Raw genomic sequence first — 132,494 nt, 5'->3', positions numbered from 1 at the left:
TGAGAGCTGAGGCAGGAGCAGCAGTGCTGAGCTCAGCAGAGGGGTTTCCGGCTCGCCTGTGAAAGGTGACAAGAACAAAAAGCCTTCCAAAACTTGGGACTTAAAGGAGCCAAGTGTGCACAGAGCCCAGAGATGCCCCATTTCCAGCCCCAGCCAGGATGGGTGCGCCCCACCGGAGGATGCAGCCCCCCGGGGTGGGCACAGAATGGCTGGAAGGACAACGTTGTCCCCCCTGTGCAGTCTTGGCTGGGCTACAGGACAGGGCCAGGCTGTGGTCTGGGGGGGCTGTGGTGCCAGCAAGGCCCCCTCATGCCATGCTGGCCCCATGGCTGGCTGTCCCCCTTTGCACTGGATACCACCACAGGTGCCATAAAGTGTACGGTGACACTGGGGGACAGCCATCCCTTGCCTTCCCCACGGTGGGATGCTCTCCTCCCATGGTTTTCCCCAGCCTTTCTCCATCTCATTTTCTTCCAGAGAGAGAAATCTCCCTCCAGCCCCACCCCCCTGGCCTGGCTCAGTGATCTGCTCCAGAAGCGCTGAGCAATTCCAACGCCCTCCCAGCACCAGCCACCCACTCCTCTACAAACTAACCATGATTGTGCACAATCCCAGTGTTCTCCTGTGGGGCTGATGAAGAGGAAATGCTGCTGTGATACTGCATTTCCATAGGGATCCCAGATGCTCACACTGCTTCCTTCTCCCCAATGGAAACCAGGGGTGGCCCTGATTAGCAGAGCTCCAGGGGGCATCAGCTGCAACAGCACCAGCCACAAGCGAGCTCGGGGACAGACAGCTGGAAATTTACCCCAAAACAGAGTTTCTCCCCATGAAACAGCACTTTTTATCCAAGCAGGAGTGAGAAGCAAAACCATATTCTCTAGGGCTTCCGAAATACAGAGGGATTTTTGTGTTCGTCCACGCTTTGCAAGGGAAGGTGACAGGAAAGGAGTCATTGCCACTCCAGGTCTGAGTAGGATCACAGCAGGATGTGGCAGACGGATGCACAGACTGAGGATTTGCAGGAAGTGTGGCTCAGGAGCAGCAGTCAGCACTCTCAAGCCAAACCCAAACTCTCAGGTCATCTTGGCAAGGACTCCCTTCTCTGAAGCCCATCCTCTGGGGACCTTATGGGCACCACCACCAGCCCCAGTGCATGGACAGACCCCTAACTCCAGCCGGGGTGCTCAGTCCTGGCCATTTTAGGTGCAGTTGGGAGCATCTGGCCTCCTCTGGAAAAACCACCTGGCGTTCTTCACCTGGCCAGTGGGCAAGGAGGGGAGCAGCAGACTAATGAAGGTGCTGTGGGGATCCTGCCACCCCTGATTTCCTGCCTGCTTACTCCATTCCCAGCTCCTGCTGCTCTGACAGGAATTCTTAGTCCTCATTTGAGCTGTAAAACCACCTCAAAACCTGGTGTTTTCCTGCTTGCTGCCGTCCAGAGCCGGCAGCAAGAGGTAGAGCCCTTCATTCCAAGAACTTCTTTCCAAGATCAGCTCAGCTCCGTGGGGCTGGAAACCTTCCTAATGCACATAAACACTGCATGGAGTGGGTGGTGGAGCAACCAAGCCACTGCCTGGCGTGTGCCAGGAGCCAGCTGTGCCTTCCCAAGAGGCTGGGAGAAGGGAACATCTCACCCAGGAGTGCAGAGCAGGGGGGACCAGAGTTCCAGCGTGGAATGGATCTGTGGGGTGGGACCCTCTGACCTCCATAAGGACGTGCCAACGTCCTTCTGTCCATCCCACAAGCTCTGGATCGTGCCAATGGCAGCGGCTTCCCAGCAGGAAAAGTCTGGGGTGTGGCGAGGCACCACACATTAACTTTGTAAGACTGAGGGGTGAGTGACATTGAGGGGAGAAGGGACCAGGGAGGAGATGGTGTCCTGCCATTCCTCCTGCCAGAGCTGATCCTGGGCTGGAAAAGGGTTTGGCTGTTTCTTGGGCAGGCAGAAGGCAGCTCAGCCACCTTGGCTTCCTTCAGGTGCCTCCTGCAGCACTGACCAGGAAAGATAAAATAAAATAAAATCAGAAATCTGCTCTTGTCAATCTCCATGCACATTCTGGCAGGAAGCAACTGGGACTGGGTAGCCAGGTAGGGTTGCTTCTGCCACTCCCAATTCCCACCAGAATCATCCGTGCAGGATCCATCACCCCAGGGTTGGGAATGTGGCATTCCCCATCCCCCCAGGGCCCTCATCCCTGAGGAGAAGCGCTGCAGCAGCCAGTCCTTTCCCTGTGCTGCTGCTCGAAACAAAAGCTTAATTAACTACCAGCTCTCTGTTTAGAGGGATAAATCTAAATTCCAAGGATGGTAATAAAGCAGTGAATTATCTTCTTCGGCAGCTGAGAAGCAATGGCCCCAAAAATCAATATGCTGAAGTTATACAGCACACAAACACACGTAGGTTTGTTATTCCGAGTCCAGCAGCAGCAGGGAATGCAGAGAACCAACTCAGCAGCCAGCTGGCCCAATATAAACCAGTTTTGCACCAGTTAGAGCCCCTGCCCAGCCAGAGGTAGACACGGAGTATCTCTGGTGCAGGCTCCAGGCAGCTCCTCCACAGCTCTGCCTGTAACTGGGGCAGGGCCAAAGTTCCAGCTCCGACACCAGAGCATCCTCTGGGAGATGGGACTCACCCTGCACCACTGGCCCAGCAAAAGATCTTGGGAATTTCCAGCTGATCCTTGGTAACTGTGCAACCCCAAGTCCCCAGGCTGCCTAACCAGCCATGGCTGCACAGAACGTGATGGTTTGGGTCACCACAGCTACAGGAACGGGGTTATAAATGCAGGGGGGCTGTAACCCACCAGAAATAAAACTTAAAATACATTCCTGCAAAGGTCAGAGATGGACACTCATCACTGCTCAGCTGAGGGCACCTCCAGACAAGCCACAGTGACAGGGTTTATGTTGGCTTCTGGTGAGAAGTGCCCATATGCTGGGGGTCCAAATGCACCCCAGGACCCTCCAGAGACTCCCCAGTCCAGTCCTGGCCTCTCCTTCAGTGCTTTCCAAAGCCTGGGCTTTGGATCTGCCCATGTTTCTTCTTGAAGCTTCCTCTTAAGCCTCAAGCTACTGGGTCTTCATGGAAAAATAATGATCCCAGAGGGGGAGCATCACAGCAAACCACGGAGCTGTGATGAGCTGTGACAAGCCACTTCCTTAAGTTCTCCCCGCACACAGTCCTGCCCTTGAGATAAGAGAGGTAACTCGACTGCAGGAGCTGCAATGCCCAAATGCTTTGGGCATTAGGATCACTTAGCCACTCCTCTGTCCCCCCCAGGCGACATTGCTGGGGACAGGGAGCTCTTTTATTGACATGAAACAACTCGGCTCCACCTACGGCATTCACGCCTCTGCCCATCTCTGTAGCAACAAGGCAGAAAGGCTCCGAGCCTGGGCCTGTCCTGTGCCACCGAGCATCCCCAGCCAGGGGCAGCCAAAAAAGCCCTACATTTGCTCCTCTGATGGTGTTTGGAGACAACACTGGGCAAAGAGCAGGGAGGGGATGGCAGTGTCCTAAAGCCACCTTCGCATCCCCACGCACGGGATGCTCAGGAGCTCCCCGAGACTGCTGAAAGGGACCTGGAGGAACCAGCAAAGACCCTGGAACTTCTCCAGCAGCACTCGTGGCCCTGCTGCTGCCAGAGCACTGAACATGTGGGTGCTGAAGATTCACCCACCAGCTTAAAGCCCCTGTAACTGCAGCCTCCAGAAGATGCAACATTTCCTTTCAACTCTTGGAATCTGGAAACTCTGCTCGGCTAACAGGCAGCAGTGAGAGGGCACCTGACACTGCCTGGGGGGGGATTTACCCATCATGAGGGTCCCAGAATCTGTTCTCTGGTCCGTGGGGCTGCTTTCTGTTCACCAGGGCTGTTCTTTGGTCTCTGGGGCAGTTCTTCGGTTCACAGGGCTGTTCTCTGACCCCTGGAGCTTTTCTCTGGTCCTTGGGGCAGTTCTCTGGTCCCTGCGGGTGTCCTCTGGTCCCTGGAGCTGTTCTTTGGAGCTGTTCTCTGGTCCTTGGGGCAGTTCTCTGGTCCCTGCGGGTGTCCTCTGGTCCCTGGAGCTGTTCTTTGGAGCTGTTCTCTGGTCCCTGGAGCTGTCTGCTTGGCTGAGGTCTCAGTGGGGTGCAAGGTACCCCCAGGAAGACACTGATCTTTGTCCCCTCCTGCCCTGGGACAGCAGCTGCGAGCCCAGTGGTGCTGTTCAGCACTTCTGCACCGCCTAAGGGCAGAGCCAGCAGCATGGCCCGGGGCAGATGCGGCAGGGTTAGAGGCTGGCTGCAGCCCTCAGCAGTCAGGATGGGCTCTCTGAGCTCACAGGAGGAGCATTCCAGCGCTTGGATCCCCAGGGATGCTGCAGCCCGCAGTGCTGGCAGCACAGCCCTGGACACAGCCTGTGCTCGGGTACCTGCTGGAGGTGCACAGCCAGGTCAGGTGTAAAACACGGGATTCGCCAGCCCCCGTCAGCACAGAGCTGTCAGCGCTGCCTTGCGCGGGGAATTTGGGAAGCTCCTGCTCTTCCAGCCCGTCAGCACTGTGAGTCCTTCACTTCCATTAGCTGCTAATTCACTAATTCAGCAGAGGAAAATAATCGAGGGACGGATCACTCCTCAGCTCCCAATGAGCGCTGAATTTCCCTTTCTCTTCTTGCTTAAAGAAACTCATGTATTTTTCTTACTATGTTAATTGAACCCAGCAGCGACCCCGCCTTCGCCGAGAAGCAAACACGAAAGGTGAAAGGAAAACCTGAACCAGCTTTATCGGTCAGGAAAGGCTCCTGGCTCCCCGGCTGCAAAGGGAGATGCTCAGAGGAAACAAGAGCGGCAATTAAAAATTAAAGAGAGAACAAGATGTGTGCAGCAGAGAGGGGAGGTGCGTTTGGATGGCTGCAGTTCATTAAGGGGGAGCTCCTGACCCCCTCGGGGAGCACAATTCCCTCAGTGGGCAGCTCTGCCCGCTCCATCCGGGCAGGGAAGAGGCAACAAAGAAGGGACAGAGCCCAGGGTAAAGGAGAGCAGCGGGGCAGGGTGGGCGATGCTGACCCACTGCTCCTGAAGGGAAGAGAGCATCCTTCCTCCCTTTGGGTGAGGTTATTTGAGGCTAAACACCGCAGAGAGCCCCCACCGGGAGGGGGAACCAGGAAAAAAGTCAGGGAAAGAGTCAGCCCCGAGGGCTGGATCTGTCCCTTTGCCGGGGAGACTTCTCGGAGCAGCCAGTTCAGGTTCGCCTCCCCCCGTGCCTCTCTGTCACACTCAGCTGAGCACATTTCCCAGCCCGGTGGGGTCCCAGGAGGACACTCCGTTGCTCAGCCACCGGATTAGCATCGAAAGGACAAGAAAAATCCTCTGGCGGAGCCTCCCAGGCTTGTTAGCGCGTTATCCTGAGCTCCTGCAGCAAGGGAGAGCCCAGGAGCTGCCCCAGCCATCCCACAGGAGGGATTTTATCCCCTGTGGAACAAGCTCGCTGACCTGGTGGCACCACCACCTTCACCGTGTTTGAGCTCAAGGTGAAAAGTTGCTGCACCACGGGGCTGGGAGGAAGGGAGAGCTTAACCCCCCCCCGACAGGCTCCCGAATTCACAAGGACTTACCCAGGGTACCAGGGCTCACGTCAACACCCCAAAGGGAGCCCAGCAGGACACTCACACCCCCTGCAACCGGGCTGGGGAGTGCCAGGGCTGGGAGTCACCACGGAGAGCAGCGGGGTGCTGGAGCAGGAGGAAGGTTTAGCCAAATCGAGAGGGACAAGATAAACCAAGCTTCGGCTGTAATTAAAGAAAATCAAGTCAGGGGTGAGAAGAGCAAGAGTTCTCCAGTCTCTTAATACTGTGGGGGAGTCGAGGCCGCTGCACAGCACCCACAGCCCCTCTGACAGGGTTTGTGAGGAGTTCGTGCCTCTGCCCCACGGGCAGGGTGTTCCTGAGCCCGGCAGCCACAGCCCGAGCTCCCAAAGAGGAGCTGAGGGTCGCCCACCCCCTCCCTTGGGACCCGTCAGAGGGGACAGAAGCGCCGCTGTCCCAGTTCCCCCCCAAACGCTGGTGCTCGCCAGGCAAAGCTCTGCTCCTCCCAGCACTGGGAATCTCTGCGCCTCTCCATCTCACATTCCACAAACCCACGCTGCTCCTCGCGTATTCCACAGCCAACAAAGCTCCAGCTCTCCACCAGCGCTGCCCGGGCAGGCTGAGGGGGTGCAAGGCTGGGACACCCCAGGGCAGCTCCCATTCCTCTCGCCCTGGCTGTCCCCAGGAGGCAGCTGGGAGGGTTTAGAGCCAGTGCCATCATAACTGGGGAGGGGAGGTGGCCCCCCAGGCTCCTGCACTGCTCATTAACACAGGTTGATTATCCGCAAGCAGAGCATTCACAAGTGGCATCTCCACAACACCGGCCCAGCACCTCACTGCCCTTATCTCTCTGAGATAACAGGGAAGGGGCTCCGCCAGTGCTGCTGCTGCTCCCCGGGGATGGCAAGAGGAGGGGACAGGCTGACCCTGGCAGTGCTTCGCTCCAGTGACGAGCTGAGCCTCATCTCCCTGGGACACCTTCTGGGGACACCTCTGTGCCGGGGACTGGGCAGGGCAGGATCAGACCCCAGCCAAGGCCTTCCGCTGTCCTGTTCTGGACACAGCCAGGAGACGAGCAGTGGAGCCCAGCAAAGCCCAGGGCTTTGCCCCTGCTGCTGTGAGGACATCGGGAGCCTCCAGCTGAGTCAGAGCCCTTCCTCCTGCTGGGCTTCCTCCAGCCCCCCGGCACAAAGCCCCTGCCCTGCTCTGGATGATGCCCAGCCCAGCTGGTGGAGCAGATGCAGGACCTGGGCACAGGTGGCTTTTGTCGTCAAGATGCTGGGAGCCTCCAGCACCTTCCTCAGCCTCTCAGCCCCACTGTGAAGGTGATGGCAGCTCCAGGCACAGCCCCAGGAGCTGGTGGTGCTGGGATTAGTTGAGGATGGAGCTACTGGGGGCTGAGGAGGAGACACCAGCCCACAGAGCTCTCCAGCTCAAGGCAATTCCCTTGGGTGCCCCCCAGCCCCAGCTGTGTTAAAGGCTGCCATACCAGGAGGCTGAAAGTGGGAGAAGTCTCATTTCGTAGCCCCATCTCTGCCAAAAGACTTCAAAATTCATCGAGGAAATCCTACATTGTCCCGAATTATTCAAATTCTTGATGAAACAAATGGAAAGCCCCCAGCTATGGGCTGGGATCATGCAATTAGATTTTTAGAAAATAAACCTCTGAAACCCTCAGACATTCAAACCTACATGAAGAAAGATGTTCACTTTTCACATACAATGAGTGGAAATAATTTTAGATTTTTATTATTATTATTATTATTTTAGAAAGAAAATAAGCATATTTCAATCCAGTCAAGAGTGAAATTGAGTTTAACAACAAAGCAATTAGTGGAGACAGAGGGGAAAAATATGGATGAATAGGAAACTCACAAAGAAATGTGTCAGACAATGGTGGAATTAGGAATTAAAAGAGACTTTGCTTTACTGCTGATAATATAAGCACATAATGATCTACCTCATCCCTAATGTGCTCCCTTCCTGTAAAAACACTGTCAAATCACTACAGTGGAAAAGATTGGGGTTTAATTCTGCCCTCCATCTAGCAGGGGAGGGAAAGGGGTGCTGTGCTTTACAACCCCCATTAGGGCTGGTCCCCTTCTCCTAGAGAGCACCTGCTCTTCCCATCCCACTCCTGTTCACCTTGTCCACTCACTGCTGGTGTTTTTGGGGACAGGCAGCATCCAGCTCCCAAGGGTCCCCATCCCAGAGCACACAGCAGCACCACGGATTCTCTCCCAAGGTGCCGCTGCCCCTCATCGCGAGTCATCCCCATTGCCAAGGATCCAGGTCCTCGGGTTAAAAATTTAAAGTTTGAATAATCTTAAGTATCAAATCTTAAAGCAATTACACTGCCCTAAATCTTTATTGGCTTTAGAGATTAACTTCTCATCTCCAACAAGGCAGCTCCACTTGTTTCTGCTCAGCAGGATCACGATTTGAATATGGAGACAAAGGAATATTGATCACGCCCTGTATTGCTAAATGGAATTTTTTGTACCTCTTTCCTTCATTTTTCTTTCTTTTCTATAGTTCTTCTCCTACAGACAAGCCAGTGAAGGCGAACTGCTGCAGGAGCTGGGGCTGGAGCCGCCAGGTGCTCTGTCACAGAGGCAGGGAGGAACGCAAAACTCAATTTCCAGCAAGTCCTGTTCCCTTCGAAATCAATTAGGCAGCTCCCGAGGCCCCGGGTTGAAAAGAGACGGACGGAGGCAATCAAGGAGAGAAGCACTTGAGTAAAAGAGCAGTAAAAGCACGGAGAAATTCCCTAAAATGCTGCTGATCCATCAGCTAAGAAATCATCCCATCATCCTGTGAAGGAAGCAAGGATTTGAAGAGCTGGGTTGGTACCAGCCCTCCTTCCCAGAGCACGGCTGGGACACGCTGCCAAAGCCACCCCAGCGCCGTGGGACAGCTGTGACACAGCACAGGGTGGGTTTTCCCTGGGCTTGGATCCAGCCCTGGGTTAGGGATCCAGATGCATCCATTAGGGACAAGACCTCATTCCCAAAGGGCATTTTGCCCCATCCTGGGGGGGTTCAATTCCTTCAGGCTCAGCGTCCCCCTGGCACAACAGGCATCCAGAAAGTGGCATCGCAAGGAGCACACGGTGGCATTTGTGTGACCCTGAGGGGCCCTGGCAGGGGGGAAAGTCAACAGCGGACAGGCAGCGCCTCAGGGAAGGATGGTTTGGGGTTTTCCCTCTCCACTTCCTTGCTCAGGAGGGAAGAGCACACTGCTGGCAGAGCTTGTTCCCACATTTACCCACGTCAAACCTGTCTCAGAGCCTCTGTCTTCCAAATTTCCAAAAGGAAGGGGAGAAAATCAGAATCAGCAAACTGAGGAGCAGTTGGAGCTGCACTTGGCCTTAAAGAGGATTGATAAGTCTCCTCCACACCAGTAAATAACCAGACTTTGCTCCTTGCCCAGAGATGGGAGCATCCCCCCTCCAAACACCTGCAATAAGACACTTGCAATTACTGCTTTGTCTCCTGGAAACTGGTAAATAATTCAAACAACCCTGCTTTTCTTTTTTTTTTTTTTCCCTTTTGTTTTTCATTTTAATTAATCCACATAGAATTTTGTCCTCCAAACACAATCACAGCAGCCCAGGAACAGCCAGCAGAGGATCTCATTACGCAGCTTCCCAGCCAGATCCTGCAGCCATTATTAATAGAGACTTCACCGAGCGAGGAATTAATAAACCCCGACGGCAAGGGGGAAGGGAAGCACTCCTCCTGGAGCACATCACCCTCTCCACCTTGTCCCTGGCATGGCTGGTTAGAGGTGCCAGGGGGCTGCCATGCTTTAGGAACAGCCAAATCCTGCCTCCTGCAGCAGCCGGGTGCTCGGTCCTGCAGCCCGGTGCCACCATCCTCTGTCAGTGCCAGTGGCCCAGGAGGAGATGCCGGGTTCAAACCAAGCGAGGAAGTCAGGAAAGCTGGCTCAGCACACACAGGTCACTGCACAGCCTCACGGCAGAGTCCAAGGGTGTGTTTTCACAGAGCTGTGCTAATCCTTCTTCTCCCTGCTCACACCAGGAGCAGCCACGTGTCTGGAGCGCTGCCTCAGCACCAGGAATTGCTCTCCCCTGGGGGTGGCTTTATGGAGTGCAGACACACAGGCCCCTCCGAGTCCCTGCCCTGGGAGGAGAGAGCAGGACTGTGCCCCCCAGCACCCCAGTGTGGGGGTAAAACCCTGTGTTCAGCTGATTTCGGGGGTTTGGATCCTGCCCCAATGCTCAAACCCACGTGGTGCCTGTGCTCATGGGTGTCCTGTGGTGAGCACCCATCCATGCATCCATCCGTGCTGGATCTGCTCCGGTTGACCCCTCAGGCAGAAGGAAACACCTCTTCCTTGGAGCACTCCCTGTTCCAATGGGGTTTTCCTGACAAGGCAGTCCGGATGGGACAGCACTGACTATAGGCAGGGACACAAGGGACACCCTTCTCCTGAGGGATGCTCCTGCAGGAAAATGCCAGCATTACCTGGAGTAACTTGCACAGGGACCAGGCACAGCCACAAAAGGCTGGCACCACACCCTTGCTCTGCCCTGCTTTTCCCTATCTGGATTCTTCTCTCCTTGTCCCCCAGCCCCGGACAGCGCCGTGCCGGCTGTGCAGGCTGCAGGAGGGTGTGATTCACTTTGGCTCCACGGCTTCTCTGCCTTGACCAGCTGCACTTAGATAAACAGCAGTACGTCAATAAGCAGCTCTAATTAAAGGTGTTAATAGCACTGGGAGCTGGGGGAAAGCGCATCGAGGCAGGAGGGAGAGCAGTTGGCAATCTGAGGAGAGCGAGGGGAGGAGCTGGGAGACCTGGGATGCTCAGGACTTTCCCCTTCTGCCTTGGGGAGCTTGGCACGCACCCCGCGGGTGGGACAATCAAGCTCCAGGAGCCCCCATGAAATTACCAGGGAAACATCCCCGTCCTGATTATCCTGAATAATTTATGCAGATGCTGTCATGCATTCATATTTTATGGAAGTCTTGCAAAGCCGTGGATATTCACAACCGTTCGCTCCCTTCTAGAAATCTCCACCTGTGAGGGGTGCTGGGAGCCGGAGTGGGAATTACACCTGGGGGACCTCAGCTCCCTGTGGCACTGGGGACAGGGCACGGAGCTGATCAGGGCAGCCACATTCCCAAGGCTGGGTTGTGCCCCTCCATGCCAGCATCCATCCCCCGGTAGCTCCTGGGGACAGCCACACCAGGGCAGAGGGGACAGGGGACACTGGCACAGCAGCACCGCTCCCACCATGACCCCACTCCTGCACCTACCAGCCTTCCCCAGCCCTGATTCCCCAAAGCAAAGAGGCTCTATGGCCCCATGGAAGGACTTGGGAAAGGGTCAGCTCCCACAGCACCATTCCCTGTGCCCAGGAAGCTGCCACACAGCGATGCTGAGCAGGACAAATGGGCAGGAGCTGCTCCCAGGGGTCCCTTTAGCCCCTGATGGGTGGGATGCAGACTGGGGCAGAGGGGACCCCTGCGCTGCCACTGCCTGATGGTGGGTTGGGCATTCCTGCCAGCTCCAGCACTTCCAGAGCTTTCCCAGCGGCTGTCTCCCTGGAAACTGGAAGAAGGAAAGGGCATTGCTTCCCTTCAGGAAAGGTGGGTGGACAAGCTGTGCAGCAGCTCCTTCCAAAAAGGGGGATGGATGGAAGGCTGTGGCTCCTCTGCTGCCCAGCTCCAGCTGTGTCAGGCAGGATCCTTCCTTCCCAGGGATCCTCCACGGATCACTGCACAACCCAGACCTTGCCAGTGCTCCACATCTCCATCTGCTTTGGGGTCAGGACGACTCAGCACCTGAACCCAAGGCCACATGGGGGAGGTGATAGTCACTGCAGGAGAAGCAAAGGACTTTGTGGAGAGCCAACAGAGCAGGAGGAAGAAGGAGCAGGTGGTGGATAGGGAGGAGGAGAACAGATGGGAGTAAGGGGAAAATTTGAGGAAACCAAGAAGAGGTGCTCAGAGCATGCTGGAGAAGGATGTGGCCTCAGGGGAGCCTGCCAGGACCCAGCAGAGCAGAAAGTCAACGATATTAAAACAAAGACACTGGATATTTTCATTCCCTGCAGCTCCTGCTCCTCAGAGGAGAGTGAGGATGTCTGAAACGCAGGCAGAAATTAAACCAGAGGCACTTCAGTCTGCTTGTTCAGCCTGTAAAACATCTGGGGAGAGAGCAGGGACATGGCTTAGAGAGGGCAGAAAGGACTGGCACAGGTCCCCAACCAGCCCCTGTGTCACACCCCCCCACACTCTGGTTCTGCTGTTTGCTTCCCCTTCGGGGACACCCCAGGAACCCTTTGCTCAAGCCCAGCTGCCTCTGCCTGCAGCAACTCCCATCCATTTCAATTAGTGAACCTGCCCCAAAAACGGAGCAGAGGCCTCAGCTCCTTGCGAGCAGAGAGGGGGGACACAGCTCAGGGCAGCCACTCTGAGCCTCATCCATCACACACTGACCACGGGCATGTCCAGCCTCCCCACGCCGGGCAGGGCACGAGCAGCACCCCAGCACCAGCAGCTCAATCAGGGTTGGCCTCTGCCAGCAGCATCTCCCAGCCCAGGGAAGGAGCAGGCTGAGGATCCAAAGGCAGGCAGGAGCCTGGGGACTCACCCGGAGCCAAATTTCCTCCAGGAGCTCACATCAAGCTCAGTTAGAGCACTGGTGATTTATTAGGAGAGCTACTCCTGGGAGCAGCTGTGAGACTGCAGAACAGGCGTCTGCTGCACCAGGGAGCAGCACAGGGAGATTTTGGGGGCAGAAGCTGCTGGTTTAGCTCTGGGTGTTCAGCACAGGGTCACCCTCAGGGCTGGCTGGGGCAGCAGAGATGCAAAGGAGGCTCCAAGCCCTGCTGGCAGCAAGTTGAGAAACAGGAGGTGGGGAGAGCACAGCTCAGCTCCAAACCCACAAATGAGTGTTTCTTTTTAATCTTTTCCAGGGAGATGGCTTCTCCAGTTTTTGTCTGGAACAGCCAATCAAACCCAAGGAGTTGCATCCAACTGTGAGTGAGGGGAAAAAAGAAATCCAGGTCTGTTAAAAATTATGAAAGACACCTTGACAGTGTCCCTTTAATGTAATTAAAAACCTATTTAAAGGCATGCCAAATGTTTACTAATTAAACAAGCACTTCATTCTGTAGCCATAATGAAAAAAGTAATTGGGATACTTCAAGCAAATCCCAGGTTTTTAAAGAAATAATTACTTTATAGAAAATTAGTTACTAAATTAAACCATTCTTTACCTGCTGTTACTTTGGCTCTTTTTTCTCATTTTTGTGCAGTTGAATCCTGACATTACCTGGGACAGATTTTTATCCTGGATAATGAGTATTTCAAAGGACTCAGGAAAAAAGAGGACAAGTAGGAAATGCTAGCAGGTGCCCAAATATTACTATGGGGCTGGTGGACAAAGCATGGCATGGTTGGAACAGACTGAAATGCGCCCTCGTGGCTGCACACCCGGTGCTCTGCTGGCTGATCTCCATCCCAGCACCCCACTGCTGCTCCAGTGCTGCCACTGAGGCAAACCAGGGCCACCAGCTCGGGTACAAACATGGGCCAGCCCCCTGAGCCCCATTGCTATGCTGCTCATGGAGTGAACTCATCCCCTGAGGGGAGAGAGGTGGTGTTTGCCATCCTTGGAGATGCCTAAAATCCAGCTGGAATAGTCCTGGCACACCTGCTGGTGGAGGCCTTGCTTGAGCAGGAGGTGGGACCAGACAACCTTTCCAACCTCAGCCCTCTGGGATGCTGTGATGACCAGAGGAGAAGAAAGGATGGTGTTGTAGGGCCACACCACAGCCCTGCCTGCAAATCTGGGCTCCACACTCAGGTGCCATCGAGCAGCCAGGTCATATCTTTGTGCCCTCCTTGCAAAGAAGGGTCCCTGGCTTAGCTCACGGATTCCTCCGAGGCAGAGCTGTCCCCCTGGTGACCACCCACAGACCTGACACACATCCTAAGGCTTCCCAGATGCTGCCAGTGCTCCAGTGTGAACAGGTCTGAGGCCAGTGTCCAAGGACAGGTTGGATGGGACTCTGCACAACATGGTCTGGTGGAAGTGTCCCTGCCCTTGCAGGGGCTGGATGAGATGATCCTTAAGGTCCCTTCCAACCCGAACTGTTCTGTGATTGAGAGGCAGGGGGAGGGAAACCAAGCACTCCCAACCTGTGTCAGTAACAAACACCCATCACAAGAGGTTCTTTCTGTCTCCTCCTCCTCCTGCAGACTCTCTCCCACGCAATCCTGGCCAAGCCAAGGCTCTCATTTCCATACCAGAGCACGCAGCACTAAATTTAACGTGGCTCCATGAACCACCCAGCTCTTGTTTCCCAGCCAAGGTGTGCTTGCCTCAGCTTGTCAGCTTTACCTGGCTCTTCCCGAGGGCAGGCACGGGCTCTGAGCACGAGCCCACTAATCTGAGGTGACACCAGGCTGAATGCAGAGAGAGGCAGCGAAGGCACACGGTGACCAAACATCTGTGCAGGAGGCAGCAGGGGCTGGCTCCCAGTTGTGGGGCTTGCAGGGGCCTGGGATAGCAGATGGAGAGTCTGATTGCATTTGCTGATAATGGATTAGGAGGCTTTTCTTGGATCTCCACTTTCTCCTGGTTAGCCAGTTCCTTGAGGGGCTCTGCAGGGAGGTGTTACAAGAGATTTATTAACAAGATGAACTGCAATGCCAGGAAAAGCTACTCCTGAAAAATGCACTTTCCATCTCACGTGTGCACAGGCTGAAACCCACCCCATGTGAAAGCACTCAGCATCCTTCCTCCTCTGGCAGATCTGCTCCTTCCCTCCCAGCTGCTGTTTCACCAGAGCAATGGGAAAATGCTGCTGTGCCTCCTCAGCCACCCAACAGCCTCCAAAACATCCTTATGGGCCAACAACAGCAAATGTAAGTGCCTTAAAAGCAAGGCAAAGGAGCCAGCTTGTCCTCAGCATCCCCAGCATTGTCACTGCCTTTCCCCAGGGCCAAACTCCTCTTGGCTGCTCTGGCAACAAGGCACAGGCTCTTCCCAGGGCTGGGGGAGAGACAGCAGCTCCAAAGGTGTCCGTGCAAGGGCAAAGATTGGGTTTAACACCCACAGGCAGGTGTTGGGGAGCTGGGTCTGACTGGCAGGGCAGCCTTTGGCACAACTTCTGGAGAGGAGCTGGATGCTCCCCGTTTACCTGACAGCCTCCAAAAATAACTGAGCGCTTCCAGCAGCATCACCTGCTCCCAGCTGTCCTTCAGGACACAGACACACAGTCCCCCCCTGGAGACAAGGCAGATTATTTGGGCTGCCTGAAGCCAGGGGTCACATCTGGAAGCCCTACCTGGCCCCCAGTGTGTCCATCTGCAGCCTAAAGCAGGGCTGTTCCTGCAGGGATCGCTCCCAGCCCAGGGAAGAGCACACTGAAGGTACACACTGCTGGCCAGCAAGTCTGAGTAATCCATTTTTCCCTGTTTTCCCTTGAATCTGATCCACCTCACGCTGCCCCAGACATGGGCTGCTTTAGCAACAATCCCACCCTGCAGGTGAGGAAGCCAAAACCCATCCTAAAGCCAGCAAAGGAGCCAGGATTAGAAATCCAAAGCTCAGCTCACCAGACTGACTCACCTGTCCCACACACAGACACAGCCCAAGGTGAACACTGCTGAACCTTTGAGACAGAGGTGGCCACAGCTCCCTGCCAAGCAGGAGCTACACGGGAAGGAAGGGTGAGGGAAAAAGAGATGAAGTGAAGGGGGAGGCAGACAAGAAGCAGGGAAAGTGAAGAAGAGAGAGAGAGGAAAGCAGGTGAGCACAGAGGTACAGGAACAGGAGTCTCCTGGTGCATGGTTAAGATTATGCTTCACTACAAGTGAGATAAATTGGCTTTTTCTGAAAGGAAGGATACAGAGCACACCATCACCATGTGTGGGAGCCTGACAGCACCTCAGAACCAATGTTCAGGGAGAGCTGAGAGAGTCACCAAGTGCCAGGTCAAATCAGAGTGGTTGTGCTGCCTTTCAGCAGCTCCCTGAGAATTAACCCCTTATCTTGTAACCTTATCCCCCTGAGGAGTGGTGTTGGACTGTCTGGTCCCTGAATGCCATTGCAAAACCCCAGCACGGGTAATCCCCAGGGACAGAGCCCAACAAGCCCTGGATCTCCATCAGCTCATGGGATATCTGCAACAAATGAGGCTGCAGGTGGAGGAGTTACACCCGGGCTGCACAGGAACTATTCCTGCGTCTGCCATCAGACCCAAGGATGAAAAATGAATTCAGCAACTAAACCACAATTCATCTCAGCTGGCTGAGGGCTGCCTTTGCAGCCAGGATCCAGGCACAGGCACCACTTAGCCTGGCCAATTTCCCATGTTGATGCTTCACCCAAGACCCTGGCAGGACAGAGCCATTAATTACAGAGGCTGGAATTGTCTCTCCTGTAGATAAGGGGGAACCAAACGCAGGTCAGGAGCTGTATGTGCCCAACAGGGGAAGGAACTCTGCCAGCAAGTGCTGTTAAATCCAGTCTTTGCTGGGATCACACGAGTGCTGCGTGCTCAGCCAACCCAGCCACGGGTCCGGCTTGGTGGGTGGAACACAATTCCTCGGGGAGCAGAGCTGCTGCCATGCTCAGGATTTAATTGCCAGGTGTAGCCAGTGAGAAGCGGGTTCCCTGCTCTCCCCAGGCTCCTCGGAGCTGCTGATCCCCACCCACTCAGCTGCAGGTGCTTTGCAAAGGAGGTCAGGAGCTGCCAGAGGCTCTGTGCCCACGGTCAGGCAGCAGCCACGGGGCCAGGACTGTTCCACTGTGCAGCTGGGACATCCCCAAGCAGGGCAGGCAGCTGGGACCTCACCTCCTACATCCAAGGCCCAGCAGGGCCCCTGTAACTCCCTTGCTCCTGAGCTGGCTGTGCCATCACACTGGGAGGGTTGAGGGGACACAGAGGTCACACACAATAACCCCAGCCAGGCTTCTGATGATTCACTTAAATACAAAAATAGCACGAAGTGCTTCGTGTTCCACCCAGTATCCTCAGAGGAGAATGCTTAGGAGATTCACCTTCCTGAACCAGCAGGATGAAGCTGCCACACCACAAAGAGAGGAATTTTCCAGGATGAGCCTCATCCTCAAATGCCCCACCAGACCAGTATCCTGCCTACCCATCCCCTTCCAGCTGGCCATGAACTTCCCACCACTGCCACAACATCTCTCCATCCTTTCCTGTGTTGCTCTTACACTTCCCCCCTCCAAACCTCTCTCCTCCACAGCTGGGAGGATTTGCACTGAAATCCAGTCCTTGCCAGCAGAGAGGAGATCAGCCCCACACCTGTCCCAGCTCCTCCCTTGATTTCCCACTCGAGCTGACCCCGAATCCAGGACCTGGAGTCTCCACAGCCATTCAAAGAGGGACAGCAGCTCCTGCTGGCTCTTGGCTGGAGCAAGGAGTTACCTTTACACCGCTGGGTGCTGATGCAGCTGCATTTGTTGGTTTGCTCACCAAAGAGGGTCCAGCTCCTCTCCCAGCCCAGCAGCAATTCCTGGTTTGTGTCCTGGGACAGCAGAACAGGGCTGTTCACACTTAGTGCCTCAAAGCAAACTACATCACTTCGTTCCCCTCCTTTTGCTCTGTACAAAACACACTACAGAGGACTCAATTATAGACTAAACCCATCTTCCATCTGTGCTGTGCCACACCAAACAACTTATTAACGAAGAACAATTATAATTATTGACGCAGAGGTGACTCCAGAAACGCCACCAGAGAAGCTTGTATTTGGGAGCTGCTGTATCCCACAAAACATCCCATTCTGGGCACTTCAGGAGGATGCAAGGCTCCCTTTGCACACACACAGGACAACCTGCCCTCACTCAAGCCTCTTCCTGGTTTCCAGTACCGAGGAATTGGCTCAAATCCCACAGCACAAGGTCTAAGAGCCCTTCTGCTATTTCTGTGGTCATTAATTATGACAACTGGGTCTCCATCAGGGTGTTACAAGCTGGAAGGTACAACAGCTAATTAACATTGTGCTCTCGGTCCCCACAACCTCCCAGCTGAGCCACAGCTCTGCCAGAAGACTTCTGGAGAGAAGGCAAGGGGAGGGAGGGAAAAAAATATAAAGAAAGACAGAAAATCATCTTGGCTCCCAGCCCAAACCTTTCTCTTTTTAAGATGCATTTCAAGAATCTGGTGGCTGGTAACCTCGCCGAGTTACAAGGGAGGCTGCTTGTCAAGAGCTGACCTGAGCTGGATTTAATTGGGAGCCAGTTGGAGCGAGATCCAAAGGGCACCTTGGGGAGTAGCAGAGGATGGGAACAGCCACCACACGAGCAGAGAGCACCCTCTGCAGCTGCAGCCAGAGCCTGGACCTGCAGTGGGCTCTGGGCTTGGGCTGGAGAGCCCCGGGCTGTTCACAGCTCCAAGCAGCTCCCAGGACAGTGGTGCTGACTGGGGATTTGCAAACTGGATTAGCTGGGAGCAACCAGCTGCTAATCCCAGCTCCTCCTCTGAGGCTGCCTGTTGCCTTAGGCACAACCACTGCCTTTCTGCTTCAAAATTCTCCGGTTCTGCAATATTTATCTCCTGCACAAAGTTGGGGGTTGTTTTGTTGGTTTTTTCTTTTTTTTTTTTTTTTGAGGAAGGAATATATTAATAGAGGAAAACCAAATCAAATATTCTCCAGCAGTACTTCCCAGTAGAAAATATTGACCGGTTTCCACATCTAAGTATTATCAACATCCTAAGACTTTAATTCCACGAGAAACAAAACAAGTCCATTTGAGACTTTCAGTCAATGACTTGGGAACATCATCATTCTTACTAAATATATCCCCTCAGGAAAATATTGACCATCAAACTGCACTTTCAGCTGGTTAAAACTACCCAGGGCATTCCCACTCCTTCATTCCACAGCCTGAGCATCTGCCACCTTAACAACTTCATCACCAGCTGAAAAGAAGTTTAATTTTTAATGGAGCAACATGACCTTTCTCTCTCCTCCAAATGAAGTGACACATGCTCACGCAGAGGAAAACCAAACCACACCACGACACGCTGTGAGTTCAAAAGGCAGTGAAGGCACAGAGAGCTCTTTCTGTGCTCTGCACAAGGCTGGCTCACAGGTTCATCTTCACAGACAAGCAGAACCCGAGCTCTGCTGATCCCTCGGTGTTGCTACCTATCAACACATCATCATTCCAGAACTCCTGGCTGCCTGAATATGAAAAATAATCCTCTTGTTTTCCTCCTACATATTTTAGCACTCCCCTCTGCTTCCCACCTGGCTTCTTACCAACCTCTCCTGACCACATGTTGTTACAGCCTTTGGCTCCCTCACAAACTGAAATCTTTGGCTTTGATCCTGCAGAGAATCCAGACCCACAGTGGGGGTGAGCTATTGTTGGAAAGCCAAGAAAGACCATGTTATACATTTATATATTATATAAATATGTTATATATTTATTATAACATAATAATATATGTTCTATATTTTTTTTCCCCCACAGTTCAGACTGGGGTGTGTGAAACTGCCCAGTTTATGGCCTGGGAACCCTTTCACCAGCCCAGTCACCAATGCCAAGCAAAACCTCCCCTGCCTGGTGAAAGAAAAAGCTCACAGTGGATAAAAAAAGGATCTGGTTGTCTGTGGCCTTGTGTCAGCCCCAGGAATGCATCCATCAGCCTGGAGTTCTGCAGCAGACCCACTGGGTTCCCCAAGCACACCTGGTGACCAAGGCAGGTTGAGCTGCCCAGCGCTGGGAGCAGCACAAGTGACAGCTCCGCCAGGCGAGGCAGTGCCAGCCCCAGCGAGGGCACAGGCCCACAGTACCCAAACAAGCACTTTCACTATCAGCATGGCAAACACACCAGGATGTCCCTCGGCACAAAGGTGTTTTATCCAAGAAGGAAGAAGAACATGAACTTTTCAGTCTGGAAGCATCTTCAAGCCATCCTCCCCTCACGATCCCTGCCACCGGTGGTTTATTTGTTTGCTGCACAACATCATAAACATTTTTACCAGCTAGCAAACTTAAAATGCAATTGCTTCCAAGTGAAGCCCAGTGTGCATAATGCCCTCTCCTTCCCTTGGAGTCATTTTTCCTCCTGTGTCTATGGAATCAGGAGCGTGGGCAGGCGCAGTCCCACGCAGGTCCTGCTGAACGCCCGCGGGTGCTGAGCCCTGTCCCTGCCTCTCCCTGCGAAGGGCAGCGCTTCGTGTCTCACTGCCACGTCTGAGAACCAGCAGAATTAAGCTCTTGTGAAGTATAATTATGATAATTATTCATAAATGTCGTCGAGATGTGCCTGTGATCGCTGCTCTCTTTCACTTTGCAGTGGGGTAAGGGTGGCAGATGAATGCAAGCGCTGGAATATTCATTTTTCAGGCTCACTCGTGCCCTATTTTCTCCAGAATTTCCAATTACAGCACAAGTGCCTGTTGAATGCCAACCCTGCAGGGGAGGAAAAGCAGCCACTTCCATGGCTGGGTCACCTCCACACAGAGAAAACACCGAAATGGAAGCACCAGCTGGACGTGTTGGGTTTGCCCTGTGTGGAGCCGAGCACAGGAACACACCACAGCAGCCATTTCTATCCTATACAAATATTTTACAGGAATAGGTATCATGGGAAGAAAGGCAGTTTAAGAAGTTTGGCCTGCAAGTTTTAGATGTGTACTTGGAGAAATTCCAGCGAGGGGAAAGGCTGAGCACTCACTGCCATCCTCCACATGCACTTTGCTCCATCACAGTGGGAACAGGGCAGGGACACTTCAGCAGCTTCTGATTCTCTCCACTGCCTCTGTTTTCAGCCCCCAACACCCAATCCCATGGCTGGATCATCCAACAGAGGAAATACCTCCTTAGCACCATCACTCAGCTCTGGAGCTGTGAAACAAATGCTTTGTCAGTCACAATTTGGTGAGCACAAAGCAAATAATGATGTATGGTGGCGAAGCTCCTTTCAACAGCTGATTACACAGATAATAACCTATTCGGTTTTAGGTGGTTTAGGGTTTTTTAAGCAGATTAATAATCATAAACTCAGAAGGTCAGGCATTAGCACAAGATGAGTGGCTTTGACAACAAGCACTGCGTTTACAAAGGATGCTTAATTGAAGCTAATTTCACTAGGTGACCTTAAACAGCAATTTCCTTTTCATATGACAGAATGACAGATTTTTTTTTTTTAATTTTATTTAAGGCACAAACCTTCTATTTTTCCCTCCCTTCATGATTAACTTTGAAGTGCAAACTCCTGAATGTCCTTTTATCCAAGACTCAAAAGGCTGTGCACAGCAAAAGTTAACCTGCAAGGTTCTTTTCTATTTGTTCACATAAAGGATTGTGCAGTCAGGTATTGAATACAAATTCTTTCCCTCGGAAATCAGAATGCCAAGGCCATCCAAAGATCCCACTGGTGAAACCACAGTAGATTTTGACGAATCTTCAAATTACTGAATCTCAAGGAAAAACTTGCAGCAGGCAGAATTCATCTGTACTGGCCTCCTCCTTGTTACCTTCCCTGAGCACCTTCACCTCTGCAATTGTATTATTTCATGTATTATCCAGCCAAATGAGAGGCAGCAGAGCTGCTCCCTCCATTCCCGGCAGTTGCAGGATGGAGCCTGCACTGAATCCTGACTTTTACCCTGGACAAAGCCCTGCACAGCCACATTTAATTTCAGATAAGCAGGACCCGAGTACTCCGCGACTCCGATCGATTTTGTGGAGTCTTTCAGACAAGAGCACTTGTGTTAGGAGGAAAGTAACTGAAATCGTGGGAAAGGATACTGGAAAAGGAAACTAACAACAAAAACAAGCCCCAAACCAACATTCAGACATGTTCTACTCTTAACAACAGCATCTGTTTCCTTAAGATGGGCTCTCCATCAGGGCAAGGGAACAGGCTAAGGCTGAAGCAGCCACTGATTTCCCCAAGACGCTTCACTGGTGCGTGTCTACACCAGAATGAAGCATTTCCCAAGGACTCCTCAGCACTAAACCGAACACTTCTGTGTCCCTAAGCAGGCTCTAACAAAGCACTTCCAAGAGCCATCAGTTCCGACTGTGCCTCCCTCTCCCAAAGCCTCGGGCACGACTGTTTACAACAGTGACAAGAACAATTCCGACAACTTAACGAGCCTATTAACAAAAACAATGTCTGTAATTCGCTTTTATTTGCGTGGTTGTGACCATGAGAAGAGGCAGTACACTCACTTGAAATCAGCGTTTCCATTAAGGATAATCATTGTGGGAGCCTGCTCTCAATTACCACCAATTCCAACGCAAGGACACCTTTTATTAAGGTAAAAAAAGGTTTCAATCATCTAGACTCCTGCACGGCGTCAAAATGTAAACAAAACAGAAAGGAGAGCTTGGAGGAAGACTTCTAACAGCAGAGATAACCAACTTAACAGAGGCAGTATGAACTAAACAGAAATCTCGATTTCCAATGCACAAACTCAGCTGAACAAAGCACCCCCTTCATGTGCCCACTGAGACTAATTCTCTCTTCCAGATTTGCTCTTTATTGCATTTTAAGGACCTTTTCCCCACTCTTATTGGTGCTTCTCTGTGGTACTAACACAACCTCTGAAACTAAATTTATCAAGGCACCATTCTGAATTTATCCATGAAAATCACAACAGTCTCAATCTTGCTTTTGGACCAGCACGGTCATATCAGAAGGGCAAGGTCCTTGTAAAGGAGCAAATTTCCCAGTTCAGCTCCATCTCTAAATTATCCCATCTTTTATTATTTTTGCCTGCACGTTAGACAGAGATCATGGAAAACGTGGTATTAACTGCTGCTGCCATTCAATTAACATTAGTGGGGCTACAAAGAAAACAGAGGTGTGGATAAAGCCTTCAAACACACATTTCACCAGGAAAATTAATGGTTGTGGTTGTAAGGTCATGCCTTCACTGACACACATGCACACTTTGGGTCCAGGGTGGGTACTGTGGCTCCTGGCATGATGCTGAACATTGCATTTCCTATTTATACTGACAGCCAACAGTGTTTGCCCTAACATACAGCATTTAGGGTTCTGTTCACACATCCCTCTGTGCATTAATTACTGGCACTTAGGCTGGAGTCCAGGGAACCACATTCCTCATCTGAAGTAAGCTTGTGGAACTCCAAGGAAGTCCAGAGGTCAGTCTGCTTAACTGGCACATGGTCCTGAATTTATGGCCTTCTACATTTAAATTATTTTCCATAAAGTCACAGCAAACCCCACCAGGAAGTTCTCTGTCCAGTATATTTTAAAATGGTCACAAACATTCAAAGAAGTTAACAGCACAAGACTTCTTGTTTTTCATAGCTGTACCACAGGAGGGTTTCTGCTAAGATAGGGACCTTGGTTAAGGATTTTTGGGGGTTCTGGTTGTTTGGGATTTTTTTTTTTTAATATCCCTTAAGAGTTTAGCAGTACCTGCAGAAAATTATAGATTTGAATTATTTAAAAAAAAACTATAAATGGTTCTTTTCCTTATCTCAGCTCGCTAACATAGATTGTACCTAATGAAATTAACACAACAGAAGTAAAACCACATCATTAATTATGAACAAAGTCTACAGCTGTAGAAATTCTCCATGCATCCATGTATCAAAATGAAAACCAACTGGCAAGACAAAATATAGATATGTTTATATGAGATTCATTAAAGACATTTTTTAGCAGCTTATTTGGCACTCAATTGTCAAGAAAATCAGTTTTCATTTCCTGTTTAGCATCTGTTTGAAAAACTTGAGGATGTGATATGTCAAGATATTAAACCTTAGTAACACCTTAAAAGAATGAGGGGGAAAAAATGAAAGAGGACTTTTTAATAAACCAAAGCAAGCTAATGTATAATTTTGCATATAAAGATGAAATCTCTAATACAAAACAAAGCCATAGATAAAGCAAAAGCTTTTTTTTTTCCAATGCCATTTAATTTAACAGTGAGCTCCCAATTCAGATTAACATGAAACTGTTCAAAGGCCACTGAGGTGAAATGAAGGAGGTGCAGCCTCGTGGTTGGTAAATGATGATTAACAGATTAAGAGATGGAATCATAAATGGATGTCAGCGTTACTGCTCTTTATCTTGCTACACCAAAAATTTCAACCAAATTGACAACTGTGTATATTGGAGAGGATTTTTCACCTCTTGGCAAATCAAAAAAATATTTCACTAAGTGAAAAGCAATCATCTGTCAGCAGCAGCCAGAGTAACTGAGGCCTCTCTCTTCAGATCAAATGTCAAAAGCAATACTTACACAGTTAATAGTAATAAAGAATAGCTATCCATGATGCAGCTTGGAGATTGTCATGATTTCTTGTAGAACTTGTCACAGAGCAATAATACTTCCCTTTAATGACCCTATAAATAGTTCTGAGCAGCCTTCTAAGATTATCTGATACTGAGGCAGACCAGAAGAGAGAAAGAGAAAAAAAAGTAAAGCATCAGATTCACAGAGGTACTGAAAACCCACAAGTCCTTATTCATTAGTATCCCTCTAAGTTTGTTTCAAAGTGCCTTTTGAAACTACATAAACGTAGCACTTTCCATTTCTAATAGAATAGTTCATATAATTCTTATGTGGCAAATGAACATCACAGAAGTTCATCATTAAAAGGGATCAATTTAAAAAGCAACCTCGTGAGAGCCATAACCTACTTACAATTAAATGGCATTGTTTAAAATGCACTCATAAGTTACTCATCATCACAAGACCCAAGAATCATTTTTTCACCCAAATATACTGAAAGACAAAACTGCTCCTTGTGAATTTTCATGTCTTTCTGCTCTCATTAATGTGATGGGGAAAATAGGGCCCAGAAAGGGTTTAGAGGTAAAAAAAAAAATCAGTAATTCCCTATCTGAAAAAAAAAAAAAAGCTTTATCCCTCTTGGTCCTCTGGAGAAAATACAAATGTGTAGCAACAAGAGAATTTTAATCACTGGCAGCATCCTTTAATCCACACCTTTGTAATGCTCAGTATATAAAAACCGTATGCTTCAAATTGCAGGGTAACAGGAGTGGGTGAGAGAGAGACTTTGCAGTGCTGCTGGTGCCATTAATCACATATTGATTGAACACTGAATGCTTTTTCAGGCTGCCTGACAAATTGGAATGGCACTAGTGACCCCTCACTCAAATACACGTTCTGCCTCATTCTCTTTTACATCATTCATTGAATCTCCTGGGAATACCCATAGCCTCTCTCTCCTGCTTGTCCTCACAGATTTCTCTGCTTGCTGGGTGTTCAGGTGCCCTCTCACCCCTCCATCAACACCTTGCTGATCACACAGCAAGAACCTGCCGTGAATTTAAAAATCCCTTTCTCTATCCCTGTAAGAAGATCCCTCCGGGCTCTTTGGCTGTGCACAACGAGGGCTGTGCTCCACGGGAGCTGTGACACTGCTCCTGGAGAGCAAAAGTGACAGCAAATGTCACAGGAGATGCCACCCTCCCTCCCCAGGATTAACCTTGGGAGCTCCTACACAGTTACAACACGTGGGAGCTACTGACACGTAACCAGCCGAGTCTTTCTAAACTTGTCTTTAAAGATAAAACATTCATATTCTGACTGTGCATAAAAAAGGGTTGGTGAACGGTGCTTTTCTAAAAATAGCTCCATGGAGTGTCTAAAAACACCTTCTCAGTGTTCCATGCCTGTTCTCTGCCCACCAGACAAACATAACTGCAAGTACTTTAGAGTTTTGTGTAGGCAGATAAAGTCAAGGTGAGTCAGTCAGTCACTGCCTGTTACATCATCTATAACAGTTCTGGATTAAAATGTAGTTACTATGCCAGTAACCTTGCTTTCCTATTTGGTGGAGGAAGATTACAGTACATTTTCCCCAAAACAGACGAATAAAACAATTTAGGACCAGTGTTTCAGGTCATGCAGTAGAATAAACACTGCAGTATTATTCTGACAGTTCACATTCTCGGGCCATTTGTACTTTCTAAAGTTATCTCTGTGCTCCCATCACAGATTTTCATCATTTTATGATGAAAATGCCATTGAACTCAAAAGAACTATTTGGGATTCTGGGAGGGAAGCCATGGATTATGGTCCTCCATGGGTTATGGTCCTTCATGTAGCACTACCCTGAGGAAGGTTCAGCACCTTTCCCAACACAATTCCCAACAGTTCAATTCTGAGATGCTGAGCCAGAAGCTGTTTTCCATCATCAATATTTCACAGGCCTTGGCATCCCATCCTTCAGATGGCCAAGGGTCATTTCTTCAAATTCTGGTAAAATCTATCATGTAACACTATAACCTGATCTACTTCCTTACAAGAAAATTAAAAACACCAAACCCAAAAAAGCCCAAAACAGAAAAAAAACCCAACCAAACAAAAAACCCCATGGATCTGACAACTTAGGCACATGAAATAGATTAATAAACAAAAGGTTGGGAAACAAGGAGCTGAGAGATACAGAGTAAGGCAACATTTCCCACAGAAATACTTCCTCACATCTAATTGTTGAAAAATTCAATGCCAAATTGATTTCTCAGCTGCGCAGACACGATCTGCAATTCAATCTACCTTATAAAAATATCACTCATTCTATACAGGAATTCCAATGTCTGCAGAACCAGAATATAGGAAAAATAATTTAAGGGACAAACCCCCAAACTAATTCTGTAGTGCACTGTAGAGTGAAATTAGGCAATTACATTCTGAAAGGGACATCTCAGAAGAGAATTGTTCAATACATGGATTCCTGCATTTCCTTCCATTTCCAATACCAGACTTTTAACAACACATATACCACGCTCAGTTGATCCAAGCAAGGAAAAAAAGCCTTTCAAATTTGGCTTTTTTTTTCCCTCCTGTCTCACATTCAGCTGGACTGAAGTAGCAGCTTCCTCCATCTCAACCTGTGCAGCAACTCGACCTCTTTCACCTTTTCACACTTCCAAAAAATCGTGCCTGTGCTGTTCCTCCTGGCAGAGCAGGCCTGGCACAGGGATCAGATGCTGCTGTAGTCTGAGCCACGGGCAGCCAGGGCTGCTGCTGCTCCCCACTCCACTGTGAAGAAGGTGATTGTTCCAAAGAAGCCCACGATCACCATGATCAGGAGCTGCCACTGCAGCAGGAAGTAGTTGCTGTAGAAATAGGCAACTGCAGCACAGATGGACTGAGAGGAAAAACAAAGTGAGAAGATTATCAGTGGAGATTTCCAGGCTGGTGCTGCCACAGAAGGATTATCAAACTGACACAGACAGTTTAATATGAAGCTCTCAGAATGCTTTTGTAGTAGACAGACAATCCTAAGGCTTCATTATACCTCAACATATGTCTCAGCATGTCCCACAACAGATTTAGTTTTTACTTGTTATTTAAACAGTGCACAACTGTAGAAAATGAACACCAAACTCCAAAGTGTTTCTAGCGTTGCAAGCTGGTATTTCAGACTGGTAAAAACACTACCAAAATCTCTGGTATTTCAAACCACTTTGTCTAGAAACAACACAGACAAAGCTTGAAGATCACAGCCCAGAAAACTGTTCCCAGCATCACAAAACTATTTTACACCAAAATTCAGGATGAAATAATTTGCAGAAACATTTTTTTTAGCTCATTAAAAGCCTAACCCAGTATTTCAGTAATATCCCAACAATCCTAGGTCCAAAAAGCTAAGTTAGGAAATACCTGAACAAACTTAAAGATGGCAAAGGCAGGAGCACTGTCCTCTGAATACAGGAATCCCAAAATACTGAGGAGCTGGGTGTTGAAGCAGCTGTCCCCCAGCCCCAGCAGGAAGCTGCAGAGCATGGCCACCTCTTTGCTGAAGGAGAAAGCAATTCCAATTTAAAAGCCATTCATTCAAACAGCTCACACATCTATAAACTATTTTTGGCAGACTTATTTGCAAACTGAGAATGGAAGAAAGTTATCACACTTTTAATTTCCCTAGAAAAGAACTGGGAACGCCTGGCTTGGCAAAAAGAGTGGCTGTTTCATCAGCTTTAGTTTCTTGAATGCCAAGACTTCTAATACTGTTACCTGCAGTCAATTCTACACTGAATTAGAGTCTCTAAAAGAACTCATTCTGGTGCTTGGAGCCACAGAGCCCACACAGCAGTGATTAAAAGCTGAGCCACATGGCGAGTTCACAAAATCTGCAGGAATGTTAGAGAAATACCAACTCATTTGGCAGAAAAATACTCCAGCTAAGACCAGTCACCTGCACAGGCACAAATGCTTAGAATTGCAAGTTAGCAGCTGGGTCTGCAGAACTGAAAATACAGGATTTTCACACAAAATGGCAAAAATACACCCCAAAAAAAAGCTGTAATGATGAGGTAAGAAAGCTTTCTATATTCTTCCCCCAAACACTGAGTGCTCTAAGGGACAGGATGCAGTTAGACCAAGTGGAATTTGACAATAAGCACTGGAAGACTTTGGAAACCAGTGCAAAAGTGCAAGGCTGGTGCTCCCTGATGTAAAACTGAGCCCAAGACTGTTTTGAAACAAACCGAATTCTTAACACCTACTACAATAGATGCTGGTCTTGCTATTGTGCTACATGTCAGAAACATCAGTTGTCAAGTGACACAGGTGCTATTATTCATCCCCAGGCTTTTTATTCTTATGCCATTCAAGTTTCTTAATTGGGTGCACACTGGTGGAATATCTACCTTTAATAAAAACAGAATTCCTGAAAGCTTTTTCTAGGGAGTTAGTCATTACACAGAAAAAAACTTCAAGGAATTCTCTGTAGAGAAAATTCTGCTGTTCATGTACATCCTGAGTTACAGCAGCCAAAGGAAAAAAAATCTCACATACCTTGGAATCATATAAGCAACTTGATCTGTTCCTTCCATAGGAGCGATGGGGGCATCATTTGGCATGTTGAAAAAAATTAAATAAAAGGCTATGAAGTGGACAAGGATGCCCAGCATCACCACTGGGTTCCTGCCAGAGCGACTCTTCTTGCTCAGCAAGCCAAAGATTCCTCCCCCTGCAGGAGCACAAACGAGGAGAAAACTGAATCAGAAGTGAAGATTGAAATCCCAACAATTTAAATGATAAACGTCCCCACACTGGGTAACAAAGATTGACTGACATGCAAACAGCCCCAAGGAGTTTGCCAGGGAAATGGGGGCAGGAGATTGATCAGATGGTTGCTGATGAAGATATTTCACCTTTTAGCAAGTATTTAACCAGCAGCCAGCTTCCTTCAGTATTGCAACAGCACTAAGTGAAAATGGACAGCCTTGTGCTCAGCTCTTAATTGCAAACCCATGCAACTCAATGGATCTGAGCTGCTAATGAACAGTGGTTTTTTGTTAAACACCACAGTACTTGAGTCTACAGAAAAAAAAGAAATATTTACTTAATGAATATTACCTGCATCCAAATTTATTCAAATATCACATCTCATTTAACACAAGCAAACTTTTTAAAGAAAGAAATCCTTAGTGTAACCATTTATTCAAAAATTTGAAAATTTTATCACCCAAGAAGTAATAAAAATGCAAACATAATACTATTTCAAAATAGCATTTAAAATGGCAAAACGGTGTCAATTCCCTAATAACACTGCAGCCCAGTGTTTCTCACATTTTAAGTCTGTGTATTCCTCCACAGTAACCCAAAGAGAATGCAGAATATCAGAATTCATAGGCATCAGATGTTGGTCTACATCCACTTTACACAGTGTAAGGTACAACTCACAGTGCAGTAAGGAACCACAGTGCCAATTCTACTGCTACTATTTCATTTTGTGTTCACATCATTATTGCTGGAAGCTCAAAACACACTGTTGAGTTAAACACAAAAAAAACCCCACCCCACTTTGAATAACTACATCACCCTAATCCTTTTTGCTCTCAAAAGGCAGCAAATTCAGACTCACCCAAGATTTCTCCAACACCAATAAAAATACCAGAGAGACCAATCAGGCTCTTCTCTTCACTGCCAAACCTGTTCACAGCACCAATGCATGTTCCATACACTCCAGAAAAGAACGTTAACACCAAACCTTGGAAGGAAACCAAACAGAACTGATAGTTGAACTTTCATGGAAGTCATGAGAAAATCTTTATGCTAAAGGCTGATTTCCCCTCAGGTATCTTTAAATCATATATTTAAACAAGGTGTGGGTAATAGAAGCAAAGAGGGGATTTTAAACTCTGTAATTATTATGTTCTTCTATACCAGTTCACAAAAGGCACATTACAGAAGTGTCACTAATTGGTGTCACAGGCACTCAGGTTCAGTGCTGCTACTCTTGACACAACCCCTACACATAGTTTCTATTTCTACTTCTCAAGAACTCTGGAATTTTATCAAATGACAAATACCATGTGAAATAACACAAAGTAACTGATGAAATAAAGCACAATTTCAGTAGAGGATTTCCCCCCCTTCAAGTTATGGCATTCCTAAAAGTCCCTGCATCCCCAAATACCAAGAAGGAGCAAAGAATCCTAAAATGAACTTTTCTGTACATAGATAATGAATTTAAGCTGAGGAAGAACTTCTACTTGCTTAAAATCCTCTTTCTTTCTTTCTATTGCCATTAGTGTTAGGAAAGGTGACACCACTGAGTCCAGCTAACATGACCATCAGGATAAAAATACCAACTCAAGAAAAAAGTGTATGTAAAACAATGCAAACTGTTATTCCTAAACAGCTCAAAGTAAAACTTCCTCATTTATATCCTTTGCCTTTTGCTACAGCCAAACTCTGGTACAGCACACCCTGCCCTGCCTGGATAAACTGCTTCAAAAACAGGGGTGCACTTGGAGCCTCTAAACCTGACCAGTAATTTTGGAATAAAAGTCCTTGATGGCCTTATGGAATTTTCTGTTTTCCTACACAAAGTGGCAACACCGACCCAGATCCAGAAGATGGCAGCAGATATTTTTTCCCCAGTCTGGACTGATGTATTTCTATGCCACCTGTAACCCCAAATTTCAGGGTATTCAGGCAAAACCTTGACTGACTCCCTTCCCTTGTTATCTTGCTCCACATTCCCATCCCCAGAGGAATTCAGGTGAGTTAATCTGGGTTAGCACAACACTTGGAGATGCTGTGAAGTAATTTATAACTCAGATTAGTGGCTGGAGCAACCCAACGCCAGAGCTGCTCCTGCTGTTTCTCAACCAGGAGCTGACTGTAAAGTGCAGTGTTTATATTTTGTTCACATCAAAGTTTTTCTTTTCACCTAACAGTAATTTTTCATAACAGTGACTCAGAGCTTAGGTTCTGAAAGTGCACCTATTTAATAAAAAACCCTAATTTGATCACAAACAAAACTACATCTGAAAGCAAATAAGGAGCAAGAACCGCCCCCCCCCCCCCCCAAAAAAAAAACAATTCAAGGATTTTACAGTATTTTTTTGGTGGAAGAATCACTTATATGGCAAAAATATTTTTTTATTTTACAACTCATACATTGGCCCAAGGATGGCAGACCAAGTTTAACTAAAAATTGCTAAAAAGAGTAAGAACTCTTGCCACAGCAAATACTATTGAAAAAACCAGCTGAAAATGGCTAAGCTGCTTCCCAATAGAACCAAGACTAAACTGAAGAGCATGAGGACTCTCCCATGCCTTAATGAAGGTGTGATGTACAAACATTCCCTTAATTCAAATGCAATACAACTGCATTAAACAGTCTACAAACTATTGATAGTGCAGTATCAAATCCCATAAAAGCCAGCTCTGTAAATTTTGTCTAACCCTCACTTTGGGACCCAGAACTTCACTGAACCAGCACCTTCAGATTTGGATGCACCCCTCCTCCTGTACAGAAACACTCGCCAGGACCCAGAAATGTCACGAGCAACCCAAAATTAATTAAAATATCTAAGTAATGTTTGCAGAGATATGGGTTAGAATTCCAGTCTGGGGTTAAAATCCCAAGCAATGCCTTGCCACTGCTCCATGGTGAAACTCTGCTGGCTTCATACCTGTGTAGGCTGTTGTAACACTGAGAAGCAGCATCTCTTTGGTGAAGCTCAGTGTAATAGATTTCTCTGCAAAGAAATAATAAAGAAAATTAATAAAACTTCTGATCATACTACTAAGATAATCTACACTTACTTTTGCTCTTTGCTTAAAGCAAAAATTGGTTATTATACAAACTGTGCATTAAAGTTTTATTTACTGTTTATTACAGCAGAGTGCTAAATAAAACAACCCTGACCTGCCATCTAGAAGAAATGTGGCATACAAAACTCATTTCTTGTAAGAAATGTAGTAGGGGAAATATTAAAGAGGAGATACACAGTTTTCAATTATCAGACAATTTTCTGCTCACTGTATTTTTGTACTCTCAGTTCATGGCAACTGTCTCCTGAAAGGATAAATAGGTTTTCAGTGAAGATCCCCATGTTCTCACAACAAACTTAAAAGTCTCAGGCAGAACACATCAAGCTTCAAAGGAAACTGCAGCTGCTTCAGTTCTAAATTGTTAACTGGTATCAGCTGGTGACAAAATCAAACACCATATGACTTCTTTTTATCTTGATATGTTTGTTGATTTTTATTTTTCAATCTCACACTGCCTTTCCCAAGTTGTAACCTGCTCCTTTTGTGCTCATCTGTACAAGGAAGGTGTTGTAAAGCAACAGCTTTGGATCTGAAAACACATCAAAGGAGGAGCACTCCAAGTCTGTCCTGGACTACACAGGTACGTGATTGAAGTGGTTTGTACACGATCACATCATCAGCACAAACACAGAGAGCTGGGAAGGAGATGCCAGGTTTTGCTGAAGCAACTCTAATGTGAAATTGTACTTACTGAAGGCAGCCACTGCTCTCATCATTTTGTTTCGTGCAGACCTGGGTAAACAAATTACTTGGTCAAAATGGAAGAGAATAACCACACTTTATTGCTGTGCTGGAAGGCACCTTCATTTTTCAAACCTTCTGTGCGTTTTCTAGCCCTGTACTATACACTGGAATATGACAATGTATTTTAAAAGTTTCTGAGATCTGAAGTAACCACAAAATCTATTTGCTGCCCACACTAGTGAATGCTTGCTTAACAGAATCTTTCTTTTGAACATTTTCAGCTTTCAACATTTTTTCCACAGGCATGCTCACTGATGTTTTTATAACATTTTCATTGCTCTTTAAATAAAGCAAAAATATTTAAGCTGATGCCTCAGGCAAAACTGCACTGAATCTGTGTAACTGTGCATTTCTAATGTATTTATCAGGGTAGCATATATATTTAGAGAAGATAGGAAAAACATGTTCCAGTTTGTAAAACAACCTATAAAAAAAGGAGTACTTTCTGCTTATTCCAGCCTTTCAACTGGGCTGATGAGGGCAAGAGAAAACATAAAAGTGTTTCATAATAATCAGTGGAGAAGAGGTGAAGGGTATCTTTCACAAGGCACTTAACTTATCAAAGGAAAAACTTCATGTGCAGTACTGAACTTCACCCTTGAGAATGTGCCATATCAAGAACATTATTTTTCATACATTCTCATTGCTAAAATACAGACACTTTTCTATTAAATCTGTGAATCCTCCAGGTTGTTGGTAACAATCATGTTTCCAGCACAGATGTTCCTCTGCAGAGTAGGAGCACAAACGAGGAGATGAGACACCATGTTATTGCCATCAACACTTACGAGCTCTCCCCCAGGATTTCATTAGTGGAATCATCATCCCCTGGAGCTTTTGCATCCTCTTGTTTCCTAATCAGAAAGAACAGAACTGTGCCCACAAGACTGATAACAGTCAGAGCAATGAAGACAGTTCTGCGATCGCTCTCTGTGGAAAAACAAACAAGAGCCATAACCAGATGTGCAGAAGTGACTCAAACCAATCCAGCTACCTCCAAACAACTAACACACACATGCTACAGTGTTTAACACACACTAATTTTCTAGCTTACCTTCCACATGGAGCTGCTGGCAAACTCCTGTCTCAGTTTTATGGTGCTAATAAAATATCGGCAAATTAAAGAGGTCTCTCGCATTTTCTGCCATGCAAAGGCTATGACCAAGGAGCAGCCAATTAAAGGAAGTGCATAAATTATTAGCAGAAGAAATTACATATTGGAAGACTTATATAGTTCAGAGTGGACACAGACTGCCCCAAACCCCTTCAGATTTCTAAAAGAAGCTCTTGACCAGCATCAGAACTATGAGCACCATGGCATCACAAACTCATAGACTGGGAAACTACAGAGGTATTGAAACCACCAAAACCTCAGTAACTGTCACAGCAGCTGGAGGGGACAACTCTGCTAAACAAGCTGCTTACTGCAGCAGAGCACAGACACGTCTAACACAAAAGCCACTCCCATTTACCAGTATTAAGCAGGGAAAAAAGCCAGTAACAGCAAATAGTTGTGATTGAATTAATGCATGACCCTGAAGATACTACCTAAGAATGGATTTCCCTCCCCTTTAGCTCAACAGCAAATGCAAGCTTGTCCTGAAAATAATTTGTGTATGATCACAGATCCAAAAAGAGAAGGTGTGCTTCACACCTTGAAATGCTTGTAATATTTTCATACAGGTAGTAAAAAGATTTGATTTTTAAATGCTGTTAGGGTTCAATATCAAATTTTCTAATAAAGAGGAATCTCAAGACATTTAAGATGGAGGGAAATGTAACAGCAGAACTGCCTCATAGTTAATTGCTCTATTCTGTGGTTAGCAGAGCAGGGAAGTTTGGAATGCACAGAATTTGAGAACACCCAGGTTCAAAGTGTGTCCAGTAACACTTAAGCCTTTGTGTTACAGGTGAGGGAATGCAGAGGATGACCTTTAAAAAGTAGCTGGTGTTTCATTACCAAACCTGTGTCTGCGGAGAACCTGAAAAGATGGAGCTAACAGAAACCAGAAGTGGACTGTTCTTTCTGTTCTGTTATTTCTGAAGCCTGATAATTATCATTTAAAAGTCAACATCTTACTCCTTACACCCTCATCTGTTAAAGGTTAAAAGAATTGACTATTCTAGTAGATATTCTACATTAGGACTAAATAAGGAAAACCATCAGTAATTATAGAACAGGAAAATCAAACTTATCTGTTTACAGAGCACTGATTTCCCAGCAATGCTCATTTTTGTTATTAAAATCTGTTTTCACTATTGCAGTTTTTTAGTGAAACCCCCTCCATACTTTGCCTGGCTTCAACAGTTGCCAGAAATCTTTGCTTTAAAAACACTCTCAACACTGTCCAGCTCAAGAACATGAATAAAGTCCGCTGTTCTTCAATTCCTGCTCTTTGCCAGTGTCAAATGGAAAAAACTACAGTATTAATTACAATCCCATCAGGAAGTTTGTCTTCATAAACTAAGGAAGAGCAAGTTCTTTCTCTGCTCTCCCAGCAGTGCTGCCTCATCTCAGCCTCTGCCTCCTACACTGCTTAGTGCCAGCACAATGATTAGTGCAGCCATGAAGGGAAATGGGATGGGTTTTCATTATTTTCCTTTATTTCATAGCTTAATCAATCTCCAATACGATTTAGGAGGACACTGTACATACACTAGGAGCTTACTTTGGAACAGGATAATGTGTATAATATTACACATACAGCCAGAACACCTCCCCCCTAAACAGGTGTATTTTGGCACAAGTGTGTCTGCACAGTGAAAATCCCAGAGTAGCTACCATGGAAAATCTCCAAGAAGAGACTATCTACAATAAATAAATAAAGTCTGCTTTAGTACAAGCTTCCTGCCACTTTGGAGTGCACCATTTCATCTGTTTATTCATGCTACTGTATTTAAAGGTTGGCCATATAAACAAGGAGTACCCACCTGATATGTGAGTTTTTCCTTGCCAAGCAAAGTAGATATACAGATTTCCAAAAATCAAGCTGTAAATAAAAAGAACAAAGGTCAGAAACACATTCTATGAAAAAGTTAGGGTTGTAGCACCACAGGAGTACTATTCTATACAAAAATAAACAAGGCTGTGCAATTGTGAAAGAAATAAAGACACGAGTCACTCTCCATGTCAGCTCTTTCTATATAAAACTTCAAACAAATCTGAGGATTCTGCCCCATAGTGCTGGCTATTCCATTTTCATCAATCAAGACACAAGGTGGTGGCAAAAATGAGGAAACCTCCATCTAAGTTGCTTCTAATTTTGGAAAGGTATAGGTTAGAAAGCTGACATGTTTCTAGAGGTGATTTTGTAATACTTCCTCTGCAGGGTCATGTGTCTTGTCTGAAGTATTGCATCAGCTCAAGGAAATTGTGTCCCTCACTACCTCTTCCCAAATTACAGTTATTCTGAATGAATGATTTAAAAGAGTTTTAGAGCCAATTTTCCTTATATTAAGCCATGCATTTTACTCACTGTAAAACACACAATCAGCTGGGTTTGTGGAAATTGCTACCCTGATAACATACTGAGGGGTTAATTCTGGAACTGAAAACTTTAGAAACACAAGTATGCCCCTGGTTCAGGCTGATGTTCTCTCAAACCAGGATCCCATCCCCACAGCAGCATTAGCAATGCAGGCTCAGCACCGTAAGCATTTCTGCAATTCATTCCCTGGTTATCTCCCAGTACGCAGAACTGTTGCATTAAAGGTGGTAAAAAGGATCTCTCTTCAGGAACTATTTGTGCACCTGTCTCCCATGAATTTTTTTTATTCTTTTTTGACCTTGCTGACACAATCCAACTCCACACACAGTCCTGTGGCTGCAAACTCCAGAAGTTTCATCACCCACAAAGCACTTTACCTGTTTCAAACCAGCCCTCTTTACTCTCACCAAGTGACCCCAGCTCCAGCACAGCAACATTTGGTGAGCAACAGTTCCACACTCAGCTCCCCTCCTGCCCTCATGTTTGAGTAACACATTGGTATAACCCTCCTCAGCTGCTGTTCCTCCACAGGAAAGAGTCCCAGCCTTTTCAGTCTCTCTTCAAGCCATCAGCTCTATCTTGTTGCATAATTTCATTATTTTCTCAATATCCTAATGGCATTACACTCCCATGAGAGGCATTAACTATGCTGCACAAAACACTTAATGGCCACAACACAGCATTCACTGCCTTGTTCTCACTGCCCTGCTTGATGCTGAGCCTTTTGTTGATGTTTTTAGTCAAGCAGAACTCAAATAATATCAGAGAGCCATCAAAAACAAGTACAAAATTTCTTTTCTGGCTTCTGACTGACAGGTCTAACTTCAATATCTTCACCTTGGCAGCAAGAACCAGCTTCTGCCTCAATAAAGGACACAAATTGGCACAGCCCTCCACAATCAACAGGATTGCTGTTATATCCCTTGAATGCTCCCCTAACAGAAATGTATCTTTTTAGCACCTCAGAAGCAGAGATTGCAATATCCAGCTTTCATTCCCTGTTCTGTAACACACAACACCAATAAAAATGTTGCTTCCATCTCTTCTTCCCACTGACTGCAAGGTCCCAGGGGAGTACTTTTGGATGCAGTGTCCCACGTATAAAAAGATGTAAAAAGCAGAATGGGTACGCAACCAAAAAAAGAGAAAAATTAACAACTAAAGCTTACCTGAATTGTAGGAGTGCCCAAAAAATTCCACTGTTCCTTCCAATGGTGTTTTCATCAGAATTTTCAGTCAAGCAATTTCCCTGGGCTGTCCAGAGGACTGAAACAGACGGAATATATTGCTCAGGAAATAAAAATACTTTAAAGGTATATTCCAATATCATAAAAAATAGTCAGCAGAGTAAGAGCAATGCTTACCAGCAGCTGCAATGCCAATAAGCACAGAGGCAGTGTAGAAAGCCCATGTAGCTGGTTGGATAAAGACTGCAATGTATAGGCTAGAACAGAACAGATCAGTTTATTGGATACTGACTTAAAGTGGACAATGCTCTTTAACAATCAGATACCTCACTTAGGTGCTTCTAAATCAGCTAAAACTCTCCTAAGGGACGTTGAAAAACAAGTTGTATGTGAAAAATCTTTTTACCCTTCTAAGCACATAGAATTTTTTTTATCTAGTTATTAATTTGAGACCATAACCTCAATTCCACAATCAGCAAAGTCTGGGAATGCTGTGGAAAAAAATGTGCTGTTTCCAATGGGCTGAAGTACTCTGCAGTTACACATCTGCAGTATCTCTGTGAGATGCTTTTCTTAGCCAGTACAATTTCATGTATGGCACAGGAGCCTTAGATGTGAAAAAAACTAAAGAAATATTTCCAAGGAAGCAGGCAAAACCTCAAAATTAATACTTACCTGTAAAACACGCCACTAATAACCATGGAGAATTGAGGTCCTACTATTGCAACCAGTGAAGGTGATATAAGATTTGATGCAGACAATACTCCATAAATAATGGACATGCTACAAAAATAGAAAATAAAGATGATTAAATACTTAGAATAAAATACAGGCTATCACTATAACTGATTTAAGAGTGATCAGTGGATTTCAAAATATTCAGTTAAGTACATACAGAACTTAACAGCAAAACTTTGATGGTCAAACATTTCCTTACTTTCTTCTGTTCCCTTCACCCACTGCACTGCACGTGGGAATACAGGAGTGTACAGTGTTCCCTGGAGTGCTGAGTAGAGTCCCAGACTACTGCAGGCAATGACATCCTGTAATTTACAGCATGCACTTGTCAAACTGCCTGAACAGCAGTTATTGTATTTTGTACCCTGTACATCTAGAGGAGAATGTTCTAGAGCCTCATTTACCTGTCAGCGAGGTTTTCATCTTCTGCCAAATACACCGCAGAAATTTTACAGACATATTTTGTCCCAGTGGGATTTTTAGTTTAAATTAAGACAGCAAACCCTTCAAAGGAGCAATCAGGTTTTCCTACATGACAGATTAATTTGGCATGCAAAAGGTCCCTGATCATGCCTGACAAGTTTGAGTCTGCCAGTGCAACAAAGAGAATGGCTTATTGTGGCTTTGCTTGTCTTTCTGACTGCTCCTTTCACATTTATGTTGTACTTCCTGAGAGCTGATCCACACCACCTGTCCTACACAAACACAGAGTGTGCAAGGGCAAACAACCAAGGCCTGAGTTAGCAGCTGGATTTATTTTTAAACGTCCACCTTCTTCGCCTCCTAAGGCAAAATGTGGAGAATGTGATGAGAGTGGCTTTTTTCTCCCTACAAAGAAAGCATGCACACCAGATATGTAGTTCAACTGGAAGTAATTCAGAGCAGAACTGTGAGAAGCCTGTTTTAAACTGCTTTAAGTCTGCCAATAAATTGTGAAGTCGGCAGAACACTGCAATCTCGAGAGGGTCTCTCTACTGGATGAAACTGTAACTAAGTTCACCCTGCAAGGAGCAAAGTAAGAAGAAAATCTGTGTCATTACCTCGTGTAGCCACTGCCATGAAAGTCTGTGTTGTTTAAATTTGTGATAACAGTTTGCTGTGAGGAAGAGATCATACATTGTAATATGTTAGAATCTGTCTTGTATTTTGAGAACACCTTCATCAGTTTGAAATCAGTATCAAACATTAGAATTATTCATTAATAGACACTACAAAGTACTTTAAAAAATTTTAAATGTTAATTACAACTCACACCACCTCCACAACAAAGATGCAGGAGATACTTGGCAGGGAGACTTCTGTTTGAACAAGGAATTACTACTTTATGATTAAATCATGATTTTGTAAGAGACCTAAAATACTTCACAAAACTTTTGTTTCACTTAAGACCTCTCTTACATAGATAGGTATGACTACCTTAGTTTTAGAAATGGGGGAAAAAAAGGAGAAGTTTCAGAATAATCTTAACTTGACCTAACTGTGAATCTCTGATAAGAGTTTCCACTCTTTTCAGCTTCCCGTTATTTCCTCATTCCTTTTTTTTTCCCCTTGAATCAGCTTTAGTGCTCATGAGACCATGTAGTTAGTTGGACTGGCAGATCTGATCACAAGTCACTTGCTAAGACTTTTATGACAATGAATTGCATGATTGCATGATCACAAAGCCCAATTCAGTGAGGTGCTGAATTCACCACAGAATTCCTGAGATCGCTGGGCTGCACTTAAGAATTCACATCAAGTATCACACTGCACTAGGACTTACAAAAACCACCCCAAATAGTTATTTCTATAGTGCAGTGAAGGACATTTATCTGTCTGAACCCAGCAAGGACTCTTCTTGCATGAAAGAAAAGAGCTGTAAGACCTGTGGGCTCAAAAGGGATATTGAAATCTAACTGCCCTGCAGGCACAGAACTAATAATCCTGAAAGCAGCTCTGGAAGTTAAAGGGCTAAGCCTGGCAGTAGCAGGAGTCTAAAAATTTAAATAGTAACAGTAAATTTGCATTATGCTGTGCTCAATTTTTTGTCTGCAAAGAGATACTAAATAGCAGCAAATAACTTCTTCAGCTGGAAGGTGACTTGGCAGTTTAGCAATTGTAGAAGTCTATTTGTCAGGTGTTATCCTCATACTCCCCCTCAATATCTAGTTTGTTAGATTATGAAAATCTAGTTAATAATAGCATGGTTAATAATAACTTAGGCAAATATTTTGAAAGGGACTATACAGAACATGGAATATAGAATATGCAAGGTTCGGTGTAATTCAATTGTTCAACACTGCAAGTGTCAAAGCAGGTACTATTTTAAAGTTCAAACATTTTATAAGATTAATTTTCTACTTTCGAAGCAATCGGGCACAGTTATATATGTAGCTATGCTATCTTAAAGAAACAACCTGCTGAATTATTTGGTTAAACACATTAATCTAGTTAAAACACAACCAAAAGAAGATAAAATGTCAAAGTATCTTGAACATTAGAAAATCCCAAATAAAGCAACATTAGAGCACACAAAAGACAAGCCAAGATAACTTGGCTTATATATCATAAATGAGATAGAAATGTGGCATGTTTTGAAAGTCACACCTACCGCGATATTTCCACAGGATTGGAAAGCAGTAAATATAAACATAAATGAGACTCCCAGAATAATGATGTTGAAAAGCTTTTTTCCTTCAGAAGACATTTTGTGTTTTCTTCCCAAGTCCTCAGCCTCAGTCTGGAAAAACTCTTTTTTCTTTTAAAAGTTTCCTCTTAACCTCTGTTTTAAAAAAAAAGCAAAAAGAAAAAAAGAAAGCAAGCTTCGAAAATGATGATTAGTTAGGGCTACTTATTAGCTGCTAGAAAATATCAATTAATCAAGAATTCTGGTAACTCTTTTAAAAAACGTGCAACAAAATCGGTAACTTTAAAAAAAACAAAAGGTCTGGTACAAAAGGTAATTCCCTCTACCTGTTCCCATGAAGTTAACAGGGCTGACTGCAGTGTGTTACTTCATGACATCCCTTTCTCCCAAAGGAGCAGTTTTCCCAACATCGAGCAGGTTAATCGGCTCCGCTTCTCGTCATTGTTAAAATCAGGATTGTGGTCCCCGGCCTCTCAATCACCTGACGAAGGAAAGATGAGCCACTCGCACCCACGAACCATTTCCAAGCAGTGCACAGGAAATAAGGAACATTTCGGTGTCTCGATCAGCTGACCCAGCCCTGAAAGCCCTTGTGCACTATGGGAAATGCAGTTTCAGCAAAGCAACCTTCTCCTACTTGAAGCGGTGAAAATCTCCCAGTCGTTAAAATAAAATTATTTGTACTAGTTTTTGAGGATTGTAATTTCTATCCACTAAATAACACCTGGCAAGATTAAAAGAAACAAACAAGCAAACTAAAAAAAAACCACACACACACACACACAAAGAAACCCCCACAAACCAAACCAAAAAATAAAAACCCCACACAACTACAGAATCATGGAATCACAGAATGGTTTTGATCAAAAGGAACCTTAAAGCCCATCTTGTCCCACCCCCTGCCATGGGCAGGGAACTTCCACTAGACCAGGTTGCTCCAAGCCCCCTCCAACCCGGCCTTGAACACTTCCAGGGATGGAAGTGATACCATTAATCTTTTACTTCACAATATTTCTAAATACTAGATTTAAGATCAATTGATCTTCGAGTCATGAAGATCTCTGTTAAAACATCAGCAAAGCTGAGAGAGGATCAGACATTGACTAAACGGCCACTTTTTCCTGTTACCATCCTTTGTTCTGTTGGGCCTCTGGAATTGGAGAATTCAACTAAATCAGTTCTACTTTTATGCTGGCAAAAAAAGACAGAGAAGGAAATGCAGAATTGATTGAAGTAAATGACAAATCATCACATTTTACCTCTGCTGTCTACAGTAAAGGGTTTAAAGAAACAGAGGTCTCAAAGGGAGAAGAGGATTTTAGCCCAGGAGTTAGAAGGGCTTGTTGGGAGAATTTAAACTAGATTTGAAGTGGGATAAGGTTTGCTTGACCAACCTGATCACCTTCTATGATGAAACAACTGCATGGATGGGTGAGGGGAGAGCTGTGAATATTGTCCATCTTGACTCCAGCAAGGTTTTCGACATTGTGTTTCACAACACTCTCCTGAGGAAACGCAGGACGTGTGGGTGAGACGAGTGGGCACTGAGGTGATTGAGAACAGGCTGAATGGAAAATCCCAGTCATAATCAGTGGTACAGGGTCTATTTGGAGGCCTCTCACTAGTGGTGTCCCCCAGGGTTGTTTAATTTCCTCATCAATGACTTGGATGAGGGGTCGATGCCTCCTCAGCAAGTTCGCTGATGGCACAAAGCTGGGAGGGATGGCCGATAGCCCAGAGTGCTGTGAGCCCTTCAGAGGGCTGGGAAAGCCCTTCAGACAGGCTGGAAAGAAGGGCAGAGAGGAACTGTCTGAAGTTCAACAAAGGCAAGTGCAGGGTCCTGCACCTGCGCAGGAACAACCCCAGGCACCAGCACAGGCCGGGACTCACGGGCTGGAAAAGCAGCTCTGTGGGGAAGGAGCTGGGGGTCCTGGTGGCCAACGAGCTGTCCGTGACCAGCACTGTGCCCCAGGGGACAAGAAGGTCACTGGTGTCCCGGGGTGCGTCAGGAAGAGCATTTGCAGCAGTTCAGGGAGCGATGCTGCCCCTCTGCTCAGCCCTGGCGAGGCCTCCCCTGGAGCAGCGTCCAGTTCTGGGCTCCTCGGGATGAGAGAGACACGGAGCTCTTGGAGAGGGTCCCATGGAGGGCCACAAAGATGATTTGGGGACTGGAGCATCTCTGTCCTGGGGAAAGGCTGAGGGAGCTGGGGTCAGAGGGGCCCTCGGCCCTGTCTGTCCCTGTCTGCAGGGAGGGGGCAGAGCAGGGACCAGGCTCTGCTCCGTGAGGCCCAGCCATGGCACAAGAGGCCACGGACACAAAGCGATGCCCAGGAAATCCCATCTGGACACGAGGCAGAATTTCTTCCCTGTGCAGTGACCAAGCCCTGAACAGATTGTCCAGAGAGGGTGTGGAGTCTCCCTCACTGGAGATATTCCAGAGCCATCTGGACACAATCCTGTGTCCTGTGCTCTGGGATGACCCTGCTGGAGCAGCGAGGTGGGACCAGATAATCCCACTGTGGTCCCTTCCAACCTGACCACCCTGTAGTTCTGTGAAATAAAATCCGCACCCCAGCTGTGGTTATGTATATTTAATACATGTATTACATGCTGTTTTAATTCCCAAACTGTATTTTTTTAAATGCCAGTGTTTTTCAAAACAGCACTAATTTTCACTTGTGGAAGAAAGTCAGTGTGATTATTCAGAGGCTGCCATACAAAGGTGCAATTAAAATATCAAGGTGAAGGGTCTTAGCACAAGAAAAGCTCTTTTCTTCATTTTTGATATTATTAATTTATAGTAGCAGAATTTTAAGATGCTCTAAAAATAGTGTCCCACTCACATCTTTTCCCCCTTGTGCCAGTACGAGCTTCCATCCTGCAGCACAGCAAACTGGGCTGGTGTGCTGGAACAATTCCTTTAGAAACAGCAGCAGTGTGTGTTGAACCGACTGAAACTGGGAGGAACGGGTATAGGAAACCTCCTCTATCATTTTAGGGAAATCACTGTAAAGATAAACTTCAAATTTCTCCTTTCATCAGATGAAACACAACATTTTTTAATCAAAATTCTCTGGAAAAGAAAGAAAAAACAAGCATGAGACAATACGAAACGTGAAACCAGTACCAGTTTATTTGTTTTCTGAAGTCATTTGTAGCAGGAAACAAACGGTTGCTTCTGTATTTGTACCCACATCACTGCTTATTTTTATACTTCTTCAGTGCAAAAAAAAAAAAAAAAGAAATAAAACAATTTTAGTAAGACTAAGAATTTAAATTCTAATACTGAAATAATTTTTCATATCAATGCTTTCATTGGATTAAACAGATCAGTAGAAAATAATCTCATTTCTATTCCTTTTTTAACCTAGTATGGATACACCTGGATAGAAACTTTTAACGTTGTGAGATGACAACCAGGTATTACAGCTCAGAAAAGGAGTTTGGACATTTTATTAGTGCCTGAGGCGCCAGAGCAACAACTTTTGGGGTGGGGGAGCAGCTTTCACGGTATTCCCTGGACTCTGGGAAGTCGCTTGTCACCTTTACACAAGGGCTGTGCAAATCTTCCTTGTTCCTCCACAGCACGAACTTGCAAAGCGGGCCGGTGTGAGGATTATTTTAATATTTCCCTGCTCGGCTCTCACAGGCACCGAGGAGCCGGCGGGGACCGCCTGGGCTGCAGCGCGGATCCACCGTGGCACATCCAGAGCCGGCGGAGCCGAGGAGGCTTCCCCGGGGGGAATAAAGGAGAGCCCGCCGAGAGCCAGCTCCGGGCTGCCCGGCCCCTCACAGCCGCCACAAGCACACAGCGGAACCCGGGCACGAAAGGCACGGAGCACCCACAGCAGCTGCTCCGGGAGAACCGCCGCCCTCACAGAACTCGAGCCGGCCGCCAGTTCCCTCACGGAGCCCCGGCCCCATTGCCCTCACGGCTCTCCCCTCCACGTCCGCCATTTTAAACCGTCCCCGCCCGCCCGCGCCACAAGAGATTCCCTTCACCATCCTTCTTTTTTCCCGTGGTTTCTCAACCCTCTCCTCCTCCTCCCACACACACACACTGCTCTGCCTTTATATTTTTTTTAAATTGTTTTTACTATTGTCTGCGGTTTTTTACAGCTTTTAACGCACATTGTTCAAAAATTTCCCCGCCTCCACCGAGCCCTTCCGGGTCACAGCGGCGGCGTTTTAACAGCCACTTTCCAACCACACGGCGAATTATTAATTTAGAGGCGGATTCCCCGTGCTCCCTCCGGGACCACCTCGGGGAAAAAAAGGAAAAAGGGATCGGGGGTCGCTCCCGCGGCGCCGCGGGCGGGGCGGTGCCCCGTTCCCTTCCGGGGCGCCGCCGGCCATTTTGTGGCGTTAAGCCGCGCGCGCGGGCGGTTCCCCCTCATTTCCTCGTCGCGGCGGGACGGGGTGGCCGCTCCTGGCGCTTCGCTCCGGCCTCGGGCCGCCCCTCGGACCCTGAGGTGGGTGCTGCTCCCTGCGGACCCTGCGGCTTTCCCCTATGCGCTGTAGCTCTCCTCCTTTTTGGACTCGCCCTGCGGTGTGAGGCGCGTCGCCCTCAGGGCCGCGCCGGCTGCTGACCCCCCTCAACCTCTCAGGTTTATTCTCTTCGGCCGCCGCCGCCCCTCAGGGGCTCCTGCCCACCATGAGCTACGGCCGCCCGCCGCCCGACGTGGAGGGCATGACGTCCCTCAAGGTGGACAACCTGACCTACCGCACCTCCCCGGACACCCTCCGGAGAGTCTTTGAGAAGTACGGCCGCGTGGGCGACGTCTACATCCCCCGGGACCGCTACACCAAGGAGAGCCGCGGCTTCGCCTTCGTGCGCTTCCACGACAAGCGGGACGCGGAGGACGCGATGGACGCGATGGACGGGGCGGTGCTGGACGGCCGGGAGCTCCGCGTGCAGATGGCCCGCTACGGCCGCCCGCCCGACTCGCACCACAGCCGCCGCGGGCCGCCGCCCCGCCGGTACAGCAGCAGCGGCTACGGCCGCCGCAGCCGCAGGTGAGAGCCGCGGAACGGGCAGCGGAGTTTGGGCAGTAAACGAGATGAACCTTAGCTATGCGCCTGTGCAGTGGGAGCCGTTTGTTTTCATGTTGGTTGCCTAGAGAGGTGGTGAGGTCTCCGTCACTGAACCGTATGGGCACAAACTTGAGCCGTGTGCTCTAGGACGACCCTGCTTAAGCAGGGAGGTTGGAGCGGGTGACCCACTGTTGTCCCTTCCAACCGGACCGATTCTGGGGTTCTGTGTTCTTTTCCCGGCGAGTTTCGCGGCGGGGCTGGGAAGAGGAAGCGGGGGTTTACTGGAGGTTTACTAGCAAAGGCACCTGGGGTTCCCTCGGAGTGGAAGGGTTTCGCCCTTAGTAGATTTAGCCCCCGGCCATTCGCTCTGAACAATGGCGCCCTCGCAACACTCATTTTCTTGCCCACGTGCGTCCTGTTCCGCCTTCCCTGTCCCGCAGCACTCGCTCCAGTCCGTGCATGACCCGTGAAAAACTTTTAACGCGCCTTTTTTTTTTTTTTTTTTTTTTTTTCTTCTGGTATGTTTTAGCCCTCGAAGACGCCGTCGCAGCCGATCTAGAAGCAGGAGCCGCTCTAGGTCCCGCAGTCGGTCCCGCTACAGTCGATCGAAATCCCGGTCTCGCACACGCTCTCGGTCTCGCTCCACCTCCAAGTCCAGGTCTGCCAGGAGATCCAAGTCAAAGTCCTCATCTGTCTCCAGATCCCGGTCCAGGTCGAGATCCCGGTCCAGATCTAGAAGCCCTCCCCCTGCCTCAAAGAGAGAATCCAACTCTAGATCCAGGTCTAAGAGCCCTCCCAAGTCTCCGGAAGAAGAAGGAGCTGTATCCTCCTAGGAACATGGTAATGTACCTCGGGATCAGCACAGGATGCATGTTACTTTATTAGAGCACTTAGGTGGGGTGTTGGGTAGTTCTTGGAACATTAATAGCCTGAACCAAGTGAATCCTAGTGGGGCACATTGTTAGTTGTTGGTTTTGGTTTTTTTTTTCTTGAGCAGTGCTTTTTGGTTATTGATTTAGGGAAATAATTACTGAAGGGTTTTCTACGGAGAATTTTTTTTTTTAACAGAGAAAATGTTTTATTGCAAGATTAATGCCTTGGTTTTAATAAAATATTGTATGAGACGCAACCTATGATGAAAATGACTATTTCTTACTGTATTTATCCAACATCTGCATTTTCCCCTTTAAAGCTGCGGTCTCCTGTTTGCTAAAAGAATATTGGCCAGTATTGCAGATTTTAACTGATTTGGCTGATCCTCCAGGGACCAGTTTCTGTGGGCGTGTGTTGGAGCAGGTTTGTCTTACACTGTTAAAGATACACTATCCTTTTAGAACGGAAGATCGGTTCAGTGGCCGTTGTACTGACTGGAGGTAATAACTGTCCTAGAAAAGTGGCAAATTCCTTGCAAGAGAAAACCACGGAAACTAGTTTTTCCTCAAGTCTACATCTTGAAGAGGCATCTAAGGATACACCGGGTGGGGAAAGGATAGTGTGTCTTTAACCTTTCAAACTGTTTGGTCCTGTTTTTTAAAAGGAAAGGGCCTGAGCTAGCTCTGAAGTTAGGTAATTGTAGCAAAATTAGTCACATTTTCGGTTTTGAATGCTAATTAGAGTTTAGTTAAGTCTTTATGAAGAAGTATTAGTTTTGTAACTTTTATAGAACTTGGAATAATTGAGTGTTGAACAGGCTGAATTGAAGTTAATGGTGGCTTGATCTACAGCCTGGTGTTTATTCTCCTTTGTAACTAAACTATTTTGACTGAACCCTACATTTGGCCTCTGAAGTAAAGCAACTTCAAAAAGAGGGGGGAGGTGGAAGACTGTGGAAATTCCTAAAACTTAATTAAATTAGGCAAAGCCAGTTGAAACACAACTAGAAGTATCCCTGAAGTCATCCACACCCAAAATAGACAAGGTAGAAACCTGGCTGAACTTTTCTCTCTTCAAACCTAGATGCTTCAGCTAAATGAGAACCCACATAAAGGACGCCTTTGGGGGGAAAAGATCGCTTGAGTCTTCAGCCCATTGGAGAGACCCTGGCCGAGCAACCAGCTGTTGAAAAGGTTATTTTGTAACATTTTGTCTAACTTTTTACTTGTTTAAGTTGCGCCTCAAGTGGCAGATTTTACATTTTATGTGCCATTTTGTTGCTGTTATTCAAATTTCTTGTAATTTAGTGAAGTGAACGACTACCGATTTCATTATTGGCTTGGATATTTGAGGTAAAACTTCATTTTTGTTTATATAGTGCTGACTTCTATTGGAAATAAGAACTAATGGTAACTTGCTGCCTCCAGTTTCATACTGAGGAATCATGCAGCCATTATATGCTGATAGCTAACTGTCAAAAAGTATTCTCAATTTTGTCTTGATTCCTTAAATAAAATTCTGCAAAACTTCAACTTGAAACTTACTGTAAATGCTTTTTTTTTAAAGAAAGAACAACTTTGACTTAAAATAGCATCTTCAAATTCAAATTGGTAGAAATCTTTTCAGGTGACAGTTGATATTTGCAAGGATTGTTTTACCAGACTCAATTCTAATCTCTTCTCTTATGTATTTTTGTGCACTAGGCGCAGTTGTGTAGCAGTTGAGTAATGCTGGTTAGCTGTTAAGGTGGCGTGTTGCAGTGCAGAGTGCTTGGCTGTTTCCTGTTGTCTCCTGATTGCTCCTGTGTAACGATGCCTTGTCGTGCAGAAACAAATGGCTGTCCAGTTAATTAAAATGCCTGACAACTGCACTTCCAGTCACCCGGGCCTTGCGTAAAAAAAATGGAGCATACAGTGAGCACATCTAGCTGATGATATACACACCTTATTTTTTCCAGAATGGTAAAACTTACCAACCTACATTTATGAACTTATATATGAGAATTGTAATGTTAAGCAAAGAAATGGTTCATTCCTTTGTAAGTACTGATTGGTGTATCTTTTGCTTAAGACATTCTGTACTATACCCACTGTCTCTGTAGTTAATATTAAACATTTTTTCTGTGTTAACTTTTCTCAACTTAATGTCTTGGGTCAGCTTATTTTAGCTTGAAAAGATTTCTGCAATTATACTGTCAATGTTTAACTTCGATAGAGTAACCAAATGCATTCTACTGCTTATAAATTTTATCCACTGGGGTTGCTTTTAAATTACTGTGGGCAAATTTTAATTAGCATTGTGACTAACCCAATATTGTGTGGCAACTGGGTAACACACCAGGCCATGAACGCAGAACCAGCCAGGTCCTGGGATGGTGTTGTGGGAGGTCCACACTGAGCAGTACTAATAATTGCATTGCTGTGTGCTTGCCCTGGCTCGCCAGGCTGCTGCTTGATGGGGGCTGATCTTTACAGTGATGATTTCTCTTGATTTGGTACCAAATGACTTGTAACTTCAAACATCCTGTGTCAAGGGTTATTGTAATGCCTTGTTTTATCTTATGCATGTATGTTAAATGGGAATGGAAACATCTGAACACTGGCAGTGTGGCTTTGTTGAGGATTAAAAGTACTTTTCTACAAACTGAGGAGTTTGTATTTCCAGGTTAGCGCAGTAAACAGAGGGGCTGGCTTTTGTATGTGCATCTTTGGGAAGGATTCTCCTGGTAAAGGGATCTTAAAGGGATGGTTTTCATTTTGAAAAGAGTGCAGTTACCTTTTCATAGCTGAAGTTGTGGATTTAGGTTGGATCTTGTGGATTTCCAGGTTAAATTCTGTTGTGTAGTGTCTCACATGATGGAATTGAAGCTCTGAACTATTTCACGGGCTTGGGGGAGGAACAGAAATTTCTCAAAAGCCATAGCTGGGAAACCAAACAGCTTTATTTTTACAGTGCATGTTTTAAGAATTGCTGCTTCCCCAAAATATCCATGAGGTATGCTGTAAACAGGACTGTTCTCTGCAGCTCTGTGCTACAGCGAACAGCTGAGTATCACCTTGTACTGAAATCTAAAGTGGAATAAACTGAAGTGCCATCTGACTGTGCTAGTGAGATGATCATCATTTCAATTGTGTGTCTTCCTGGCAGAGAGGAGCTGGCCAAGTGCTCTTTGTCTGCACCAAAGGAATGCAAGGGAACGTGGATGCTCTTCAGTTTCCATTTGTAGAGCAGAGCCTCGATAGACCAGTCAGCACTGAGGGGAGGAAACTGTGTGAAAACCTAACCCAGGGTTTGCTACAGTAACTCGAGCAGGCTGTCACCAAACTTCAGTACAACACAGCTGGGTTTGTAACAGTTGAGTAGAACTCAACAGCAAATTGGTGGTTCATGGATTATTTTCAGATTTTGTTACCTCCAGGATTTACTGGGCAAAAGCAGCCTGACTCACAATAAGGAGCTTTTCTGAGGCAGAGTGGTGCTGCCACAGAGGAGTTAACACTCGTCCACAGCTGAGACAGGAGTTAAGATTTGAGTTTTAAATACGTAAAAATTTACCTTCGGACTTGATAAGTTGTCCAGAATTGAGCATGTGGGTTCTTCTCCAACAAGAAGTAAATCGTAGTTAAAATATCTTCAAAGTCTGTGGAGTTTGGGGGAGATAAAGCAGTTTGGGTTAGTCTCTGGATTCCAGGTGGGGATTAATCTGCTTGGTTCTATGCCATGGTAATTACAAATCAATGCAAGCACAGTGTATCTGTATGAGAGACCCAAGCACGGCATGAAGGGACTTAGTTAATTACTTCGTCTTCTCTTCCCCCACCCTCAGCCACATTTACGACAGCTCTAAACTAGAATTACCCCAGAGTAACACCTGATCTATTGACACTGCTCCCAGCACTGCTTGGACACGAAGTCTTTGCAGTCACAAACCAAAGATACCTGAGGGCATTAACGTACCTTTAGGGTCAAAAAAGACATCTGAGCCTAAAATAATGTCTATAGGAGCAAGAGAGAGCAGCTCTGGAGACATCCGGCCCCAGGTGAGGCCGAGGACAGGCACGTGGGGTAGGTGGTTCATGAGGCAGCTGCTGCGGCAGCTCTGCAGGCAGCGGGGCAGCTCCTCGCTATCGGACAGGATCACCTGGGCACCGCACCTGGCGGCCACCACGCCGGGGAGACTCACACCGGCGCCGATCTGAAACCAGAGCGCGTTCGTGGAGACCGCGGGCGGAGCCTGGCCCGCGGGGCAAGAGAGGGGGTACGGGGCGGGGAGCGTGCGGTACCTCCAGCACGCGCTTGCCGGGAAGGCTCCGCCTGTGCACCCACAGGTACTGGGCCAGGACCACGGCGCAGGGCCACACGTACATCCCGTACTGCGAGTCCAGCACCTGCAACACAGGGAGCGAGGCGCTGTGCCGGGGTCCCGGGAGCTCCCGCTCCTGCCCGTGTCCCGGCTGCCCCCGGTACCTCGAGCACGCGCACGGCCAGCGCCGCCGGACCCTCCTCGAAACGGTACCGCCGTGCGCGCCGCCGCTGCGGCTCCGCCATGGGCCAATCGTGGGCGGACACGTATTGCCGCCGGGCCGCGCTGACCAATCGGCGCCTCCTCCCGGCCTGACGTCACGCGGAGCGCCGCCGCGGGCGCTGATGGCGGTGGGCCGCTCGCCCAGCCGCGGCCTCCCCCGGGCGCCGCGGTTAAACCGGGCCGCTCCCGCCCGCGCCGCTGCCCCAGCGGGGCGGGGCAGGCACCTCCGCGGGCCGCTGCCGGGAGAAGGGAGGAAACCGGGTGACCCGCAGCCGGCCCGCCGCTGTCAGGGCAGCGGCAGGCGCGGAGCGCGGGCCCGCCGCGGGAAGGGCAGCGGCGGCGGTGGGGTCCCGGGGGGGCCGCGGGACTGCGCGACCAAGGGCGCTCGGCGCCCGTGCCGCCTCCGTGCCGCCCGCGCTGCCCTTCCTCAACATGGCGGTGCGGGGGCGCCGCTTCCCCAGCTGCGGCCAATCAGCGCCGAGGCGTGGCGGAAGCCGGGGGGCAGCCAGCCAATGGGAGAGCGGCGGGGGCGGGGCCGCGGCGACAGCGGCGGCACGGGGTGAAATTTCTGGAAGGTGCGGCCGGAGCGGGGCCGGGATCGGGATCAGGGTCGGGCCGGGGGTGACGGGCGGTGACGGCCCCCAGCGCCGCCGCCATGAATCACAAGAGCAAGAAGCGGATCCGGGAGGCGAAGCGCAGCGCCCGGCCCGAGCTGAAGGACTCGCTGGACTGGACCCGTCACAACTACTGCGAGACCTTTCCTCTCAGCCCCACCGCCTGCAAGGTGCGTCGGGCGGAGGGTAGCCGGGGGCTGAGGGGAAAGAAGGGCGTGGGGAATGGGAGGGTGGGAATGGGGAATGGAGATGGGGAAATTGGGAATGGAGGGGGGCGCGACCGAGCGAGTCCTGCGGGGAACCGGGGAGAGACGTGAGGGGAACGGCGGGAGCTGAGGGAACTGTGGTGGGGACACGACCGGGGGTTGGGGAGCCCTGAGGAGACAGGGATGGATGGGGCCACTGAGGGGATTGGGAATGCCTGAGGTGAAGGGGGAACTGCGGGATGTGTGATGGGAAGCAGGAAGAGGCCCGTTCCCGAGGCTGGGGTTGCCTTAGAGCTGGCAGGAGGGAGAGGTTCGGTGAGGGAGAGGACTTTCTTCCCTCCACGTGGCGAGGCGTGTGGGAAGGTCAGGGCCCGCCGGGATGGAACGGGCACCCGCATAATTCCCAGGAGCGCTTCCCCGTGTCCCGAGGGGGTGAAATGCAGCAGGGGATGTGTCAGCCGAAAGGGCAGGGTAGCCTCTTCGCCCGGGGAGCTGGATCGGTGGGGAGCAGTGCCAAAGGCTTCGGGCTGCTCGTGTCACTGATGTGTGCAGGGAGCGGGCCAGGAGAAATGGGCCTGCAGCCTCGAGGAGCTTAAAATAACACAGAGGCAGCGCCATACCCTCGTGGCCTGTGGAGCAAAGGGTATGTGTGAAGCTCCCCCACAGGCAAGTGCAGTCCTAGGATGTCAGTCTGTCCTAATATCTGTACTGCTTTCCTCCCTTGGTTTCACAGGATAACGTGGAGAGGGCAGATGCACTCCAGTTAACAGTGGAGGAATTTGTTGAGCGTTACGAAAAGCCTTACAAGCCCGTGGTGTTGCTGAATGCTCAGGTGGGCTGGTCTGCCCAGGAGAAGTGGACGCTGGAGCGGCTCAAACGCAAGTACAGGAACCAGAAGTTCAAATGCGGAGAGGACAATGACGGTTACTCTGTGAAGATGAAGATGAAATATTATATAGAGTACATGGAAACCACACGGGATGACAGCCCCCTCTACATCTTTGACAGCAGCTATGGAGAGCATCCCAAGCGAAGGAAACTCCTGGAGGACTACAAAGTCCCCAAATTCTTCACTGATGATCTCTTTCAGTATGCAGGGGAGAAACGACGGCCACCCTACAGGTAGAGTGACAGCAAGACAAAACTGGGTATTTTCCAGCTCATTGGTTGTTCCTAAATACCTGGGACTGCCTTACATAAAAAAGGGATATTTTTACAGAATCTCTAAAATGAGTGTACATCTGTAATCCTGCAGGAGAGAAGGGCAGGTTTGTGCATCACAATTTCTCTTTCAGCAACGAGTATTGCTACAGATTTATGGTGTGGGTTTTTGTTTTTTCTTTTCTTTTCGTTTTATTAAGCCAGTTTACATCACTTCTTATATTTTTCAAAAATTACATAGTTACTGAGACTTACAAAGATCAGTTTCTTGCTCTGTGTGTGTGCCTTCTGGCGTTCAAATTTTAAGTACCTCAGGAACAGCTCCTGGGTTTTGCACCAGTGGCTTATGTACAGCGTGGAATTTTGTTTAATTATGAGTCAGTCCTTTTAAGGTAAAGATCTTAAGCTAGATTGGGATCTAATGTGGGCACTAGTTCTTAGCTCCTCTTCAGATGGTTTTGAGAGAGAACAGTATTTCACATCTATGTAGTCTTTTCAACTCTTTCTTTTTTTTGCTTCAGATTGGAAGAGGGTGAAATGACGTTTCATTCATAAATTCGAATGCAGCAACCTTGTATTTGGGCTTCTAGATACAAAACCTTTTTTATCTATGTTACTTTGACACTTCATAGCAGTATGAACTGAACCCTCCCAAGAAATTAAAGCCTTTACAGTGACATTATAATTGTCAGACAATGCTTGTTGCCCTTTGAGTGACATGAGGCTCTGATGTGGTTTATTTAAATAAAATTGAGCAAGTAATGAGTAATGGTACTTTCCTCTGCACTCTCTCACGTGCCTGTAGTCCAGTTGTGCTTTTGCAGGAGTGAAGCAAGAACCTAATTCCATTTCAGGTCACTGAAGGAGGTGTTTTGACAGTGCTTTTTGTAATTCTCTTCTAAGAACATACAACACAAAACCACACCAGGTGTAGTCTCTAGTAGAAACTGAATACACTTAATTAACTAGAGATCATTTACCCAAGTTAGAGGTAAATGAGAGAATCTGGTTGTGACTCATTTATTTTGCTGTCTGTGTCCCCCACACCCTCTCCACCCACAGGCACATGCCGAGCTCTTTGCTTGTGATCTTGGTATCCAACTTCTTCTATTTCGTCCTAGAAAATATGGGGTTTTTTCAGGCTGTTGATGTTTTTTGAGAGCTGAGTGATGCACAAGAGCAGGTAATGCCTCCTGGAATTAGAGGGTTCATCTAGGTACAGAAAGGAGTGTGCAGTACTCTTAGAGCATAATTGAAAATCTGACAGGACGTGGGGCTAATCTTAGTATGAGGAGGATACGACCTGTACAGGTTGATCTCTGGGCTGAGAGGTGTGTGATAGTGTGTAAACCTTAAAAGAAGAATTGGTGCTGTTTAGGACATTTTTATTGGCATTGTTCCTCTTCAAAATAAAGACAGTAATTTTTGGAAGCCCTTTACTGAAGCAGCTGTTTTAATTTGGGGAAGGGGGTTGGGGTTTGCTTTCAGATTGAATTTAGGAGTTGTGAAGTTTTCAGTCGTAAATTTGATGTCTTGGGGCAAACTGTGTTTTGTTCATTGTAAGTTAAATATTTGGAGGAAGATGCTGGTAAATGGCAGTGTTGCTAAATAAGGGTTTTAAAACCTTCTGTGTGTGTAGATTGCAGTTATTGTCAGAAAAATGATATTGGACAGTGCCAGTGCCAGACAGACTTTTATGTGTATAATTTCTTCTGATTTCTTCATGAAAGCCTTGACTGTTCTACTTGTAGTTTAAGCAGCTTTCTAAGGCTAATATAAATCTAGATTGGCAATAGAAAGGACAAACACCTGCTTATTTACAGCTCCTTTGTGAAGCAGGAAGAAAGCAGCTTGATAAACAAACTTGCTGTCCTACAATTGATGCTGGCAAATGATCCTTCAAAACCAGCTTGATTTACACCTGCACTGGAAAGGAGAGATGGACAACCTGGTGTATTTTCTGAACCTTTGCATTCCTCTTGCTGGGCGTCACCTGCCTGTCACTACACCATGGAGGGATCATATCGGTGCTTTAGTTTCTGTACTCTCTGCTGCCAGTTAAACAATTATAGTCATTTTTTTTCCTCTTGATCCCTGGTATGAAGTCACTTCACACTGCTTTTTCTGGCGTGGTTGGTCTTAGTGCTCCGTTTCAGGGAAAATGAGCAGCTGAAGGTGCTGCTGCAGTTAAACACGTACAGTAGATAAAGTTCTCCACTGGGAGAAATAAACCTTGCAAATGGGCAGTGGGAATATAAACCTCAAATCCTGAATGGTCACTGGAGAATAAGCTCCATGTAGTTAAGTGTTGGAATGAAAAGCCTGTTGTGAATGAACAGAAGGCGCAGAGAGAGGCCAGGGTTGCGTAACTTGCTCTGTTCCTTGTGTTGCCTTTTGTTCCTCATTGTTCTGCAGTTCTGGATGTGCTTGAGCAGGAAATTTTAGAAAACCATAGGAGAGTCCCCCTGCCTAGGAAGAATCCTAGCACAGGCTGTTGGGACTTAATTACACTCATAAACTTTGAAATCACTATTTTGCTGAAGAACTGTTTGAAACAAAAGAGAGCTATGACATTTAGAAAGTCATCTTCACTTGCTCGTCCTGCAGTCATTCCTGTCCCAGTTCATAGTGGTTCTTAGGTTAAACTCCTGTTGTACCTTTTTGCTGCAGTGTGAACTTAACAAAATCAAGAGTGTAAATGAAGGAACTGTAATTACTTTAATTTCTAACTGAAAGTGCAATGAATTCTCTGTCTAACATGAAGAAAGGGAGCTACCTGCCTGCTCTATGACTGAAGCACTTTTCTTCCCCCTCCTGCAGATGGTTTGTGATGGGCCCACCTCGTTCTGGAACAGGAATTCACATCGATCCCTTGGGAACTAGTGCATGGAATGCCTTAGTCCAGGGACATAAGCGTTGGTGCCTGTTCCCAACCAGCACTCCCAGAGAGCTGATCAAAGTGACACGGGAAGAAGGAGGGAACCAGCAGGACGAGGCCATCACCTGGTTCAATGTCATCTATCCCCGGACGCAGCTTCCCACCTGGCCCCCCGAGTTCAAACCCCTGGAAGTCTTACAGAAGCCAGGAGAGACAGTCTTTGTGCCAGGTATGTGCAAATCTCTCCAGGAAGGAAATCTGGGAGAGAAAAAGCATGTATGTAATATTCCTGTGTAATAGAGATGAAGGGAATATTTCAGCTTTCTTACACGGCCCATCTCTTAGAAAACAAACTCTCCTGAGCTTGTTTTGAGACTATTCAGTTACTTGCTGAACGTCCCAAGGTGTGTATGGCCTGTGGCATAGGATTGTATGTGGTACAGATGGCAGAACAAGTGGAACTTGTGTTACAGCATCACAGGAATGTGATCCTGAGCTAAATTGCAGTAATAGGAAGCTGTCAGGGCATAAAATAATGACATAAAATAATAGAGGTGTTTGAGCCCCTAGTAACTCTTAGACAAAAATGCTCGAGTTTATACACACTGGAGCAAATTCATGACTGAATTTTGCATGTGAATTTTTCTTAGCTGTGGGAAACGAACTACTTAAAGGCACTGACACCTTCCACCCACTTCTCTGTGGTTATGCCTCATCTTGCATTTGAAATCAAAAGCTAAATAAAGCTTTGCTAAAGATGCCTTTCTCTCTGAGTGGCTGCACACTGTGTGCCCATTGTAAGCAGGGGGTGAGGTGAGTTCAGTGCCAGATTCTAACCTCTGAATCTTGCATCATTTATGTGCAGCACAGCCCATAGTTTCTGTCCACATTGCTTGTCTCTAACATCCAGCTGACTTGGTGTGTGAAGGGTGCCTTTTGATTGTCTTGGCACTTATTAGTGACTCCTGAGTGTACCTTCTGTTAAGAGTTTGTAGCTGTCGGGTTCCATTAAACTGTTCCCTCAGTCTTTTATGAGGCTATAAGTGGGTTGTAAGAACTCCACTATTTTTATCCTGTGTGGAGAAACGATTTTGCATCTATTTTTAAATGAAAGGTTAGTCTGTAGTCATAAGAACCTTACCAAATCAGCGTGGAAAGTGCTCTCCAGCTGAACAGAAAGGATCCTCTGTGCAGTCTGGGTTACAATGGCTGTTGCTGTTAAATAAACCGTCAGCAGCCAGCATGGTGCTGTCAAGTCACATCTTCAGTCCTGTGTGTGAGCTGGGTAATTTGGTCAGAGCTTGGAGCAGCATTGTGTAACAAGAACCTGTCAGGCATTGGGGTGGAAGCTGAAAAAAGGCTGAGGAAAGATGATGTGTTGGCAAACTCACCTGGGTTTGGGAGATAATATCCAGTTCCACCTGCATTATGGGAGAAGTGTTCTTGGATGTTCTTGAACTTGCTCTCTGCTGTGCAGCCACCAATGGTCACTGGTGTTGTGTTTTAGGTGGCTGGTGGCACGTAGTCCTCAATCTTGACACGACTATTGCCATCACACAAAACTTTGCCAGCTGTACCAACTTCCCAGTGGTGTGGCACAAGACAGTAAGAGGGAGGCCCAAACTGTCACGGAAATGGTACAGGTAAGAGATTTAGTAGCTTTCTTTGCATATTTTTCATTGAAAACAAAACTTAAAAATATTCATTAACATGCAGTGTTACAGTTCAAGGGCTAACCCTGAAATTTCAACTGCATTTAGGATTCTAAAGCAGGAACATCCTGACTTGGCAGCCTTGGCTGATTCAGTTGACCTGCAGGAATCTACTGGTATTGCTTCTGACAGTTCTAGTGATTCTTCCAGTTCCTCAAGTTCCAGCTCCTCAGACTCTGATTCAGAGGTAATGCTTTTTACTGCAATAGGTGATCCATATTCTGGAATTACATTGTTTTTCCATACCTGATCATGTGCCTTCATCCTTATATTCATGCCTTATGGAATAAATTAATGGACAGCAGATAAACCAATCTACATGGTGGAAGAGCCTGTGATCTTAGCAGGTTCTGTTTGCTGAAGCCTCTCTTTGCATTGCTAAGTGGCTTCAGTCTGTTTGATCCATGTCTGTATTATACATGAATCTGTCACTCATTTAGCTTGTGGAAAATGGCTGCAAAATGAATGTTCTAAAAATTGGGAGAGGGAACAAAATCCAAAACAGATCAGTTATGACATGGGACTCTTCTCAACACCTAAATCCTTCAGAAGCCAGAGTCTTCTCCTCGAAGATGAGGTCCTTCTAGGGGCCCAAAGGAACACGTTCATTGTCTTGCTCCAAATCAGCTTTAGTCAGTGATGAAATCCAAGAACGTTTCTGTTCCTGATTTTTAAATGCTTAATTTAAAATTTCCTTGATGTGTCTAACCTAGAACAGTACGTTCTTTGAGCTCAGGGTTGCTGAGTAGCTCTTGTGGTGAAATGCACAGCACAGGCAGTTCATGAGGTTCCTCTGAATTGTGGTTTCATCTTTCCATCCTTCAGTGTGACTCTGGCTCCGAGACAGAGGGGATGATGCACCGGAGGAAAAAGCGGAGGACATGCGGAATGATGGGGAACGGGGACACAACTTCCCAGGATGACTGCGTGAGCAAAGAACGCAGCTCCTCCAGGTGACCCCATGGCAGCTGTTGGTTTTAAACAAGCACAGGACAATGTGAGGGAAAGCTGGCACCCTTCAGATAGGGGATTCCTCAGCAGCGAGGGATGGAGAGCAAGGGATTCCTTACAGGACATAAAGCAGTTGACTAGTGCTATCTTCTATTTTAATTGTTCCAAGCAGAAAACTAAGATTATTGATGTTTTTTTTAAAATCAGGGGTTTTATTTAATAAACAGTTTTACTACTTTTCCTAGTTGTCTCTTTTAATAGATGAAAGAATTTGATTTTTTCTTTGTTTAATGGGAGAGGTGGGATGTTTTAACTGCTCTTCAGAGAGCACAAATGAATAGTGAACAGTTAAAGATGAAGAATGATCAGGCAGCACTCAGATTTCAGTGGCTTATTCAAACAGAAAACCTTTAAGCAGTTGTGTGGTTTCTCTTACTGCTGCCTGGATTATTTCAATTTGTTCCACTGCTTTATCTGTTAAAGGCAAAATTCATCCTAAATTCCAAAGGTCTGTGTTCACATTTAAAATAAATAAATAAACAAATACATAAATATTGAGCAAATTTCAGTCAGTGTGGAAGGAGGCAACATTAATATGGCAAAATTGAGGATAGATACACTTAGGGTAAAGTTGCTGAGGAAAGCAGTTCTCTGGACTGGCCAGGTTAAAAACAGTGGAGCACTGGGAATCGGGGAGTATACTGCAGGGAAGAACTTAAACATTCTTTCCTAAATAAAGCATTTTTCTCATACAGCAGAGGCTTGCCAAAATTCTTAAGCAAATTCCTCGCAGCTTGGTTAACCAATGCTGCTGGATTGGCTGCCTGCCTGCATTAGAGTGCTGGCCAGTTCCTGAGCTCTTGGATGCTCCAGGTTTGGCGTGGATGCAAGTGCTGTGGTGGCTTAGTGTGTGGCTTGCTGAAGAAGGTGTGCAGCAGTAGTTTACCTGAGGAAGTCCATATTCCAGCATGATGCCTGACTTCCCAGTCTAGGGACTGCCTGAAGACCTGTGTGCTCCTGTAGATTGCTCTCTTGTTTCCAGGAGTTGCTTGTAACTGAATACAATTGAATTACAAGTACAGAGCATCATTAAAGGTTGGGGAGAGCTGTACTGACTGCTTATTTTGCCCTAGAGGTTTTCACAATTTGCTTGTTACAGCATTGTCAAATCCCATTTTGGCAGCCAGTGTGACTTCAGGCAGGGAATGAGCAGCAGGAGAGAACAAACCTTAATGCAGACCCTGGTTTAAAAACAAAAGCTGTAAAAGTGCAGATCACGATGCAGATCTGTTCTTCTGAAAAACCCGTGCATTTTAAAATTATTTGCCATTCAAATTTTGAAATGAATACCCTAAATATTAAAAATTAGCACCTTGCCTAGAACATTTGCTTTCTGGGTTTCAGTGTTCTTCCTCCTGTATGTTGATTGTTTCACTCTGTGAGGGTGGGTGGGCGTTCTCTTCCAGCTGTCTGATGGCTTAGTTGACAGAAACACTTCCAAACATAAAATCCTAACCCTGCTTGTACAATGCTGGAGGAAGAATAAGCCTGAGATTAATCTGCATGCTGGGATCTTGTGCCCTGCTATGAGGAGAATGCTCAAAGGCAGTTGTACCTTTTTTTGACAGGATTAGGGAATCCTGTGGAGGCCGCAGCTACCCCTGAGGGATAACACCACCTGCCCAGAGGCAGCTGCCGATCGAAGCTCCGTTAGCAGCCAGCCAGCTCTGTTCTACCCCCTTCTGCTTCTATTTCTCACACTCCTTAAGTTTTTGTCACTCTTCCTCGATCCAGACATCTTCGTTACGTGCTGTCCAAGGTTGGCTCCTGAATAACCTGTAGGGGAATGCCCCAACTACGTCCTTTGTGCAATGCTTTGTCCCCTCTGCGCCCCGGGTGAGTGCACTAAAACCCAGCTGTGGGTAAGGACATGCCAAGTATTTAAAGGGTCACGGAACTGGCAAGGAAGACAACGGTCAGTTTTTAAAGAACTCTTTCTAAAACCAGCAGGTAAATGTAAAAACCTGCCTTGCTTTGACACTGTCATATGTTTACATGTTGTCCTGTACACTTGAGGAAAGGAACACCAGCCCTTTTGGCCTATCGGAACGTCCGGCGGATCTCACACCAGAATTTCAGGAGGAGCAAGGAAGAAACGAGCTTCTGCAAGAGCTGAGCTGTGGAAAATGGGTCCTTGAATCTTACCCTGCTGCAGGAGAACACTGCTGTCGGGGCTGGAGCTTCCAAGTGTGTGTCTCATAGAATCCTGGAATACGGGCACTTGGAAAGAACCCATGAGGATCCTCGAGGCCAATTCCTGGCGCTGCACAGAAACCAAGAACCCCACCCTGTGCCCAAAAGCATTGTCCAAACACTTCTTGAACTCAGACCATTGCCCTGGGGAGCCTGTTCAGTGCTCAGCCACCCTCTGGGTGAAAAACCTTTCTGTGATATCCAACCTAAACCTGCCCTGACTCAGCTCCAGCCATTTCCTTGAGTCCTGTCATTGGATCAGTACCTGCCCCTCTGCTGTCCCTCAGGAGGATGCTGAAAACTCAAATGAGGTCTGACCTCAGTCTCCTTCAGGCTGAACAGACCAAGTGCCCTCAGCCACTCCTCATACAGCTTCCCCTCCAGACCCTTCACCATCCTCATGGCATCCTTTGGATGCTTTCCAATGGCTTAATGTCTGTTATATGTTGTGGTTCCCAAAACTGCCCCCAGCACTCAAGGTGAGGCTACCCTAGTGCAGAGCAGAGCAAGGACAATCCCCTCCCTTGCCCAGCTGGCAATGCTGTGCCTGATGCCCCTCAGGACACAGTTGGCCCTCCAAGCTCCAGGGCGCTTGTGACTCAGATCCAGCTTGCCACCAACCAGGACCCCAGCTCTCTTTCCACAGCTCTGCTCTCCAGCCTCTTGTTCCCCAGTTTATCCACACAACCAGGAGTACCCTGTCCCCAGTGCAGAATCCAGTCCTTGCCCTTGTTAAGCCCCACACAGTTGGTGATTGCTCACCTAATTTGTTGAGGCCTCTCTACCCTCAAGGGAGTTGACAGCTCCTCCCAATTTAGTGTTGTCAGCAAACTTCATATTCCTTCCAGTCCCGTGTCCAAGTCGTTAATGAGGATCTTGAAGAGCACAGGGATGAGGATGGAGCCCTGCAGAACCCCACTAGTGACCAGTGCCAGCATGGTGTCACCCCCATCGCTGTCACCCTTTGTGTCCAGCCTGTAGGCCAGTTGCTCACCCACCCTGTAACACGGTTAACCAGCTGTGGGCTTGACAGTTTGTCCAGAAGGTCTCTGGGAGAGACAGTATCCAAAGCTTTGCTGAAGTCCAAAAGGTGACATCTACTGGCTTTCCTAGATCAGCAAGGTGGGTCACCCTGTCACAGAAGGAGATCAGATTCAACAAGCAGGACTTTCCCCTCATGAAGCTGTGCTGGCTGGGACTGATGTCTGCATTGTCCTCCAGGTGTTTTTCAGTACTTCCCAGAATAATCTCTTCCATGATTTGGCTGGGCACTGAAGTGAGACTGACAGGCCTGTGGTTTCCAGGGTCCTCCTTCTTGAAAATTGGGACAACATTCACCAGCTTCCAGTCAGCTGGGACCCCTCTGGATTCCCGAGACTGCTCAAAAATCATTGAGAGGTTTTGCAATGACATCAGCAGCATCTTGGGGATTCTCAGATGAATCTCATGAGGCGCCATGAATTTGTAGGAGCAGATCCTGCACAAGTTTGGGGTCGACTGGGAGCTGAACATTCTCACAGTCACAGTCCTCCAGCTCTGGGCACTGAGACCCCCTTGGTCCATCATCTGTGCTGAAGACAGAGGCAAAGGAACGTCAAACGCCTCTGCCATGTCCATGTCCCTGTTTGTGAGGTGACCATCCTCATCCTGGAATGGGCCAGTGTTATTTCTAATTTGCCTTTTGCCATTAATATATTTGAAAAAACTCTTTTTTTATTGTCCCCCATGGTTCTGGCTGGTTTAATCTGCAGTTGAGCTTTGGCCACGTGAATTTTCTCCCTACAGTGGCAGCAGCATTTCTGTGTTCTTCCCATGTCACCTGACCTTGCTTCCACTGGGTGAACACCTTCCTTTTTCATCATGTTTCCAAGAGAAGATCCCTGTTCAGCCAAGGAAGGGAAGGTGGTGTGAATGCCCCAAGCACTGAAGCAACTTCAGCAGAGGTGACCACCAACCTAAAGCATCTTTCCTGGTCTTAATCTGCGTGCTCCATGCACACACCTGAAGTGCAACACCTGAACCAGCAGCAGTCCATCTACTTCACTGTGTCTGTCACAGTGACAGGTAACAAAGCTGCACTAGCACCTTGTGATGGGAAGCTCGACGGAGCAGGGGAATCCTGGAGTTTCTTGCATGGAAAAAACTGGGGGGCGGGGGGGGGAAGTCAGCATTTGCCAGCAATTCCAGTCCTTCAGGTGCAGGTGTGATGTTTAGCACAAGGCAACTGCTGACAAAGTCTGACTCTGGCACGATCACATTTGCTGGGCTTGAAACACCAAACAGTTCCGAGGCCGTGGGCTTGCTCAGGTCGGTGCAGTTCACATCCCTAAACGGCTTTTCTTTGAGATTGTGGGTTCAGATGTTGCTGAAAGTTGCAGTGCCAATTTTAAAGGACTGAGGGGGGGACATATTGTTGTTTTATGCTTTTTAAAAATGCAATGTGTTGCTTAAGTCTGTGTAGATGCATTTGTGTTATGCCAGGTAAAGCTCTTGTCCCCAAGGGATCTGTTGGAGCTGCTGGCCTGTTTTATTAGCAGGAGCTTGTGCTAGTGGTGTCAGTGGTGTCTCTGTGTGGCTGAAGGTGCTGCCAGGAAATCTGAACTTCCCACGGGCTGCTTCCATGGGTGCTCTTCTGAGCCCTAGGAGGTGGATACAGAACTCACTTCAGCAGTTCTCTGGGAGAGGAGACTTGACAGCAAAATTGCTGTGCATGTAGTAAACACACAGCAATGCCCAGGCACTGCTGAAACAGCAAATTAAAAAGAGGTTGAAGCCTCAACTGTGACTTTCTTAAACGTGTTGGGTTTGGTGGAACCTGGAGCGTTGCTTTTCTGGATTCTCTGATCCATTTTTAACCTTGTCTCTTCCCTATTTAAACACTCCTAGGCCATATCCTTTTGTACAAAGGAATCCTAAATATGTTTGTCAGGATCTCTGTTTTTGACTTTTCTGTGCCAGTCAGTTTGTGTAGGAGCAGTGTGGTGGTGGGGAAACGGAGAGGGAAGGTTTACTGATACATTCTTTAGCTGTCCAGACTTCTGAATTTCCTGTGATAGCCAAGCATAAGCAAGCACACTTGCTCTGTAGCCACTGCAAATTCTTCCACAAGATTACTTAAAAAAAGCCTCTAACTTCTCCAGCTCCTGGCATTTCTGGCCGAGGCTGAACAGCCTGGGAGCGTGCACAGTCTGTGTGTGTGTCCTCTCAGAGCAGGCTGCAGCTGCTGCCTTTTGGAAGAATGGAGAGGCAAAGGCTCACAAGACTCAGCTCTGTCAGGGTGAGGGGAGTCGGTGGACAGCTGTCCCTGCCCTCTCTGGTGGCTGGGCAGCACCTCAGTGAGATGCAGCTGCATTTGGCACAGTCTTAAAATCTAATGTGAAAGCCTGATTGCTGTGCTGGGAAAGCCACACCTCTGCCTCTAGAAGCACAGTGGGAAGATTCAGTGTGCAGAGCATTCTTCCATGCCTGTGAACTCTTCCATGGTGTGAAATAAAGCAATTCCAGGTGAAGCCTGTGTTGGTGTGACACCCCTCACAGAAAAGCAGCTTGTTTACAATGGACTGCAGACAGCATGATAGCAGCAACCCTCTCCTGACTGCTCCACAGGGCACTTCCTGCTGTGAAACAGTGTCTGTTCAGGCTGCCTGGGAATCAGGACTCTGGGATCTCCAGTTCTTCCAGGTAGGGCTTTTGCCTCAGCCACTTTGGTGAGTCTTTGTTTGAGCAGTGAGGAAAATCCCTACCTCGCAGGGCTGTTGTGAGGCTGAACTCTAACTGCTGTGTAAGGTGCTTTGAAGCCATCCACCCACAAAAAGTGGTCCATTCATCCTGAGCAACCTGAGACTTCCGAGCCTGGTGGGAGCTTTTTGTAGCAGAAAACATTGGGGATGTTGTCCAACACTCTCGGCCACGTGGTGTTCTGTGGTGGCCCTTCCAGAACTGCTGTGTGGTACATAAATTGTAGCAGAACAAGACTTTCTGTTTTCACCAGGGTTGAACTGTTGCTGTTCCATGGCCTGCTCTAAACAGGAGGTCCTGCTAGAGCAGGATCTGTTTCTAAAAAGGTCTACATGCAATTCTCTCATCAGGGAGTCAGCTTCACTGGTCTTACAGGAATGGGGGGAGCTGGTGCTTCCCAGGCCCTCATTCCAGGCTGGGTGAGTGAGGAACAGTTAAAAACTGTGCTCCCTTTGTGCCTAGCTCCGTGCTTGTGGGAAGCTGGCTGGGGAGAGTGGGCTCTGTGCTCTCATTTCTCCAGGCTTGTGCTTCATGTCTCTTGTTCCAACCCCACTGCTTTTGTACTCTGGAGGCCCTGGGTGCAGCAGGTCCAGCACCCCGTGGGCCCCTCATTTCCTTGAGCCCCAGAGCAGCAGCACAGCTTTGCCTCAGCCCCCTGGGGCTTTGGGGGCTGCCCTGTTCCCCAGGGATGGGCAGAGAGCCTCGGGCTGGGTGTCACTGTCACAATCCTGCCTGCTCTGGGAAAGGTGATGGGATTTGGGAGCTCTGGCTGTGCTTTAGAGCCTGGTAATGGACACAGGCTGTGAGAGTTCAGGAGGAAATGACCCAGCACTCTGTCAGAACCGCAGATGTGGACAAGAGGCACCAGTCCTAGCACCTGTTCCCTGCACAAGTGGTGTGGGAGCAGGTGACACCGAGGAGCCTCTGGCAGACCTTCCCTTCCCAGCTCGTGTGCGCTGGCTCCAATTTGTCTCCTCAGTTACATCAAACCTCTCCAAATGCTTCAAGGAAAGACCACAACCTCTTTCATGGTTAACCTCTGCTCTCCTCCCTGAGTCCCCAGCCATGGTGGGCTGGGAAATGAGACTGTTGGCTGAATCCAATCTGAAATGCCTGTGTGGGCACATTGTAATGGGAGCTTTTTGGCATCCTCCTTGCAAAGGCGGGGAAGGAAAATGCTACCCGTTCATGTGACAGTCCCACTGTCAGCTCCAAGCCCTGCCACTGCCCTTAGCTGCTTTTATCACCCATCCAGCAGAGCTGGGATACTTGTCTTGTTCGGATGATTGTGGTTTTGCTTTTTATTTTAAATAAAATCAATTATTTTGCATTATCCTGTCACTTTCTTTCATACTGTGATCTGAAAAAACCTTACAGGTGTGCACTTCTGTTTCCCAAAGTGCTAAATGTGTCAGGTGACAACTCTGGGGGTGCTTGGGGGTTTGCACATCTGAAGCTGCTGGGGTTGCACTGACTTTGGGAGGTGAGTTTTGTTGGTAGGTTTGTTACCAGACTGCCCCACCTGCTCTTTGTCCCCGCCCTGGCCTCCCCAGTCTGTGTCACAAGAGGTTTCTGTGTTGTGTTTCTGGTGCCACCTCACCTCAGTGAGAGGGGGTTTCATCTTCCAGGTGTCGTGTGCTGCTTTGGGAGGGCCACCATGGTGATCAGAGGGATGGAGCACTTCTCCCATGAGGAAAGGCTGAGAGCAATGGGATTGTTCAGTCTCGAGAAGAGAAGCTTCCAGGATGATCTAATTGTAGCCTTCTGCTACCTGCAGAACCTACAAGAAAGATGGAGAAAGACAAGGGCCTGGATGACAGAACAAGGGAGAATGGCTTCAAACTGACAGGAAGTAGGTTTAGCTTGGATATTAGGATGAAATTCTTCTCTGTGAGGGTGGGGAGGCCCTGGCATGGGTTGCCCAGAGAAACTGTGGCTGCCCCATTCCTGGCAGTGTCCAAGGCCAGGTTGGACAGGGCTTGGAGCAACCTGGGACAGTGGAAGGCGTCCGTGCCCATGGCAGGGGTGGAACAAGATGAGCTTTAAGATCCCATCCAATGCAACCCATTCTGTGATTCCATGATTCTAAATAGGCCCCACAGTGCAGAGGGGCTCTGTAGAAGGGCTGCAGTCCAAGCAGAGGGGTTTGGGGCAGACCTGCCTCAAGGAGCTTGGCTGTGAGCAAGGACTGGGAAAGTGGAAAAACATATATTTTGTCAGTGAGCTTTGTTGAAACCTGTAACTGTAGGTAAATAAGCTGGAACAGAGTGTGGGACAGCAGCCCCGAGGCTTTTGAAATATTTATAGCAATATATTGTAAAATGAAACACCTCAAAGAGTAAATGGCTTTGTGGCAGCAGACAGGCAGCTCACTCATTTCCACATAAACCTCTGTCCTCCCCTTCCCAGACACTGCTGGAAACATCCTTCTTATTTAGTGTCACCTATAAAGCATTTTCTTTTTCTCCTTTCCAGTTGCCCTTCAGCAGCTCTCCCCATGCCCAGCTCACCTCCCCTGCTCCTTGCACAATTAACAAATGAGCCCCTCCTCTCCTTGTGGATGATCCGGGTGTGTCCGTGCTTGGCATTTAACAACCCCAATTCCAGAAAATGCTGTGAGCTAATGGTGGCTGAAAACTGTGTACAGCCACTGTAGAAATGCTTTCATAACTGATCTCTCTTGCTTTTCAGCCTGGACAGGCAATTTGGGGTGCTTCAAGATAACCTCACTGTTCTTCCTCATTTGTAGGTACTGCTGGTACCTCCTGCAGTCCCTCTGTGGCTTTTGCAATCAGGACTTGATTTATTTTTGTTCCTCTTGATTTATCTACACATCTTTCTCTTCATGACACTTGCAAAGGAGGACGACACACTGATATTTAATTACTGCTGGGGAGCCCACAGGTTGGATGGCCTGCGCTGCACCTTTGCCAGTGTTCCTGCTCCTTTCCTCCAGTCTGCTGCAAAAGCAAATTAACCCCTGCTTTTTCTTTTGTGGCAGTTGGAAAACAAGTCATGGAGCAGGGCTGTGTCCCTCCTGCAGTGCCAGGCATGGCACTGAGCAGCTGCATGTTTAAGACTGGTTTGGGGTTGAATGAACAGGCTTGCAGCACATTTTTTCCTTCAAGGTGCATAAAGACTCCTCTGTGGGGCTGCACCTCCTCTGGTTCTGGAGAAGTGTGGATCGAGGCAGGTAGAGCTGGTTGGGAATGTGTTCAGAGGGAAATAATCATTGCCTGTCCCTTCTGGTCACACACACCTGTGTGTGATGCTGGTGACCGTGTGTGTCCTGTCCTTCAGCAGAGGGGCCTGGAACTGGGGGCTGCCACCGGAACAAATCCATGCAGCCTGCCCGGAGCAGGAGGAGGGGCAGGGCAGCTGGAGCAGCAGCAGCCATGTGCTGCTGTGTCCCAGCTGTGCTGACAGGGAAAGGCGGACCGGGGCTGCAGGAGAATTCTGGAATTGCTTTTCTGCTGCAGCACTGCCTTGTTTACACCCAAGGCTGTGTCATTTCTCAGCTGTTCCACTGCAGCTGGGGCTGGAATGGCTGCCAGCACCCAGGAGCTTTTGGAATATCAGCTTGTATCAGTGTACTGTCAAGGGCAAGGCCAGTTGTACCAGTTTAAGACTTTGAAGACCTTCAACAATCACTGAGAGCCTGCCCTGGCTCAGGGATTAGATTGTAAAATGAACTGAGATGTTGGAAGAGCTGTATGGGCGAGAGCAGAGGTCTCACAAGCAGAGGGGGTAGTGACAGGAGCTTAGGGAGAAGGTCTAGAAACAAACACTCCCGGGAGAGCTCTTGGGCTGGACCATTCCTTTCGCTGGAAGCAAGGTACAGCCATCTCCACCCCTGGGCTGAGCTCTGCCACTCATGGATTGAACCCAAAGCTCCCCGAGCCAGCGCACAGCCAGGTGTGAGAAGGCAAATGAGAAGCCAGCCAGGTAGGGGAGTGACCTCCAAGCCTGAAGAACAGCGAGTACAGGGGCATTTCTTGGGATAGCTTCTCATTTCTGGCATCAAGATGGAGAGGGCTGTGTTCTTGGCAAGGAAAAAGTGATATCCGTGACTGGGAGCGTGACTGGGGCTTGCAGCAATAATCTGAGTTTGGACCAGTTATAAGACTGGTCTGTGCTCAAACTTTATGTGAGGGAAAATGGGTTCTGGGAGGATCTGGGAACATAAAATCCTGTCTTTTGCCCTTGGAAAGCAGCATGTATCTGCTCACCTCACTGCACAGTCTTGTGGAGCCACGCTTGGGTTATGGCTGGGATGCAGAGGCTGGTGTTGGAGCTCAGTGACCCTCCTTGCTTTGGGTGGGAGGGAAGCAGAGGACCTCGGAACAGCACCTGCCTGTAGCCAGAGACTGAACATGCGGTGTGTTAGACCAGATCTTTTTTGTGCCTCCAGAAGGCTCTCCCGACTGTCCCACACCCCGTTCCTGCATCCTGGGAGCGCTGCCACCCGCAGTGGCGCGGGCAGCAGGAGCCAGCCCGGCTCTGTCCCTCCCGCAGGAAGATTTGCAGCGCAGCATTTTCCGTGCCGGGGCTGCGTCCCGGAGCAGTTGTCACCGCGGCTCTCCTGAATCCCCCTTTGTTGGCAAAGCTCTTCAGCTGCTGCCGCCCTTGGCTCCCCCGCTGCGGCCCGGAGCTGGCGGCCGTGTGAAAGCGGCTTCTGTGCGGGGCCGGGGCTCTGGGCACCGTCCCCAGACAGCCCCTGACCGCCCGAGGCTCCTGGGGACCGTCCCCTGCCCGCCCGGGGCTCTCGGGGAGCGGTTCCCTGCCATCCTCAGCCGCCCGGATGGGGCTCTGGGGACCGTCCTCAGCCATCCCCTGCCCGCCCGGGGCTCTCGGGGACCGTCCCCAGCCATCCCGGCCCGCCCGGGGCTCTCGGGGACCGTCCCCAGCCATCTCGGCCCGCCCGGGGCTCTCGGGGACCGTCCCCAGCCATCCCGGCCCGCCCGGGGCTCTCGGGGACCGTCCCCAGCCATCCCGGCCCGCCGGGCGCTGCAGGGCGGTTCTCCTCCCGAGAGAGGGCAGCGCGCTCCAGCCGCTGCTGCTGCTGCTGTCCCGCTCCGGGCTCAGCCCGAGCCTGGGCTGGGGCTGGGGCGGGGGTACCGTGCCCAGGTGAAACCCTCCCCGAGCCCCCCCTGCCAGCAGACTCCGTGCTCGTCTCTCCCGGGGCTGGCGGGCAGGCCCAGGGCAGAGATCCCTGGCTGGGAGCCTGCCTGGCTGACCTGGTGAGTGAATCCATCCCCTCCTGTCCCGCAGCGTGCATGACAAAGCCGGAGGCATCAATCGTGCCTTGTAAATTGACAGGGGAACCCCAGAGATACCTCTGTGCTTCCCAGCGGGAGCTTTGGCCGGGGACCAGGCCGAGTTTACTCCATCAGTTCCCTCTGAGAGCCATGGAGGGGACAAGTCGGCATCACACGGGACCTGCTGGGCCCAAATTCTGCTTGGGGGATCATCCCCATCAGATCACATTCTGCAGGAGAAGCTCTCACCCGAAACCTGGGCATGGGGAGCTGAGCTCTGTTGCTGATCCTGTCACCTCGTTACCGCATGAGTTTGGCTCAGTTAGAGCGGCTCTTCTGGGAGATGTGTCCTTGCTGTTCCTGGCTGTTGCTCTCAAGACCAGGAGTGTTGTTTTTCACAGACATCCAAACCCTGCAGCTCCTGTGAGTGCCACAGGTTCCAGCAACCTGAGAGGGAATCGCTGCAGGTCCAGAGCCAGGAGCTGCTAATGAGCACCTCTGAGGCTCCTGTTGATTCCCTTGTCAGGGATTCCAACCTCAGCAGAAGCTGTCAGGACCAGCTTCTCTTATTTTAAGGCAGTGATAAATCCTGCTTGGGAGGGTGCTGGCTGAAGTGCTCAGTCTCCGTGCTGGGTTAATGCAAGCCACATGCTGCTGCATTCCTGAGCGGGCAAACACCCTCCAACACACTTCCAACCCAGAGCCGTGGAAAATTTACACTGCCAGGGAGAAAGAGCAGGAGGTGTCCTGGGTGTTGGCAGTAATCAAGGGCACTGTGACAGCTGGAAATGTGTGTGACACCAGAACACCCCATGTCGCCCTATTAGCAGCTCACAGTGGCCAGTGTCTGTCAGTCTCACCCAGAACTTCTCTTGGTGCCCAGAGCTGACAGTCCACTGAGCACAGGAGCAAGGACCCAGTCCCTGGAGCTCCCCCCCCCTGGTTCTGTCTCTGGCCGTGAGCAATTTTCCAGGGCTCAGGGGAAGCCTCCGAAAGCAAGTGATGCACTGGACTCGGGGTGATGCCTTCATGGCTACTGGGATTTGGGCAAGTAGGGGGGAGAAGGGACCAAACACTCATGGAAAAAGCTGCTGAACCAAACAGCACTGTAATGCTGCCAATCTCCGGGTGATTTGGCTGAGCTCTAGAGCAGCTCTGAGATCTGGACCCAGGAAATGCAAAGCTCTGCGGGAGAAGGGGAGATAAGTACCGTGGTTGGTTGTTGCTAAGAATACAATTATCCATACGCTAACGATTGCCTGCCTGATAGGATTACCAATAAAGACAAACGCGGTGAGGATCATGGCTTCACTTCCTTCCTCCTACCCGGAGATTTAATCCCATCTTTCTTTGAGTTTTGTCTTTGGTCAGTCAATAAAAAAACTCTGCTCCTGGTGGTATCTCCGGAGCCTTTTCCCTCGAAGAAACTGTCTGGGGTGAATTCCCATGTCTGCTCCCCTCGCATGCATCCAGCTCCGTGCTGGTCTCACCCTGGCAGCAATAGCTTAGGCCTTCTAATTTCAGCCTGCTTTGTAAAAGGTTGGCTAATCCTCCCAGCGGTCTCGAGAGGAAATCCTCAGTGGCAGAGTCTTGGAGGGACCTGACAACTCCTTGGCCACTCTCTTTGCCAGCTTGTGATGGCTTTTGGGCACATCTCCTGCTTTTCAGACCTCTCAGCAGCAAGATGCTCGGGGGGGAGGCTCTGGCAGCCCAGCTGCTCCCGGCACCAACTTTACCTGGTGGGTACAACAGCAGTTCATGGCACAAATGAGCCACTGATATCGCCTGCAGCTTCTGGGGAAGGTGGAGTGATGCTCTGGAGCTTGGCATGGATGTGCTGCCAGATGCTGCTCACCCAGGGGAGTCAGGACAGCCTTCCTGGCCCTGCCAGCCTCTCCACTACCCAGCCAAGGGCTAACAAGGTGCAGATGGTCATTAAACATTGCCCGGAGGCCAGCTGACACCCCAGTGTGCCAGAGCTCACCAAACCCTGGGTGCCTGCCCGCCCGCAGGCAGCATCCCGGGAGACAGACACCTTCCCATCATTACGAATGGGACCCGTTAACGAGTGACAGGACAAGAGGAAATGTCCTCAAGTTGCGCCAGAGGAGGTTTAGATTGGGTATTAGGAACAATTTCTTCACTGAAAGGGGTGATGATCTTAGAAGTCTTTTCCAATGTAAATAATTCTAGGATTTGACGATGAGAGCGACTGCCGAGCAGCTTGGGAATGATTTTGTGGGTATAAGGCCGTGTCTGATGAACGATCCCCTTGTCCCAAGCTGGGCTCTCGCATCAGGCAGAGCCGGGTTGCTCGCAGCCCAAGCGTTCCTCTCCCGGTCGCCCCTTCCCAAATCCCACCCCTGGGTGCGGGTGGATGCGGGCGCGCATCCCCGGCGGGCAGGGAGCGGGGCCTGGCTCTGGCTGCCGGCTGGGAGCGGGAGATGGGTGCCGGGGCCGGGGGGGCCGGGGCGGTGGGCAGGGCCGGCGGATGACGCCGGGTAAAGCCGGCCGAGAGCCGGCCCAGCCCCGCCGCCGGCCGAGCGCTGCCCGCGCACCCCCCGCGGCCGCGCAGTCGGGTCGGGCGGGCTCCGGCGGCAGGGCAGGATGGACCTGGCCGTGGACTTGTACCTGGCCGTCCCGCTGCTCTTCACCGTCCTGGCCCTCGTCCTCGCCTCCGTCTTCCTGAGGCTGCGGGGAGGCGGCGGCGAGCGGGCGGCGGAGCGGCCCCAGGAGCCCGCGGCGGAGCCGGCTCGGGAGGGCGGCCCCGGGGGCGAAGCAGCGGCAGCGACCGAAGGGCCGGAGGACGAGGGCAGCCGGGTGCCGGTGGAGGAGGTCGGGGCGGGCGACAAGGGGAAAGAGGCGGTCGCCGAGCAGCGGGAGGCGCCGGCGGAGCCGGGCCCCGCGGCCGAGCCCAGCCCCGCGGCGGCCGAGAGCATCCCCCGGCAGCCGCCCGCGGAGCCCCGGCAGCCGCCCGCGGAGCCCCAGCAGCATCCTGAGGAGCCCCGGCAGCATCCTGCGGAGCCCCAGCAGCCCGGGCACCGAGAGGATGCGGAGAGCAAGGTGAGGCCGGCTCCCCGAGGAGCCTCACCCGGGACCGCCGGGGTTCCCGCAGCCGGGGTCCCTCCAACCCTCCCCCTCCCCCGTGGCGTCCCTTCTCCAGCCCTCTGTCCCCGCGGGTGGCGGGGAGGGAGCAGCGCCCGGGGTTTTTCCCTAAAATAAGAGCGGTCCAGCAAAACCCATGTTTTGTCTTCGGTGGGGACAAGCCCGTTGTCCCCGAGGGAGGCAGCGGTTTGGGGAGGGGGGGGGGTGGGGGGTGGGCGGTTCTGGCTCCTTCCCAATCCCGTTCCCCAAGGAATGCTCCTAAAAATAATCAAGAAAGTGAAGATTTAAGGGAAGAGAAGCGTATGTCAGTGCGAGCCTCTCCTGGGTGCACATCTAACCCCTGTGAGTCTTTTCCTTTCCCCAAGGGCTTATCCAGGTGCTGGGGTATGTGGATGTGTTTGTTCTTCCCGTCCGCATCCCTTTGCTGTGGGTTACAGCAAACTGTCCCCGTGCCAGCGCAGGTTCCTTGCGCTGTCCCTGCCTGCCCCAGGGAAGGGACCGCCCCACTCCTTCCCAGCCCCAGCAGGATTCTGGCCCCAGGCTCTGACCCCTGGCTGAACTGGGGGGGCTGGGGGCGGCAGCGATGCCTATAAACGCCCGGTAAATCCTCCTCCTCCACCGGATCTTGTTTAAAGATAAAAGGGCGACCCAGTGTCCGTGGGAAGATCTTGTTCTGCTCTTGCCCAGCCTGGATGGGACTCGGTGACAACCTGAGGTGCCTGAACTCCCTGCTTTGGTGGTTTTCTCCCATGTGGCCCCTTGTCCAAAGGCAGGAAGGGAGTGCTGGGGTGGCTCGGGAATGCGGGAGCGTCACCGTGTGCCGGCAGCGTGTTTGGGCCGGGGCTCGAAGGGCTGGGGCCCAGTCGCCTCCTGGCTATTATTAGCAGCATTTGTAATCCTCAGCAACTGTATCCAGGCTGCCGGGCAGTGCGTAGACAACCCTCGCCTTGGAAAGCATCTCCACTGACTCACTGGATGGCCTTGGGCAGGTCCCGGGGGCTTGCACACCCTGCTCTGCGCTGTGATGCTCTGTAACAGCCCGGGGTGAGCCCTGACCTGATCTCGGGGCTGGGATGTGGCTCTGCCTCCCTGTGCTCTTCAGCACCTCCTCCCGTGGTTTCTGAGCCTCGGAGCTCTCCCTCTCCCCTTCCTGGTGCCCCTTGGCCATGGCTACAGCTCTTGAGCAGTCCCATCCCTTGTCCCGGCGTCCTGGAAACCACATCTGTTTCTCTGTCGTGTGATTTATTGGTGCCTTTGAGTATCAGGATCTCTGGAGAACTCCTGGGTCACCATTAACCAGCTGGGTCCTGGCTGGGCCAGCTCAGCACCAAAGTTGGCCACTGGGCTGGAGCTGCTCTCTGGAGAGGTGCAGCACCTATCGGGACAGACAGCCGGATCCAGAGCTGCCGGAGCCCACAGGTTCCTCTGCGGCTAGCTCAAGTCTTGGGAATGTTTTCCTCCCCTCTGGCTGCTCTTCAGCCCTGATTTCTTTGAACAGCCACTGCTGCAGTGCTTGTTGCCCTCAGAGAAGGGCTCAGGTCCTTTATCCCCTCTCGGCACAGGTGCAGTAACAGGGTTTTGTGTGCCTGGAATGAGTTCTTACTCAAGAAACGGGGAGTTCTGTGTCCTCCAGAGGCCCAGCTGGGCTCTGTGGGACTGGGTCCCCTCACTGCCCTCAGCCCCTCTTGCAGCAAAGGGGGCACTGGAGCTGAGCAAGGTCCTGGCCAGCTTTTCCTCCTGGGAAATCATTCCCTCACTGTGGGAGCAAGGCAAAACAAGTCACCCTGGGCCTGAGCAGCATCCCTTTGGGAAGGACAGGGACCAGGCACGTGTGATCTGGGTGGTGGTGGGGAGCAGTGGGAGGGGGAGCGATGCTTCTCGCTGCTGAGTAAGTGTTCGGGAGCTGTGGCCCGCGCATGACCCCGTGGTTGCCAGCACTGCCTGGCCAGGCTGGCCGGCCCCGGGGCTGGGTGGCACGGCCGAGGGACTACGTGCACTTCCAGCAGGCACCACACACGTGTGGCAGTGCCCAGCCTGCTGATCCAAGGGCTGGTCCTGTGGGCAGAGTGGGAGAGACCATCCACAACTCTGCAGAGTCTCCCTGGATTCCTTGGTTTTTCTCCCTACGAACATTCTCAAAGTTGCTTCATCCTTCTCCTCCTCCAGCACCACTCAGACCCAAGCCCAGGAGATATTACAGGCAGGGATGGGGCTGGCCCTGGGCAGAGCAGGGAGTGCTTTGCAGGCGGCTGCTGATGGAATCATTCCCTTTCCAGCCTGTCTTGGCTCGGCCGAGGGCTGCGGTGCCCTGATGTGACTCAGCAGACGAAGCTGCCAGCCCCTGTCCCGCTGCTGGCTCCTGCAGGCTCAGGGCTTCTCAGTACATCAGCAAGCAGAGGGCTGTGCTCGGCACCCGGAGAGCTTGCTTTCCTTATTTATTTGCTTTCCTTATTTATTTTCTTTCCCCCCTGTTTGCTTAGCACGCACTGTGCCAGGCTGGATCGGCTTCCCCGCACCCATTAACGACTCGACCAAAATGCCGATGGATGAACCCGCCCAGGGAGAGCAGCCTCGGTGTGTTAATGACGGGCTGGAGCCGTGCATCCCGCTGCCTCCTCCTTCCCTGCTCCCTGCCTGTGCAAACTGGGGTCTGCTGGAGTAGCTGTGTGTCCCAGCCTCCCTCCTGCTTCCATCTCCTGCAGGGATGGTAAAATCGCTACAACTGAAGGCTCCCTGCCCTTTTCTGCAGTGACCAGTTCATTGCAGCATCGTGCTCAGGGCTACGAAATGAACCAGCGGCAGAGCAGGAAAAGGAGCTCAGGAGTCCTTGTTTCCCTTAACTGCTGGTAGTAGTTCCCCTTGTCTCTGCTGGCTCCCATCACTGAAAAAAACTTAATTAATCTGTCGTTGTCTGTTCTCATCCCCATCCCCAGCTCGTTAACGGATGAGGCAGTGCTGTCAAAGCAATCCCCTAATGAAAAGCTGCTGAGTGGGAACGGCAGCGGCGCTGGAGCTGCGGAGTGGAGCGTGGTTCTTGTGAGAAACCCTCACAAACTTCAGCTCTCTAACGAGCCATTCTGTCCTGGAAGTGGCAGGGACCGGGCGGGGTTTTCAGTGTTGGACCAGAGCACTGCCGGGATGCCATCCTGGCCAAAATGCTCTGGAGATGGGAAGGGTGAGTGGGCAGTGCCTGGGCACGGCAGCCTGGCTGGTTGGCCAAGGGTTAATTGCAGCTGAGGGCTTCAAACAGAGCAGTGGCAAGTGGGTGACAGTGGGGAGAGGGGACACACAAACCCTGCCTGAGCAGGGCAGCTTGTGGGGCTGTCACCTGCATAGCAGAGGCACAAAGGCTTCATCTGTCCCTTCTGCCAAGCTCCTGGTGCGTTTCCCCTGTGCCCCCCACCCCAATCTGCGCCTCGCTGGGGCTCCCGGTGCCTCTGCACACACCAGGCAGCACAAACCACCCCGCTCCCACCAGGAGCCCTCTTTACATTTAAAAAGTCATCATTTCCCCCTCTAATACCTTCTGCCTGCCCTCCCTGTGCTGGAGGGGAGAGGGTGTCTAATTAAGTCTGGCTGTAATTGGCAGCTGTTCAGGCTGTGTTTGCACTGCCAGCAGGCTGGGACAGGAGCTCCACCATCCCACGGGGCACTGGGGAAGGGATGTGGTGATGTGCTACCCCTTGTCACAGCCTCGGCAGCAGCACTGCCAGGGAATGCAGGGCTCCCCACCCAGATCCCTGACTGCTCAGATGTGCCCAGCTCTCACCCAGAGCAGCCTGTGCCAAGGACAAATGCATCATCTCTTGCAGTGGCTGGAAACTGGGAAGTGAGACAGGACGTGTGTCACACCCCGGGGAGCCTGTGCACGTGTCGTGCCCCCGTGAATGCCAGCCATGGGGCTGGTGCTGGGACGTGGTGTGGGGCACGGTGGCATTGGGGTCTGTGTTGAGTCCCCCACATGGTCCAGGAGGTTGGGCTGCTGCCCAGGTCCTGCTGGGCTGGGTAAAGCCCTGGGAGCTGTGCCAGAGCTGGGGTGCTGCTGGAGCAGAGGCCATGAGGACTCTTTGCCTCCTGAAGTGCCCACCTATGTGAAGGGCTGCCAGGTGAGGGCCAGCTTTGCCTGCCACTGCTCCCAAGGATGCCATCCAGCTCATCTGGGCAGCCAGGGATGTGCTGGTGTGTGGTGTTTGCTTCCCAGAGGCTGTAGCAAAAAGGGAATGAGCCGGCTGGATGTGATCCTTGGGGAGGCATGCTGGGATGTGGTGGTGCCTGCAGGGATGGGTGCTGCTGAGCTGGGCTCTGCACCCTGCTGAGGGACACACCAGTGTTTTCCTCATCAGCCCTGGCACTGCCTGATTCTCATTAAGAGCTGGATGGTCCCGGAGCTTCAGAAATGCTCTGCCCGCTCTGTGGCTTGTCCTTGCCCGTAGTGGTGACAGGGGAAGTGGCAGGAGCAGTCGCTCCCACTCTTTGCGGGGCTCAGACCTGCAAAACGCCGTCTCCCCATGAGGCACATCCTCTCCAGGCACCCCAGAGCTGGCAGGAGCATCACCAGGGCTGCAAAACTGCTCTTGTTCTGTAGCAGCTGCTTCTCTGGCTGGTGGGAGGACAGAGAGCCCCAGTGGTGGGTGAAGGGGAGCTGCCGACAGAGCAGCTGCTTTGCTCTGCTAAACTCTGCCCCACATTATTATTTTTTAGTCTTTTGTAAAGGTTTCTTCATTCCCCTTTTCTCCTGGCTTTTCTCTTTCTGGCTGGCTCTCTCCTGTCTGCTTTCTTTCCCTCTTGCAATGTCTTGCATCAGGCTTGGAGCAGAAAGCGCAGCCATAAATGGCAACACACAGGGCCCAGGAGTTTAATCCAAGATAATTTTCTCCTCTTGCTTTGCAGCCTGGGATCTTCCCTTTTCCTGAAGCTGAAACAGGGCACTTATTTGGCCCCAACCTGCCCATAGGTGCCAGGGCTGTCCCTTCAGCTGAAGAAAGGGTGAGGGACACACCACCTCCAAAGTCTCCTCTTGTCCTTTCTGAGAAAGAAACCCATTGCTCAGTGGGGTTTGGATGGGGGATGAGAGGAAGTGGGGAGGAAATGGCCAGAAATGAGCTGAAAACCAGATGATGCTGTGGTGGGAAGCCTGGCTCCCATCTCCCGTAGGCTGAGAGAGGGTTCAGTGGTGGCAGAGCCATGAGGGGGTGATTTGGGGTCACAATGCCAAGCTCCTCTATCTGAGCCATCCTCCCCTGGGAGACTCAGGGTTGTCCACGGTGAGTGCTGACTGTGTCCAAAATGTCCCCGAAGCCTTGTCCTGGCTCTGCTTTGGTCCAAAGCCCGCTGACAGAGTCAGCCTCGCACGGGCATCTCGCTCGTGGCCATGGAGCTAAAGGGCAGCAGCACGTTTGTCATGATCCAACAAATGCTTCGGCTCCGCAGCCAGGAGCTGCCAAACGCCGAGGCAGATGGATCGCCGCCTTGTTATTTAAGGTGGATGACTTGCTGGATTTTAACCCTGGGCTTTCTGGAGCCTCGGGCGAGCTGTGCCCGGGTCCGATTCAGGTGTACCGGGGCACGGGATGTGCTGCGGGCTGGGCTGGCTCCGTGCCGCCCGCGGGCAGGAGCGGGCAGGGAGCGTTCCCAGCCCTGCGTGGCCCCGGGGCCAGGCAGCTGCCGCCCAACGCGTCCCCTCGGCTCGGCAATGAGATCTTTGTTCGCCGCAGCAGCTGCTCGGGGCGGCCCGTGTCAAGTCTCCTCCAGATGCTCCCGGATAATGACGCGCACGGCTCCCTGCAGTGCTGATTCTCGCCTTCTGTCTTTCCTGCGGGGAGGTTTTCGTGGCCGCTGCGCACCGGAGGGATGTTGGTTTGTGGGCTGTTGGACAGAGCACTCAGGTCCTTCCTTCTCCAGCCGTTCCTTCCCTCACTCCCAGCTGCTCAAAACCGTCTCCCTGCATTCCCCCTGGGCTGTGCTTCCTGCGGAAGAGCAGTGCCTGGGGTGCCACGATGTCCTCTTTGGTGTCTCCCAGTGTTGTCCCAACGCCTCCCCCCTCCCTGTTTTGGCTGCAGGGCGCTGCCCTCCTCTCGGAGCATCCCTCGGCTGCGATGGAGCCGGGACAGCAGCACCCACCGCCCACGGCAGGGCTGAGAGCTCTGAAATTCGGGGCTGCTCTAGGCAGAGAGGGCTCTCCCCTCTCTGGCTCGCAGGGGCACAGCCAGGCTCGAGGTTGGGCTTTGTCCCTGCTGCCGTTTCCAGCCAGCCCAGAGGCTGTTCCCAGCCCGGCGCTGGTATTTCACTGCAAGGGACACGATGTCCCTGCTCCCAGCCCACGCGGATCCTCCTCCACAGCCCTCCAGGCACAGCAGGGAAACCTTCATCTGAGCAGGTTTTGGACAGGAAAAGCTGGCTGTGCACGGGGGCTGAGGCCACCTACAGCTGCTGTGGGGCCGAGAGGGCTGGGAAGCCCCAGCCCCAGGATTGCTGAAGGGGTTTGCAGGGGGTGTTTCCCTGGGATGGAGAAGGCAGCTGGCAGAGCATTAACAAACCGAGCATGTCCTCTCCCTTCCTGCTAGTCCTGATCTGCTGCATCAGCATCCCGGGACGCTGCCTCCAGCCCTGCCAGGACACACGGGCAGCCCAGCAGAGCCAGTCCCCCTCACTGATGGCTCCTTGCTCCGGTGCCATCCCACGGGCTGGGGCTGCCGCAGAGAGCAGCTCATGAGCCCCAAACCCTGGCTCCAGGGCTGGGCACTGGAGCTCTCTGGTGTTCCTCACTCCAGCAGCCATACCATGGCTTGGCACATGGATCAGAGGCAGCACAGGCTCGGGCATGGGGCAAGGTGGGCTATTGGCCACATCCAGAGAGCTGGGGGTGTCTGTGCTCAAAGCTTTTGCCCTTTTCCAGATACCACCATTGGGTGCCTCGCCTGGATCCAGCCTCGGGCACACGGGACAAGCAGAGGACACGTGTGGCCACGCAGCACTTTCCAGCCATGCAGAGGTGCGTGGGAGGGAGAGCCAGCCTGGGGAGGGTGGCACAGCACACAGTGTGGGTGGGACATTGTCCCAGGGTAGCAGTGGCCATGGGGAGGGGGCAAAGCTTGCCTGCTCTTCTCCCCTGGTGGGGTTGGGTGGCCTCTTAATGACTCCCCCCATTTAAAACAGAAAGAAATGGTGTTCCAGGTGCAGGTGTACTTCTTGGAGGTGGAGGGAGCAATGCCCCGGGGATGGGGGTCAGTGAGGGGGGGTCCCTTGGAGGCAGCTGGACCACAATGGCTGCGGGAGGGAGCAGCCCCAGGAAGGCAGAGGGACAGGGATGTGGAATCTGGGGCCACAGTACGGGGGGGAAGGGAGGTGCTGGCATCTGCCTCCAAGCCATCCAAGCAGAAAAGTGTTGTGCTGTAGGCAGCTCCTGGCTGCCACGAGCAGGGGGGCCCAGACGGCCCCGGCACGCTGCTGTCGCCTGCCAGCCTGGCATCCCTGGCTGTTCCCTCTCTGCTCCTGTCAAGTGCCTCTTCCTCTGTGTTGGAGCAGATACATTTTCCTTCCTTGGAGGTTTGCCACCCAAATTTCCTGCTTGCTGTCATTGTTAAATGCTCAGTTCCTAATGCCCAGGCAAGGAAGAGGCTAAAATCCCCCTCCTTGTGTCTGCTCCCGGAGGGTTGGGTCTCCCAGGGGATGTCCCAGCTCTCAGGGAAAGATGGATGTGATGGGGGAACTACTGCCCTGGGCTTGTAGCCGAGTCACCAGAGCTGAGTATCCCCTCCCTGAGGCCACTCCTTTGGGTGCCTCCCCAGCCATCCTCAGGGGAAGTCCGGGTGTCCAGCGGGAAGTGCCCATGTTTGGAATTGTGGCCCAAAATAGCCATGGCTGCAGTGGGTGGGGGGTCCCAGTGGCATCTCCTTCTGGGGAACAGAGTGGCCAGAGGAAGCCAAGTGGCTGTGAATAATGCACATTCCACCCTGATGACAAACTAACCCAGTTCTGGGCCGGGGCTGTGCTCCAGCAGCTCCTCCAAAGCTCTGCACTGCAAAGCCAGCACTTGACTCTGTGCATGGTCCCTCTTGGGTCAGCATCATTTCCCTTGGGTCTCCTTCACCCCAGCTTTTCCCATGCGTCCCTTGATGATGTGGAGCTTGGCAGCCTCTCTCCATGCTGCTCCTCCCTTCTCTGCCATGTGCTTTGCCCTTTTGCCAGCCCATGGGATGCACAGGGCCAGGGATGCAGGAGGACAGCCCAAGGTGCTGGTGACCCCTGGGCTTGGCTCACAGGGGTTTGCAGCTGGAGCACAGGGCTGTGCTGGAGGAAATCACTTATGGAGGGGCTCTGCCAGAGCTGGAGTGCTTCCCTTTCTCCCTGCTTGGAGTTTCTGAACAGGACAAGGAATCTGGGCTTCATTAAGTGCATTGTACCTTGTAGAACGGAACCCCAAAACTTCCAAAATTGCTTTGCATTAAAAAAAAAAAAAAACCCAAAACATGCTGTTGCTGCTCCCACCTGTGCTCCAGGCTGTGGATGGCTCCTGGAGGGGTCCCAGCACAACTCCCCAGTGCTGCCTTCCACCACTGGGCCCGACTGGTGAACGTCCCCGTGCTTGGGGATCCACCTTTTCCTAATGCCAGGACAGTCTGTCCAAGCCTGGCCTGGGGGCACACAGATGTCCCCATGGCTCTTGGCTCAGTCCCCTGCCTGTCCCTGGGCAGGAGGGGTGGTGGGGGTGCAGTGGGGAGGAGGGTGCTCGGGCACAAGGCTCTTCTTAAAAACTTTAATCTCTTCAGTTATGGAGAGGCATTTGCATTTCACAGCTTTGGGTAGGCCAGATCCCTGTGACTGACCAGTGAGAGGAAAGAAGATGAATAAACCTCACCCAGTAGCGAGCATCCTTTTGTCCTGTTCCATGGAGGAAGCAGGGAAGGGGTGCCCAGCCCTCCACAGGAGCTCCAGGCTCTGCATCCCAGCCCTGCCCCAACCCAGCATGGGTTATTCAGCATAGCACCTTCTCCTCATGGCTGCTCTGTTTTTAACTCCTCCAGGAGGAAGAGGTGGACTCAGAAAACGAGAAGCTGGTGGTGAGAGAGCCGGAGGATGAGGATGGTGAGTGTCAAGCAAGCCAGAACTCTGCAGGGAGATTATGGACAGGTCTGAAGCCCTGAGTGCTTGGGAATGGTCTCCTTCCTCCAGGAGGTGTTGAGGAAATTCTTACCCCTTCCCCAGGTGCCCTTGGGCTGTTTGCCATGGGGTAGCTTTGTGATGCAGCTGCTCCAAAAGCTCCTTGCCTGCATCCAAGACAATCTCCAGGGGCTTTAGTCAGAGCCACGTTTAACTGATTAGCCAATTAGTTGATTGGAAAATGATTAATTGACTAATTGGGGTGACAACTGCTGCACTCCTAAGACAATGAAACAGATGGTGCCGAGCAGGAATGTGTGTCTGAAGGGGACTCTGCTCCCCTGAGCAGCCCTGAGACGCTGGGATGTCCCCAGGAGTCCTGGCTTGGGGTGGCTGGGGACAGCTGGGGCAGCAGGAGGCCTTGGGGTGCTCTCCCTTCCCTGCCCCACTTTCTGCCTGGCTGTTTGAAGGTGCTGTGTGCAATCCCCCAGCTCGGGAGGATGGATTATGCCTAATGCCACAGAGAATCAAATTTTAATCCTGGTGCCATTCCTGCAAGGTGGGGGAAGCACCTTTGGAGACGGGGCTCCCAAAATACCCTCATTCCACCCCGCTAGGCTTCCTCACAGCACTGGGGGTTGGGGATGTCACCGTGGGGTCTGTGAGAGGTCTGGTTTGAGGATTGATGGGTGTATCCTGCCAAATGGGTGCTCAGTAATGCTGCTCTGCCAGTGTCTGCCTCTGTGGGTTCAGCTCTGTTCCAGGGCTGCCCTGGCAGCGCAGGGCATCGTTCCGAAGTGGCCATGACTTGGGATCAGGAGAAGATGATGGCCCCTGGCTGTGAGTCCTGGCTAGCACTGTGTCCTCCCTAAGCACGTCCTGCAGGCAGCCCCTGACTGCTCTCCTGAATTATTCACACCCTTTCTGAAGTGTTTTATGGTGGGGCTGAGCAAAGAGATGGCCCAGCCTGGTGAGGAGACAGCAGGATGCAGCTGGGAATGCCAGCAGTGCCCTGGCTCTGCTGGCATCAGCCCTGCTCCTTCCTTCCCTGTCTCCTGTGTGCTGGCCCCACTTAACCCACCAGCAGAGATTCCCCTGGGGCATGTGGGGATCCTGCAGGCATCTGTCACCAGCCTGGGATGCTGCCCTCTGACCAAAACCACGGGAGCAGCCTTCCCAACACTTCGGGCAGGGAGCTGGCAGGGATAACACGTGGATCACGCCAGAGCAAGCATGTTCAGGGGAGAGGTGCACTCTTGGGGCTGTTCTCACCCTGCCAGCTCAGGGTCACAGCACTGGCAAGGCGAGGGCACAGAGATGAAAGACAAATGTTTTCTTTAATATGAACTCATGGAGGCTCTCAGTAAGTAGGTCACCTCCTATTCCTGTAGTGTTTTCCCTGTCTACATGAAAACCCAGCCTCCCCTTTTCTGTGTGTTTCCTGAAGTTCATTTTCAATCTGCAAAAAAGTTCCTGAGCTCAAAAAACAGCCAGAGGTTTCCAAAGCCACACACTGTCTCCTTTTTTTAATCACACCGTGTGGGCAGGGAGATGGGGACCTTCCTTGCCTCCTTCCTCCCTTATTATTTTGGTGAGGTGGCAACAACTAAGCTACTCTTTTTGGGCCAGTCTAAATCCCTAATCTCACTTGATTTTGCTGAAAACCACGTGAAGGAAACAATCTTAATTGTCCTTGAAATCAGTCGAGCTTTACAAAGGTAATGAACAGCTCCTGCTCTGCACCAGCGTCAGGAACAGGATGTTACACCCTCTTTTTTTTTTTTCTTTCTCCTAATATCTCCCAAAGCAGCAGCCAGCTGAATTTTCTTTCCATACACTTTTATGGTCACCCAAAGTGCTGATAAGCTGCAGCATTACTGCTTGTTTCCAGCTGGCCAGGTTTGTTTGTTTGCCCGTGGAGAGGGTTTCCCACTGAGGGAAGTGGAATATGGCCAAGCTGAATGTTTGGGGCTGCAGACCACAGCTTTGGGCTGCTTGCGTTCACACATTTGTGACAAAGCTGGATAAAGGGTTTGCATCCCCTGGGAGCCCCGATGGCATTTAAAGCTTAGAGAAATACTCTGGATCAGTAACTGAGCAGTAACTCAGCAGGACTTCCCAGGGAAGCTCCCCAAGATCAGGAACTTGGAGATGTAAAGAAGTGAGGAAATGTGGGCATTAGCAGGGAGGAGGTCTCTGTGAAATTCCCATCTCACTCCCAGGCATGGTCACTCCAGTGTCTCCCCGGGAAGCCTTGCACTGCTTGTTTCTGAGATCTCTGGTTCTGGATCTGGTTCAGATGAGGCTCTGACTTGCCTTTTACGAGGGGGTCCCCAAGGTCTGGCAGCAGCTGAATATGGGCACGAGCTTGGGGTTGGAGAAACCCCGAAATCAAGGTACTGAACACAAGGAGAAAAATCCTTAAGGGCAGTCAGTATTGATTGGAAAAGAGAGGGAAGCTGCTGCTGAACCCTGGGTGTGAGGAAGGGAGGGGAGGAGCTGTGAGGGGTTTTTCATTTGGGCAGGTGAAGGAGGAGAGACAATCATGAATATGGCCACAACAGCAGTGGAGAGGATGGGAAGGAGCTTCATGTGTTAATGGGGACAGAGGATCCATCCATGTGTTATGTACAACTTGGGGCTTTCTCTCCTGCCAGGGGTTTGACTCCTTTAGGGGTCCTGCTGGAGCTGGTAGGTATCCTGGATACTGGTTTGTGGATCATGTGCAATTTTTCAGGGCCATGCAGATGATGAAGTAACATCTTCCTTTTGTGTACCCCTTGGAAGCATCCCCAGGGCTCTGAGGGTCGGGGGAAGCAGCAGATGTTTCTGGGAATGTGGAAACAGCAGTGCTGGATGGTTGGATGTGAAGCAGCCAAGTCCTGCAGTCCTTGGGAGATAAAGGCTCTCAGATAAGCAGCCCACGGATAACCCACAAAGGCGACTACTCAAAGCAGCAGCTCCTCCTGGGCCGCCTCTTGGATTGACCTCCCCTCCTGTTGTTTTCTCCCATCTGTAGGAAGATAAAGCACGGGAGAGGTTTTTAAAAGCAAATAGTGCTCGAACAAAATCCGATTGGAAAAGGATCGGCTTTGGCTCAGAGTCTGTGAGCTTTGGTGCTCTAATTAGCACAGGGCTGAGGCTGGTGAGCCGGGTGGGAGAGCACCCAGGAGAAGGAGACCTTGGTTTCCTCTTCAGGTCTGGTGGCAGAGGGCCTTGGACCCGGCTGTGTTGGTGCTCCTGGGGCTGCCATGGCTCAGTGCTGTTTGCAGCCCTGGGATTTGCCTTGTGGCATCTTCTTCTTTTCACAAGCTTTGTCAAGGGCTGCAGGAGAGCTGCAGGTCTGCATGGCCTGGGACACCATCCGTGAGCCCCAAGCTTGGGAAAGGGCCCCTGGACAAGGAGAGGGAGGGAGGGAGGGAGAAGGAATGCAAGTCTAGAGAGGAGAAGCGGAAAATGCTGCGAGTTAATCAGGGCAGGATTAGCATGCCTTGATAAGCCAAGATGGGCCTGCAAGGCTTTGAATCCAGGGAGAACAACAGCATATGGTTCCTGTGCTGGAGGATTTACTGGGATCTGCTTCCAGCAGGCTGCTCACTCTCAGCAGTCCTCACTGTTTGCAGTGCTGGCTGTGGCCTGGCTCCCGCCATCCTCTGGCTGGCAGCACCTTGGCTCTCCTCTGCGATCCACACTGCTTCCCTGGCACTGCCCAGGCTTTCTGGAGATTGGAGCTGACTCAGGAGGTGTGCTGGGGTGGCCAGAGCATTTGGGGTGCAGGAGCAGAGGTCAGAGAGCACCCCAAGGGAACAACCCCAGTGCTGTTGGTTGTGGCTCTCGGGAGGTCTTTGGTTCACAGATTTCTTGCTCTTTTTTTGTCTCCCCTCTCCCCTCTCCAGCTGCAGATGAGACATTTTCTTTTAAATACAGTCCTGGAAAGCTGAGGGGAAACCAGTACAAGTCAATGATGTCCAAAGAAGAACTAGAGGAAGAACAAAGGTAAGTTGAGCTTCCTTCCTTTTCTTGCCCAAGTCCACCTGGCTGACATGCCCTTGGAGCAAGCTGGGTGTGCTCAGACCTCTCTCCCCACACTGCCCTCAGCATCTCATTGCTCTGGAGTTCCAGAACTCTCCCACCCAGGAAGACACAAGAACAAATAAAGTCACACTGATTTAGGAGATGGCCCTAAATACCTTTGGAGCTCCTCTGGATGCTTAGACCAAATTTCCCAGCGGATGCAGCTGGTGTATTTGCCCTGATCCCATTAGTTCTGTGTTGATACGTATCTGTTGAGAATCTGATCTCTGGTTACTTCCCCTCCCTTGGCCCTGTGGATGGCCTCCCAACCAAGGACATGGGCACAGCTCAGCAGTACTGGGGCAAAGTGAGGGAGTGAGAGGTTTTAGAGCTCGCTGAGATGGGGCCGATACTGGAAGTGTCCATCCCCAGGGCTGTCTCCTCAGCTGGACGTGGTGGGGATTTACCAAGTAGTGGGCCTGGTAGAGATGGAGAATTGTCCACCTTGCACTTTTAGCTGAAGTGTCCTCCTGAGTCCTGCATGAAGAAAGGTCGAACCTGTCCTGTCACTTAAAACAAGCTTCCTGGCTCGAGATTCCCCAGCCTATACAAGGAATAACCCCACAGCTGAGGGCTCTGTGGCAGGCTGCTCCCTTACAAGTGCCTGCAGCTCACACCCTTCCCTGAGGACGAGCTCCAAGGAATTGACTTCCCACTGGTGGCTCAACAAGCCTGGGAGATGGTGTTCTCTCCACTGCTGTCCCGACGGCTGTGGGACCCAGTTCTCCACCCAGAGGTTTGCAGAGAGTGATTTAGGGGTGTTTGTCACCCCTTGCCTGTCAAATCATGGTCTAAGTACCACCACAGCTGGCCTGGTGTAAAGAACCAAGCAGAAACTTGAGCACAGCAGGGAAGGCATGGATGGGGGGATCACAGGATCACAGCTCACCCCTGGCTCAGGCATCTCCTGCTAGCAAACCTTGCCTTGAGGCCCTTGGGCAGCATCTTTGTGATGCCACCAGCTGGGCTGGCTGAGGTTTATCTCTGTGATATGAGTAGGGCATTGTGGTAGGCAGAGTGAATCCAGAGACCTGCCCTGCTCTGGGGTCAGCAACAGAAATGAGCTCTGGTTTCCTCTGGCACGGGGTTGATTCTGCATTGGTGGCATCAGGAAAAAACGTTTGCTTTCTTCTTTTCCATGTGTCTTTGTTGTGCCTGAAGTCCCCACCCTGTAAATCGCTGAGCAGGGCTGTGAGTGTCACTGTATTTTTCACTTGGGAAGGGTGGTGGTGGGATGAACTGAGTGAATGCCAGGGACACCCATGGGGCTCGATGGGGTTTGCTTTTCAGGATCCTGCCAAATACCGATGCAAAAATCTACCTGCAGGTGGTAAATTCAAACCCTTTGCACTAGCAGCTCCATCCAAAGCAGCTGAGCAATCACTGCTCAGGTTTTCAGGGCCAGGACTCCTGCAGGGCCTTGGGCTGGCTCCTGTGTGGCAAAAAATGCCCTTGTCACCTGGGGACACTGAGGGGACACTGCCTAAGGATGTGGTGGGATGGGGGTTTTGTACTCAGGACTGTAGAACAGGCTCCAGGGGGTGATGGACCTGTCCTGGGCACATGGCACTGCTCAGGCACCTCTGCTCTTGTGTGTCTGGAGCAGTCCCAGGGCAGGACAATGCACCTGGAACTGATGGACAGTGCCTGGGCTTCGTGTCCCTCGGAGGCTCTCAGCAGCCTTCCCCACTGAGGGCCGTTGGCAGACATGTTTTTCCTACTGCTCCTTTATTTTCTTCTCTTCCATATTTGTGTTGTTCATTTCTTTAAGGCAGCTTTGTGAATGTTTTTTTGTCTTGCTTTGTTGCTGGCTTACTTTCCCCCCCCTCAAATCTTCACTGCGGCATCAGCAGCTTTTCATTGCAGGCCTCGCAGGTGGTGCAAGGGGGCAGGGCTGCTGCCAGGTAAGCTGGGCGAGCTGAGCACAGCGGCTCAGCCTTGTCCTGCATCCTTCTCCTTGTCCTTCCATCCCTCTCCCCCACTCCATGCGCCCTGACCGTGCTGCTGACCTGCTGTGACCCGGGTTTGCCACCTTTATGTTGCAGGATTGAGCTGACCTCTGATCTCACATCTCTGTAGCAAGTACCTTAGGTCCTCGGCCACAAATATTCTTGCAAATCTTTTTGGTAAGGACACGCTGCTGCTTAGAGGTAGTGGTACCACTGATAACACCTGCTCATGTCTGGGGTTATTTTGCTTTCGGGTTATTTTCCAGGGGAGGGCTTGTTCTGAGCTGCAGTTGGTTGCCTGTCCCACCTCCCTCCCCACCTCCCTGCCCTTCCCTCCTCATAACAGATTAATGAGTCTGCTCCCCTCTGCCTCCATCTCACTTTCCATGAGCACTCCAGGGGGAATGGGGACTCTCAGGTTTGGATGCTCACCTCTTCCATCTTGGGTGCCTGAAGCTGGACATCCCACAGCCAGTTCTTCATACTGATTTGGGAAATTGGGGCTGCTGCTGAGTGGGTGGTTGGTCCTAAGGTGTGTTATCAAAGCTGAGACAGGTTTAGTGTTTGCTTTTAGCCCTGTCACTCCTCCAGCTTTCCCAGGAACCAACAGGTTCCCACGGGAAGCAGCTGTAAGCAACATCCCAAAAATGCAAGTGGGTCCTCAGAGGCTACTTGTTGTGTAGTTCACAAGTCTGAATTTTGGGACTCCTTGATTTTGGAGATGCCATGGAAAATATTCCTCACCTGTTGCAGGAGGAGCTGTAGGACTTCAGACAGGAGAGTACAGGCATGCAATAGATTTGGTTATTTAAGCAAAAAACCCACTTCTGTTGTAACCTGCATCCCTGAAGAAGTTGTGCTTGTCCTGCCTACAATTCACTTGAGTCTTGTGGCTTCCAACTGGTGCTAAATCTGGACTAAAAGGGGAAGGAATGTGACCTTTACTGAGTGATGCAACTTCCTGCTTCTAGTGACTTCAGCCTTAAAAATTAGAGTGTTTACTGAGGGAGGAGGACAGTAAATCCTGTTGGTAAATACATCTGCTGGGGTGATGGCTGTGCTTGATCACACCTGGTGGGTCACCAATCCTAGAACAGAAGCACGTAGCCTTTGCCTCCCTGGGGGAGAAAAACAGTCTGGGCAGGAAGGGGAAGAGTGCAGGGGAAGGATGCAGCCCTTGGTCCAGCCAGCACAGCTTATTCCCAAATCCTTCTCTTCTGCACCTGAGGCTTTTGGCCGTCTGTTGCCAGCTGTAGCTGCCACGGTGCAAAGCTGTAGCTCAGGAAGTGTGAGCTGTGGTGGTGCAGCTGCCCCTGCTCAGACAGGGCTGAGGTGTGGGTGTGAGACACAGCCAGGCTGCCTGAGAGGTGGTGCTGTCCTGGCTGGGCAGCTCCTGTGGAGGGAGGAGGGAGGAAGAGCTCCCCAGTAGTGCCTTCAGGGCCTGGCTCTCATGGATGGCTTGGAGTGGTCTCTGCCAGATGCTCTTCAAACCTCCCTTAAGGCTGAAAGAGGTTAGTGGGGATTTTTTCTGTTAGAAATGAATATGGTCAGGACTCTGCTGAGCATTGACAGCTGCAACAAGGCCCCACTCATAATAAAAGAGAAAACAATGGGAGAAATGGCCCCCTTGGGCCTCTGCTTTCAGTTCTCTCTTTCCATGAGGCAAAGCAGGTCCCAGCCAAGCCTTGGTTGGCCTCAGTGATGTCAAGGAGTTGAGCTGTCTGTGCTTTCTCCTTGTCACTCTTGGCTAGGTGTGTTGGCAGGAGAAAGGAGAGCAGATCCCACCTGACAGGCTCTAGAAAGGTCTCTCCTCTCTGTCCTGTGTCTGGAATTGAGGAAGAGGTGGGGGTGAAGAGCCAGATGCTGCCCCATGGCAGATCACTTGAACAGGGTCTGATGAATGGCACCAAACTGCTCAGACATGCTCTGCTGTTGGCAGGGGCACTCCTGGGTGGAGCAGGAGATCCCCCAGACCACTGTCAGCCTCTGGAAGAGTGCAGGGAAGATAGGGATAGCTGCCCAGTTTCCTTGGCTAATGGGCTCAGTTCCCACAGGCAGGTGAACCTTTCAAGGAGCAAACTCTCCTCCTGCCTCTCAGTCCTCTCCTCTTACCTCCTGGCCAGCCACAGATGGGTTGAGGTGACACTGTTTGAATACAGACTGGGTTTAAGCCTAGGGCTCAACTGCAAATTGGAATTCATGCAAGGGGAATTGGATGGCTGTAAATATCAAGCTCAGCCCTTGGTGGAAATTTAGCAATGGAAACCTGCCTCCTCCCCAGCTGGGTTCAGAGTGCCTCTTGGTGATGAGGCACTGAAAAAAACTGGGCTTGGACCCTGGAATTTCAGCAAGGCAGAGTGTCCTGGGTAGACCCTGGTTCTAGGGAATGGCAGAGAGACCTTTCCCTGCTCTGCAAGGCATCCTGAATCAATGTGGGATGCAGCTGTGGCATGAGGGACAACCGTGCTGAAGTTGGAATTTCGAATGAGACAATGTTGGTGATGACAACTCTGGAGCACACAAGGGCAGGAAGCAGCTGCAGGGGCTTAATGACTGTGTTGACAGACCTTGACCTATTTCAAACCACTTCACTAGTGGCCCTCCAAAAATAGGTGGGTGGACAGGGCTGGGGGAGGCTGCATTTCGGGAGAGCTGTCCATTGGCATCTGTCCCTGTCCACCCCCTGCATTGCCATCACATAACCCTGGCTTGCCTGCTCACTCCCCCCTCCATACTGCATGGGGTCTTTCTTCTCCCTCTCTTTTGCTAACCTTCCCCCCACCCAGTGCTTTGCTGTCCTGTCCTGTCCTGTCCTGTCCAGCATGGTGCTTCTTTTGGATGAGGGAAGCTGGTAAGTTTGGGCTTTTTGGGGGGGGGTTTTATTATTTGTTTGCTTCTCATCTTCTGCAGCACGGTAGTCGTCCTGGGCTGAGGGAGGAGGAGTAACAGCAAGGGGTGCAGAGCCCAGGGCCATGGGACTCTGCAAGGCAGGGTGGCCACTGCTTCACCACGGCCACAAGCCACAGGGATGGCACCAGCCATGGGCAAGGTTGCTTTCAGCTGCCAAACACCCAGGGCATGAGGTGTGTTTGCTTCCCACCTGCCTCTTGTACTAAAGGGCACTGTATATTTGGGGATCCCTGCTGAGCTCCCCCTCATGCTCACTCTGTAGGTGCCCAGCTCCACTTGGATGAGGCAGAAGTCTGCTGGTGGCCTGGAGCTGTTCCCTGCCTCCATATCACCGGGAAAATGTCCTCTGACCTATGAGCTGTCAGTGGACTGGAGCCCTGGCCCTATTTATAGTCATGACTGAGTCATGAATCCCCAAAAGCTTTAAAAACAGAGTAACTCAGGGTGCGTCCCTCAGAAAGCCAGGGAACGGGAGGCCAGGAAGCCCCTTCCTCATCTCCTCCTCTCCTGTCCCAGAGAGGAAACCCTTGCAAACTCCCCCGTAGCCTTTGCAGGGTGTGAGTCTCTGACCCTGCCTTGGCATGAGATTTTAGTTGAGACAGCAACTCTGCTTGAGCTCCTGGGGTATTTTTTTGGCTCAGGTCCTGAATTGTCCTGGCTTGTGGCTGCTTCTCTGTGTCTCCCTCACCCAGCGCTCATGACTTGTCTTCATCTGCTTCTGCTTAACCTTGTGCAGCACGGGCAGCTGGCTGTTCTCTGCCTGCTAACTCCTTGGGAGCCCTGCTCTGCCTGCCCTGGGCTCCCCTGCAGCTGGGAGAGACCCAGGGTCGCAGGGAACTGGGGCATCTCACCAGGCTGGGAGCAAACTGGTGCTCAGCGAGCTGGAGAACAAACACCGAGTGATGGAGGAAAGCGCAGCCCTGCCCGGCCGTGGCTTTTCCCACTGCTGTGGTGTTGGCTGGGGTGGTCAGGAGTGTTGCAAGGGAATGGGCACACGACTGATGGATGAGCTGGTCAGGAGCACAAGCCACCTTCCTGGCTCTGTTCTGGCCTTTTCAGCTGTTGCTGCTCTGGCTGGGAAATGTGGGAAGCTTCTGCCTTGAAACAGCTGCGGGCAAGGTCTGCTGGGGGTGATACAGCCCCCGATCCCACTGACTCCCGCTCCTCACCAGCCCTGTCCTAAAGGCAACGGGACTTGTGCTCCCTGGTCACGCTGGTTCTGGCAGGTATTTCCCAAAGCCCAGTGCACCTTTCAACTTCTCTGTCCCACTGGAGGAATTTCAGATTTGTGTTGATGAAGCTCCTTTTGGTACCTCTCACTCAATCACGCTTCTGTCTTCTAAGCTCTGTCTCCCTGGTCTGCATTTAAGTCCTCTCTGTGTTTTACTGATCAGCTGAAGCAATAGGCTCACACTTTTGGGAGCACCAGGAAAGCTTGGATTTAGTGTGTCATTCCTCATAGTCTTCCTGCAATACCTCAAGACTGGGTTATAGTCACCACCAGAGATGAGATGGTAAAGAAACAGGGACAATGGCGATGGGACCATCCCCAGCAGTGAGATGGGAGGGAACTTCCTGGGGAGAACTCAACCACCCATTGCCAGGTCTGCCCAGCACTAAGGGCTTTTGTTCCCTGCTCTTCATCCTCAAGGGTCAATCCTAGTTTGGAGTGAGAAGATTCTGGAGCCAGGTTGCTGTCCACCTTTCTTGCCACGATTTCAGAGCAGAGGACTCATAGTCCTGAAAAGGTCCTGAGCCAGGCAAAGGAGCTGGGAATGCTCCGTGCTTCTGAAAATCATCTTTTTGAGTGAAACTACTCCTGAAAAGGGCACAAGCAGTTACCAGGCATGGTTACAGTAGGATGCTCTGGGCTCTCCTTAGAGTGAGTCAGGACTCCTTTGGAAAGCCATAGTCTATGAATGGGGTAGAGATTTCCTGACAGGCTGTGGACTTTTGCACACATGAGCGATAAATGCACACGGGAATGCCACCAGTAACTCCTGTTTTTCAGAGCTGAGGTGCTGCCTGCTCTCAAAAGCAAGAAGCCTTGTGTCAATGCTGTGGCTGAGCTGGAGTGAGGGAATGCTCCTGAGGCCACCAAGACACACAGTTTCCATGCTACTTTGAGACCTTCAGTTCCTGAGCCGCCCTCATATTCCAGGACCTGCTTTTGTCTGGGCTCCTTTTTCTCCAGCTGTTCTTTGTACAGAACATGTCCAGCTGACAAATCATGCAATTCAATGACTTGGCCATTGGCTTGGGCAAGAACAGAGATACCTGGATAATCTTTATCAGAAGAAATTATACAGCTTCTGGCAAAAAGAAGGCCCTAACCTGGTTTGATTGATGAGCTGCTGCGGGCAAGCATGCAGATCCAAGGAGAATGGAAAGGAGGGAAGAGCCAAGCATAAGCAGTGGCTCAAATCTCTGAGCCTCCATCCCAAGCTAATTAAGACTTTCAGGTTCCATGGTAGCAATGCCAGAGCTTCTCAGCCAGGGGGTTTATATGGCCCCAGTGTCCCAGACAGCCTCATGCTCTTTAGTCCAATTCCCCTCACAGCTTGCTCCAGGAGCAGAAAGGGGTATCCCTGTTGTGCAGGTGGGAATTTCTGGCTCTGATGGGCACCCTCCATTAGGGTCATGCTGGTTTTGAGATCTTCTCACCCCAGCTGTCAGCCTGGCCCTGTGCTGGAGGTAAGTATCCCTGTGAGGGACTCATCCACCCTCTCTTATGTCCCCCATCCCTCCCCACTCCAGCTGTGGCACGCTGGAGGGGACATCCCCTCCTGGGCCCCCGTGGCAACGAGCTTATGCCCTCACACATGAAATCTGATTATGCTTGCGTGACTTGAGCGGGATGATCCGCTCCTCAGCGCTGCGAATCCCGCAGAGTGATTATCCACTCCGGAAAATTTCCTTTCTTTGTCCTAATGGGATGGCCACTGAGCCTCAGCAACGTCGCTGCAGTAACCCCAGTCCCACGTGATGCTTCCCCCGGCATCTCCCATCTGGGATCCGGGTCACTGGCCACGCTCAGACGGCTGCTGGAGAGGGCAAGATTTGGCAGAAGACTGAGGAGGAAATGAGGCTGTTCCTCACCCTCACATTGTGGCTGGCAGGAGTAGGGGACTTTCAAATGTGGCTCATGTGTTATGGACCATGATCCCTGTTGAATCCAGGAGGAACGAGGCTGGGGTGTGTCTGTATGTGTTTGTAGGGGAGGTGATGTGTGTTGTAGCTTCCCTGTACCCCAGTGCAGGTCTCTGTGTGCATGAGCAGCTGTCCAGCCTTCTGCCGGCTGTTTCCTGATGTGGATGGTTCACCCATGAGAGATGCTGGGGCACTAAGAGCAGAGTGTCTGGAAGGTTCCAGCTGAGAACAAGTGACCACCTTTTTTAGCCCCTGGTTCTGCTAACAAGACCTGGAGGGAGTGCCTGGATGTCCCCACACATAAAACACATCTACTCATCTCACCCTCCTTCCCTGGGGCACCGGCAGAGCTTCCCATCGAAAGGAAGTGACCTGCAGGGAGTTTGGGGTTTTTACCTCCTTCCCTTGAACAGACTCATGTGTTGAAAGATTGAGAAAGGTCGAGCTGTTCAGGCACACTGCCCTGTGAAATCAGCACTTGTTCCTGGCTCATCTGGCTACAGGTGGGGAGAGGAATCCAGGCTGGACAAGGGTGCCAGCAGCCCCAGGAGGCTCTGCACAGGACATTGAGGCAGTAACCCCTGGAGTTAATTACTTGGGCTTCTCCAGTTCTTATTAGTAGCTCAGAAGGGTTGTAACTTAGCTTGGTGCCAGACAAGAGGATTTGCACTTCTGATTGGGTTTCGACTATCCTGCTGCAGTTGATGAAGCAAAGTCCTTCTTAGAGGCATGAGGTTTGCAGACAGCAACTTGTCCTGCCCTGAGGGGGAAGCTGCCTTGCCTTCCCCCCAACACACACACCGAGGGCTCCCCCTGCTCGTTTGTGTGAATAATAATGAACCAACCTGAGGAGTAGAATGACTGAAATGATTTCTCTCCCTCTTTCTCTTTGCAGACCTGAAGACTATATGAAGTTGTCCCTAGCCTCCTCCTAAAGGCATCCCTTGGCATCTTTAAAGGCTTGAGAGAAATACCAAAACCAACCAAACACACCCATAAGAGAAATCCATAAACCCTCAAAACTTGGGATCCCCTCTTGTTCTGAAGTTGAGTTCTTCAAAAACTCCTGTCAAGTTTGAGGAGATCCTGTTGTGTGGCTCCATGGACTGGGGCTGGGCCCAAGCAGTGACTTGAGTTGTGTTTGGGGGACTGGGAAGAACCTTCCTCCCTCTCCTCACAAACAAAACCCAAAGTGAACGCTAAATACGCAGCGAGTCTATTAGTTGTGCTTGTTCCATGTATTAGGCCATGAAATCCATGTTGTTCCTTTCCTGGGGTGGGCAAACCATAGCTCTTCTCTCAGACCAGCCAGGACCTTGTACCAGACTCTTGAGTTGTCTTACCCTGGAGCCAAACTCCTCTTTACTGCTGGGGGATGGGAACTGCCTGTGATTTCCAATGTTGTACAAAGCTGCTTTACTCCGAGGGACAAAGCGGGGTCCATGTGAGGGATGGCAGACGATGGCTGGGCTGACTCAAATCTTGCTTCTGTAGTTATTTTAGCAGAGAGCTGATTCTGTAGGTAGACAGGAGACTCAAGAAGTGATGAAGCTTGATAATTTAGCTGCTCCGCTTGTGGTGGAGAGACCACACTTTGGCTGCTGTTAATATCTGCATCCTCACTTTTCCCTGCTCCAGTTCCCAAGAGGAGAGACCCAAGGAGGTAGCAATCGCATCAGGGGTTCCCTCTGGCTCAGGATGAGATAGTGGAGGTCCTGGGAGGGGCACACTCCCCATTCCTCTGCCTGCTTGCTGTTCCAGTGCCCTCTTCTCTTGCTGGTCCACGCGAGCCAGAGCTCAGCGTTGCCCCTCAGCTCTGTCACACAGAGCAGATGAATTTGGCTGGGCACATGCTCGGTTTTAAATCAAACCCAGCTGGTTTTTGAGAGAGAGAAGAGGGTCCGAGTCCTCTAGTGATGTTGTAGAAACACCAGGCTGGATGGGGACGTGCCCTTCAAAGCTTCTCTGTCACTGCCTCTTGGCTAACGCTGCAAACATATCAGAAACCCAAGAGGCTGCTTTTTTTTCTTTTCCCCTTTTTAATTCCTGTGCAGACAATACTTGAAACCTTGTACACAGTTGTCCTTTCCAGCGCCTGGGGTTGGCAAACTCTTCATAAAAGGGCTCGTTTAAAGAACAGCAGGAGGCTTCAGCTTTGGAAGAGGCTGGGCTGCCCCTTCCCAGCCGACAACTGCAAGCGTGTTCAATGGTTTGCATATGAATTTAGGCACATCTGGACGCTCTGCTTCAACATCCCGCTGGTACAGCCACTGTGTCCCCTCGGTGCTGGCTGGCTGACTGTGTCCCAAGCACCCAACTATGCAAAGAATGCCTTATATCCGTTGTGTTTAAGTTACATGGCAAGATGTACATCCAGCAAAGTCGGTAGTTAAGTCCAGATTTTTGCTAGTGGCAGCAAGTCAAACTCTTTCTTCAGCTCAAATGGCTGTCTGGGTATTTTTTACTTCTGTTTGGTTTTGTTTGTTTGTTTTGTATCTGATGGTGGCTCTTATACAAAGGGCTGTAACTCTAGTGGCTTGAATCTGTAAAAATTGCCTTTGTTTGGTCCAATAAACCTTTGAATAGTTTATTTGGTTTGTGCTTGTTCTCCCTCCCTCCAGCAGCTTGTAACTTCTTCCTCAAGAGATTTGTGTTGAAAATCTGGATTTTAGGTTAGAGGTACATTCTGCCCTTCTATGACTTTTACCCCACAAATGATTACATTCCCATAAATGATCAGAGGGAAAATCAGGGATATTCCCTTCTTTTCTGCTGAAGCAACGCAGTGTTGCAGCAGGATCCTGGTCTTGTTTGGCTGCAGAGCAATTAACAACATTCCCAATGCAGAGCTCTGCCCAGGATTTCAGCTGCTGTGGACACGGGTGCTTAGCAGTTCCTAAACCCCAGATCGCTAACATACCTATGGCTCACTGCCCCAAACTAACTGTAAGAGTCTTGGACTAAAATGTCTAAAAAGAGCCTAAGGGAGCTAAGTATGCAAATGTAATTGCCTATGAAGAAGAATTAGGCTGCTTCAAAAATCCTTAATTAATCTGTTTTGTCAGCAATCAGTAAAATCCTGTTTGACCTCCTGAATCCAAGTAGTTTTGAGGACAGCATTTATGAGAAGGCAGAATGATTCTCTTTGTGAATGGGGTATGTTTGATCTGAACTCATCCAAAACCAAACCAAGCTGGAGCACTACAAAGCTGTTTTGCAAGGTCGCCTCTGATAGGAGAAGCTCCTCTTCAAACACAGTTTCATGTTTGTGGTGCCTTACTCTTCCTTCCCCGGCTCTTTTCTCTCTTTATCTTTGTTTTGTTGTCCCTTTGTAGTAGATTATGGAATGTAGAGAAGTAACAGCAGTAACAGCTCTTTTTTCTGTTTTCCAAATGCACAGTCATGATATTTAAATTTGAAGGGAGAGCCAAAATGCATTGATGTTTTGCTTCAGAAAAAGAGAGTGAATATTGTCTGTGATCCTGACTTTGGAGACAAGGAAATGGGCCTTTGGAGAGGTTTCAGCAGTGCTGATGTCTGTGAAATAAGGAGTGAGGGATGCAGACCTGTGTGAGCGCTCCCAGCTGGGATGCACTGCAGACACGGGAGGCCAAGCTGTGTATTGAATTTCTCCACACCAGACTGGCAACGTGCCCTCTGGTGCCCAGCGGTGATCTACAATAAAATATTGATCACTAATGACCCTGCTTCCCTTCCTCTCATCTGGAAAGGGCAGCTGGATGCTCTTCCTGTGAGAAAAAACATTAGAAGAGACAAACAAATTCAGGCTTCCATAACCAAAAGATCCCACATCATTACCAGGATATGTTTGGCCGTAGGACCATTGCATTTTAATTGCAATAGAAAAGAACTGGCAAATGAACTTGCTTTAGCCAGGATCTGCTTTTTCCCTGCCCTGTTTGCTTCAGCAGTGCTGAGAGGACAGGCTGCTGTTCCTGCTTCTGCTGGGACTTAGCCCAGGAGACGGGAAAATGCAGAGCAGGGGCTCAGGAGCATGGAAAAAAGGTTCCTCTGCTCATTCCTGACTCTCTTCCACTGGTCTTGTTCATGGTGTGGTGGCTGCTGGTGTCTTGATGCTGTCCCTTCTTTCAAGCAAAGATTGTGTCCCCATTTTGCCTGTCAATAGTTATTACTGCCCCTTCTGTTTCCAGAACAGCTGATAGCTCGTCCACACAGGCCTTGCAGGAAGACTACCCCAGGTTATCCAGTAGCGTGCATTTAAATGGATTAATTAAATGGTTTCAAGTCCTGTGTGGGAAGATGGTTGTGGCAGGAAAGAGGTGACAGGGTGGCCACGTGGGAGTAAAAGCCAGATTCTGTGGGTTTAGCCCACAGGAGGTCTAAGGGTGCTGAACAAGCAGGATGAGCTGAGATTGTGGCAGGTCTGCGCTCTGAGCTGTCACTGAGTTCTGGCCTCACACTCATGCAGGGACAAAATAAGCCTTGAAGTAACAGGAGCTACATCTGCCTTGTTACAGCCATAAAGCACCACATCCTCATTAGTTCTTTTCATCTCCCACAGGAGGGTCAGGAATGAGATGTGCTAGGCAATAGAGCAGCCTGATCCCAATCAGGTAGGAGTGTGGCAGTGGGAACATTACATCCCTCAGCCTGCCCTGCCTGGAGCACATTCATTGCCCTAAAAGAGGATTCTGTACATCAGTTCATGAGCTACCTGCAAACAAATTACATTCCTTTGCTGCCCTCCCCAATAAAGCCCTGTCACAGTTACCAATCTTCACAGGATGTACAGTGGTTAAGTGGTTCAGGGTATGGAAAAATCAGGATATCCTGTTATGGGGAGAAGGGTGTTAATCATCTACTAGGGGACTGCCTGGGGATTAAAAATCCAGGCTAGGTGGTCCACTGGTCAGCCTCTGCCCGTACAGAGACCACCTCTCTGCTGGACTGGCTACCTGGGTCCATCTCACCATTTGACATTGCAGACAAACTCGAATCCAAGCAAATTCCCCTCTGTGATCTTATCTTCCAGTGGCTGATTAAAGTCATGTCCACACTGGGAGGTACACACACTGGCTCTCTAGTTTTAAGTTAGGATATACATTTAAAATTTAATAGCTACTCCTGAATTACTCTGTATCTGCATCCTTTCATTACAGAAGGAAAGCACACTGTGCTGTTGGATCTTACTCCAGGTTCATTATGGAGTCTGCTGAATTGAGACATGCTGGTCTTACAAAACTCCACATGTCGAGTTATCTTGAAAGTTTGAGCACAGATAAGCCCTAAGGAACTCCAAAGCTGGTGTTAAAGCAGGCTGGTTTATCTCCACGTTTAAGGAGCTGCAGAAAGATGTGCAGGATGATGGGATAGATGGGAAGGGGGAGGAAGGAGAACCAGAGGCTATCTCTGTCTTATCTCCCACAGACAGATTTCCTGCAGCCAGTAAGGTTTGTACAGCAACCTGCCTTTGGCTCTGTGTTTCATTTGACCGTGGTGTTCTTGCTCCTGGACTGGCTATTCCTACTTCTCCTTTTCTTCTTGACAGGGTTCAGAGAGAGCAGCTGGCTGCCATCTTCAGACTGATGAAGGAAAAAAGTGACACGTTTGGAGAGATGTCTGAAGGAGACATGAAGGAGCAGCTCAGACTGTACGATATATAACCTTGCAGCCAGGGGAGGCTGTGCCCAGAAGCCATCTTGGCCCTTATTATGCAGGACACTGGAGGCTGTAGTGCTTTAAAAGTGTCTCAGTAGTTACCTTGCAGTTCCAGTTTGTTTTGCAAACACATATAGGCCTGTCATATGTATTTCAAAAGACTTGTAATTCCTCAGACTTGTAACCATTTTTCTTTGTAGAGCTATCATGTCGTACAGAGATTTTTACCTCTTTCTGGCTGGGTCGTATGTCTCAGTCCTACAAAGCAGTTAAACCCACAACATTTTTTCTGGCCATGCTTTATGCAAATGAACTTTCAAGCCTAGTCTTTCTCAGTTTGATATCTGAAGAAAGCCAAAGATGAAGAGTGTAAAATGCATTAAAATCATAGAATAACTCAGGTTGAAGGGCCCTGTAGTCAAACCTCCTGCTAAAAGCAGCATCAGTTGTGAGACCAAGCTGGATTACTCAGGGCTTTATCCTGTTGGGTCTGGAAAAGCTCCAGAGATGGAGACTGCACAACCTCTCTTGGCAGGGAGGCTTCCAACCCTACAGGTAGAAAACAAACAGCCAAAGGCATCAGTGCTCTGATCCGGGGCGTGCTGCCTCTCATCTCCCTGGAAGGAACACTTCATCCTCCTTCATGCTGGCTTTGTGAAACCAATCCAAGTCGGTTCCGGCTGACCTCGTTGAGCTCATCCTCACGCCTGAGGAAGCAGCAGCAAACCACAACCTGGAAACACAAACGTCTCCTCGCCTCCTGACACGGGTGAAAGGAGCGCAGAAAGGCTGCTGGGTTTATTACAAAGATGGTTGTGTCCACCTCAGATCCTGCTCTTCTCATACAAAATTATGTGGGAAGCTACATACTTAGGAAATCTCTGTGGATTTATCAAGTGTTTTGAACAGTCTTGACCAGCCTTTGGTGGTTTGGATAGAGTAAATCAATGAGCATTCCTAATTATAACTAAATGTCTTCTGGTGTGCTTATCTCTCCTATGAAATCCTGTTAAATACTTTCTTATCAGGAAGGATTTTCTTGGCTTTAATAACTGCTCACAAAGGGAGGCAACATTTTCTGACCCAGTTGTAGGGAATGATCACCTAAAAAATTAGGTTTGCTTTATTTTGTGTAATCCTCTTCAGTCCGAGAAACCTAATATCTCATTATCTGGTTGCTGTCTCCCACTACAGTGTGTTTTATAACAACAGACACTTAGACTTCTAAGAATCATTTTATCTTCTAATTGTTTTCACTTAGATCAAGGCATATTTATAACAAGATCAAGCAGGTTTTACTACCAATCATGGCTTAATATAAATTTAATGTCTCAAAATTACCTCTTCTTATTCAACAGGAATGAATGAAGTGGGAAAAGGAGTCCCATGATGTGGAACATCATGCTAGCTAGCTGTGTCCCTAGGACACAGTTTCCTTTGTCAAGCTGTGCAAAAGGAGTAATGTAGAAAATTTGTCTATGGGGCTTGTCCCTAGCTCAAAACTGAAATCGGGATCTTTTCCAAAACTCTTCATGAAAGCAAGCAAAGGAGAGATTTAGTTGATTTTTAGTCTTTGTCTTGCAGACTTTACAATTTATTTCCAAAATATTTTTATATTTCTTGTTGGGTCTTCTCTGAATAGGAACATTTCTGGGGAAGAAAAAAAATTTCTTCAAACCCTTCAGCTTCAGAATATGCCAGCAATGATAATGCTGCACAAAGGAGAGCAGCTGGAATTAAACCTGTCCTGTCCATAGCAGCTCCGAGCACCATCACCAAAATGTTCAGATGCTGCTGATGACAGAACAGCAGTAAAAAACCTGTTATTTACTAGGCTCAAACTTAAGAAAGAAATGAAGATAAATAAAAAAGACTCTGCCCAAGACATGAAACGAAGGGGTGTCAAGATGTAAAACCCATGGGTTTTGAGCAGGGCATTCCTCCGTATGCATTGGCAAGGTTGTAATGAAGAGGATCCTGCTGGACACATCTGAGTGAATCTGGGGAGGTGGTGGGGAGGGACCTGCAGCCACGGGCGATGTCCTGACTTAACTGGGCAGCTTCTGAGGCTCTTTTGCTGCTGGACTCATCAATATTTATACAGGAAATTTCACCAGTTGCTATGGCAGGATCTCCCCTTTATACAGGAAATTTCACCGGCTGCTGCAGCAGCATCTCCCCTTCTGGGTACTGTCCTCAAAATAACCACAGAATCCCAGAATCCATCACAGACTCATTTGTGTTGGAGTGAACTTAGAGGTCATCTAGTTCCAAACCCCCGCCCCAAAAGGGGATGGTGGCACGGGGGGATCCTTGTGAGGAGCGAAGGCATTGGGGGTCCCCAGAAGATGACAGCACTGCGGCTCCCTCATGAGGGGATGGCGGTACTGGGGGATCCCCATGACAGGATAATGGCACTGAGAGATCCTCATGAGGGGACAGCGACACTGGGGGGCCCCAATGGCTGCACTCAGGGTCTCCATGAGGGAATGGCAGTACTGGGGGATCCCCATGACAGGATAATGGCACTGAGAGATCCTCATGAGGGGACAGCGACACTGGGGGGCCCCAATGGCTGCACTCAGGGTCTCCATGAGGGGATGGCGGTACTGGGGGATCCCCATGACAGGATAATGGCACTGAGAGATCCTCATGAGGGGACAGCGACACTGGGGGGCCCCAATGGCTGCACTCAGGGTCTCCATGAGGGAATGGCAGTACTGGGGGATCCCCATGACAGGATAATGGCACTGAGAGATCCTCATGAGGGGACAGCGACACTGGGGGGGCCCAATGGCTGCACTCAGGGTCTCCATGAGGGGATGGCAGTACTGGGGGATCCCCATGACAGGATAATGGCACTGAGAGGGTTTCATGAGGGGACAGCGACACTGGGGGGCCCCAATGGCTGCACTGAGGGTCTCCATGAGGGGATGGCGGTACTGGGGGATCCCCATGACAGGATAATGGCACTGAGAGATCCTCATGAGGGGACAGCGACACTGGGGGGCCCCAATGGCTGCACTGAGGGTCTCCATGAGGGGATGGCAGTACTGGGGGATCCCCATGACAGGATAATGGCACTGAGAGATCCTCATGAGGGGACAGCGACACTGGGGGGGCCCAATGGCTGCACTCAGGGTCTCCATGAGGGAATGGCAGTACTGGGGGATCCCCATGACAGGATAATGGCACTGAGAGATCCTCATGAGGGGACAGCGACACTGGGGGGCCCCAATGGCTGCACTCAGGGTCTCCATGAGGGGATGGCGGTACTGGGGGATCCCCATGACAGGATAATGGCACTGAGAGGGTTTCATGAGGGGACAGCGACACTGGGGGGGCCCAATGGCTGCACTGAGGGTCTCCATGAGGGGATGGCGGTACTGGGGGATCCCCATGACAGGATAATGGCACTGAGAGATCCTCATGAGGGGACAGCGACACTGGGGGGGCCCAATGGCTGCGCTGAGGGTCTCCATGAGGGGATGGCGGTACTGGGGGATCCCCATGACAGGATAATGGCACTGAGAGATCCTCATGAGGGGACAGCGACACTGGGGGGGCCCAATGGCTGCACTCAGGGTCTCCATGAGGGGATGGCGGTACTGGGGGATCCCCATGACAGGATAATGGCACTGAGAGATCCTCATGAGGGGACAGCGACACTGGGGGGCCCCAATGGCTGCACTGAGGGTCTCCATGAGGGGATGGCAGTACTGGGGGATCCCCATGACAGGATAATGGCACTGAGAGATCCTCATGAGGGGACAGCGACACTGGGGGGGCCCAATGGCTGCACTCAGGGTCTCCATGAGGGAATGGCAGTACTGGGGGATCCCCATGACAGGATAATGGCACTGAGAGATCCTCATGAGGGGACAGCGACACTGGGGGGCCCCAATGGCTGCACTCAGGGTCTCCATGAGGGGATGGCGGTACTGGGGGATCCCCATGACAGGATAATGGCACTGAGAGGGTTTCATGAGGGGACAGCGACACTGGGGGGGCCCAATGGCTGCACTGAGGGTCTCCATGAGGGGATGGCGGTACTGGGGGATCCCCATGACAGGATAATGGCACTGAGAGATCCTCATGAGGGGACAGCGACACTGGGGGGGCCCAATGGCTGCGCTGAGGGTCTCCATGAGGGGATGGCGGTACTGGGGGATCCCCATGACAGGATAATGGCACTGAGAGATCCTCATGAGGGGACAGCGACACTGGGGGGGCCCAATGGCTGCACTCAGGGTCTCCATGAGGGGATGGCGGTACTGGGGGATCCCCATGACAGGATAATGGCACTGAGAGATCCTCATGAGGGGACAGCGACACTGGGGGGCCCCAATGGCTGCGCTGAGGGTCTCCATGAGGGGATGGCGGGAATGGGGGGTCCCGGTCAAGGGAGGCGATATCAGGAGTTCCCCATGATGGGGTGATTGCACTGAGGAGTCCCCGTGAGGGGACGGCGGTACTGTGGGCTCCCCACGGCTGCGGGCCTCCGCTGCCATGGCAACAAGGGACGATCGCCATTAGCCTGATATGTCCCCATTGGGCTCCCGTACGGCAACGCGGAACGGGCTCGGATTGTCCCTGTGTGCCCGCCGTAAACGCCGCGGCGGGGGCGGGGCCAAGAGACGCGCCGGGACGGCCGTTACCCGGCAGCGCGCGTGCGCGACGGGTGACGTCACTCTCTGCTGTGACGTCATGCAGCCGCTACCTGAGTGGAGGCCGCTCCCGCCCTCACAGCGATGGCGGCACCGTGAGGGCCCCGGGAGGGCCCCGGGAGGGCCCCGCGAGGGCTCCGCGAGGGCTCCGGGAGGGTTCCGTGAGGGCCCCGTGAGAGCTCCGTGGGGGCCCCGTGGGGGCTCCGTGAGAGCTCCGTGGGGGCTCCGTGTGGGCCCCGTGAGGGCTCCGATTTTCGGAGCTCTCTAATCACGGACATAGAGTCCGGCTGAGAAGGGACACATTGTTTATTTTGCGCAGAGCGCACGAGGGAGATTTCCACAAATCAAACCGTCCAACGGGTGAAAAGTCACCTCTTTTATATAGTAAAATTCGCATGAACTCGCCTAATACATATTTATTTGGGTGGCTGATCTTGGAACACGAAGTTCTTTTGTTCATTAAGCAGCTTCTGTTGTAGAAGTGGTCGGATGACATCAGTTTACATTTACAAAATGAGAAAATTCAACCCGGGGACAGATAATCTACCTCGAAGATAGCAAGGAGACCCTGTTCATTGTGCACGAGGTGTGAGGTGGGGGTCTTTACAAACCAAGCACACCAAGGGGCAAAAAGTTACCTCTTTTATGCAGTAAAATTCGTGTGAACCCACCTATCCAATTCATTCTTTGCCTACCTAATGCATCATTTATTAGGGTGATGTAATTTTACTCAATGCTTGCTTTATTTGGGTGAATCTTAGAGGACGAGAAACAAAAGTTTCCCTTTTCTTCATTAAGCGTCTTCTGCTGTCGAAGTCACCAAAAGTTACCTAACCTGACGACATCAGTTATGTTTACAAAAGGTGAGAAAATTCCGCCCGGGGACAGGTAATTGATCTTGAAGAGATCATCCACATCTATCAGAGATCTAGGTTAAAAAAAAAAAAAAAAAAAAAAACTGGAATGATTTAATAAAGGAACTTTAGTAGTTGGGGGAGGTGGAGGCAGGGGAAGGAGAAAATGAGCAAAATTCCCTTCTGGCTCCGTAGGTAGCCTTGATAGGGATTTCAGATTTCTTTACAGATCATTTAAATGAGCTTTTTGCATGGGTTGCTTCTGGAATTGGTGGACATTGTGCTCCATGATGTGATTGCAGGTGTTTCCCCACCTCGAGCTGTTGTCAGTTCAGTGAGTTGGGCTTGTCCCAGTGCATCCGTGCTGTTAAAGTCTCTGAAAGAGAAGATGTGAGTTTGCCCTGTCCTTTTCTTGGAAGAAAGTGGGAATAGTTATAGATGGGAAAGGGTGTGGCCCCCTATACACACCGTGAACCCTTTGCTTTTTGCACCTAAAAGGTTATTTTCCACCTTGTGTTGCCTTCTTCACTGCTCAGGGGCATTCTAGGATTTTTTGCAAACTATGTCAAATATTTCAAATAAATTCCTCAGAATAAGCTAAAGGCAAAATTCTTCACTAATACCCACCAGAGGAGAGCAAGCAGGAGTTTCCAGACCAGCTCTGGAGTTAGAACACGAAAAAACACCTCACTCCTTCTTTCCTGCCTCACCTTTCCAGTCCCTCGTGTCTCTTAGTCACTGTTGGCAGGCAGGGAATTAATTTAAAATAGTCTGGATTTATCCCCGTAGGAACAAAGGAACAAAGTTCAAAAACCACGTGGATAATAGTAATCAAGCAGTGAGTGTGGGGCACAAGCAGCTCCTATGCTAAGAAAGCAGCTTCACCTTTACTGCCACTTTTGTTGATGAATCACGTCTTGATGTAAGGGCTGTATAAAAAGCTGTATTCCTCAGCACCGAAGCCTTTTCTCCCTGTATTTCTTTGGAAGTTTTCTGACCAACATAGCCTCAGAGGTGGTGGAAAATGCGCAGTGGTGTCTGCTACCTTCTGGTTGTGGCAACTGAATGGTATTTTGGGTTTTGTAATTCTTTCTCCATAATATGACTAAAGTTTTTCTCACCAAAGTGAGTGTTCATAGGGATTTTGATATGTCCCAGGAATCAGCTTGCTTGTGAGTCCTCTCTAAATATCAAATGAAGCAGCAGAGGTTATGAGTCCTGAAAGCAGCACTAGATGATAAGAATTCCTAAGGATAGGCTCAGGAGATGGGGATGGAGTGCCAGTGCCATGGATTTGAATCAGACTTTGTACTAGGACAGGAACAGAGCAAAACATGGAAGACCCTGTGGTTTGTTTTGTTGGTTTGTTTTTGGTTTTTGTTTTAATTTGAATAGATCTTATTCAGCTCATCCAGTCACTGCATCCCAGCCAACACTTCTGGAATAGCTGTAAGACACTTTTTTTTTTTGCCTAAAGGGGGAATTCTCCTGTCTGAAATACTTTCTTAATTCCCAAAGTAGGTCAGGAATGCAGCCATTGAGGTATGTGCTGTAGTGAGTCACGGAGTGCTCAGCTGTTGGGAATGCTCCCGTTTGTCAGCTGCTAAATTGCACTGGGAACAATAAACACAAAGTGGAAGTATTTCATAGTTTGTTTCATCTTAATTTGTCTCAAAGGAAGGGGATAATTGATTTTGTTTTCCATGAGAAGCTGGTGCCAGACCTGCTGTGGGGATTGCGACTGTTTTCAGGCGTTGAACCAAGTCGTTAGGGATGCTGCTGCAGAGAGAGATGAGGCAGCCGGCTGACATCATCCTGGGGAAGCACAAACAGCCTCACCACATCTCCAATATTGGCAGTGTGACTGGGCCAGGCAGGGCAGGGAGGCTGTGAGCCTCCTCCACGTGCACCTTGGGGACTCACTGCACCACCACTGGCTGTGCCCGTGATAAATCAAGGTGAGGGATGATGAATCCTTACAGTGCCGTCAGTTTTTCCTCCTCTACAGTGGTGAGGAGATGGCAGCTCTGGTGAAAGGAACGCTTGGGGAGAGGTGGTGCTGCCTGGCAGTGGAAAGTGGGGTTCTTTTTGGAGATCTTTGTTGCTGCCCTCCTGGGTTGCTTACCCAACGCAGCCCTACAGTGCTCCCAATTGGAATAAAGCTCCTGTAAATGTGGGGAAAGGGAACGCGGTGGGAGAGGCAGAGCCAGCACTGTTTATCCTCTGGATGGTGCTGTTGTGTTGCACAAACAGCAGAGAGGGCCCACAGAGATCTGAACATTTTAGGTGCTGTTTGCTCCGGGGAGGATTAAGGACGTGCTCAGTCCTTTCCTATTCGCAGATCTCTCACAAATCCTGTATGTTGTGACCCACCTGTTCTCCAGCATTCCTGAGACCAGCTAAACTTAGCTAATGACTGCTGATGAGGAAACTCATATTTTCTGAGCAATTCCTCCTGGTCAGGACCAGGAGGTTTTTTTAACATCTTATTTAAGAGTTCCCTCGATCCCCCAGCCCCCAAGAGTTAAGCTCTGTTTCACCTGTGGGATGAGTATTTGTTGGCTCGAGGGAGTGCACTGAGCTGGGCTGGAGTCACAGGGGAAAAAAAAGCTTCTTTTCAGTCTTGATTAAACTTCCCTGTGAGGGAAGAGAAGGCACATGCCTCTGAGGAAGCATGACATTCCAGAGCCCAGGATCTTGATGTTTGAATGTTGCTTGCCTTCATAGCTCCAGATAAAATCTGAAATAAGTATTTCCTACTGTAATGTCTGTGACCTTGTTCTAATGGTCTCAGAACTTTATTGTTTTGTTTTATAACTCTGTCATAAAGATGTAACTGGAGGAGAGGATGTTGTGGATCACTGCCTCTGTCATTTGTCTTCCTTGTCAACACTGTTATAACCCTTTTTCTTATCAGAGAAGAAACTAGTTGCCTGTACGGTTTAAGATACTGTTTTGTCACTGCCTGTGACTCAGTTCTACTACTGATAATTGGTGGAGGTAGAAATTAACTCAAATTGCTGGTTTTATGGAAGTGGGAGGGTGGTAAAGAAGTAGTGAAAGTGTTTAGTTTGTAGTAAGTAAGGATGGTCTCACTAGTTCAGTAACTCTCCTGGAAAGAGATGCTTTGACTTTGTAGTGCCTTCCAGCATCAGAGGACTGGCTGTCAGTTTCTTTCTTTGCAGATACCCCAAATTCTGGTAGCAGAGCAGAACATAGCAGAGAAAGCTGCACTCTGCTGGCAGCAGCTGTTTCTGATGACCACCACAAGTCCATTGGGTACAGGTAGAACCCCCTGTGTGAGAGCACCTGGCTCAGCTCAGAGCTGTGTCTGGTGTCCCTGGCCAGGCTTGTGTTGGTCCCAGCTCCCTGCAGCAGCTGTGGTGAGCTAAGCAAGAGCTGGTGTCCGGGTTGTGTGCAGGATGTGCCTAACAGAGACTGGCTGCTCCCAACATGGGGGAAAGCAGAGGTCAGCAGAGGGAGTGTCTGACTCTGAGATGCCAGTGGTTCGTATGTGAAGCAAGAAGCAAGTCTTGACCTCAGATGAATAACAGCATCAGATTCATGCTTTAAATTATCATCTTACTGTAACCTGTTTGAAAACAGTAGTGGTTCCCTACTGAAGCACAGGATCTTTTTAATTCCTCCTGTCACCCTGAATTCCCTTTAGCTGCTCCTCTGTTTATGTGGAGCATGTCATTCCATGTCAGCAAGGACCACTGAAAAATCCAGCTGTTTAACTTTGGAGGAGAAACATAGCCCAGCAGGTAATGGAGATGACTGTGACCTTTGGTGGGAAGAGGGACTTAGTGAAGATGGGACTGGAGGGATAAACCAGACTGCCTGGGGAAACATTTGCAAGGAGATGGAATGATTGACTGCTCAGGCTTGTCCCAGCATCTGACTCTTTATTAAAAGTTAGAGCTAAAATGGAAGAGTTACAGTTTCTGAATACTTCCAAGATGTGGTCAGAATGGCTGAGAGGGAGACTCATACCTGTTGATTTCTGAACTTTCTGTTTGTTTTGGCTTTTTGTCAGAAGTTCTCCTCTCTGTTTGTTTATGTACTTCAGTTTTTAAGGGTCTGAGCAGATATTCTCTGTTCCTCTTCCATGCTCTTTGTTCTGTTTGTTTTTCCACTGTGATGTGAAGCCTGTGGATGAGTTACACAGCGTGTTATCTGCATAGCAGCAGTAGAAAGACCAGCAGAAACCAAATGGAGAAAATAGAAACCCCAGCTTTCCTCTGTACAGACTATGCCGAAATTTTCACACCCACGCACTTAAATCAACTTTGGAGTGGTGAAGTTTGACTTTCGGCATGAGCAAGAAGACTTCTATTTCAGGCAGCACTACATGAAGATTTTAGGTTGGGTTTGCCAGTTCTTTCTCCTCTGTGGGCTGTGGTTTTGTCCTGCAGTAAAGGTTTCCTGTGCCTCATGTCCTTGTGGCAGGAAAGAGCTGTATGACCTTAGTGAAGAAGGGGAGTGCTTCTGTGTCTGAACCCAGTGACCTTGAGATAGGAGCAGAGGCATTGTGAAAACTTGTTTTTTTGGGGGAGGGTTATCTTCTACCTGTTTTCAAGCTGCCCATGAACAGCTTGTTCAACAGTGTTGGGCCTCATTTTGTTTGTAGACTATGACAGTTTCAATAGCCCTACAGTGGCACCGTTAAATTGGCAGTGCTGTGAGTGGGTTGATGGGATGGTTCCCTAAATTTCCTGAGGAAATTGCAGTCTGTCCTACATACCTCCTTTGCTTTTTAAAAACTGCTGCCAGCACAGCTGAGGTGGGAAATGGGCTCCTCAGGGAAGTGGTCACAGCCCCAAAGCTGACAGAGCTCAAGCGGTGTTTGGACAACGATTTCAGGCACAGGGTGGGATTTCTGGAGCTGTCCTGTGCAGGGCCAGGAGTTGCACTTGGTGATCCTTGTGGGTTGTGTTGGGTTTGCCTGGCCAGGTTTTGGTGGCAGGGGTGGCTTCTGTGAGAAGCTGCCAGAAGTTTCTTCCATGTCCAGCAGAGCCAATGCCAGCTGGTTCCAGAATGGACCTGCCACTGTCCAGTGCCAACCAATCAGTGATGGCAGGAACACCTCTGTGGTAACATAGTTAAAAAGGTATAAAAATTACTGCACAGAGGTAATTGCACTCAGAGAAGAGAGGGATCAGAGTATGTGAGAGAAACAACTCTGCAGATGCCAAGGTCAGTGGAGAAGGAGGGGGAGGAGGTGCTGCAGGCACCGGAGTGAGGTCCCTCTGCAGCCCATGGTGCAGAGCATGGTGAAGCAGCTGTGCCCCTGCAGCCCATGGAGGTTCATGTGGGTGCAGAGATCCACCTGCAGCCCCTGCAGGAGCCCACACTGGAGCAGGGGGATGCCTGAAAGAAGGCTGTGGGAAGCCTGAACTGGAGCAGGATCCTGGCAGGGACATGCGGATCTGTGGAGAGAGGAGCCCGTGCTCATGGAGCACGTGAGAGAGGAGCACATGACCTTGTGGGGGATCCACACTAGAGCAGCCTGTTCTTAAAATGTTTGAGTGCTCAGGCAGAGAAGATGTTGGACCTGCATCCAGAACGTTTATTCTTTACACAGGTGTCCACTCCCAGGCTGCTTTATGACAAAAGTCTGTCTTTGCCAGCCAGCTCTTCCTATGGCCTTTTGTGGCAAATGTTTTCTTCCTAAAGGGTAGATTATCCTTGTTTGTACACGGATATACTGCACCCAGGAGTGATCTCCATTGTGCATGACAGTTTGGTGATATTTGTACTGACAAGCCCGTGATGATGGGGCTGATGTCCCTGCTCACCTTTCTGCAACAAGAAATGAGGCAGAGAGCCTCAAAATGGTGTGGGCTTTATCCTGCTCTCTGCACAGAGAGTGGCTGACTCAGCTGAGGAGAAGTGACTGTGTCAATGTTCGTGGGGGCACAGACATGCACATCCTTGGGGTTGGGATCTGGGAGCCCAGGACTGATCCACCACGTTGTTGTGAGGTAGGAGAGCATGTGGTGATGGTAATGGCAGGGTTCTGTCCCAGCAACTTTGGGGTCATCAGCATGTGGTGTTATCCAAGACCCCCTTGTACAAACCTTCTTTCTCTAAACAAACCAACCAGAGGACAGGAGATCTTTGTCCTTGTGAGCACAAAACAGGACAAAAATAGCCCTGTTTTCCTGCTTTTGGAGAAAAAGCTGGCTGGGGTTCTGAGAGTCAACAGTCACTTAGCATGGCTATTAACAATCAAGTTTAGGTGCATGTAGGAAGGGATGGTGTAAGGGTGATGTGTTTGCCAGTTCTGCTTATCTCTTCTCTAGGTATCAATTCCACTTGCCAGTTGCAGTGTTGAAACAAAATTTGATCACCTGTGCTTTGCTTTGAGTCAAACCAGGTTAATAAAACTGGTGACCAAGTGTCTGCAGGCATGAATGTGTCTCAGTTTGGCCTGCAGGAAGCCCTGGTAGTCTTGGTGACCACCAAGTCCTTTTCGATGAAGCATGCACTGATAAATGGAACTGCAGGCTTCTTGTTTACTTGAAGTTGTAAGGCCAGACCTTGTCAAATTCTGATATTAAGAGAAGCACAAGGCTGGCTGAATACAGTATTCTACAGGGAACAGTAAACAATTCAAGGAAGTGGCCTTCTAGGGAAACTGACTTTCAATTCAGCTGCAAGCCCTAGAGAATAAATTGTTTCACAGGTATCTTGGGGTGACTTTATGATGTGTATCCCCTATCTCTGCTCTATGCCCAGAGATTAATTTTGTGCCTTTCTGTGCCTTTAAACTGAGCCTGAGAGGGGGGAGAGGAAAAAAAACAACGAACTTTTCAAAACAGTTGTTCAAGACACACACTCCTCTGTGTTCTCCTGCTGCAGTAGCAAGAGCAGAGGAAGCACCCTGCTTGCTTTTCAGCCAGCTTTCGGCTCCTTTTCTCCTCAGGGAGATGGAGAGTTGAACTATGTTTTCCTGGAACTTCGGTTTTTCCCTTCTTCTCTTCTGGACTGTTTCAACATCAGAACACATCGGGGGAATTTCCCACCAAGGCCCTGGAGGTGGGCCCATGACCCAGCTCCGAGGAGGAGGAGAGAGATTACATCTACAGAAGGACTGAAATTTCCCCAGGTCTCTCTCCACGGTGAGAGGTTTTATTATTTAGCATCATTATCCTTTTCGCATGTGTTTGTTAAATAAATAGTTTTATCTCTTTCACTTTCCTCCAAGGAAAATGTCTTTTTCCCCGAACCTGGTAGGGAAGGGGTGGTTGTAACCTGCCTTCTATCAGAGGATATTTTTCCTCCAAATTTGTCCAAACCAGCACAACAGGATAACACAAAACCCAAAGACTAACCACATGACAGGAAGTTCTTTTTCCTGGTTACATTAGGTAGCAAACCATGGGAAATTCCACAATTAAGATGCCACCTATATGTCTTGGAAGAGGAACAGATGATCTGCATTCTGTAGATGTGAGATAAAGCTAATTCTCAAATCAAATTGTATATGAACTTCCATCCATTAAACAGTGCAGTTATTTTAATGTGTTTGTAGGGTACTTGACGTGTCAACATGTTTTTAATAGACTGGTCTCCTGAACAATGGTGAAATATTTTGACAGTAGCCAAATAAATCCTTCACCTTTGACTTGTGGGCTGTTGGAGCCTGGTGGCTTCAGCCATCAGGGCTCTGAGGATGTTGTGGTGGAGTCACAAAAGATAAAAGCTGACAGATAAAGCTGAAAGCAAAAAGTTACCCATGTAGTCTTGGGCAAAAGCAGAACTGTTGGCACCATCCTGGTTAAATTTTGATGTGATTAACTGCCTTTACTGCTCTGTCTCCTTTCTGTTTATTTCAGAGGTCTTCTGTCTGGAAAAGGGTTTGATGCAGTAGGATGGCTCCTCATCCTCCTCGCAGCCAGGACTGCCTTTCAACATCAACTGAAGGACCCACAGTAAGATAATTTGCAAGTGGTTTAGGGTAAATTACACAAAGTTTATAAGCCCAAGGTCTTGTTATTTCTCAGTGATGCTCAGAGCACTTTACCATATGGTTTCACAGATAGCACACGCAGTTAAACAACCAGCAGAATAACTTTTCATAGTTCTCATTTTAATACAGAGCAATGTGTCTTCTTGCTCTTGATTGTTTTATGCATTTAAGATGTTACTTTAGTTAACTGAGTTTGTGTTTACTTACGGTTACAATATCAGGGAGTAAATATGAACTTAGATACTGAGCAAGCTGCCAGGTGGTGTGGAGCAAAGGGTATCAGCAGAGTGTGATGCAGTGGTGGAGGTTGCTTCGGGAGAGGGAGGGAAAGCTCAAGCACCGAAAGATAGACAGGACCCAGCTGATATCTGCTTGGAATCATGGCGTGGTAATGGCACCCAAATTTGACATCGTGTGTAAGCAACGCAGCTTAGACTCTTTCTGTTGTAGGCCTGATCATTCTCCTTTGGTAACTGCAAGTGGGGACCCAAGGTTTGAGATGCAAGCTGCAGAGCTGGGGACATACACACTCAGTGTATTTCCTGCCAGACTTCTCCGTGGAAGTCCATGTCCTGCCTTCTCCATCCTTTGCAAGTTCAGCTCACAGAGGGAATGAGGAATTTCATTGCACATCATTAGTAGAAACAGGCTGGCTCATCCTCTTGGCTCTGGCTGAGACTGCAGCAGAGGTGTCCTTCCTGGGATCTTTGAGACAAATCCGGATTGAACAGATGCTAAGCAGCTCCTAGGGAATCAGGAGAGAATATGTGGCCCATCCTGAGCACCAGGATCTCACATTTCCACTCCAATAGCACAGTTCTGCTCACCTTCCCAGCAATTACTTTGCCTGGGGATTTCCAAGTATGAGGTTGATAGGTGGTGTGCATCTGCTGTGGCAAAGAATTCCCTCTTCTCCATGGCTGACAAAAGCCTCTGTCAATTTAACAGGAGAAGGATGGAGATCAGTAGCCCCAGGTATGTATCTAAATAAAGCAGGAGGAGAACTGTTACAGAGAAGACAATACACAAAAGGGAGAGAAGGGAAAAGAAGCATCTGATTTCCAGCAGGTCCTCGCAGGATCCTGTGGCTGTTCTACTCTTGCAGCTAAAAATGTGACTGCACTTCTCTGATGCTCCTGTCAGTCAGGAACAGAGAGGAAAGCACTGTGAGGCCACATTTTCCCAAGTGTAAGACAGGAACAGGATGATTTATACCACTCAAGAAGCAGGCTTACATCTTGCATTCCCTGCAGCACTTTTCACCCCAAAGGATGCCAAATGGCACATTTGTCCTGCCAGAGATGTCAGGAGGGATAGTTTCTGATGTTAAGTCAATGGGAAGAGCATGGGGAAGACCTTTACCAAGACATGTTTCACTTCTGGCTCTAAAATTAGTAGATCCACACAGAGATGTGGTTCTGTAATTAGTATCTGTGCAGGGCCTGGATTTTGCTGCCAGATGTGACATGCTGAGATAATATGCCTGCTTTTTTTTTTTTTTTTTGCCAGGGGTACAGAGAGGAATTTGGGCTTTGTGATTCTTGTGTTTCTTTCTCTGGAGCAGTGGAGAGTCCTTGAATGTTCCTATTCCTGGCAGCTGTCAGGGACAGGATGTGGAGAGGCTGCTTTTCTGATGGGAGGCCAACTAGCCATGAGTTTAATAAAGTACCTCTTCACCTGTCTGCAGTGCTGCCCTGCTCCTGGGGGGACCAGCTCTCTGAAAGATTCCCAGTCAAGGAACATAATTTTTTCTTCCTTTCCATCAAACAGATTTTTAAAAGGGGGAAAAAATCCATCTTACCCCTGAAGTGGTGTCAGTTTGTCTCTCTGTGTGTCAGCTCTGGGGTGATGTGTTAGGCTTCCTGCTGGGATGGCACAGACAAAAGGCTGCTGAAGGAGGCATTTGGATAAAGGATCCCTGGTTCTTTCCAGCCTGTGTAACTCCAGCTGGCGCTTCCAGCCATTGTTGCTGGGAGTGTATTTTTCTGTGGTTTTTAAAAATTCTCTCAAATGAAGAGGCTCATCAGTCTTCTCAGCATTGTGTGTCTGAGGAAGGAATGCTGGGAGCAGAGCATTTCAGTGGGATGGGGTGAATGTGAAGAGCTTGAGGAGCAGAAAGGCTATGTGATGGCAGATTTGGTCTGCTCCTCTCTGTTCAGGGAGGTTAATTATCATCCAGAGCTGTGGCCATAGGGAACTGTGCTTACAGAAAGATCTAAAACAAGTTCCAGTGACCAGAGCCTGTAATTGGGCCAGATTCAGAGCACTTACACCCCATCTCCCAGTGATTGCTCCAGGCAAGGACATTCCATGGTGTTTGGGCACTGGCTGGAGGAACCTGCCCATGGTCCCATTACCAAGTGGGAGAGGGGGAAATATTCTAGGTTGGACCCATGTCATTTGCTGTTCCTACACAGATCCAAGGTAGTTTCTTTATGGGGGCATAAGCTGGGTGGGGCTGGACACCGAGCACACTAATGAGCACTGAGGAAAACCTGACAGGGTTTGCACTCTCTGCAGCTCTGCTGTGTGGACACTGAGCAGCCACTTGCTCATTCCACCATCAAAACCATTGTGTCTTTACCTCCTGGGGCATTTCAGCCCATGGAGAACACAGAACAGTCGGCTCACTAAGCTGTTCCCTCACTCCTGGCACAGTTTTCTGGGGCTTTGCTCTGTGACAGAACTCTGGGTATTCTTGCAGGTCGAAAATGTGGGAGCTTTGCTTCAACAAATGCTGTTGTCTCTGGTGCTTGGTTAGTTTTTGAGAGAAGATTTGGTGCAGAAGGGAAGGAACTAGCTGAAAAATGGCCAAAGAGTGTGGAATTATGGCAAGCTTGGGAGTTTCTGGGCTATCAGTGTTATTTGTGAAAGCAAGACAAACAGCTGTGCAGAGTTTGCTCTTGTAATTTCTTCCCCTCCAGATCCCAGCCTGAAAGCATCTGCTTCTGAAGATGACTGCTGAACAGGGAGGGGAAAACAAGAACCTAAGGTTGCCAAGCCAAGAGTTTGCTGGCCCCCAGGCACGACCACTGAGCAGCTGCATGCTGCAGACAATGTCATTCTTTTTCTCCCCCACTTATAACTCAGTTCTTATATCATCAAATAATACTGTGAACATGTCCAAACATCCCCAGCTTCTTTAGCAGCTTTATTCCACTGGCTTCCAGTCAAATACTGGTTTTGGTAGATTGTAGACATCACTGAAAGACAAGTTTATCCTGCAGCAAAGACAGATCAATTTGTAAAACAGTTCTGTTCTTAGAGCACATCTTGTGATGTCCTGTTCTGTAGACCAGAGACACGGGAGAGTGGAAAGCACAAAGGGCACAGGCAAGTAAACAAGATTTGATACACGGCCTTGTGAAGAATATGCACACAGATAAATTTATGGTATAGTTCTAACTCCAGCTGACACCCTCAACACACACAGTGTAATATCTATTGGCAGTCAAGTTTGTTTATGAATTAAACAGAAAAAAAACCAAAACCAGGCAAATCTGCCTTTTATGTGTCCAGGATGTAATTAAGGATGTAGTGAAGTGGATGTGGAATTAAATGGCCTATTTGAGATCAAAAAGTGCTGACAGATAACCATCTTCACTTGATGATCCCAGGTGCAGTTTGCTTAAACAAAAAGTCATCTTGTTTTTACAGTACTGAAGAATAGAAGAATTTCTGCTGTGGGCATTGATGCTGAGAACTGGACACCCCAGCAGTGCTGGGCTCAGAGTCTCTATACCGTAAGAGAAGCAGCATCTCCTGGGATTGCAGGTGCGATTGCAGGTAGGACTCCAGAGGAACATGCATTTGGAAAAGGATGCTGTGGCCCTTGAGAGGCCAGGCCCTGTGCATTGTGCAGTCTTTGCTTTGTGTTTTCCTGCCTGTGGGCTGGGAGCCCTGTGCATCCCAAGAATCTTACTTCTTATAGAGCTGTTTAAGAGACCACCTCTGCTCTTGGCCTCAGTTTTCACCAGGTCATCCCTGGAGAGTTCCAATACATCCCCCTTTCCCAATCTGACCTCATGTTTGAGCAAACCAGCCTGGCTGCCTCAGTTCTGACAGGCTGATCTCAGCAGTGGGGGTGGATGATGAAGAAACGATGCTCTGAGGAAGTGAAAGTCAGTATTCTGACGGGGGGGTGAGGTTTTCTTTTCTTACACCAAGAAGGTGAAAAGCTGTGTTTTGCATAGCAAGCCTGCTTTTGGCTAATGTGCTTGCCAGAAATTTGGATATTCCCCCAAGCACAATCCTTCCTGAACAGAGAGTGCTACAGACGAGTTCTCCGCAAGCATCAGCGCAGTTCTTAAAAGCAAGGAAATCCGTGTTTTTCTGCTGGTAGGAATTTTTCTATCCCTTGTGACTCTTGGTTTCACAGCAATGTTACATGGAGTAGATTGAAGGAAAATGTTTCCTGCCTCCAGAATCACCCTTTGGGACCCTATTAACAAAAAAAGTCTTGTGGTTGTGAAACCTGTTGACTGGCTTTCCTGTGACATAAAACAGGCACCTTCAGTTCTCTGGGTATTCAGTAACAGTGTGAGTGCTTCTGAGATTTGAGATACTGTCAGCAAAAGCTTTTTTTATATCTGAGCTTCATTTTTTTATAAGAGCTGTACAAAAGCAGCCTATGCATAAGGAACAATATGGCCATCTCCCCTTGAACTTTCTCCCTTTGAACAATTAAGTTGTTAATATTTAACAACTTAAAAAGTTAAAATAGCCCTTTGCTGTAAAACTACATCTGGTAGAGATAAACTTTTCTCTGGCTGTGGTGTCCATCTCTGCAAATCTTTCCCTCTGCTGATGGAGTGATGTACTCTGGATTGCCAGAGATTGATTTCACACTGACTGGAAATTATCATAACACAAACTCCTCTTTTCTGTGGTAGATTTGCACCAAGTCTTACTTTGATTTGTTTCAAACCAACCACAAGGTATAATGGATGTGTATCTAGCCATCAGCTTTTGGGGGGCAGCAATTGCTTCTGGATTGGAGCTGCAAGCAATTACTGCATGAAGAATACATGTTTATGGTTATGTCTAAAATTTTGGGCAGGTGGTGGTTTGAAAGCTTCTTGGATTGTAACTATGGCCACTTCTGTAGTTCACATGTGTTCCCAGTGATACGTGTACCGGGTTAGAGATTAAGCGTTTCCTTTTTTAGGGCAGATTTACATCATTCAGGAAAATGCAAGTAACTTCCATTGTTTGCAGTAAAAAGCATTCCTTTCCCTACTCTTTGTTAAATAAGTTTCTGGCGATAGCCAGGAACAGTACAAAACTGATGCCTGAGAAATTGGATCTGTGTGCAGAATGTCTGGGAATGCTGGGAGACAGGGTGTGCACGTTGTTATAGGGAAATCCAGAGGGAAGACCAGCCCAGTCCTTCCACACTCCTTGGTGAGGCAGTGCCTGGCGAGCACCCCTGGGCAGCGGCAGCAGAGCCTCTGACAATCACGGATATCTCACCATGCGCTGTTTCAGCATAAGGCTCCCAAAAATTGCCAACGCCCTGATTTGCCTCATTGTTGTAATACAGTTTTGCCTCTTCGTTGCCAATTACAGCTCCTTGTTTGACTTGGCGAAGACAAAGTTTCTCAGGTAAGGGACCTGTTTCTCTGTGGCTTAGTTTGGATGTTTGTGCTCACTTTCTCTCTCTGTCTCTCTCTTTTTTACCCTTCTGATCTGATTTAGGTGACCGCTTTACTTTAGCAGAGTATGGTGTTGGAAGATCCACAGTCAAAAACCTGCTTCTCTTGGCTCACTGTTTTCCAGGGCATCCTTTGGTAGCTGTCTAGAGCAGCTTTTGCTTCACTAATTCTACCTGTTTTCATACTTTGGCACTACGTAGTATTTCCTTTTCCTGTTGGCTCCCAGAAGGACCTTATTCAGCCCTAATCCAGACTGCATTGCTGGACAGTGAATTTGGTGGGATGGCTTTGAATTTATGGCAAGTTCAGCAGCTGATTCCTAACACAAATACGCTGCATACTGGAACACCAATGTCATGTAGACATGATATGGATATCTATTTTATATAAATGGTCAAGTAAATCCTACAGGAATGGGTGTGGAGGGAATTGCAGTGAAATGTCTCCAGCATCACTGGCAGGGAGCACTTCTCTTTGCATGAGCCCTGCAGACACCTGAGCCCTTCCCAGTACAGGTATGGCTCGTGGATGTGTTGCTTCTGTGTGTAGGAAGCACCACTCCCTAGCCTCCCCACCATCCTCATTTGGTCCCAGCTCTCCCAGTGAGCTCATCTGGCTTGGCTTGTCTGGGTTGGTTCTCAGCTGGATGTCTGGGCTGATGCTGTGGGGGCAGGCAGGAGGAATGGGGCTAGGAACATCTGCGGCTCTTCTGGAGGTGCCTTGAGTCCAGCTCAGCTCTAGCAGCTTGAGACCACACTTTGAGGACAGCTATGAATTTGGAGAGGTTGGAACTTGCCCAAGGGAAGCAGGAGGGAAGGAGAGAAGGAGGAGATGTAGAGAAATGAAGTGAGTTGTCCTTGATCCCAGAGCCCATCAGTGGCAGAGTTGGAACAAGAAGTGACTCTCCATATCCACTGCTTGAAGCCGTTTTCTTCTGCTGTAGTTTCAGAGAATGGAAATGCCTGTGTTTATACAACTTAAATAAAACACAACAAGGTATGAGCTGTGTGTGGTTGTCTGTGTGGCAGTTCTATTTCTGTACCTTGTATGTCACGTAGAATACACAGAGCAGCATTTTCATGGCTTTATCCTCTATTTGTCCTTGGGCTTTGTGAAAGGGGAGGAAAATGACAGTAAATGTCATTGAGCTTCTGCAGTTGTTTGCCAGCTGGACTCTAGAGCCTGAAATTCACTGAGCTGCTTTGACCATTTGTCTGGATTTAAAATGCTGGTCAGGAGAGCGGGGTCCTGTGTAAGCATGAGTGCCTGGCCATGTGGGCCTGACTGCAGGGCACAAGCTTTGGGATGTGGAGAGCCCTCGGTTTTACACTTTGGTCTCTGGCACAGCATTTGAATTTAAAGTGTAATAGACTGGAGTGGAATCTGCCCTGCAAGACAGCACCTAGGACAAGACTGGAGGGGGGATGGTTTCTCATACTGTCCTGTTTCATTTGTTCTCTGCCCTTTAATCTCAAAGTTTTAAACATCATCTTAAAAATACAACAGAAATTCACCAAGGGATTTAAGATTTGCCTGAGCTACCTTACCAAATTTCTTTTTGTTTAGAGTGTCCATATAAAATCCTTCCTCCTATTGGGCAGTAAACAGTAACACAAGTTTATACATGAAGCACTATGATGGAAAGCACACGCTGCACACTTGGTTGAAACTGGCTAATGATTATGAGAGAGGGAGAGCTGATAGGCCATTTGCTACAACCTCTCTTTTTTAGCCTTGCAAAGGTTTGCGTATTTATCTGATATGAAATGGTTTTTTAAAGCCTCCTTAGTCGATAATTTCCTGAACACTTCCAGAGTGGTATGACATCCATGAAATTTCAGCAGCAACCGAGCTGCTATCTGCAGCCTGTTATCTTCAGAAGTGCTTTTTTCCCCATTTATCACTTCAGAAGCGATCCACAGCGTTCTGAAACAAGTGCGTCATGCAAAGGCTGAACGTGAGTGTGGAATCAGACTGCCACAACCATGCTGCTTTTCTGTACATAAAAGCTCAGCTGCAGATATTGTTCACCTTCCCTTTTCCTGTTCTACCCTCCAGCCATGTGCAGAGAAGAGGGAATGTTTAGGACAAACCCCCACCACTTCTGCCTTGATTTTTTTTTTGCTGGATTTCAGCCTGGTCTTGTTGCAGGTGGCTCTTCTGCTGTTGGCAGATGTGTCCTCCTGTGATGACCTTGTACCTGCCTGTGCCTTTGAATCAGGGCAGCTGCAATGTTAGAGGCAAGTGCTGAAAATGTAGAGATTTTGCATTTTAATAGCTTCACTGCCTTCAGACACGAGTGCCTGGTGAGCGCTGTGTGCTGCCCTTGCATTACCTAAGGCAGAGGAGGAGAGAAAGAAGTGCCCTATGGCTCCAAAAGCTCAAGAGGTGATGTAGGGTAAAGGAGTGAGTTTCATTTCTTCTTAGACTTCCCTTCCTGATTCTGGAAGATCTTCATGCTCTGTTGCTGAAGCACAGGGCTCTGCTGGCAGAGGAGGGAGGCAGATGGCTGCCTCCATGGTGTGTGCCATGTCCTGAGCCCAGGATCTCCAAACCACTCCCGCAGTGCTCTGGGGACATTGCCAAGGGGCCTGCCCAGTGCGTGGCAAAGCTGGGCTGTACTGGTTGGCTGTTATTGCCAGTGTGAATGTTTCATGTGCCAAGTGCTGAGGAGAGGAGTGTGTGTGCCTCTGGGATTTGCCTAGTGGGGAGATAAGCAGTATTCAGGCTAGAATGGTGTAGGAAGTTAAATAACATTTTGGCAAAGTTCAAAATGAAATTGCTCTAAAGCACGGAGAGAGGCTCAGAGTCAAGAGCACTAGAAATGGGCTGAAGGGTGTTCAGTGTTAAGTGGAAAGTGTGTGTGATGTGTCTGCTTTTCTTTTGGTTGCATTCAGGAAATTGAACGTTTCCCAACATGCCCCAGAGACGCAACAAATGGACACCCAAGAGCAACAGGGCTTAAACTATTCTGATAATGGGAACTCTGGGAGCATTTTAGAAAAGGCTTTGGGAGGACACATCACAAGACTCAAAGATGTGGTAGAGAAGACATCAAGATGGAAAGGAAAGGAGGAGCAGAAGGAAACGATGAAACCAGTTACCAGGGTTACGGAAGCAAAGGAGAACATGGCTGTGAAACCATCACCCCAATTGGAGGGAATCAAGAAGACAACAGTGAGAACAACCCCTATGGTGCAGGGAAACAAGGGGAAAACAACAATGAGGCCAGCTCCACGGGTGGAAGAAGCTAAGGAAAAGACAACAGTGAAACCACTTCCCAGGGAGGACGGAGGCAAGAAGGCAACAGTGAAACCATCCTCTGGGGTGAAGGGAGTGCATGAGAACAACACATCCAAAGACCAAGCAAAACCCAAAGAGCCTCCTGCATCAATGAGAAGTGTAAAAGCTACTCCTCAGGCTGCTGCAGTGACACAAAAGAGGAAACTGAGCGCTGCTAACTTCACATCTGAGCCGCGGTGGGATTTCGAGGACAAGTACCTGCTGGATAACTCATCCCCACCCTCGGTAGGTGGGATGGTGTGGGTGGTCATCAAGAATGGTGCCTCCCCATTGACATCCTTGTCTGCTGGCCCCTGGGCATGTGTGCCCTTTGCAGTTGAGGATGATTTCAGAGCTGGTAGGTCACCCATTGGTATATGCAGATGCTGGTGGGACCCAAACAGGAAGACCTCTATAAACAACATCTGCATTCACATGAAGACTCAGGTTAATTAAATTTGAGCATCTCATAATTACTAGTGTCCAGGAACAGGGCCTTTAGGAAAGTAGTAAACTACAGCAAAGTTCTCAGCAAGCAGATGGGACAGGTTGTGGTGTCTCATACTGTCTCTGTCGCCCATCCTATGCTGGTAACTCTTTGTAAAGCTCACCCAGAGCAATTTTCCCTGGCACCCCTGTTTCTGGAAGGCTTGGAACTGGTGGGTCACCTTCTCACATGTTGTGTTTCACTCCCAAACCTGATCTGTAATTCTGCAGAGAGAGGGAGTCACTAGAAGCACTGCGCCCTCCTTAATTTCCTACTTTTCAGAGTTTTCCCTGGTTCCTCTGGTACTGATCCAGTCTAGCTCTGGAGGCACAAGAAGTACCGAGCCTTGGACAGTACCTGCTTGGGCAGGAAGGGAATGTCCCTGTTTCTGGACATGAAATGTACTGTGGTGAAATGATGCCACCATGAAACCGTTGACGATGTTGTCCTCAGTGTGCTCCTGTGGTGACAGGCAGAATGAGGGCTGTCTCCTCAGGCTGTGGCAGGGTTGTCATCCTCATCCACTGCAGAGAGCCCAGCTCAGCCATGGAGCACTTAGCAAGGCTTTGGCAATGCAGCCATTGCTGGGGATTTGAGCTGGGAATGAGGGTCCACTTGATCTTCTATTTTGTCTTTCAGGAGATGTTTGGGGAAGGTGTCTAAAAAAGTAGAGCCCAAATAGACTCAGCAGAAAATTCGGTGTAGTGGAGCTGTTTGCTTTCCACCTGCACACACAGCCTCACTCTCACCAGCTGCAGTGAGACTCCTCTTGTAGGATAAGCTGGCTTGGATTTCCTCCTCAGCTCCACATTTCACTGATTTATTTATGACATTGAACAAGTTTTGCAAATTTTTTCTTACCCTTAAAGAGAGTGGCAATGGTGATCTGATTTCATATGTTCCTCAGTGTTTCCTTGGGTGCACTCCTAGGACCTTGTGATGTGTGCTGCCAACAGGGACTGCTTATTATACTAGATATATATATTATTGTAGCACATTCTTAATGCAAACAGCCTTATTTGATACATTTAGGTTAGACCTATTACAAATGTTAATTTGCATCAGTTAATGAGGCCCAAAGCCAATAAAACATTTAAGCGTGACAGGCCTGTTGTTCTGAAGAGGAAAGTCTCAGAGACTTGGAGTCATCCTGGCTCCCTTGTAGGTGACTTTTCGCCAGCTAGTTATGGATGTAGTGCTAAAATTGTGCTTCATGTTCCTGGTGATGGGGATGCTGAGGGGGATGGATGAGGTACCACTGGAGTTTTTGTATTTCTGGTCCTGTCACACACAGGCACACAAGCACTGGCACTCAGTCAGGTTTATCAGCTCTGCTCATCAGTCATTATTGTTTCCTTTTTGTTTTTCAAGACCTGCTCTGAATCAGTGAGGGCCAGGGCTGCCAAGTCTGACTGGCTGCGGGATCTTTTCCTGCCCAACATCACACTCTTCATAGACAAGAGATACTTCAGTGACAGTGAATGGAGCCGCCTGGAGCATTTTATACCCCCCTATGGCTTCATGGACCTGAATTATTCATGTGAGTCACTCAGGGCTTGTCAGGATGGGACTTTCAGACTCCTAACAGGAACCTTATGCTGAGTAGCTGGAGGTTTGCAGCATCTCTCCATCAAAGGCATCAGTCTAGGAGGATCTCATGGTGGAAACTCTGGTGGTTTCACTGTGTCCATCCCAAAGGCTCTTGATAACTCACCACTGTGTTTGCTTCACAGTGGTAAAGGAGGTCATATCCCTGCTGCCCCCAAATCCCCACCAGCAGCTGCTCCTGGCCAACCGTGACAGCAGTGTGCCCACATGTATCAGCTGTGCTGTCGTGGGGAATGGAGGAATACTGAATAACTCTGGGATGGGCCAAGAGATTGACTCCCATGACTACGTCTTCAGGTAAGGCAGGCTTCACTCTCAGAAGATGCACAGCTAGCTTATTGTGGCTAGCCCCTAATTGTGGCTGGACCACTTCATCTCTTCTAGTATTCCACTCATTCCCAAGTGCCAAAATGATGGATGGCAGGAGTTAACAAGTCCAAAAGTAATTGGAAAATTACTAAATATCCAAAGCCTGTGTTCACAAATGAGCCATAAAGAGCCATCTCCACAGCAGGGGCTCTCCTGCAGATCAAGGTGGCAATCAGAATGGGCCTAGTCTTCCCTTCCTCCAGGCTAACACTGTCTTTTCCTATTAGGAATGTACGTGTGAGGGGTTTCAGTGGTCACCTAACTCTGCTCTTCTGATTTCCTTGGCCAGGGTGAGCGGAGCTGTAATCAAGGGTTATGAAAAAGATGTGGGAACAAAAACCTCCTTTTATGGATTCACAGCCTACTCCCTGGTTTCCTCTCTTCAGATCTTGGGACGCAGAGGGTTCAGCAACATCCCACAGGAAAAAGTAAGTGAGGTCCCTGCTGTGTGCATGCACAGCTTTGACAGGATGCTGTTTGACTGTGACCTTCAGTTCTGCTTTTGCCATGAGGAGCAAAGGGGCCGAGCCAGCCCTTTAGCATTACCCTCAGTGAGGGAACCTGCACTGCCTTGGCTCAGAGTGAGTGTTTGCAGTGGCAGCTTGTGTCAGTGCCACCCCAGCCTTGTGGCATGTAGAAGGAGCTGCACATCAGATGTTATCTCCATTCTGCTGCTGTGGGCCATTTGAGAGCTGCAGACTGAAGATGTGTGTCTGAGAAACTCAGCGAGCCAAGATGCCTGCTTGCATTTTTTAACAAGTGCTGTTCACTAATGCTCACTTGTTTTCTTAGCATGTCAGATACATTCACTTCCTGGAGGGAGCAAGAGACTATGAGTGGCTGGATGCTCTTCTGTTCAACAAGGACATGAGGAAAGGATTCTTGAACCTCAGCGGGTAAAACCAACTATAGTCCCCTCTACTCCTCCAGTGAGGAACTCTCTGTTGTGCTCTTTTCCTGTCCACAGTGCTTAGTCTTGAGGAGCACCAGGCCAGGGTAAAGGCAGGGTAAAGCCTCCCTCCCCTGGCAGACTTGCATGCAATCTCTCATTTCCTCCGCAGCTCTGGGCACTGCTGTAGTCAATACACCTCCTTCCCAGAGGTAGCTGATTTCAATGATGTGTGGCTAGAGCTTAGAGAAAGCTTTGTGGCTTTTGGGGATGAAGACATGCTGCTGGCTGGTCTGGTGTTGCCTGCTCATGGATGAAGGCCTGGTTTCACCAATTTTTACCTATACAAACACATGCTTTTGATATTCCTGTCTCCTATTGTTGCCTCTCCTCCCTGATCTCTTCCTCTGCAATGCACACAGGCTATGGAGGCTTTGTCATGATGTGGGAAATGTTACAGAATATCTTCACAGTGCTTGTGGTTCTTCTCTTAGCACCAAGTACACCAAGTGCATCAGGGCTGATCCTTTCCAGCTGTGATGAGGTGTAGGAGCTTGTCCTGAGTCTCCCCATTCCTGTCCTTAGGCAGAAGCCCCGGCAGAAATTCGATAAAGATTTCACAATGGACAAATACCTGGTGGTTCACCCTGATTTCCTCAGATACATGAAAAACAGGTGAGCTGAGGGTTTTGTGCTCTAATGGGCTTGTTTTTCCTGGCCAGCACCATCTCTCTCTGTCTCTGGCCTCTCCTCCCAGCTTCCTCCCTTGTAACCACAGTTCAGCCACACCAGCAGCCTGGGGATAGGCATCAGCAGCATGATCTCAACTGAAACTCTCTGTGGTGCTGCAGTGGGATGCTAGTGGTGGGTAAACATCCAGAATCTGTGAGCTGGAGAAGCAACTGCCATCAGACAGTTTGGTTTTCTGCATCCAAAAGAGAGCCAGGGCCAGTTGCAACTTTAGGTGTAGGAAGAATGTTGCTGAAGTGCCAGAATAGTCGATCTCTAGTTCAGGACCAGCCTTTCATGTTCCCCATTAGCCTTGGAGGAAGGCTCTGTAACAGACCTTCTCTCCAGAGATTGCTTCTAGACTCAGGAAGTTGGTTGTGCTGTCAAGTGCAACAATGGGCCCTTCTTCAGCATCCCCTTTGCCTAGCCTGGCTGCTGCTCTTCCGTGCCTCTCCAACCCTTTTCACAAGCCTGATAGCCATGGTCACCACGAGATCTGCCCATCGTGGGCCACACATGACCAAGAGATGGAGGAACAAGAGCTCCTGTTGTGTCCTGCTTTGGCTGCCTTTACCCTTCAGTCTCCTTGAGAGCTGCTGCCTTCCCTGGAGCCAGATGGCCGGCGCTCCCTGCCCGCTCTGCCGTCCCCGCTCTGACTTGGGTCCTTTCCAAGGCCAAGAGGACTCCATGCTATTTTTTCCCAGTGTTTACTCCTACTTTCCTAACAACTCCTGGCATAACACAGTGCAGCTCCTGGCAGGTTTTGTGATGCTCCTCTGCACCTTCCCTATGTCTCGTTTCACTCCTAGATGTGGATGGGGGAGCAGGATATACCAAGGGAGCTTCAAAGCCACTTCTGCACTGCAAAGCAAAGGACAGAATTAACAGTAGTGGGCTATAACCTACGAGATCCTTTAATCCATCCCCTCTTTATCCCCACTGCCTCAAGACCTGCCACTTCCACAAAGCTGGGGCAGAGCTGGGCTTAGGTCGCAGTGCAGGTGGTGGAGAGTTCTGGGCATACTCGTGGCTTCTCTGAAATGCCTCATATGGCCCCAAGCTGCTGCAAGGAAGGAAGTTGCCACATGGGCCACAGGGGGATAAGGTGTGCCCTGCTTGAAACACCACAGCCAGCACCTCCTCAGTGCTTTCTTCTCTCCTGCTGCAGGTTTTTAAAGTCTAAAAATTTGGAAAAGCACTACTGGAGGCTGTACAGACCCACAACAGGGGCCTTCCTGCTGCTGACTGCCCTCCACCTCTGTGACCGGGTAAGGGCAGGGTGATTCTTGCACCCAGAGCTGTCTGGAAGTGGGAACGTGGGACAGAGGAGAGCAGGGGTGGCTGCTATCTGCCTCGAGAGTATATGGGCTTGTGTCAGCTGTGGAGGAGCAGACTGAAAATGAGAAACAGCCCCAAAGTAGCTCCCACAGGGGTGGTGAAGCCTGCTGTGACCTAGAGCATGTGATCTCCCAGGAAGGCAGTGAGGGGACAGCAGCATCTCTGGAGCCAGTGCTCACAGTCTGGTCCTTCTGGACCCCCACACAGCGCCACCAGAGAAGCCCCAACTGGCATCTCTGTCCTGTGCTCACTCCCTGGTTGGGAGCTGTGTCCTGTATTTCACCTGTTCCCTCTATCCCTGGTACCCCTGCGTCTTTCCCAGGTCAGTGCCTATGGCTACATCACGGAGGGGCACGAGAAGTACTCGGATCACTACTATGACAAGGAGTGGAAGCGTCTGATTTTCTACATTAACCATGACTTCAACCTGGAGAAGCAGGTGTGGAAAAGGCTTCATGATGAGAATATCATGAAGCTTTACCAGAGATCCTGACTGTGTGGCAAGGGCCATTGCCTGGGAAATCTCAACAACACCTCACTGGGAACAGAAGAGAACCCCCAGAGCCAAGGTTAGCTCTGGACTGCCAGGTACATTTCATCCCCACAAAGACATTTCCCTCCTTCAGCACCTCTGTTATTTCACAACACTTCAACAGATGTCTGAATGCTGCAGATCTGAAGACCAACAAGAAAATGCAGCGTGCCAACAAAGTCCCATCTGACTCTTGCTGATTGTTGTAGTCATGGGTATTAGGAGAGCAGAATCCAGGATGGATATGGTCCAGTGTCCTTTGTTTAATCCAGGTTTTCTCTCTTTGCAAGGAGATGCTCCTCAGGCTGGAGCTACTTTTCTGGGTGGATTCTCTCCATTAGCAATGCGCATTTTGGATGTGGGTATTGTCTAAACAAACTCCCTGAGGAGCTGGAAAGGATGGAGGTGGACACAGAGCCTGTCTCAGGTTGATTTAATTTCTGTGGGGGCTGCTCTCCCTCTGCTCCCTGCAGATAAAAAGGATGGACTGGACACTTCCAGGTGACTAATCTGAGAGAGAATGAGTTTCACTTCTGCTTCCCGGTGTGGCCTTGTTACGACACTTCTGAAGGAGCACTGCCATCAACTCAAGGGCAGGTAGCTGCTCTCCATGGTGCAGCAGACCTTCTGTACCTGGTGCCTCTTGCCCCAGGGCTCCCCTGGCTGCACAAAATGTGAATTTTGTGGCATGGACCTGATGTGCCAAGTCCTTGCGTAGCTGAACTTCGTCGTGCTTGGCTCTCAGCTGTGCCCAGAGCACTGTGTTTGTCCTATTGCCAGGAGAGGTGGGAGCTCTCCAAGTCCGGGGATGGATGCTATCTGTCCTTACTGCTGGCTGAAGTGCCTGTCCCCCACGGGGCTGAGGGGGGTCCAGTTGCAGCCAGCAAACCTGGGGTGTGTTGGCCTCCTGGAAGGGGTTTTGTAAATGAAATAAATGGCACTGCTTTGGCCAAGCTGATCTTTCATGCAGCCCTGTGGGTTGTGGTTATTTAGTGCACCCAGAACTGATGCTTTAAAGGCTGAGATACAGCAGATGACAAAGCCAGGAAAGGGCAGGACTGAGGGGTAATGAGATTACCTCCACCTGGAGAAGCTCTGCAGCTTGTGTGGACACACCTGAGCATCCCCCACCTATTCACCTTGCTGTTGCAGGACAGGGATCACCACTGGCCAAACACCTCCCTGAGGAAGTGGGTGAGCACCTGGCGAGTTTGTCCTTGTCCCAGCAACTGCTCTCCAAGTATATCAGATGCTCAAGGCAAATGCATGAAGGGCTGGATGTTTCCCCCATGACACTACACAGGCAAAAAGCCACCTCCAGTGTCCCAGCAGGTCCAGTGCATCTCCCTGGGATTAACCAGCTGCACACTCACTGGACCTGCTTTGGTTGTGTTTTTCTATTTCGGCAGCATTTTTGTTGGGGGCAGCAGCATCTCCAGGGGCTCTGTGGGCTCCCAGGAAGGCATTTCAGCAGGGACTGTCAGCAGGGTTCGTCAGGCTTGATTTCCTTTGTCCCTTTTTCCTTGTGCTGCAGAGAGGCTGGGCAATTTCTCATGTCACACTGAGCTTGTTTGTGAAGGACAGCCCCCCACACTGAGAATCTAAATGCAGAATTCAGCTTCTCTGGAGAGGGTCTAGCCTGTGCCTGGCTGCTCTGCCCATACGAGCCCTCCCACGAGTCAGTGGGAGCAGGGAGTTGTCCGAAATGCACTGTGCCTCTATGGGGAATGATGGAGCCCTGACGGGCTTTGGAGCACACCAGAAATCTTTCCTGAGCAGCAAACAGGGAAGCTTGAGTGAGGCTGGTCACCATCCAGAGCTGCCTGAGGAGAAACTCCTGCACCCAGGAGCTCTGGTTCTGCTGGGCGTCTCAGCCCCTCGTGGTGGCTGTGCACCCTGTCCCCAGGTGTCCCTGGGGGTGTCCCCTGTCCCCAGGCCCTTGAGGCTCTCTCTGATGGGCTGTGGGTGGACAATGAGGCAGTTTTGTTCCTTGCCTGTCCCTCAGGCTGTACCACATTGCTGTGGGTTGCTTAGTGACCAGCTCCACCGTGTATTCTTCCTGCCTGAATAGAGCTTTTCTCTTCCCGAGAAGTTGGAAGAAGTTTCTCTTAGACCTTTCCCTTCCCCCTCCTCCTCTTTTGTTTCCCTATCCTTTGGGAAGCAGGAAGGGGCTGAGTCCCACTGAGCAAGGATTCCCCAGTGGGTGAGGAGGCTTTGGGGATGGGCTGACAGCTCCCAGCCCACGCTTTTCCCCAGTGCTGAGGCTTCCCAGAGTCAAGGGAAAGAAACTTCCCAGGAGGCTTTCCCCAGAGCCTGTTCCCTCCAGGCTTTTCTCTCAACACAGCTGACAAAGTTTGATGTTATCAGGGATAATCTTGGCTGGAGAAGGGCCTTTGCTGTGGTCTGGAGTTTCCCAGCAAGCTAAAAGCCACATCCTTTCTGATCCCAGGAAAGCGACTCTGACCTGATGGTCCCCCTCACCTCCTCACTTTGCTTCTGCCCCCCCTGCACCAAGGCATCCCATCCCACTGGGGGCTGGCAGAGGTGTGGCACACACTGGGACACATCCCCTGGAGCACAAGTCCAGCTGTGCCTCACCAGAGCCACCTGATCTCGTGGCATCGGGTCTGGAGTGGCCACAGGAAGTTGAGCGGGGTTGGAGGTGGCATTTCCCGGCCAGCTTCCAGCCTGGCAAAAACTAATGGAACGAAGCCTGTGGAGAGCAGCTACAGCTGGAACATGCTTGGCAAGAGCCAGGACTCAGGACTGGGCAAGCTCCCAGCAGGGTCAGTGCCCCAGGGTGAAAGCAGCGCTGCCGGGCTGTGCCGCAGTAGCCCCAGCCTGCTCAGTGCCGCTGGGCAGAGCCAGTGCCATGGTGCAGGGCCACCCCAAAATCCAGGTCTCTATGGCTGGCACGACATCAAGAATGTCCCTGTGCCACCAGGTGGCAGCTCCTGTTCAGGGATCTGTCATTGTGCCGGGTCTGGCGCATCCTGATCTGCCAACGTGTCCCGCTGCTGGGCACAGCCCTGCAGGTGCCGGCAATTTATGGCCTGGGGGCTCCCTGGGGTGTGTAGGGACACATGGAGCAGAGGTTTGGTACCTTGCAGTCACAAGGTGTGTGCAAAGGTGTGGCCTCTGCTCCTGCAGCATGGCACGGAGCTGAAGGCAGCACAAGCAGAGGGACTGATGGTGGGATCAGGTCTGACATCCTGAGGGATGCTCAGACACAGCAACTCCTCCTCCTGCACAGACACAATACCCAGTGCCAGCCAGGAGCTCTGGGGGCTGGAGGATTTCAACGAAGATGTTTATTTGGGGGATAAATCCACCACTGTGCTTCAGCATGTCCAGAAGTTGCTGTTTTGTCAGCCCAGCTTTTTTCAAAAGCTCTTGGCAAGTACCATGAACTGTTGTTACAGCTGTGCCAGATATCTCCTGGAGTTCCCCAAGAGTTAACAGCCTTTAAATATTCCCCACCAGGTTGCAGAAACCAAAACCACTTGCCACCCAGAAACTCTCATGGTGTCAACTTTCTGGCAGGGCTTCAAATTTTTTGCTTCATTTCCACTTCTTCCCTCTTTCAGTGTGACTGCTCACCTGTACAGCAGAAGCAGAGACCACCCTGTCCTGCTGTGTGTTCACACAGCTCCTCGACTAGGGATGAAGCAGGAGGAAGCAGACATGGACCTGCTGGGGGACAGGGATGCATCTTGGATACAAGCGAGTGGTGCAGAGCCCATCTCTACCCTGCTCCTGGTCAGTCCAGCCCTGCTCTCTGGATCCTGTTTGGGTTTGGCCTTACCAGGAGCAGGGACAAGGTGGGTTCTGCACCATGTCCTGGGGTTCAAGGTACCTTCTAGAGGCGGCAGCCAACCCCAAACCCAGCCAGGTGCTGGAGGGAGATACTGTGTGTACCACACACGGCTCCAAGGCAGCCTTGTGTCATGGTGGCACATCCATATTGTCACTCCTGTCTCTTTCCTTCCCAGGCAAGAAACTGAGGCACAGAGCAGCCAGAGCTGGATAACAGCACCCAGCTTCCCAGCATGGAGGTGCTCCCTCTGGATATGTTACTCTCGAGCTTCTGTGGCTGGCTGGATGCTGTGGGAGTGTGGCAGAGGTATGTGCCTGCTCCAGGTCAGCACAAAAAGCTCTGTGCTGGGGACTTAGCAGGTGCTGTTTATGTTCCTCAGTTGCTGAGAGGTTTGGAGCAGGCCTTGGGGGCAGAGGGTGAGAGGTTCTCCGCTGTGTGGACCTTCTCTCTTTCCTGGGGATGTGGTAGCAGGTAAATCCAGTTGGACCAGAAAAACTATTGATAATAGGGGAGGGAGAACAAGATAAAGGAGCAGCCCATGGCTTTGTTGTGCAAAAAGCACCAGCTGAGCTGCCAGGAGCCCTCAGCTCCAGGGGCTGGAGCAGGGACCTGCAGGTAAACAGCTCCAGGGGGTGCAGCAGGGCTCCTCTGCAAGGCTGAGCAACAGGACCTTGGGTGCTGCAGGGCTTTCCCAGCTTGGCCTGGTCAGCCCTTGGGCTGGTAAATTCTGGGAAGACACTTTCTGAGTCCTGGGG

General features: G+C 49.7%; 6 protein-coding genes and 1 long non-coding RNA gene across 26 annotated transcripts; 4 read left to right on the top strand and 3 right to left on the bottom strand.

Moving 5' to 3' along the window:
- Positions 1-11,324: 11,324 nt before the first annotated feature.
- On the bottom strand, positions 11,325-18,976 carry LOC116453651. The gene is made up of 2 exons (XR_004243885.1): positions 13,942-18,976; positions 11,325-11,740 (listed from the first exon to the last, which is right to left on the bottom strand). It is a non-coding gene; the product is annotated as an uncharacterized LOC116453651 (long non-coding RNA).
- A 2,730-nt stretch (positions 18,977-21,706) lies between these two features.
- On the bottom strand, positions 21,707-40,957 carry MFSD11 (major facilitator superfamily domain containing 11). The gene is made up of 14 exons (XM_032129049.1): positions 40,732-40,957; positions 40,370-40,540; positions 38,820-38,875; positions 37,717-37,824; positions 37,219-37,298; positions 37,024-37,120; positions 35,298-35,356; positions 33,155-33,296; positions 32,314-32,354; positions 31,481-31,546; positions 29,419-29,544; positions 28,347-28,521; positions 27,210-27,345; positions 21,707-26,694 (listed from the first exon to the last, which is right to left on the bottom strand). Exons 2-14 carry the CDS (start codon positions 40,463-40,465, stop codon positions 26,527-26,529), a joined length of 1,350 nt encoding a protein of 449 aa, XP_031984940.1. The 5' UTR covers positions 40,466-40,540; positions 40,732-40,957; the 3' UTR covers positions 21,707-26,526.
- A 3,803-nt stretch (positions 40,958-44,760) lies between these two features.
- Positions 44,761-49,411, top strand: SRSF2 (serine and arginine rich splicing factor 2). 8 transcript variants are annotated; one of them, XR_004243839.1, is made up of 6 exons: positions 44,761-44,877; positions 45,013-45,421; positions 45,969-46,279; positions 46,632-46,735; positions 47,396-47,505; positions 48,016-49,411. XR_004243839.1 is itself a non-coding variant. In XM_032129038.1 (4 exons), exons 2-3 carry the CDS (start codon positions 45,060-45,062, stop codon positions 46,270-46,272), a joined length of 666 nt encoding a protein of 221 aa, XP_031984929.1. In that variant the 5' UTR covers positions 44,761-44,877; positions 45,013-45,059; the 3' UTR covers positions 46,273-46,279; positions 47,396-49,411. The 8 variants fall into 8 exon arrangements, 3 of the variants coding, with proteins under 3 accessions (XP_031984929.1, XP_031984928.1, XP_031984927.1); XR_004243838.1 differs by lacking the exon at positions 46,632-46,735; XR_004243837.1 differs by having other exon boundaries at positions 47,396-49,411.
- Positions 49,234-51,053, bottom strand: METTL23 (methyltransferase like 23). Its single transcript, XM_032129035.1, has 5 exons — positions 50,780-51,053; positions 50,596-50,700; positions 50,270-50,507; positions 49,868-49,952; positions 49,234-49,565 (listed from the first exon to the last, which is right to left on the bottom strand). Exons 1-5 carry the CDS (start codon positions 50,858-50,860, stop codon positions 49,364-49,366), a joined length of 711 nt encoding a protein of 236 aa, XP_031984926.1. The 5' UTR covers positions 50,861-51,053; the 3' UTR covers positions 49,234-49,363.
- Positions 51,054-51,366: 313 nt separating this feature from the next.
- Positions 51,367-60,749, top strand: JMJD6 (jumonji domain containing 6, arginine demethylase and lysine hydroxylase). The gene is made up of 7 exons (XM_032129025.1): positions 51,367-51,621; positions 52,391-52,779; positions 55,639-55,925; positions 57,204-57,339; positions 57,457-57,595; positions 58,234-58,361; positions 59,988-60,749. The coding sequence occupies exons 1-7, from the start codon at positions 51,493-51,495 to the stop codon at positions 60,022-60,024; spliced, it is 1,245 nt and encodes a 414-aa protein (XP_031984916.1). The 5' UTR covers positions 51,367-51,492; the 3' UTR covers positions 60,025-60,749.
- Positions 60,750-72,130: 11,381 nt separating this feature from the next.
- On the top strand, positions 72,131-100,534 carry MXRA7 (matrix remodeling associated 7). 9 transcript variants are annotated; one of them, XR_004243834.1, is made up of 7 exons: positions 72,132-72,671; positions 79,609-79,704; positions 81,737-81,797; positions 85,709-85,808; positions 87,753-87,790; positions 87,932-88,012; positions 94,791-94,809. XR_004243834.1 is itself a non-coding variant. In XM_032129030.1 (7 exons), the coding sequence occupies exons 1-6, from the start codon at positions 72,216-72,218 to the stop codon at positions 87,963-87,965; spliced, it is 798 nt and encodes a 265-aa protein (XP_031984921.1). In that variant the 5' UTR covers positions 72,132-72,215; the 3' UTR covers positions 87,966-88,012; positions 94,791-96,485. The 9 variants fall into 9 exon arrangements, 8 of the variants coding, with proteins under 8 accessions (XP_031984917.1, XP_031984921.1, XP_031984920.1 ...); XM_032129030.1 differs by having other exon boundaries at positions 87,740-87,790; positions 94,791-96,485; XM_032129029.1 differs by having other exon boundaries at positions 87,737-87,790; positions 94,791-96,485.
- A 9,666-nt stretch (positions 100,535-110,200) lies between these two features.
- ST6GALNAC1 (ST6 N-acetylgalactosaminide alpha-2,6-sialyltransferase 1) lies at positions 110,201-128,891 on the top strand. Of its 5 annotated transcripts, XM_032129167.1 has the most exons (12): positions 110,201-110,255; positions 111,988-112,183; positions 112,901-112,996; positions 113,485-118,638; positions 121,586-122,216; positions 123,829-123,997; positions 124,191-124,362; positions 124,724-124,862; positions 125,227-125,330; positions 125,909-125,998; positions 127,221-127,320; positions 127,713-128,891. In XM_032129167.1, exons 4-12 carry the CDS (start codon positions 118,508-118,510, stop codon positions 127,881-127,883), a joined length of 1,707 nt encoding a protein of 568 aa, XP_031985058.1. In that variant the 5' UTR covers positions 110,201-110,255; positions 111,988-112,183; positions 112,901-112,996; positions 113,485-118,507; the 3' UTR covers positions 127,884-128,891. The 5 variants fall into 5 exon arrangements, with proteins under 5 accessions (XP_031985058.1, XP_031985059.1, XP_031985057.1 ...); XM_032129166.1 differs by lacking the exon at positions 110,201-110,255 and having other exon boundaries at positions 111,933-112,183; positions 116,692-118,638; XM_032129165.1 differs by lacking the exon at positions 110,201-110,255 and having other exon boundaries at positions 111,933-112,183.
- The last annotated feature ends 3,603 nt before the right edge of the window (positions 128,892-132,494 follow it).

This window comes from Corvus moneduloides, chromosome 19 (assembly GCF_009650955.1).
Source record: "Corvus moneduloides isolate bCorMon1 chromosome 19, bCorMon1.pri, whole genome shotgun sequence".
Lineage (NCBI taxonomy): Eukaryota > Metazoa > Chordata > Aves > Passeriformes > Corvidae > Corvus > Corvus moneduloides.
The sequence above is the reverse complement of the archived record's forward strand: the minus strand, read 5'-3'. Positions and strand labels throughout refer to the sequence as shown.

Coding starts and splice junctions, on each gene's coding strand:
- MFSD11 (XM_032129049.1), bottom strand. CDS start 40,465: ATGTCTTCTGAAGGAAAAAAGCTTTTCAACATCATTATTCTGGGAGTC. Junction 38,876..40,369: donor AATCCTGTGGAAATATCGCG/GTAGGTGTGACT, acceptor TCTTCCTCACAG/CAAACTGTTATCACAAATTT. Junction 26,695..27,209: donor CCATCTTTAAGTTTGTTCAG/GTATTTCCTAAC, acceptor TTTTCCTCTCAG/TCCATCTGTGCTGCAGTTGC.
- SRSF2 (XM_032129038.1), top strand. CDS start 45,060: ATGAGCTACGGCCGCCCGCCGCCCGACGTGGAGGGCATGACGTCCCTC. Junction 45,422..45,968: donor TACGGCCGCCGCAGCCGCAG/GTGAGAGCCGCG, acceptor GGTATGTTTTAG/CCCTCGAAGACGCCGTCGCA.
- METTL23 (XM_032129035.1), bottom strand. CDS start 50,860: ATGGCGGAGCCGCAGCGGCGGCGCGCACGGCGGTACCGTTTCGAGGAG. Junction 50,701..50,779: donor TGGCCGTGCGCGTGCTCGAG/GTACCGGGGGCA, acceptor CCTGTGTTGCAG/GTGCTGGACTCGCAGTACGG. Junction 50,508..50,595: donor CCGGCAAGCGCGTGCTGGAG/GTACCGCACGCT, acceptor CTCTGGTTTCAG/ATCGGCGCCGGTGTGAGTCT.
- JMJD6 (XM_032129025.1), top strand. CDS start 51,493: ATGAATCACAAGAGCAAGAAGCGGATCCGGGAGGCGAAGCGCAGCGCC. Junction 51,622..52,390: donor TCAGCCCCACCGCCTGCAAG/GTGCGTCGGGCG, acceptor TTGGTTTCACAG/GATAACGTGGAGAGGGCAGA. Junction 52,780..55,638: donor AAACGACGGCCACCCTACAG/GTAGAGTGACAG, acceptor CCCCTCCTGCAG/ATGGTTTGTGATGGGCCCAC.
- MXRA7 (XM_032129026.1), top strand. CDS start 72,216: ATGGACCTGGCCGTGGACTTGTACCTGGCCGTCCCGCTGCTCTTCACC. Junction 72,672..79,608: donor GAGAGGATGCGGAGAGCAAG/GTGAGGCCGGCT, acceptor GCCCTTTTCCAG/ATACCACCATTGGGTGCCTC. Junction 81,798..85,708: donor AGAGCCGGAGGATGAGGATG/GTGAGTGTCAAG, acceptor TCCCCTCTCCAG/CTGCAGATGAGACATTTTCT.
- ST6GALNAC1 (XM_032129167.1), top strand. CDS start 118,508: ATGCGCTGTTTCAGCATAAGGCTCCCAAAAATTGCCAACGCCCTGATT. Junction 123,998..124,190: donor CATGGACCTGAATTATTCAT/GTGAGTCACTCA, acceptor TTTGCTTCACAG/TGGTAAAGGAGGTCATATCC. Junction 127,321..127,712: donor CCCTCCACCTCTGTGACCGG/GTAAGGGCAGGG, acceptor CGTCTTTCCCAG/GTCAGTGCCTATGGCTACAT.